Consider the following 144,179-nt stretch of genomic DNA (forward strand, 5'->3'; position numbering starts at 1 on the left):
CTTGGTAAGTACCGTTTGAGATACGCAATGCACTTATGGTTTTCACTCGTACTTACTGTAAACATGTGTTTTGATGTATTGTAATTTTGAATGTTTTTACAGAGGCTGGTTCGAAAATGGTTATTAAGCCGAAACTGGCCACCTAATTAATAAACATCTTCTTTATTCGCAACTCTAGTTGCCTTTTTGTATCATAATTCAACAAGACTTGGTGCTGTATAACAACTAGCATATTGCAAATGTAACTATCAATACTTACTACCTGGAAAGAAATACTGTGGCCTCCAATCGGGATTCAGCTGATAACGTGTAGTGAGAAGGGGGAGGAGAAGGATATAGACAGTGACACTGGGAAGGAGGAGAAGGGTAGAGAGAGAGGGGAGAGGTGGGGAAGAACAGAGAAAAGAAGAGGAGGTAGACTTACAGAGGATGGAGATGAACAACAAGTGGGAGGAGGAGGAGGAATGGACGTATATGGGAGGAGGAGATGGACTTAGAGAGTGAGATGAAGAAGATGGAACGAGAGGATGGAGCAGATAGATAGAGGGGGGGGTGAGGGCAGATAGACTGAGAAAGGAGTTAGAAGCAGATGGACTGAGAGACGAGCAGGAGGAGATGGATAGAGAGGGGGAAAAAGTGGATGCACAGAGAGAGGTGTAAGGAGGACATGGACTAATATGAGACTGTAATAAATACTTACCTGGGCAACGCCGGGTGCTCAGCAAGTAAATCCTTGTCGTTCCACAAAGCACTTTCTTGAGCTAAATTTGTCTCGCATTATTGACAGATGTGGAATTAATTTCTCACACAAGGAAATGGGAATCTGCGGTAAACAAAATGTATACCAGACAGTGTTGTGATCCCGATAGTGTGTGTATGGTGTTGCTTCTGCCGTAGCACTAGTTCACTGCATAATGAAAGAACTTCTTTTCAGTACTGCATAAACAAAAGAGTAATGTACACTATCAGTAAACTGAAAGTGTTTGTGCTCTTGTTTACAGGCTGGACAGATAGACGCTTTAATTCACATGTGGCCACGGCGACTGAAGTTTTCGTGTTTTCCTCAAATTTCTTCAGGCAAATGCTGGGAGGCTGGCAACTCATATTATCAGGCCATAGCCGACTACGTCGAACTCAATCCTGAGTGACGGAATTGGTATTACCAGTAGACGTTTCTTGGCATGTGTGAAACTAAACATTCTCGAAAAATGAAACAATGTTTGGATATCTGAAAATGGCGATTTATTCAGATGGAGAGGGAGCGTGGCACGGTTGTTTGTTCAATAGCTTCCGTCAAGACAATGAATAGGACCAACGCTAGGTGTGGTTGATTCCCTTCGCACCCGTCCCAATTTCATTCTTTCTTCAAGAAGGGAACGTGTAAGCAGCGGCACAAAATCTGACGGATGATTTCTATCCACGCCGTGTAGCGCGTCACCATCGAATAGAGGTGGAGTCATGATTACTAACTCCTCCTATGATCAAACACTAGCGCCGTACACAAGATGTATTATAACTCAATAGACAAGTAAATGAGATGCCAGCCAGTGACTAAATATCATATTGTACGTAACCACTGCAAATCAGTCTACTCCTGTTTTACTAATACTGATAATACTGACATGACCAGAAGCGAGTAAGCTTAAGTTTAAGCGACTAAGTTACGGTATTAACTGAAGGGCGCATTGAAATAACGATCAAAGGAAAGGCACATACCTCCATAAAGTCATTCACAACTTCTTGGCATCCCTAAAGCCTGTTTTGTGGCCTAGAAGCTCAAAGTATTTCTGTTCATTCTCATGGAGATGAGTATGATATCGTTTCATAAAATTACAATTACGGCACAAAATCTGACGGATGATTTCTATCCACGCCGTGTACCGTGTCGCCATCGAATAGAGGTGGAGTCATGACTACTAACTCCTCCTATGATCAAACACTAGCGCCGTACACAAGATGTATTATAACTCAATAGACAAGTAAATGAGATTTCGACTTTTTTCGTCCATTTATACACTGGCATTAACTAAAATTGCATTTTTGCATTAGTTAGTAATAACTTGTGCGTCACAAATCAATTTCAATAATTTTGAAAAATGCTGGCTCATTATGACACAACTCTAACAACAGTTTCTATGCTTTTAAATTCATTTCGAATATCGTAAGGACTTTGATAACAATATTTATCAAGCAAAATTAATTCTGGGTATTGTTGTATTACTGGATTAGTGCGAGTAGACCTACTATTGTGTCAAGATAAAAGATTGCTTTACTGAATGTATCTTGTGTGTCAAGAATAAAAGTGATAAAGTGGTAATAACATTCAGAAAACAAGCGTATTCTTTAAGCTTTCATATTCATTTATGAATGGACTTAGATCATTTTTACTCTGCAAATTTTGTGTATTATTTTATTGAGATATTTCTTCATTATTGTAGTCCGTTATTGTAAGTGGTTCTCATACCATGATATAACATATAAGTACACAAAAATTTAGGGGGGAATCTACAAATTATTTCCCATTAAGATTTGATAGAAACACAAAGTTGAAAATTTTGTTTTCTTCGAATATTCCTAATTGGACTCCCATCGTTTTTCCCGTGTGCACTTCAACAGTTATATGAGAAAGTTGTTGAAAGTGAACATTAATACGTATTTTGCTTTAACACCGCGTTTTCCTGACACACAGAGATAGTAACAAAGATCGCAGCTGGCCTACTATTGTCACATATATACCTGAGTGCTTGTACAATTGATAAATAATAATTTTTTAGCTAATACGAAGGCTTGACGAAAAGTAATTCCTCCGAATATTTTATGTGAAAATTCTTAAAAGTTCTTACATAAAACAAACGTTATAAACTTATTTAATCTTAAGTTTTACATTTTTATTTCTCAACGTAGTCACCCCATTGACAAATACATTTCTTCCAACGAGAGACCAATTCGTTGATACCGTCACTATAAAATATTTGGTTTTGTTGACGGAGTCAAAACGTCACCTCTGCTTGCACCGTTCCAACATCGTCAAAGTGAAGTCCTCGAAGGAGTTCTTTAACTTTTGGAAGCAGATGAAAATAGAAAGGGGCTACTTTGATACTGCATGGAGGATGATAGATGACTGTTACCTCAAAGCGCTGGACACTTTCAGATGTCGCAGCCCTTGTGTGTAGTCTGGCGTTGTCGTACTGAAGGACAGTGTGCCCGTGTGAGGACGCTCTTCGAAGTTGAGCTTCCAGTATTCTGAGGGATGACAGCACGATGTTTCTCATGTAACCGAAATAGTAACGCTACACACTGTTACGTTACACGCTATAATTCGGAGCCCTCTAGCAATAGGGGGCTTCACATTTGTTGATACCAAGAACCAAGATGAACACTGAAGCACCAAATTGGTATAGGCATTCGTATTCAAATACAGAGATACGTAAAAAGACAGAATACGGCGCTGCTGTGGGCAACGCGTATATAAGACAACTGTCCGGCGCAGTTGTTAGATTGGTTACTGCTATTACAAGGGCAGGTTGTCAACACTTGAGTCTGAACGTGGTGTTATAGCCATCAACAAGGGTCAACTACGAACCATTCAGCGAAACATCGTCGATGTGGGCTGTCGGTGCCAAAGTCCCTCTCGTGTACCCTTGATGACTGCACGACACAAAGCTTTACGCCTCGCCTAGGCCCGTTAACATCGACATTGGACTGTTAATGATTGGCAACATGTTGCCTGGTCGGGTAAGTCTCGTTTCAAATTGTATCGAGCGGATGGACGTGTAAGGGTATGGAACAACCTCATGAATCCATGGATCCTGCATGTCAGCAGGGCACTGTCCAAGCTGGTGGAGAGTTTGTAATGGTGTGGAGCGTGTGCAGTTGGATTGATTTGGGACCCCTGATACGTCTAGATACGACTCTGACAGGTGACACGTACGTAGGCATCTTCTCTGATTACCTGCCCTACACGATGTTAGGCAGTTGTACCAGTTTCTTTGGCCGTTCAGTGTAGAATGGTAATAGCGTTCGACTAATTAAAAAAAAACTTAAGTGTTATCACATAAAAATTTAGAGGATATTACTTTTCAGCAACTCTTCGTCTATAAACTCTACGATCCTCAAAAGAAAGAAAAATAGAAGAAAGAAGGAAAACAAAACTATTTTTCATATGAAAATATTGATTTACCACACCCAAGGACCAGTTCTGTAATAGGTTATACTGACTCACCTGAAAGTGACATTTTGTGAGTTATTCAGAAGAATAAGGCCAGCTCCACATTGATGTTATTTTGTGTAACAATGAACTGATTGCTGCTCCGTACTGCATTTAAGATGCTAATGAACTTTTCTGTACATTGCAACAAAGGGTTTCCATTCACAGAGCGACAGAATTATTGATTCGTCAGTCAATGATATTTTCTTTCAGCGGTATAGCGATGAATTTGTAAGTTAGTTAGTGTGACCCCTAAAGAAAGCGGGGCTTCTGCTGCCAGCATTTCGAAGACTGAAGAGCGGACTGCGGCAGCATGTGGTGTCAGCAAGAGAGCTGTACATTGCATTATAAATGGAAGTTTCAGAGCTCTAGAAACATAAAAAAGTCGCTTTCGTGTCACCTGGAAAGCATCGAAATAGCTAAAACCCTTGGAAACGTCGCCTTAGAAAAATTTATGAATGACTGTGCTGTTAAACATCTTACATTATTTGCTTTTCAAACAGCTGAGCAAAACTGAACGTACTCAGACATTAGTCTCTTTACTTATTCTGATCAACACTAAACTGACACACAATATTTTTAGCGCAACGCAATCTGACTTTCAGAAATCCCTACAAAAGAATGGCCCTGACTAACAATTACCTATATATTTCATGAATCACTTACTTCACAAAAATCTTCGTTACTCAGACTACTGCAATACAGCGAGTGCCAATACTGCCAGCTAAATAAAAGATTCTAACTACTGAAGTACCTAACTACTGATAGGTATAGTTAGCAAATGAAAGATATTGGTAAAGAACAAACAATGTATTTACGTTATTAGTGTTCAAAAGTCATTGTATATATATATATATATATATATATATATATATATATATATATATATATATATATATGTATATACACTCCTGGAAATGGAAAAAAGAACACATTGACACCGGTGTGTCAGACCCACCATACTTGCTCCGGACATTGCGAGAGGGCTGTACAAGCAATGATCACACGCACGGCACAGCGGACACACCAGGAACCGCGGTGTTGGCCGTTGAATGGCGCTAGCTGCGCAGCATTTGTGCACCGCCGCCGTCAGTGTCAGCCAGTTTGCCGTGCCATACGGAGCTCCATCGCAGTCTTTAACACTGGTAGCATGCCGCGACAGCGTGGACGTGAACCGTATGTGCAGTTGACGGACTTTGAGCGAGGGCGTATAGTGGGCATGCGGGAGGCCGGGTGGACGTACCGCCGAATTGCTCAACACGTGGGGCGTGAGGTCTCCACAGTACATCGATGTTGTCGCCAGTGGTCGGCGGAAGGTGCACGTGCCCGTCGACCTGGGACCGGACCGCAGTGACACACGGATGCACGCCAAGACCGTAGGATCCTACGCAGTGCTGTAGGGGACCGCATCGCCACTTCCCAGCAAATTAGGGACACTGTTGCTCCTGGGGTATCGGCGAGGACCATTCGCAACCGTCTCCATGAAGCTGGGCTACGGTCCCGCACACCGTTAGGCCGTCTTCCGCTCACGCCCCAACATCGTGCAGCCCGCCTCCAGTGGTGTCGCGACAGGCGTGAATGGAGGGACGAATGGAGACGTGTCGTCTTCAGCGATGAGAGTCGCTTCTGCCTTGGTGCCAATGATGGTCGTATGCGTGTTTGGCGCCGTGCAGGTGAGCGCCACAATCAGGACTGCATACGACCAAGGCACACAGGGCCAACACCCGGCATCATGGTGTGGGGAGCGATCTCCTACACTGGCCGTACACCACTAGTGATCGTCGAGGGGACACTGAATAGTGCATGGTACATCCAAACCGTCGTCGAACCCATCGTTCTACCATTCCTAGACCGGCAAGGGAACTTGCTGTTCCAACAGGACAATGCACGTCCGCATGTATCCCGTGCCACCCAACGTGCTCTAGAAGGTGTAAGTCACCTACCCTGGCCAGCAAGATCTCCGGATCTGTCCCCCATTGAGCATGTTTGGGACTGGATGAAGCGTCGTCTCACGCGGTCTGCACGTCCAGTACGAACGCTGGTCCAACAGAGGCGCCAGGTGGAAATGGCATGGCATGCCGTTCCACAGGACTACATCCAGCATCTCTACGATCGTCTCCATGGGAGAATAGCAGCCTGCATTGCTGCGAAAGGTGGATATACACTGTACTAGTGCCGACATTGTGCATGCTCTGTTGCCTGTGTCTATGTGCCTGTGGTTCTGTCAGGGTGATCATGTGATGTATCTGACCCGAGGAATGTGTCAATAAAGTTTCCCCTTCCTGGGACAATGAATTCACGGTGTTCTTATTTCAATTTCCAGGAGTGTATATACGAACGCTGGTCCAACAGAGGCGCCAGGTGGAAATGGCATGGCATGCCGTTCCACAGGACTACATCCAGCATCTCTACGATGCCATACCAATGAATTCACGGTGTTCTTATTTCAATTTCCAGGAGTGTATATACACTCCTGGAAATTGAAATAAGAACACCGTGAATTCATTGTCCCAGGAAGGGGAAACTTTATTGACACATTCCTGGGGTCAGATACATCACATGTTCACACTGACAGAACCACAGGCACATAGACACAGGCAACAGAGCATGCACAATGTCGGCACTAGTACAGTGTATATCCACCTTTCGCAGCAATGCAGGCTGCTATTCTCCCATGGAGACGATCGTAGAGATGCTGGATGTAGTCCTGTGGCACGGCTTGCCATGCCATTTCCACCTGGCGCCTCAGTTGGACCAGCGTTCGTGCTGGACGTGCAGACCGCGTGAGACGACGCTTCATCCAGTCCCAAACATGCTCAATGGGGGACAGATCCGGAGATCTTGCTGGCCAGGGTAGTTGACTTACACCTTCTAGAGCACGTTGGGTGGCACGGGATACATGCGGACGTGCATTGTCCTGTTGGAACAGCAAGTTCCCTTGCCGGTCTAGGAATGGTAGAACGATGGGTTCGATGACGGTTTGGATGTACCGTGCACTATTCAGTGTCCCCTCGACGATCACCAGTGGTGTACGGCCAGTGTAGGAGATCGCTCCCCACACCATGATGCCGGGTGTTGGCCCTGTGTGCCTCGGTCGTATGCAGTCCTGATTGTGGCGCTCACCTGCACGGCGCCAAACACGAATACGACCATCATTGGCACCAAGGCAGAAGCGACTCTCATCGCTGAAGACGACACGTCTCCATTCGTCCCTCCATTCACGCCTGTCGCGACACCACTGGAGGCGGGCTGCACGATGTTGGGGCGTGAGCGGAAGACGGCCTAACGGTGTGCGGGACCGTAGCCCAGCTTCATGGAGACGGTTGCGAATGGTCCTCGCCGATACCCCAGGAGCAACAGTGTCCCTAATTTGCTGGGAAGTGGCGGTGCGGTCCCCTACGGCACTGCGTAGGATCCTACGGTCTTGGCGTGCATCCGTGCGTCGCTGCGGTCCGGTCCCAGGTCGACGGGCACGTGCACCTTCCGCCGACCGCTGGCGACAACATCGATGTACTGTGGAGACCTCACGCCCCACGTGTTGAGCAATTCGGCGGTACGTCCACCCGGCCTCCCGCATGCCCACTATACGCCCTCGCTCAAAGTCCGTCAACTGCACATACGGTTCACGTCCACGCTGTCGCGGCATGCAACCAGTGTTAAAGACTGCGATGGGGCTCCGTATGCCACGGCAAACTGGCTGACACTGACGGCGGCGGTGCACAAATGCTGCGCAGCTAGCGATATTCGACGGCCAACACCGCGGTTCCTGGTGTGTCCGCTGTGCCGTGCGTGTGATCATTGCTTGTACAGCCCTCTCGCAGTGTCCGGAGCAAGTATGGTGGGTCTGACACACCGGTGTCAATGTGTTCTTTTTTCCATTTCCAGGAGTGTATATATATATATCAGTTCATGACATCCAGTCTTACAAATTTACTGTCTCTGATGGACACACGTCCAGATCATTCGCTCTCAAAACTCCGCCATCTCTCTCCCCACATCCACCACTGCTGGCGGCTCACCTCCAACTGCGCAACGCTACGCGCTGTTAACAGCCAACTGCCCAACACTACAATAGCAAAGTCCAACAATGCAAACCAGCCACAGACTTCACACAGCACAGCCAGTGATTTTCATATAGAGCGCTACATGGCGTTACCAACATAAATACCTAAACAGCCTATTTACACCTTTAACACAACTGGATGGTTTTGAAAAGGCGTTCTGTGTCTGAAATGTTAGGATATGAAATGGAAATATCAGTCGCAGCTGAAGCAGATAGCGGACTTCGGTCTGTTCAGAGAATAGTAGGAAATTCAATGTCTGCAAAAAAGATTAGTTACAAACCGCTCATGCGACACATCATGGTATATTGTTCAGGTATGTGTGGCTTGTACTACATTGAACTAACACGGGATGTTGAATGAATACGGAGACGGGCACCATGAATATCACTGATTTGTTTGACCCATTGGAGAGCGTCACAGTGGTGCCGAAGAAACTGATATGGCAGATACATGAAGATGGGCGTAAAGTATCCGGCGAAAGTCTACTGACAAAGTTTCTAGGAATATAATAAAACCCATTATGAATCGGCCCCATGGTTACCTCCCCCCTCTTGGTAGTAGAATTTATCGAAAATACGTTGGTAGCGCTAGGTTTAATTACAGCGTGCATAAGAGTCCTTCTTCTCTCTCGCCATACGTGAATGGAACGGTAAGCAGCCCCAATGAACTGTAAGTGGGACTGAACCCTCCGCCATGTACATCACATGGTTTGCAGCGTATGGATGTAAATGTAGAGATGGATATAGAAGACGGTCATTGTAATGGACAGTGGTAGTTGTCAGTCGACAGTTACGGAAAGATCTCCAAGTAAAAAAATTATGAAAGTGAATATTGTACTCAAGATTAAAAATAAAAATATTGCACTGTATAACCCATGTAATGTCAAATTTCTGTAGCTCGTGAGAAAACGTCCGCACTTGACTTACTTGAACATGAATGTAGTGGCCAGAAATGTTTACATGTTACATGAATGCTGTTTGAGGGCTTCGAGGGTATTATATTGCAATAGTCACTTGCAGCGTGCTGCCGTCATTAGATGCATTTGCAGTTACTTTTACATTGTAGCTAATACGAAGTAACATTAATTTCCTTTGCTGTGTGTGCCCGTAATGTGACGTGTCAAAAAAGACGCCTGTTCAGTAGGATAAGTATGTTATAGTTTGCACATTATATGATAAGCCTGATTAATAAATTTTTGAGTGCATTTACTTACATTTTTGTTGATAATTTCGTTGCCTGGCACACAGAACACATTAACAGGTACATCACAACTTAACACTTCCAGAATTACTTGTTTACATCAATCTAGAGAATCTTAAAAGTTACGATAAACTAGTTTCTGTTGCTAATACAGTTGCATGCAGTGAAGTTGAAACATTTATATCCAGGTGTATTTACGTCATGGAAAATATTAGGTGACTAATTTCCAAAGACCAGCTTTTTTTTCAATTAAATAGGCATTCAACATTGGAGAAGTTTTGAAAGAAGTTAATATTAGTGCTCTGAAGTTAATCATTTAGTAACATGTCTCCATGTACTGTGCCCTTAATGAATATTTCCAATTCCTCATATAAGTCCGTTAGATGTCCCTCGTCCATTTTAAGTAGTGTATGAATATCATGCGCAATGTCGTGAAATGTTTGGACTGTGTTTTTTTATGTGGGTGGCAGCTGCTGGTTTATTATAGTCTTTTTTTGGATGTTTCGTCTGGTTTTGTATACATAGAGGGCATTTCAGGTGCTACACACTATTTTACAAATGACTGGATGTGAGTGTTCATCAGTATGTCTGCTAATATTGTGTCTCAGTGTGTGTTTCAGTGAAGATGGTATAACGATGTACTCTCTGGAACAAAGTAAGGTAATAACATTTCTTGGTTTTAAAAACTCATGGTTTAAAAAAGTTTTTGTTTGTCAAAATATCAGGTGCGTAAATAGTTAGTGAGAACATTTTAGCCTTTATTGAACGGATTTTTTTGTGTCCTAAAAGTGGAGCATTGCACATGCATGTTGAAACGGCGTGAGTATCGCTCGCCACCCGGTACTGGCTGTGCATGTGTTGCGGAATCACGCACGCGACTGTTTCCTCACACTGTAACACACGGTTTCATTGGATATCGTGCAGCGCTGACTGAGTGCAGGCAACAGGCGCGTGGCCCTGGCGCACGTGGATTGCACACAGCTTCGTCACAACAGAGCGGCAGTAATGAGCTCTGCAAGTGCTGGAATGCGTTTAGGATTACAGTTTACGTTTAGCTGTCGATTTTCCATTTTTCTATGGAGAAACTGAATGCTGTACTATACCTTTGAGGTTCTTCAATTATTACCACAATGGCTGAGGCTGATTATGACAGTCATATATTGAATGTTATTGAAGGTGAGTGATTTAGCTGTGGAATGAAAGGTTATAAAATAATCCTTGCATTAAGTCTGCACTTAAAATTGCACTGATATTAAGACATAGCCGGCCGCGGTGGTCTCGCGGTTCTAGGCGCGCAGTCCGGAACCGTGCGACTGCTACGGTCGCAGGTTCGAATCCTGCCTCGGGCATGGATGTGTGTGATGTCCTTAGGTTAGTTAGGTTTAAGTAGTTCTAAGTTCTAGGGGACTAATGACCACAGCAGTTGAGTCCCATAGTGCTCAGAGCCATTTGAACCATTAAGACATATTTTGGACAGGAAAGGTAAATAATATCTGCGTTAACGAACATGACAACTGATTATAATTAACAAAAAGCTTAATCCAGCTACACTGTAGGCTCCCATGAATAAATCGAGCAAATGAACTACCAGTGCTCGTTAGAGTTGATAATAATATCAACTGCAATGACTCAGAGAGGAAGAATGCGCAAGGTATAGTGGTAAGCATTGTATGTACTGTGTTTATCTCTGATGCAGAATTCTGCACCTACTGTTTATTTACTTGGCTCAGTGCAGTTTCTGTCTGATAAACAACTTACATAAGTTATTAACTTATAAATTACTTATTTGTACATAAATGTGCTTAAGTGGTTCAGTGGGTTTAGTTGAAGACTATTACTCTAAAGATTTAGTGTTAGGTCCCCCCGTAGTCCAAGGATTTTCTGTGTCAGTTATCGCTTCTTTCTCCTCTTACAATGGCAAAAATCCTAAGTCAAGCTGCACTGGATTTCGGAGTACATACTGAAATTTAGGTCCTTCTATAACTGGCTGTAGAACTAGGTTTCTCAGATGAGAGAAGTTCAAGGTACACTATCAAAGGCCTGTTCAAACCAACTTTCAGCTTCAGCACAGCTTTATTGCATTACAACGTAACAATATTGGTGCCTTATTCATACAACTACACAATTCTTTTGTCTTTGTAGTGCTACAAAATGAGTGAACCGGCCAAGAACTCAGTGACTGCTAGCAACAAAATCAATAGACTCTTAATGTAAAAAGGCGTAAAACTTTTATGGATGCTGCTGAAAGTCTAAAGCCATTCGAAAATGTTATAAGATTATCTCCGCTAGAAGGTTAATAGTTTTTCCATGTGACATGCTTTGAAATTGAACAACTGGTCGCATAGAAGAACCCATAATACAGCAGCACACTGAAAACGTTTTTAATCCTGCAAGTGTCAAGAGACTATTGGAAAACTTTTATTTTGAACATGATGTCAGAGGTGAAGCCAACATGGAGGTACAATGAATTATTTGCAAATTCCTACAGTGGAATGGACGATTTCCCACATTTTGCTGAAGATGATTTCGGAAGACATAACACCAATATGCTCTTTACATGTGTGTAACGTATTTTCCTTAGTGCTCAGAATGGAAATTCGTCGCAAATCAAATAAACTTTCTTAATAAGTATTTCAAAGAAGACTTTTTGAAAAATAATTAAAACAACAAATAGTACAAAGGTTTAATAAACGACAAAGAATTGGGGCAATAAATGTAGCTGGACCTCAAATTTTTCTGTTATTTGTAATATGTTTGTTCACAGATAACGAAAAAATGTTTTGTTAGTGTAAATGAATAAATATTTGATAAGTATTTTATTCATTACTCACAAATAACGAACATTAGTTTCTAATATCTTGAACAATGCTGTAAACAGCAACTGGAATGTGATAGTGTTGCAGATGAATAAAGAATGAGCCAACTAGTGGAATAACACAGGTTCGTTAAAATCCTTGACCTAGGTTTCGATAGTTATAAAATTATCTTATTCAGAAGGAGATTGTAGCACATAGAAATTAGACACTGGTTAGAAAAGGTTTAGGTAAAACAGAAATAGCAAATGCACGATATAGGATCCAAGTGTACACACTTACCTGTTATATATTATGTTGAACGATACACTCGAATAAGGTCGTTTGGCTCTTGTCAAGTAAACATTCACTGAAAAAAAATAAAAAATAAAAAAATTACAAGTCACAGTCGTCAAATAAAAACAGTGTAAACTTCACAGATAAAACATGCCGGCTTACCAACGTAAGACGGTTTCTATACAGAGGGCATAAAGTGCATACCGCGCAAGCAGTGCTCAAATAAGCACTTTGAGTTGCTAACATAAATTAAACTGGCAAACAGAAATCGAGCGCTATCGAGGCCATATAATCATGCTGACTAGCTATAGGTTTCAGTCTTTCATCGTTTGAATAAATATTGCCGAACTCTTTTGGTAAGCGGAGCTCCGGACGCATGCGCACGCTACAAATTAGCAGCCTATGTACAAGTGAGTGTGAGCGCGTGACATCCGCATGACTGTGGAAGAGCATGATTTCCGTGTGGCAGCAACCAACTACATACTAGCTGGTGTCATTAGGTGAGGAAGCATCGCCCATATTTGGCAACGTCCGCCAACGTTCATGTAGTGTGTTCTTAGACTCCCTAGCACATCGTAAGTGTGTGCAGAACGCGTGGATATCCGCGCAATTGCAGGCGTCTAGTAAGAAGTAGGAGACATTAATTTGCTATGAATGAAGTAAATACAATTTTCGACACATCGTCCAAGGAGAAACAGCTTCAAGGTATCCTCAGCGTATAACGACAGGGAGGGTTATTCCATCGAGTTTTCGAAGAAGATAGGTAGTTATTATCTTGTCCCATGCACCACAAACACGATCTCTACCGACGATGTGAGACGAGCTAGTATATAGTCACATTGCCCTTTGCCAGCGAAAAATATAAAAACAGACAGTCCACTCACACGATAACCTGCTGCACTGATCTCTGATGCATGTCATTCTTTCTTATGTAGACTGATTTACACTTAATTAGATTAAAACGCATCCAGACACCCACTATAAAATTACACATTTTAAATGAGATGTATGAAATAGTATGGGTTTGAAGCTAATTTTACTTTCAATTACATTCTTCATTTCAATGGGTAAGCTGTCTCAGATCTTATTTTTTGCTGCATACATCACTCATTTCTGTGGCACGTTATGGATGATTTCTGATTAAAGTATCTTGCTTTCTATTGCTGTTTTCAAACTGCTATTTATATTGTAGTAAATGTGCTGCGAAGGTGTTGTCAGTAAGCTTCACTGTTTACCGCGCTGTCTTCAAAAGGTTCTAGTGTGGACATCACATATTGTCATTATTGCACACTTCAGTATGACAAACACTTCCTTTCACTAAGGAGATTTACCAAGGAATATCATGCCATAACAAATTAGCAAATGAAAGTAGAAAAAGTAAGTCAGCTTTATGACATTTTACTCTCGAAAAATCTGCTACCATCCGTATCCGAAAAGTTGCAGCACATCAACATTTCAAATATGTAACATACTAATATTTAAGTTCTAATAAGATTCTTATCAATTACCGACTGCATACAACATTTTAAGTAATAACACTTAAAATTGTGCTAAAATGGCAAACACTTCAGCTGGTTTCGACGACGCACCGCAGCCAAGACATATCATGTAGATGATTTGCCGAAATCGGTAAACTTATGTGCTATTCTTCTGAGAGATCTGAACATACAGTACGATGTACAGTAGCCAAACGAAGCACGGTTAGGAGCATGGAGTTCTGCCACCTCTCTGCCTCAACGTTTGCGCAATTCTTACTTCCACGTCGACCCCCTCTCTGCGTGAAACGGCCTTCCAACTTGATGAGCACCATTTATAAAGCAGAGCGTCCTTTGTCAGAGCTGCAGAATCCCTCTGACTTCCTCTAGCGCAAGAGACCTGCAGAAAACAAGTTCGAAAAATCTAAGACGCAAGTTTTCTGTTTACATTTCTTATTTACAGCCAAAGGTTAGTAGCGTGTTGTGAAACACTTCTTGATTATAATATTTACTAAAATGAAATATAGCTATTCCTAACGCACTTTTCCTTTTTTTGTGGACTGATACATTAACAATATCCACGGAGAAAATACCTTACGTGGTTCGCGAAAGAATGCTTGAAGATATTACTTAGTATTTTAGCTACAGGTTTATCCTTCAAGGTTTCGTTTTGGCGCAGTTGGGTATCAATTTTTGTGCTTGTATTAATATAAAAATGGGCAGACATTTTATGATAGAACTCATGATGGGCACTCGCTTAGAATATTTTGCTATATCTACAACTTATATCCTACGTGTCGGTTTTTCTTTTTTTTTTTTTGTACTGTATGTGATATATGTATCAGACAAATGTTCACTGAATTTATAACATTTAAGTATGAGTTCAATCACTCTGTTCCGTTTTATGACATGTAGTTCGTATAAAATAAAGCATCTCAGATGTGTATCTGCGAAACATTAATCATTGAGATGCACGACTTAATTAATATTCTGCACTGTACAAAGCTTACAATAGCTTCCTTATTGTCGATGTTAAACTCGTAAATATGTTTTTAAGCCGAACATAGCCTGGATAATGAACGTATTGTATGTGTTTGCTTTTGGCGTGAACGTTAGAAAAACGGACTGCACTGTGATCATCCTAGCCTTTCAAAAAACGTTGCCACTGTAGTAAGCTGTAAGGGTATTTAACAGATGAACTAAAGTGCTTGCTTTATTGAGCATCACATTTCGATTTAAGTGAGACTAATACGTTTGACATAATCACTGGCAAAATCAGCAGCTACACTACAATCATTACTCCAATACCTGTTGAGGACTGGCCGTTACTTGTCACGAGTAACGTGAAGTATTCGGTGTTGTAGGCCGTTATACTATTGCAGTTCATTGCACATGTTTCAGTAGCTGTAGTTTTCAGGACTCGGATGGTGGAATTGATACCAGTCATATCAGTGCAACAATCTGCTACATCACTCAGTTGACATTGTGCTCCATCCCTCCGAAGGTTAAGAAACAAAGCGACCTAGAATCGATTTACACTAATTGTGGTTCATTTAGCAACGTACTTACATTATTGCTCGTGAAATTTGAAGGAATCATCAGAATCCTATTAAATGTAGTGTATATCTGATCTTCACGAAGAAGTGATGAAATGTAAGGATCACTGAAGCAATATTGTGCTCCTGATGAAGCCCCCTGGAAGTGGTATAAAACCTTTTACACGTCGTGGTATCAAATTAAACTGACTCTGATTGTGGCCTCGAGGAACAGCATACCACACAGGTTGAGTCTGAGGCTAGAGGTTGGGCCCCATGAGCCAGGAGCCAGCCATGTGCAGTATGGTCATAAAGTCTCCATCCATTTGTATAGAGCAGTGAATGCTTTTACATAATATATGTATGTTTATTGTAAGTCTGTGTACACAGTGTCATAGCATTTCAACATGGCCTCCGTCCATTTCGTAGAACTGTTCCCGTCGTTAAAGAGAAGACATGAATGCATTCTGAAGCATCTCCTGTAAATCGAGCTTTTAAGTACGCGAGATCCACTCTCTTTATTCGTACATCCTTGACTCTAGTAACCCCGAGCGAGGAAATTCACGGATATCAAATCAGGTGACCGCGGTAGTCATAGTCTTGCTGACCTCTGCCTATCCATCTTTTGGCGAATCTTCGAGTTAGGTACTCGCTTCCTATGAGAGCAAGACGACGGGATGCCGGAACACAGCAGTGTTAGCAATGTCTTCTTGCTGAAGCTGTTTCAGAAATTGCTCCAGCATATCAAAGTAAATGGTTCAAATTGCTCTGAGCACTATGGGACTTAACTTCTGTAGTCATCAGTCCCCTAGAACTTAGAACTAGTTAAACCAAACTAACCTAAGGATATCACACACATCCATTCCCGAGGCAGGATTCGAACCTGCGACCGTAGCGGTCACACGGTACCAGACTGAAGCGCCTAGAACCGCTCGGCCACACGGGCCGGCAAAGTAAATGTTTCCTGTAACTGCCCAGCATGGTAGTTTTCTGTAACTGTTGCTTCCGGAAAAATGAAGGATCCATAAACTGTGTCTCTTTGCCATTCAACTGTAGCGTGATGTGGTTCGTTATCCAATATGCGACAGTTATGTTCCTTAACTTGTCCATAGGTGTGAAATGTTGCCTCATAAGTAAACCGAATGTGATCTATTGGGTGTTCGTTGTGCGCAGCTGTTATCCGTAATCTAATTTGCGAAGCATCTGAATGTGGCAAGCTTTTTTCTTTGCGTAAAGTGTAGACCTTTAAAAGTCGTTAATTTTCGCACTTCTAACTCGTAACTTAAACGACGTGTTGATGCAACTGCTTCCTTGATTCTCTAAAGAATCTCTTGCCGTACTGGAGTTCTCCCGGAGCGTGAGTCATCGCCAACTTTTCCAGCTCTTTGGAAGTTATTGACAAGTACCCAGATGTTTGTTCTCACTGGCTTGAGAACTTTCCACGTGAAAAGCTATTGCACATTCAGATAAGATAAACCATGCAGCCGCGCGACAGACACGTTCTTGTGACATACGCAGTTTTCTTAATTATCCTGCAAGAAACAGATAGGCCCCCGTTACCACAGAAACGGGCTATAATTATGTTATATCTAAACGAATACGTTAGTTCTTACTAATGGCTCGAGACTTAATAATCAGTTTGTGTGTGAGGCTTAAGGAGATAAGTCCACACCCGTAACGGCCCTCCTATGCCGTACCCACAGTCGACACGACTTTCTGTGCTCCATCACTGATAAGATAATGACACGTAATTGCTAGTCATACAGTCGAAGTCTTTCATGGCCACGTCTTTCATATCTAATAGTATAAGTCACCTTAACGTAGGTTGGTCTATTATCAGACTTAAAAAATAGCCACAGTTTAATCATCTGGAGACGAGGACAGGGGAAGTAGTCCAAAGATAAGAGTTCTCATTGGAACTTGAGGGGCCCAAGAAAACTGAGATATTTTCACCCAAGAACATGATCGAGGAAAACCATGTGCACGGAGTTGGAGATTACATTAGCTTACATGTAATTTTTATTCCACAGATCCGTAGAGAGGAGGTCCTCACTGGTATGGAAAATGTAATAAAACAAAAGCACACTTTATGCATATATAAAGAGACTTGCTAATCTCCTTCTCTCGAATCCTATGTGAAATGGTGTTAACGTGGAACAAGCCAAAGAAAACCATAACAGATTTCATTGAAGAGGTAATAACAATATTGTTACAAACCATGTGAATGTACAGTATACAGTTGTGCATACGATCAGTCTTAGGCTATTATATCCAGGCATCATCAAAAACAATATAAATTTACAATCCTTATTTACATTGATTATATTTCCGCACTAAAGATGCGTAAAACTTAAAACTTTATCATATTATCTGGTATGATTAATAGCCTGTACACATCGGTTCTACTAAGAAATTCCTCAATGGAGTGGAAGGAGTTGGCCATAAAAAAATCTGTTAGGCTCCTCACAAACTGAACTTCTTTGATTAAAACTGTGTGCCGGACCAAGACTCGAACTCGGGACCTTTGCCTTTTGTAGGCAAGTGCTCTACCAACTTCGCAAAAGAGCTTCTGTGAAGTTTGGAAAATAGGAGACGAGGTACTGGCAGAATTGAAGCTATGAGGAGGGTCGTGAGTCGTACTTGGGTAGCTCAGATGGTAGAGCACTTGCCTGCGAAAGGAAAAGGTCCCAAGTGCGAGTCTCGGTCAGGCACACAGTTTTAATCTGCCAGAAAGTTTCAAATGATTTCTTGTGTAATGCATAATTCTCCTGCGAGTTTCGCCTGGAAATATTGGTGCGATAAATCTCATCAACGAGCCTTGGAAGTCACAACAGCTTAGGTTTATCCACCATGCATGAACCGAAATGGCTGACATTAGGAACATATGTGCACACAACCTGGTGTGCCGCCGCATATGGTAGATGCCACTCAGCGAACGTGATGTGGGAGGCAGTGGGGTTGGCCTCACAGCGTGTCACAGGAGCGAGGAGGCTCTCGAAGTTAGCCTACACTACAAAAGGATAGTGCACCTCATGATGGTCCTTCTTAAACCTCAAGAACTTGATCTCTCAGCTGGGATTTCCGCACGTACCAGTCCATGGCAAAAGCATTCTATCAATTGCTTTGCTACATACCTGCTCATAGTAAATGGGTCGAGATGTCTAGGACAATTATGTTGACCCAACTTCAATGATCCATAATAGTGTTGACAGAAAAACAACAAATACACATGTTGCTGATCCTAACTAGCTGCTTGGGACATATAGATGAGCACACCGACTTCGTGCATTAACCATTTCGCTTTCGTTGCATAATGTTCTTCTTCTTGCTTACTTTCTTCCTTGTTCTGGATGTAAACATGAACTGAAAAATCAGGATTCTGCCTCTCAAATTTTGGTACATCCTGAAGTTTAAAAGGAAAATCGATGACATCAAAGCTATAATATCAACAAATATTATTACTGACACAGTGCTTACTCGTACGCTCAGTAGATTTTGGTATTTCGGCTGCAAGCTAGGAGTGACCAAGCAAAGCAAAATTTATGGGTTTTACTTTTAACATTAACACAGACCTGTTTGTAGCTATATCTTCTGGAAGAGAAAATTACCTAGGCCCGTTTTTAATGGATGGAAAACAGGTGAGTGGACTTCCAAATGATAATATAGCTGAGTGCCTTGCCAGGCCACTTTACTGCATATCGGAAAATGGACCAGTATAACACTTGCGGGCTTCAAAAAAATTGAAATGATGGTGGCGTGGTGGTGGCCCTCCACTACATACCCTCTGACTCAAAGTTGAAGTATTAAAAGTTTTGGCTGGTTCGTTGTCACGTTACAAGCCAAATACTGCTGAGTCTACACTACACAATATGAACATACGCATGAGTCGAATGGTCGAAGGATCCTGTCACTCAGCAATTGAGAATTTTGAACATAATATAGACGTTTATAAATGAAAATTGCAATTAAATAAAATATGCAGGTACTATCTTAACGACTTTAAATGATAAGTATGACAGTAGAAGTACTTCTGAGAATGCGGTATATTTCTGCAAAACACTTATTGGTGTCGATGGCCCAGCAATTAAACAAATTATAAGTTGAATAACAAGGAAACATTAGAGTCATACTGTAGTTGTGAACAACAACATAGCGCATGAGATATTTGCTTCTAAATGCACACTACGTCTTCACTGTAGAAGCCACGGAAATCTCACAAATGCACAAGTTGGCACTCGGAAGTATTTCAATCTGCTGCGACCACACACAAACTGCTCCACACTCTCCAAGTTTCTGCCTCGACCGTGCTTCCAGTCATTCACGTCCAGCCCTCCCCGTGTTCTGTGCCGTACTGCCCAAAACTCTTCTCCCGCTTTCATCCAGTCTCCCCATTCAAGAGTTCTGTGATTGGCTAGAGTGCTGGAGCCATATCTTCAAGCCAACGCACCCAAGCACACATAATGAAACACATTCGAAATATTGGATTTACATTTAAAAAACTTGAAATTAAATAAATATTCCTACGGCTGGACCATAAACAAGCTCTAACACACATTGTTTGATACATAAACAAATTAAATAAACATACATCAAAGGAATAGAACAAAAGGTATGCCAGTAGCCTAATGTCTCTGTGCTTCCTAAAACACAGAAAATATTTAAACAATTTCTTCACAAATAGTATACATCGGATATAAACAAAGACATAGATGAACAAATATATTTATAAGCATGCTGCTACCATTTTTTTTTTTTTGTGTCACTATGGCAGTTATAAGAGTCGAGGGGTATGAAAGGGAAGCAGTGGTTGGGAAGGGAGTGAGACAGGGTTGTAGCTTATCCCCGATGTTATTCAATCTGTATATTGAGCAAGAAATAAAGGAAACAAAGGAAAAGTTCAGAGTAGGTATTAAAATCCATGGAGAAGAAATAAAAACTTTGAGGTTCGCCGATGACATTGTAATTCTGTCAGAGACAGCAAAGGACTTGGAAGAGCAGTTGAATGGAATGGACAGTGTCTTGAAAGGAGGGTATAAGATGAATATCAACAAAAGCAAAACGAGGATAATGGAATGTAGTCGAATTAAGTCGGGTGATGCTGAGGGAATTAGATTAGGAAATGAGACACTTACAGCAGTAAAGGAGTTTTGCTATTTGGGAAGCAAAATAACTGATGATGGTCGAAGTAGAGAGGATATAAAATGAAGACTGGCAACGACAAGGAAAGCGTTTTTGAAGAAGAAAAATTTGTTAACATCGAGTATAGATTTAAATGTCAGGAAGTCGTTTCTGAAAGTACTTGCATGGAGTGTAGCCATGTATGGAAGTGAAACTTGGACGATAAATAGCTTAGACAAGAAGAGAATAGAAGCTTTCGAAATGTGGTGCCACAGAAGAAAGCTGAAGATTAGATGGGTAGATCACATAAATAATGTGGAGGTATTGAATAGAATTGGGGAGAAGAGAAGTTTGTGGCACAACTAGACTAGAAGAAGGGATCGGTTGGTAGGACATGTTCTGAGGCATCAAGGGATCACCAATTTAGTATTGGAGGGGAGCGTGGAGGGTAAAAATCGTAGAGGGAGACCAAGAGATGAATACACTAAGCAGATTCAGAAGGATGTAGGCTGCAGTAGGTACTGGGAGATGAAGAAGCTTGCACAGGGTAGAGTAGCATGGATAGCTGCATCAAACCAGTCTCAGGACTGAAGATCACAACAACAACACAATGGAGTACTTATGGCCTGACGCGATTAGTAGTAACTGGCCACTTTGAACTCCAATGACTCATGTACTAGTTAAGTTACGTGCCTGTAATTCATACCAATTTAGGTTTACACTAATAGTTTTGTAAAGACACGTCGATCGACAAAATAGGATGAACCGTTTGGATTTTGGAAATTAGTTACCAGGTGTTACTTGTATAATTTATCGTCAGATACTAAACTTTAAACTAATAGAGATATTGAATCGTCGGGAAAATAATGGTAACGCACATGTTTCTTTTTGAGGTATCGTGATTCATGTGGATACTATTAATGTCTATACGAACTGTGAAATGTCTGTCATTAAGGTTTTACAAAGTCCACCAACTCTGGCACTCCCCGTGCACAAGTCTCTTTCATCGACACATTGTCACACCAACGAATTCCCAGGCCATGCGGCCGATGGACCACGTGCGGGGGCTACCTCTCTGGCAACGGCCAGTGTCCGACACCACGCGGCTTACCTGCCGAGAACCGGCTGGCCGAGCGGCCCGTGCGGCCACGCCAACTCCCAACTTAGAATATTTCCAGGGTGCAACACTCACTCGTTATCCCACACACATCTACTTATTAACATTCTGGCTTGCCTGACTGTTCAGAAGTAGCAGTCTTCACTTTATTCACGTACATACAGGGTATTACAAAAAGGTACGGCCAAACTTTCAGGAAACATTCCTCACACACAAAGAAAAAAATATGTAATGTGGACATGTGTCCGGAAACGTTTGCTTTCCATGTTAGAGCTCATTTTATTACTTCTCTTCAAATAACATTAATCATGGAATGGAAACACACAACAACAGAACGTACCAGCGTGACTTCATACACTTTGTTACAGGAAATGTTCAAAATGTCCTCCGTTAGCGAGGATACATGCATCCACCCTCCGTCGCATGGAATCCCTGATGCGCTGGTGCAGCCCTGGATAAAGGCGTATTGTATCACAGCCGTCCACAATACGAGCACGAAGAGTCTCCACATTTGGTACCGGGGTTGCGTAGACAAGAGCTTCCAAATGTCCCCATAAATGAAAGTCAAGAGCGTTGAGGTTAGGAGACCGTGGAGGCCATGGAATTGGTCCGCCTCTACCAATCCATCGGTCACCGAATCTGTTGTTGAGAAGCGTACGAACACTTCGACTGAAATGTGCAGGAGCTCCATCGTGCATGAACCACATATTGTGTCGTACTTGTAAAGGCACATGTTCTAGCAGCACAGGTAGAGTATCCCGTATGAAATCATGATAACGTGCTCCATTGAGTGTAGGTGGAAGAACATGGGGCCCAATCAAGACATCACCAACAATGCCTGCCAAAACGTTCACAGAAAATCTGTGTTGATGACGTGATTGTACAATTGCGTGCGGATTCTCGTCAGCCCACACATGTTGATTGTGAAAATTTACAATTTGAGCACGTTGGAATGAAGCCTCATTCGTTAAGAGCACACTTGCACTGAAATGAGATTGACACATTGTTGGATGAACCATTCGCAGAAGTGTACCCGTGGAGGCCAATCAACTGCTGACAGTGCCTGCACACGCTGTACATGGTACGGAAACAACTGGTTCTCCCGTAGCACTCTCCATACAGTGACGTGGTCAACGTTACCTTGTACAGCAGCAACTTCTCTGACGCTGACGTTAGGGTTATCGTCAACTGCACGATGAATTTCCTCGCCCATTGCAGGTTTCCTCGTCGTTCTAGGTCTTGCCCAGTCGCGAGTCATAGGCTGGAATGTTCCGTGCTCCCTAAGACGCCGATCAATTGCTTCGAACGTCTTCCTGTCGGGCCACCTTCGTTCTGGAAATCTGTCTCGATACAAACGTACCGCGCCACGGCTATTGCCCCGTACTAATCCATACATCAAATGGGCATCTGCCAACTCCGCATTTGTAAACATTGCACTGACTGCAAAACCACGTTCGTGATGAACACTAACCTGTTGATGCTACGTACTGATGTGCTTGATGATAGTACTGTAGAGCAATGAGTCGCATGTCAACACAGGCACCGAAGTTAACATTACCTTCCTTCAATTGGGCCAACTGGCGGTGAATCGAGGAAGTACACTACATACTGATGAAACTAAAATGAGTTCTAATATGGAAATTAAGCGTTTCCGGACACATGTTCACGTAACACCTTTTCTTTATTTATGTGTGAGGAATGTTTCCTGAAAGTTTGGCCGTGTCTTTTTGTAACACCCTGTATAAAATAAATTTCAAAGAACAGAATTAAGTGATTGAAACGCCAGGCCAATAGTGTTTACAAGATTTTTGTAGTGTTATGGGAGCAGCATGAATTACGAAATAAACTAACACAAATTATCAATGTGATGGCTCACTAAATAAATGCCTGCATTTCAGTTATGCATAAAAAAGCATGAATTTCGAAATAAATTTAAACTAAAACAAATTATGAACAAAATGGCACATTAAATAAATGCCTGCATTTCAATTATGCATAAATAATTTTTTGGACCACAAATAAAGATTTTTAAAAGCACTTTTACTGATGTGCGATTTTGTAAGCACTTCTTGTGCCACTCACTCAGCGGAAAGGCTCCTTCATGCACTAATTCTTTTGTCGTACTACACACGATCACACGGATTTTAGCACGAGGTATTGATCAACTCACATCAATATTTTGAGCAAGTGCCTCCCAGAAATCGTGTCTGCCTCTGAATTCCGAGTTTCACCGTTTATCGTGACAAATCTGTCTACAACGAAACCAAAAGTAGAAACCCCTCAACAAACCATTTCCCAAAACCAACCAGCATCCTCGCTACAGATTTCCTCTAGCGGAAACAATACTTTAGGAACATAGTCACAAGGCAACCGACTGAATCACAGTAAGCTCAAAGTTCTAATTAATCGACTTTAATCAAACCTTTCTACCTCCATGCACCAAAATTGTGTTTACATACAATTACAATTTTAATGCCCTTCAAATTGACAACTAAATTCTTTGCCACACTCTTATAAAAAGCATAAATCAATACATATTTTACTTGAATCCACAGGTTCACTGACCTCCACGCACCCTCAGTGCCATAAACTTCCCCCTCTTGCACATGTACAGTGCCACAATAAACTAACAAATTATTAATCAATCCCCAAATGAACATATAAATTATCCCTCCAAAATTACTACCACTAATTACAGATTAGAACAGCTTTTCACTTCAGCCCTTTCTCTATACACCCTTAGCTATTATAAGCTTCTCACGTTTCCAGAGAAGCGGTAGCAACAACCTTAATGTTCTACTGTACCAACGCCAATCGTCTCACTAGAATCACACTCCTCCTCGACATACCAATTTGTATGAGCTTCATTACATAAACTGTCCCCATCCACACTATTTACTTCAGCACTCTCTCTAAATTTTCTGTTAGTTCTTTCACACATTTCGCCGATTCACTACTCACAGCATGCACAACTCTAATGTTTTTCACCTCCAAAATATCGACACTTTCAGCTTCAACAAAATTACACATCAATTCAATGTTAAACACTTTATATTCCTGAAATAATACATCTATGTCTAAGCCATCATCACCATAAATATTCATCTCAGCAACCTTATCTGTTGAGACACCATTTAAATCACTACAAAAATTCACATTAGAAACCGTTCTTTCCTCCGTCAACAAGTTAACTTTCCGTGAATCGTACACAACTTTAACCCCCGCTGCTACATTACACAAATTGCTGCTACCTTTGTGTACAATTTTGGGACTTCCAGACTTGCTACACTACGCTGTGATCGGACAAAATCAGCACCCTCTGCCATTTCTACACACCTTTCATCCAGATTAACCCCCGATCCTACTTTACATACATTCTCACATTCATATTTTGACGAACGTTTTAGATCCACACATTCGTCAATACGTTTCGTTCGCCTTCGCTCGTGACTAGAAATGCATAAATTCCTTCCTCTGAAGCATCAATAACAGTAGCTTACACTTCATTACATAAATTAGCATTACCCTGTTCCTTTAAACAGAAATCATCTACTTCCACCGATGCATTTTTCACTTCAGCTGCTGGGGAGACCAATGCTAAGCCTTCCTTAGTAACACTGACGCTTTCCCCCGAAACACAGTCACCCTGACTTGCAGCTGGTGAGACCAAAGCTACGCCACCTTCACTAATATCAACGCATTTCGCCGATTCACAAATACTTGCTACTGTGACACCTTCCTAACTGCAATTGCTACTATTTGCTAATACCTCTTCAGAACTCTCCACACGATTTGCTTTCATAAAATTAATCTCCTTTTTTACTTCATTTTGAACCACTGAATCTTTCTATGCATCACCATTCACACACTCATTCATTACACATCCATAACTTACATCATTCTTCGCAAATTTATTCCCATTACTTTTTCTTAAATCTCTCACAAATCTCTCCTTCCCCCGTTCGGGCCTGCTTTTATTGAAAGAGTCAATTCTATAGCCTTCCTCTTTAACATATTCCATATTAGATATCTGTTGCCTTTCTCCAAACCTATCAACATTTCTAGCATTACCATTATCTCCAGTCCTTTTCATTACCTGTTCAGATCCCCATCCCAGGACCTGAGATGTGGCGAACATCAGTTCCCCAACCGGTTGTTACGCGATTCCACTTTGTGCGAATTTCCCTCGTCAGATCTGCGTTCATTACTTGGATCCCGTTCACGGAAGTTACCACTCCTGTTCGTTCTCCGACCATTCTCCACATTCCAGCTACTATCTTCCTGAGAATTCCTTTGATTTCCCTCACAATTATTATTTTGGTGGTGATTATTTGGATTCCCATATTGATAATTACCACCCAGTTTGCTTTGAGGTTTGCACTTCAAAGCCCTGTCTAATTTTTCTACAAATTCTAGAAATTCGTCCACGGAATCACATGGACTATGGACAAGATTCCACTGTAAATTTTCGGGTAATCGCCTTTTCAATGTGGTGATTTCCGTTAAAACCCCCAACGGATGTTTCACATGCATAAGCTTGCCAAGTTCGCACTTGCAAAAATCGTTCATTGTCCCATTTTCATACCTGTAGCTCGGCCCGTTTAAAAATTCAGTTTGGATCTGCATCTGCTTTGCCTCGCTCCAAAATTTATTCAAAAAACACTTTTCGAACTCTTCGTACGATTCGCACGAACAACATTTAACATTTGTCCAAGACTGTGGGTCTCCCGTTTTTGCCACAGTCAAACGGTGCCGCTGAACGATTGGTCCGGACTTTCAAGTCCCAGATGTTGAAGTTGAACGAGTCACATTCTCGGGAGGACGCGTTGTTGCTCTTTTTGTCCTCGTATTGCTCTCAGCCCCGAGATGGTCGCTCGCCGGCTGAGTTGCTCCACAGTCGTCCTCATCGAACCTTGATGTCTTTGCTCCATCCGCCAAATCAGGTTCCTGTGCAGCGGTAGACGCCTGCTTTTTCCCCAGGCGACGTTGTATACTATCGCAAGTATCGAGGTTCACGGCGTTGGCTCGAAGGGCGCATTCTTCGCTGCCTCGGCCGCGCGATGTATTTGGTTTAACATTAGTCCAAGACTGTGGGTCTCCCTCCAAATGCCGTTTAACCCATTTTATTTTCGCTTCGTCCGACATGCCGTGAACAAAATTTGATACAGCATCATACTTCTCGACAATCCTTCGTAGTCGAAGAAAGTGCTTATCGCACAGAAGCATGTGGTAAGAATAATACGTGTTCACTCTATGACCTCTTGATGACTGTGGTGTCACTGCCAGACACCACACTTGCTAGGTGGTAGCCTTTAAATCGGCCGCGGTCCGTTAGTAGACGTCGGACCCGCGTGTCGCCACTGTCAGTGATAGCAGACCGAGCGCCGCCACAGGTCTAGAGAGACTTCCTAGCACTCGCCAGTTGGACAGCCGACTTTGGTAGTGAGGGTTCACTGACAAACTACGCTCTCATTTGCCGAGACGATAGTTAGCATAGCCTTCAGCTACGTCATTTGCTACGACCTAGCAAGGCGCCATTATCCCTTGCTATATATATATTGATTGTAATACATGTACCTACAAGAGCGATGTTCACCAATTATGGATTAAAGTTAAGTATTACACCATCTGCGTCCGTTTTTCTAAGTTCTAATTTCCTTGTAATGTTCCGGACCTCACGCCAGCCTGCGTGAGTTTAAACACGTCCATTTCGGCTTCCTCTAGCAACACGGTGTTGGCTTTTCTGCCAACACATCATATTGGCGCCAAGGATTTTGCGTTCGTATTGATTTACTTGTGTCATGGCTTCGCCACAATCTCCAGATGTACTGTCCGAATTTTATAGCTTGCAGAATCAGTAGATGGCCTTATTGGATGCCCTTGGACAGCTTGTCCAGGTTCAACGTACAATGCAAAACGATGCGGCAGCCGCCGCTCCACCGCTACCGCAGCCACAACATGCAGTTGCACCACCTTTTCGTCCTTTTGATGCTGCACTGGACAGCTGGACGCAGTGGTCCCGCCAATTTGGATTCCATCTCGCCGCCTACAGAATTCAAGGTAACGAGCGGCAGCTTTCCTTATTATAGTGTGTCGGAGTGTCCACGTACCATGTGATAGGGAAATTATTTCCCCGACGCGACGTAGCAACTCTGTCCTATGACGAAATGTTGTTGGCATTAGATGCATATTTCAAAGAATCAGTCAATGTCGTTGCAAAAAGGTATACCTTCTATCCTACAAAACGTGCGGCCGGTCAAACTAATCGGGAGTGAGTTGCAACTTTGCATGGCCTTACTAGGGATTGTGCTTTTGAGTGTCAATGTGGTCTCCCTTATTCAGATACTACGGTGCGTGATGCAATTGCACAGAACGTTTCTGATGTTCGTATAAGGGAACAGATTTTTAAACTAGTCAATCCCTCCCTTCAACAAGTGATGGACATATTGGATCGACAGGACACACTTGACTTTGCTCAGGAATCGTTTGCAACTTCGCCAGCCATGTGTCATGTTAACCGGCCCGCCGGGCGCGCTGCACAGAACAGTAAACAGCCCTCGCGCCCATCCGCGCAGCTGCCGCCAAGCTCTCCACCACGTGTGCCGCACAAGCATGCAAATGCCTTGAAATCATGCCCACGGTGTGCTACTAGACATTCGCGTGAGAATTGCCCGTCACGCCAAGCTATTTGTTTTTTCTGTAATAAAGTATTTGCCAGAAAAAGCTCCGAACGTACACTCACAACCATTCCAGGCCCTTTGCTTCGCGCCGGAATCGGAATCGAACCAAAAATCCTCAGGCTCGTGAACTTTCGCCCATGGACATTCATGTAGTTCATTCCACTCCGACCAGTGCCACTTTCTCTAACAGTGACTGTGTTCATCCCACAAATAGTGTGAGTTGACATCGAAGGAAATCCCGTCATGTCGCAAGTAATTCTGTACCAGTGTCAGTTCACGTTGCATGAGACAGTCGCTCTTGTCGTCAACAGGACAATAAACCTTTTTGTAGACTTGGACCTTAATGGCAAAGTGATACCATTCCAGCTCGATACTGGAGCTGCAGTTTCACTGATTAATCCCGACACGTACAAACAGCTGGGCAAACCTCCGTTGCGTGCCGCAAATGTTAAGTTAAGCAGTTATTCAGGACAAGCAATCCCTGTGTTAGGACAGTGCAGCCTTCTTGCAACATACAAGGGACAAACAAAACTTGTGTCAATTTACGTCCTTTGTTCTTCTCCTGCAGTGAACTTGTTTGGTTTGGATTTATTTCAGTTGTTTAACTTGTCCATAGTAAATCAGGTCCTATCAGTGAACCAGACTGTGTCTTCAGATAGTGTTTCTCGTCTATGTGAAGAGTTTGCGGACGTTTTTGCACCGGGCCTTGGTTGCGCAAGGAACTATATTGCACATTTGGAACTGACAGTAAACGCGCAACCGAAATTTTTCCGAGCGCACAATGTTCCCCACGCATTGCGTGATGAGGTCGCAAGAACATTACACGATTTGGAATCACAAGGTGTAATTGAACGTGTGCAGGCTTCTCTCTGGGCCTCACCCTTAATAATTTTGCCAAAACCTTCCGGAAAATTGAGACTTTGTGTGGACTTCAAGGCAACAGTGAATCCACAACTAGTGATTGCAACTTTTCCTTTACCCCGCCTGGAAGATCTTTTTGACAAACTGTGCCCGGGTAAATATTTTTCGAAGCTGGACCTAGCAGATGCGTACTTGCAAATACCGGTGGACGAAGAATCACAGCGCGTTTTGGTGGTTAACACGCATCTTGGTTTGTATCGATTCAGAAGACTGCCATTCGGGTGTGCATCCGCCCCTGCATTGTTTCAGCAATATCTGCAAACTGATTGTGCGTCGGTCCCTACTGCAGCAAACTATCTGGATGATATAGTGATCTCTGGAAAGATGGAAGAAGAACATTTAGCCAATCTCAGAACTTTATTTCAGGTCTTGCGACAAAATGGTCTTCGCTTGCGGAAGGACAAATGTCTGTTTTTTTGCTCATGATTTACCCTATCAGGGACACGTAATCAATGCCCAAGGCAAACATCCCAATCCCGAGCACCTCCGAGCCATACAAGACTTGCCTTCGCCGCAGAATTTGAAGCAGCTACAGAGTGTGCTGGGAAAAATCAATTACTATCGTAACTATGTGCGCCACGCCTCTTCCATTTCAGCTCCGCTTCATCTCTTACGCCGTAAAGGTGTTCCGTTCGTCTGGTCGACGGAATGCGAACACGCCTTTCGCAAGTTGAAATCGGCGTTGCTTTCAAATACTTGCCTTACGCCATTCGATCCCCAGAAACCCCTTTTCTTGATGGTAGATGCATCGGATTTCGGGATCGGTGCTGTACCTGCGCACAAAGATGGATCGCATGATCGCCCTATTGCCTTTGCGTCCAAATCGCTCTCATCTGCGCAAAGAAATTATTCACAGATCGAGAAAGAAGTTTTGGCTCTCGTATATAAGTGTTACTAAGTTTCATGATTTCTTATATGGTCGTCACTTTACCATCATCACAGACCACAAACCTTTGACATCGCTTTTTCATCCGAACAAGCCTGTACCTCCACGTACAGCGCAGAAATTCATTCGCTGGTCTATTTTCCTCTCGCAGTACCGCTACGATTTCTTGTATCGGTCCACTGCTAAGCACGGAAACGCCGATGCGTTGTCCCGTTTGCCTGTTGCTGAGGATAGAGCATTCGATTCTTCCGAACTTGCTTGCATGTTCATTGATGCGGAAACCGATGACGTGGTCGAATCGTCGTGTAGCTACAGCCACAGCTGCTGACCCTGTCCTTGGTACCGTTCTGCGTTTCGTTGCTACTCAATGGCCCTTGTCAAAGTCGCGGATCGAGGATCCGTTGGTTCTCCGATTTTTTGCTCACAAGGAGAGACTTTTTGTTCGACGTGGTATTTTCTGTTGCGTTCCGATAATGATCAGTCCAGGGTCGGGGTCCCACGTTCGTTACAGTTCTCTGTCTTACGGCTTCTCCACCAAGGACATTGGGGTATAGTGAGAACGAAACAACTTGCTCGTCAGCACTGTACTTGGTTCTGAATCGGTGCTGCGATTACGAATATGTGCTCTTCTTGCATGGCGTGTGCTGAACAACAATCCGCACCGCCGCGGAAATTCTTTGCATGGCCAAAAGCCACTTCCCCTTGGCAACGCTTGCACATCGATTTTGCTGGTTCATTCTGGAATGCTCGATGGTTGGTTGTGGTAGATTCATTCAGTAATTTTCCTTTTGTTGTCCGGATGTCTTCCACGACGTCATCTGCCACCATCCAAGCGTTATCTACTATCTTTTACATTGAAGGTCTTCCACAGACTATTGTTTCCGACAATGGCCCACAATTCATGTCTGCAGAATTTCAGTCATTCTGCAAGGCCAATAGTATTAAACATCTGACGTCCGCGCCGATTTCGCCACAGTCAAACGGTGCCGCTGAACGATTGGTCCGGACTTTCAAGTCCCAGATGTTGAAGTTGAACAAGTCGCATTCTCGGGAGGACGCGTTGTTGCTCTTTTTGTCCTCGTATCGCTCTCAGCCCCGAGATGGTCCCTCGCCGGCTGAGTTGCTCCACGGTCGTCCTCATCGAACCTTGTTGTCTTTGCTCCATCCGCCGCATCAGGTTCCTGTGCAGCAGCAGACGCCTGCTTTTGCCCCAGGCGACGTTGTATACTATCGCAACTATCGAGGTTCACGGCCTTGGCTCGAAGGGCGCATTCTCCGCTGCCTCGGCCGCGCGATGTATTTGGTTTTGGGGGCCTCTGGTGAGGTGCGTCGGCATCTCAATCAGCTGCGCCTCTGTCGTCGACGGGTTCTGCCGCTCCCCGTCTGCTTTCAGCGACGGTGCCGTCCGGTCAGCGCTCTGGGGACCATCTACTGGCTCGCCTCATCCCCAGGTGATACCGACGATGCCTTCCATTTTGCCCCATGGCGACGCGCCGCCGCCGCCTGTTCTCCCGCCGGCGACGCCCGCAGTGGGTGCGTCGCTGCAGCCGCTGGGCGCCTCCCTGGGTCACGCGCCGCCGATCGCTTCCCATGACCCGTTGTCCTCCGCCATGGACTTCTTGCCCACTCCGGACCACATGGCGTCTTCGCCTGGCGGGTGCCCCGACCAGATGGAGGTCGACCCTTCGGCCCCTCCTGTCTCTCTACGGGCGCATACACCGCATGTTGGCGTGCACCCTGGAGTAGGTTTTCAGGCGTTTCCTAGCTCCCCTCGGACCGAATGGCCGGGTGCGGGTGGCACAGCCTCGCCTGTTGTTAGGCTCCCCGCCTCGTCACATACGACAACATCGGGTCCTCCCCACGGAGGGCGGAAGCCTTATAACACGACCGTTCGCCTATTTGCGGGGAGGAATGTGGTGTCACCGCCAGACACCACACTTGCTATGTGGTAGCCTTTAAATCGGCCGCGGTCCGTTTAGTAGACGTCGGACCCGCGTGTCGCCACTGTCAGTGATAGCAGACCGAGCGCCGCCACAGGTCTAGAGAGACTTCCTAGCACTCGCCAGTTGGACAGCCGACTTTGGTAGTGAGGGTTCACTGACAAACTACGCTCTCATTTGCCGAGACGATAGTTAGCATAGCCTTCAGCTACGTCATTTGCTACGACCTAGCAAGGCGCCATTATCCTTTGCTGTATGTATATTGATTGTAATACATGTACCTACAAGAGCGATGTTCACCAATTATGGATTAAAGGTAAGTATTACACCATCTGCGTCCGTTTTTCTAAGTTCTAATTTCCTTGTAATGTTCCAGACGTCGCGCCAGCCTGCGTGAGTTTAAACGTGTGCATTTCGGCCTCCTCTAGCAACACGGTGTTGGCTCTTCTGGCAACACATCAATGACAATTTAGAAAACAGTCATGATTGGTGACAACAGTCTTGCAGTAAATTTACTAATGAATGGGAATTTGTTTTCAAAAATCCAATCTAGTTTGAAAATAATAGTAAGTTACGTCATTACAATAATACGAGTAGCAAGAAATTAACTTCAAAAATTGACTTAAATCATTGTATTTACTTATAAGCTTCTACTTCATATTTTTTTAAGTGTATGTTTTTCATATTATGTATCGCTGGTTGTATTGTTAAGCGTAAAAAAGAATTACAGGTGTTGTGTTGGCAGAAGAGAAAACACCGTGTTACTAGAGGAGGCCGAAATGCACGCGTTTAGCTCACGCAGGCTGGCGTGAAGAGGGAAGAACTACTGACGTGAGGTCTGGAACATGACAAGGAATGAGAATTCAGAAAGCGGACGTAATTAGTTTCATACTTAACTTCAATCCATTAATGATGAACGTCGCTCTTGACGGTACGTGATTCACAATATTATCTGTTCAGAATAGTAACTGAATATGGCGCCTTGCTAGGTCGTAGCAAATGACGTAGCTGAAGGCTATGCTAAACTGTCGTCTCGGCAAATGAGAGCGTTTGTAGTCAGTGAACCATCGCTAGCAAAGTCAGCTGTTCAATTGGGGCGACTGCTAGGGAGTCTCTCTAGACCTGCCGTGTGGTGGCGCTCGGTCTGCAATCACTGATAGTGGCGACACGAGGGTCCGACGTGTACTAACGGACCGCGGCCGATTTAAAGGCTACCACCTAGCAAGTGTGGTGTCTGGCGGTGACGCCACAACAGGTATCAAACGTCAGTACAAAATGCTATCATGTAAATGACCAGTATGTTTTCATGTTTTTCACAGACAAGGGGCAGTATGACTGTAAACTAACTCGTTCGACATCACAGTGAGAGACCGCATTTGCCAATGACCTCAGATGTTAACTCCCACAGTGCACAGAGCCATCTGAAACATTTGATGACCACATTTAAGATCGATGGAACTAGCAAATAGTTAATCATGTTGTTCGAATAACCCGAACGAACACTTTCAGATAAGTTCGCAGGAAAAGCATTGACACAGTATCTGCAAAGATAAAGATAACCCACCCTGACATTTTATGGCGTTTTCAAATATGTGCCTTGTTATCTGTCGAAGTATCGTGGTTTACATTCGGTTGCATTACTGCGAGTTGTTAGAGGATACCACACGGTGGAAAAAGCGTGTACTTCGTAACTATCTCACTAGCTGCCTGCTTTTTCTTCTCCGATATGCCAAAAATAATGCTTATGTCACTCATAACAAGTCCTCCTACATCTCAGAATACAAAAATTCTCATATACTAGAGGGTTGGCCACGGGGCATTCTATATTCTCAGTCGGCCCCCTTGTTAACATGTGAATGTGCTCGCGCCATGTACCGTATCTGATGTGACCAACGTATTATGCCACTGACTTCTGCATGGAACAAGACCAGTACTTGCACGTATTGTCAGTGGACGAGTTCGTGCAGTTCTGCAACGAAGGCCATCGCGATCTGCCTGCCAGTCACTATTGTAGAGCATTAAAAATCCCTCGCAGGTACCTGCAAAATACTGTGGAAGGGCGTTTAAAGTATTTTTATTATAAACCGCACGTGACTCAACATTTACGGGCGGGAAACAAATTTTTGTTAAGAGGTACTAGACAGAACTGACCAGGTGATACAGTTCCGATAAATTTTGTGACGCCAGGGATTAAGTTCATCAACAAACGAAAATTCCAATATTTTTTGGACACAACGGGTGGGTTACTAGATCACTTGATCTCTCAGCTTCTGACTTTTTAAGTAGAATCACCTATAGAACCACCTTTCTTTACGGTGACTGCACGGTACTAATGATTTGAGGCCGTTGTCTGGGAAGAGGCAGTGGTAATTTTCATAAACGACCGAAAGGTTATGCGCAACTTCCAGGAAATCCTTCACCGAAGCATCCCCAATGAAAGCCATTTTTGGTGTACTTTTACAAACTACACATAAGTGTTGCCTCCTTATCTATAAGTTTTCTTGATTTCAATATACGCCTGAGCTTGTAATTACCAAGTGAAAATTCGCTGTTTCCTTTGCGACACCCTGTAACATGTGAAAATTATACTTGACAAGCAACAACATTTTTCAACACGTGGTTCTTTAAAATCAAGAGCTATTGTTACCCTATATTGTTCGAGAGTCTACCTCACATTAGCATCGTCACTGCTATGTGAGTGCGTCCAGACAATGAGACTTGGTACTTCTCCAGAGGCGGGCTGCCTGCTAGCCTACACCGCAACGCCCAGAATCAGCCCCCGGGTCAGTAGAAGGAGATCAGTAAAGTGCAACCACCTACCCTTCGTTCCGATATGCTCACTTAGGCACTATACACTATCACTCGCAAGGAATTGATCTACCACCAGATGCAGAAATCCCTTTCAAGCGACCTGGAATTCTTCAGCGCCGCTGCCTCAATCCATGTTCCGGTAACTGGGTTGCAAGTCGCAGTGTAAGCATCTGGGGGTATCATTCCTGGTTGACTACATCACGACTCAGTGGCTCTTAGCTCGCCGCCGATAAGACTGACCTCGCCACGTCCTGTGAGGGTGTGTGGCTACTGTTGTGTCTAGACAAGACAGCCTAGACACAATGAGAGGAAGCCGAAAGGCACGCGCTAAGCTAAAGCTGGATGGCGTGAGGTCTGAAACAGGATACGTAATGAATGCTATAAAGAAAAGTACGTAGCTTCTGGAATACTTAACTTTAATCCATCCTTTTGGTACATCTGGAGATTGTGGCGGTACAAGTGATACTCTTTAGATACATGCTATGTTACTAATGGCGCCTTGCTAGGTCGTAGCCATTGACTTAGCTAAAGCCTATTCTAACTATTGGCTCGGCTAAGGAGCGAGGCTTCGTCAGTGTAGTCGCTAGCTACGTCGTCCGTACAACTGGGGCGAGTGCTAGTCCGTATCTCGAGGCCTGCCTTGTGGTGGCGCTCGGTCTGCGATCCCTGACAGTGGCGACACGCGGGTCCGACATGTACTAACGGACCGCGGCCGATTTAAAACTACCACCTAGCAAGTGTGGTGTCTGGCGGTGACACCACATTCCTCCCCCGCAAATCGGCGAACGGTCGTGTTATAAGGCTTCCGCCCGCCGTGGGGAGGACCCCATGCTGACGTATGCGATGAGGTGTGGAGCCTAACAACAGGCGAGGCTGTGCCACCCGCACCCGGCCATTCGGTCCGAGGGGATCTAGGAAACGCCTGAAAACCTTGTCCAGGGTGCACGTCAACATGCGGTGTATGCGCCCGTAAAGAGACAGGAGGGGCCGAAGGGTCGACCTCCATTGCGTCGGGGTATCCGACGCGCGATGACGTCATGTGGCCCGGAGCGGGCAAGAGTTCCATGGCGGAGGACAGCTGTGGCTGTAGCTACACGACGAAAATCAATCGGAAACGATTCGACCACTTCATCGGTTTCCGCATCAATGAACATGCAAGCAAGTTCGGATGAATCGAATGCTCTATCCTCAGCAACAGGCAAACGGGACAACGCATCGGCGTTTCCGTGCTTAGCAGTGGACCGATACAAGATATCGTAGCGGTACTGCGAGAGGAAAATAGACCAGCGAATGAATTTCTGCGCTGTACGTGGAGGTACAGGCTTGTTCGGATGAAAAAGCGACGTCAAATGTTTGTGGTCTGTGATGATGGTAAAGTGACGACCATACAAGAAATCATGTACTTAGTAACACCAAACACGAGAGCCAAAGCTTCTTTCTCTATCTGTGAATAATTTCTTTACACAGACGAGAGCAAATTGGACGCAAAGGCAATAGGGCGATCATGCGACCCATCTTTGTGCGCAAGCACAGCACCGATCCCGAAATCCGATGCATCTACCATCAACAAAAGGGGTTTCTGGGGATCGAATGGCGTAAGGCAAGTATTTGAAAGCAATGCCGATTTCAACTGGCGAAAAGCGCGTTCGCATTCCGTCGTCCAGACGAACGGAACACCTGTACGACGTAAGCGATGAAGCGGAGTTGGAGGCATTGCGCACATTCACTCACACCTTGTGATTCTAAATCGTGTAATGTTCTTGCGACCTCATCACGCAATGCGTGAGGAACATTGCGCGCTCTGAAAAATTTCGGTTGCGCGTTGACTTTCAGTTCCAAATGTGCTTCATAGTTCTTAGCGCAACCTAAGCCCGGTGCAAAAATGTCTGCAAATTCTTCACATAGACGAGAAACACTGTCTGAAGGCACAGTCTGATTCACAGATAGGACCGGATTTACTATAGACAAGTTAAACAATTGAAATAAATCTAAACCAAACAAGTTCACTGCAGAAGAAGAACGAAGAACGTAAAATGACACAAGTTTTGTTTGTCCCTTGTATGTTGCAAGAAGAGTGCACTGTCCTAACACAGGGAAATTCTGACCTGAATAACTATTTAACTGAATATTTGTGGCACGCAATGGAGGTTTGCTCAGTTGTTTGTACGTGTCGTGATTGAGCAATGAAACTGCAGCTCCGGTATCGAGCTGGAATGGTATGACCTTGCCATTAAAGTCCAAATCTCCAAAAAGTTTATTGTCCTGCTGACGACAAGAGCGACTGTCTCGTGCAATTTGAACTGATGCAGGTACAGCATCACTTGCTAATTGACGTGATTTCCGGCGACGTCGACGCACACTTTTTGTGGGATGAACACAGTCACTGTTAGAGACAGTGGCACTGGACGAAGTGGAATTAACTACATGAATGTCCATGGGCGAAGGTTCACAAGCCTGAGTATTCTCGCTCCGATTCCGGCGCGAAGCAAAGGGCCTGGAATGGTTGTGATTGTCTGATCTGAGCTTTTTCTGGCAAACACTTTGAACATGTCCTTTTTTATTACAGTAAAAACAAATAGCTTGGCGTGACGGGCAATTTTCACGCGAATGTCTAGTAGCACACCGCGGGCATGATTTCACTGCATTTGTATGCTGGCGCGGCACACCTGGTTTACAGCGTAGTGGCAGTTGCGCAGACGTGCGCGAGGGCAGTCGACCATTCTGTGCAGCGCGCCCGGAGGGCCGGTTAACTTGACACACGGCTGGCGAAGTTACAAATGATTCCTGAGCAAAGTCAAGCGTGTCTTGTCTATCCAATACGTCTATCACTTGTTGAAGGGAGGGATTGACTAGTTTCAAAATCTGTTCCCGTATGCGAACATCAGAAACGTTCTGTGCTATTGCATCACGTACCATAGTAGCTGAATAAGGGAGTCCACATTCACACTCAAAAGCACAATCCGTTGTAAGGCCTTGCAATGTTGCAACCCACTCCCTATTAGTTTGACCGGCCGTACGTTTTGTACGAAAGAAAGTATACCTCTTTGCAACTACATTGACTGTTTCTTTGAAATAGGCATCTAAAGCAGACAAAATTGCTTCGTAGGACAGAGTTGCTACGTCGCGTCGGGGAAATAATTTCACTATCACACGGTACGTTTGCACCCCTACACACGACAATAAAAAAGGCTGCCGCTCTTTACCTTGAATTCTGTAGGCGGCGAGATGAAATCCAAAGTGGCGTGACCACTCCTTCCATGTTTCCTTAGCTGGGTCAAACGGCCTAAAAGGCTGTGCAACTGCGAGTTGTGGCTGCGGTAGCGGTGGAGCGGCGGCTGCCGCATCGTTTTGCAGTGCAAATTGACTCTGGACGAGCTGTCCAAGGGCATCCAATAACGCCTGCGTCTGCTGATTCTGCAAGCGATAAAAGTCGGACAGTACATCTGGCGAAGCCATGACACAAATAAATGTAAGCAATTAGAAAGAACAAGCCCCTTTCCGTTGACTCGTCGCCAAAAATTGTTGTGTCTAGACAAGACAGCCTAGACACAATGAGAGGAAGCCGAAAGGCACGCGCTAAGCTAAAGCTGGATGGCGTGAGGTCTGAAACAGGATACGTAATGAATGCTATAAAGAAAAGTACGTAGCTTCTGGAATACTTAACTTTAATCCATCCTTTTGGTACATCTGGAGATTGTGGCGATACATGTGAGACTCTTTAGATACATGCTATGTTACTAATGGCGCCTTGCTAGGTCGTAGCCATTGACTTAGCTAAAGGCTATTCTAACTATTGGCTCGGCTAAGGAGCGAGGCTTCGTCAGTGTAGTCGCTAGCTACGTCGTCCGTACAACTGGGGCGAGTGCTAGTCCGTATCTCGAGGCCTGCCTTGTGGTGGCGCTCGGTCTGCGATCCCTGACAGTGGCGACACGCGGGTCCGACATGTACTAATGGACCGCGGCCGATTTAAAGCTACCACCTAGCAAGTGTGGTGTCTGGCGGTGACACCACAGCTACCATCTAGACATAGGTGCTACATATGTAGACAAAGGAGTCCTGATATTACGGTCCACCACACTGACCCGACGCTGCTCAAAAGTGGCCTTACACCCTGAGACCACACCACTGCAGTCATAGGTAGGAGGGTTGGAACTTTGATAGTGACAACTATTTTTTTACAGCCTGTACAAAATAGATACTTCTTTCAAAGTTTTACTGACCATCAAAGTAGCCACCAGCATTGTGTATAACCCGTTGCCAGCTATGTGGAAGTAGTGTACTCTTAGCAGTGCCAGTTGCGTTGACAGTTCGAGCGATGCGGTCTATTGCTCGACGAATTGGTAGCACTTCTGAAGCGAATGCCGTGAAGTGTTTCTTTCATTTTAGAAATCGAGTTGAGCTCACGAGGGCTTAAGTCAGGGGAGTGCAGTAGGTGGTATAGCACGTAGCAGCCCCATCAGTCAAACAAATCAGCAACAGCTTGCACTGTAAGTCCTTGAGCATTGTTCTGCAAAATGATGGTCATGTTCTGCAGAAAGTGTCATTACTTCTGTCTCTCAGCTTGTCATAGGCTGTGTTCCAAAAATGAACAGCATAGAGACAGAAGTGATGACACTTTTTGCAGGAGCTGACCATCATTTTGCAGAACAATACTCTAGCATGCTCAGTGGAAGCAGTTACTTATTTGTTTGACTGACGGGGCTGCTCAGTGCTATACCACCTGCTGCACTCCCCTGACTTAAGCCCTCGTAAGTTCTACTCAGATTCTAAACTGAAGAAAACACTTCACGGCATTCGCTTCAAAACTACTACAAATTTGGCGGGCAGTAGACCGCACTACTCGAACTGTCAACACAACTGGCACTGTTAAGAGTATCCTACGACTTCCACATCACTGGTAACGAGTCATACACAATCCCGGTGACTACTTTGAAGGTCAGTAAAACTTTCAAACACGTATCTATTTTGTACGAGCTGTAAATAATTAGTTGCCACTATTAAAGTTGCAACCCTCGTATAAGCAGCACCATACTGACCGTCATGTAGGGTTTCAGCAGCCCTGCATAACTACCACGAGATTTGGAAAGGCAAGCGTCTTTTCATCTGTGCCATTCCATATAGCGATGAATTATACCTTGCACTGGGAAATGAGTTTGTCGCCCACAGTAAAAGTATCCTCATTCGCAGTGTGGTCATTTTTGGAGAACCACAGGCAGTCAACCCGGCGATCGTTACTGCACTGCACTACACTGCACCAGAAGTCGGTACGCCTACAGTGGCACACCTAACAATAGTAATGTACACAAGAATAACTTCATGTCATCTTTTCAGAGGAGTCAGAGTCATGTGTACAGCAATATGACTACCGTATCCACATGAAGAGGCTCTGATGAGAACGAAGATTGCAAGTGAAATTCATCATTTTCAGACGAGTCCAGTATCTGTGCAGTTTGGAACACACAAGCCAGCCGCTGTGTCCGAGCGGTTCTAGGCGCTTCAGTCCGGAACCGCGCTGCAGCTACGGTCGCAGGTTCGAATCCTGCCTCAGGCATGGATGCGTGTGATGTCCAAAGGTAAGTTAGGTTTAAGTAGTTCTAAGTCTCGGGGACTGATGGCCTCAGATGCTAAGTCCCATAGTGCTCAGAGGCATTTGAACCATCATCCCCTCTGATTTGCGTAGCCAATAATTCGTATGTTCCCGATATCTCTCACCCGATGACGACGTGTCGTCATTAGTCACCGAGAGACAGGCACACCAACACTTACCAGCCACTGTGATTAACGAAATCAGGTGCAGAGTTGGCACTGCGTGGAATGACGTGCCCATAGCTATCGTCCAAACAGAGACTGACTCGTTGACCAGGTAAGTTAAAGCCGTTGATACTACCAGAGTTAGCAGCTCTGTATACTGCGCTTCGTACGCTACGTACTTCCATATCACTAACAAATTTAACCATGCATTCTTCCCACTATATTCTTTAAGAAAAAATATCATCTTGCTATTTTCTGCCCTTCCTGGTATTGCAGATTTGATGACCATCAGTATAGGTGGAGAAGAAAATTCAGAATAACCATCTGTGATCGACATTGCATGCATCTAATAAATTTTAAATTAATTTTAGTGTTCTTGCTTACGAAAAGCGTTTTAATGGCCAACATGTATTCACTTCAAAATGGGTAAGCGCTTATACAACGAGCATAATAGAAAACACATACATAAAAAGAGTTTTGCACCACCCCAGTTCCCATAACTCCTGATGACAGACGTTCCCTGTGGATACTGCACCACAGAGTCAGTCCCTTTGACTGTTCAGAGATGACACTAAACCCGCCCAAAGATGTAAACCATGCATGAGCAACACCTATTAGACGGAGGGGTCCGACAGCTAATCAGTCCCAGTCATTCCACCAGGAAGAAAGTACACAGCTCGTATTGTCTGTAGTTCAACCATACCTAGACGGTCAATAACGTGGCGAGGTCCATCTGTGCAACTACGACACCATGCAGTGCGGTAAAGATGGGATGAACAACATGCTGGACGAACCGCTCAAGACTGGCATCACGTTCTCTTCACCGATGATTGTCGCATATGCCTTCAACCAGAGAATCGTCGGAGACGTGTTTCGGGGCAGCCTGGCCAGACAGAACGTCTTAGATACACTGTCCAGCGAGTGCAGCAAGGAGGAGGTTCCCTGTTTTTTTGGGGTGGCATTATGTGGGACCGACGTAGGCCACTGGCGGTCATGGAAGACGCCGTAACGGCTGTACTATACGTGAATGCCTTCCTCCGACCGATAGTGCAACCATATCGGCAGCATATTGGCAAGACTGTCGTCTTCATTGACGACAAGTCGCGCTTCCAAGATGCACATCTTGTGAATGACGTCCTCCAGAATAACGACATCGCTCGACTAGAGTGGCCAACATGTTCTCCAGATAGATCGAAAAGGGCTGTTTAAGGACGACGTGACCCACCAACCACTCTGAGAGATCTACGCCCAATCGCCGTTGAGGAGTGGGACAATCTGGACCAACAGTGCCTTGATGAACTTGTGGACAGTATGCCACGACGAGCACAGGCATGCAGTAATGCAAGAGGACATATTACTGGGTATTAGAAGAACCGTTGTGTACAGCAGTCTCGAATCCCACCTCTGGAGGCCTCGCTGAAGGGTGGTACAACGTGCAATGTGTGGTTTTCATGAGCAATAAAAAAGGTGGAATTGATGTTTATCTTGACTTCTATTCCAATTCTGTGTACAGATTCCGAAACTCTCGGAACCGAGGTGATGCCATACTTTTTTTCTTATGCGTAAAAGCAAAACCTTTGAAACAGTCAAGATTACTATTTTTAGCAGTTATTTTGATTACCAATTCTAGCAAACTAAGGTGCCCTCTTCGGTTCCACACAGCGTAGCTTGAAATTGTGGGCACAGCAGGTTCATGTGTTATGGAGTGTGATGCACTTTTACATAACAAAGATATACATGACTAATATTCATGAATCTCTGCCAGGTGCATTTTATACCATTGGACATCATAATAAGAAACTTCAAGAACATGACGCTGTCCCAGGTGTCTCCAGACATTTCGATGGTCACTGGGGTTCAGTTCGATGCGATATTCCAGTCAATAAGGTTCCAGGTCGAAGGCGTGTCTGGAGAAGCCCAGACAGCAGGGGGATGCCAACCTGACTGTCGTCTGCCATACCGCCAGACAGCCAGGAGTGATGGTCTGGGTATCATGTCTTTTCGTAGCATGACCCCATTAGTTGTAAGCAGCACCCTTACAGCACAGCCGTGCGACCAACTCGTCCACTGACTCAATACGTGCAAGTACTAGCCTTGTTCCATACAGAAGTCAATGGCATAATATGTTGGTCACATCAGATACGGTACATGGCGCGAGCACATTCACATGTTAACAAGGGGGCCGACTGAAAATGTAGAATGCCCCGTGCCCCCCCCCCTCTAGTATATGAGAATTTCTGTATTCTGAGATGTAGGAGGACTTGCTATGAGTGACTTAAGCATTATTTTTGACATATCGGAAAAGAAAAAACAGCTAGTTAGTTAGTTACGAAGTCCACCCTTTTTCCTGCGTGCGGTGTCCTCTAACAACTCGCAGTAATGCAACCGAATGGAAACTACGATACTTCGACAGATAACAAACTGTCATTTCCAAGGCACAAATTTGAAAACACCATAAAATGTCAGGGTGGGTTATCTTTATCTTTCCAGATACTGTGTCCGTGCTTATCCTGCGAACTTATCTGAAAGTGTTCGTTCGGGTTATTCGAACAACATGATTAACTATTTGCTAGTTCCATCGATCTTAAATGCGGTCATCAAATGGTTCAAATGGTTCTGAGCGCTATGGGAACTAACATCTGAAGTCATCAGCCCCCTAGACCTAGAACTACTTAAACCTAACTAAGCTAAGGACATCACACACAACCTTGTCCGAGACAGGATTCGATCCTGCTACCGTAGCAGCAGCGCGGTTCCGGACTGAAGCGCCTAGAACCGCTCGGCGACAACGGCCGTCAAATGCGGTCTCTCACTGTGACGCGGAACGAGTTAGTTTACACGCATAATGCCTCTTGTCTGTGAAAAACATGAAAACATACTGGTCATTTACACGATAGCATTTTGCACTGGCGTTTGATACCTGCAATTCTACTTTACACTTAGCAATACAACCAGCGATACGTAATATGAAAAACATACACTTAAAAAAATATGAAGTAGAAGCTTTTAAGTTAATATAATGATTTATGTTAATGTTTCAAGTTAATTCTTGCCACTCGTGTTATTGTAATGACATGAGTTACTGTTATTTTCGAATTAGAATAGCTTTTTGAAAACAAACTCCTATTCATTAGTAAATGCGCTGCAAGACTGTTGTCACCAATCATGACTGTTTTCTAAATTGTCATCAAGAGGTTATAGGGTGAACATCACGTATTATTCTTACTACATGGTTCTGTGCGATAAGCACTTTCTTCGACTACGAAGGATTGTCAAAAAGTATGATGCTGTAACAAATTAATAAATGTAAGTATTTTTTTTTTTTTATTTGACGTTCTCATCTCCAAAGTTTGCTGTTGTCCATAAGGGTGTAGTTGTTGAAGTTGAACTTGTCATCTGTAACATGTGAACTGAAATAAACGTTCTTACCAACAGATGATTCTGTATTACAGGTGTACCTACAATGCTGGCCTAATCATATTGAACTGATAAACTCTGTAACCCCCTTTTGCTGACCTCGTCGTCAGACAGTCGGCTGCCTGAGAAAAATAATACTTCTCGTAAAAGCTACATCAGCTGTTCTCGCCCTCTGACATCACGTGGACTGTATCGGTAGAGCAGCTGACCCAACGTAGCGGAGTATGATTTCTCCCATGCACACGATTGTTCACAATCACTTACAGCATTTGTTATTCTCCTCATATATTTCAACGAATAGGACGCTGCACCCTAGCTAACAGAACCTAAGTCTTCTGCGGCTTAACGGTTTCGCTACACTACCTCGTTTGCCGCCTCCGTGCCTCCACGCTACGAGAACCTTATCCCCTCCACACTTCCCTATCACTACCGCTCTCACTCCAGATCCGCTATCAACGTGAAGAGTGCCGTTTGTAAAGCAGAACGTGCTTTATCAGTTAATCAGAATCCCACTGGCCACCTCTAGAGCGACAGACCTCAAGCAGAACTCTGTGCGCAAATAAATAGGAAACTCAAATCTACTGCTGACATTTCTCACCTACAGGTAAAGGTTAGTAACGTATGATAAAGCACTTCTTAGTTATAAGAGTTACAACAATCAAACGTAGCATTTCCTTATGTTCAGTATTTTTTTTATGGGCTGATGCGTGTGTGACACGATCGGAAAAACTCCTGTATATGGTTCGTGAAAGAACGTTCCAAAAAATGCATAGTATTTTAGCCACAGCTCTATCCTTGGCGATAAAATTGAAAAGTCGATGGCGAAATAATTTTTGTGCCACTAATCACTCGAACATGGCCAGACACCGTGAGAGAACCTGTGATGCGAATAAGCATATCCATTGTATAAAAATTTCGCTTTAAATTCGAAAAAAAAATGGTTCAAATGGCTCTGAGCACTATGGGACATAACATCTGAGGTCATCAGTCCCCTAGAACTTATAACTACGTAAACCTAACTAACCTAAGGACATAACACACATCCATACACAGGGGAGGATTCGAACCTGCGATCGTTGTGGTTGCACGGCAACAGACTGAAGCACATAGAACCGCTCGGCCGCAGCGGCTGGCTTGTGTGTTACAAACTGCACCGATACCACCACATCAGATACTGGACTCGTCTGAAAATGATGAATTTCACGTGCAATCTTCGTTCTCCTCAGAGCCTCTTCATGTGGATACGGCTTTTAAATTCGATTGATGTTATAAATATTCTCTGCATCAGACACAAGTTCGATGAATTCGGTATGTTTTTATCATGTTTATCTTTTTTTTAAGTCGACGTATTCCATTTTATAACAAACAGCTCGTCTAAAATACAGAATTTTAGATATTTTATCTGCGAATGATTTACTCAGTGACATGCAGATTTAAATATTGTGCACTATCCAAATATTGCAGTAGCATCTTTGCTGCCAACTGTATACTTCAAACAAGATCTATAACTCGAACTTTGCTGAATGACGATTATACGGTTTGTGTTTACTTTTTCAATAATCATTAGAAAAATGGAGTACACTTTAATCATCACACTGTTTAATGTGAAGTGAGAGGAATAGGTATTTGACAACAAGAATTTGATTGATTTATTGCGCATCATATTTGGATTTAAATGAAACTAGTATGTTTGGAACAGTCATTGACGAGAGTAGTAACTGGATTTGAATCATTATTTGAGACACAGCTGACAATTTCCAGTGATGAAACAAAGGAGTTTAGATATTTGATATGTTCGTATCTTTACATTTATTACTAGATTATTTTTCAAAGAAGCTTTTAGTTATGTCACCCTGGGACAAAGGTTTTGGGTCTGAATTGCAATAAGGGCCAGTATCGTTGCTTACAGTGATTTCCGCCATTCGACACGTGAAACTTTATTTTGTTTCGTAATCACGTTAAATCTGTGTTATAGATTACCATAATGTGTAGGCTTTCACGGCCGTCTTCATTAGTTAGAATTTCCGAGTTGAGAGGCCGTGGTCGACCTGTAAAACTTCTTCTTCCCGACGTTTCGTTGCCAACTGCGGGCATCATCTTCCGATGTGAGTCAACGACCGGCTGCCAGGGTGTTTAACAATGTGTCACATATTTTTTTATATACCGCGTACAATTATTGCAGCACTTTTTTTAAGGTACTGTGCGTTTCGTGTTTTTGCAAACGTTCCTAAAAACACTGGTTTGTAAGTCTACATAGCTAAAGCGATGTTCGATTATTATTCTCATTCACAGTGATGTATTGATCTTGTGTGGCTTACTGAACGAGAAGGAGTTAGAAAGCTTGTACTACGTCTTTTAACAGCAAAGTGTACCTGTCTAGCAATTGTATCGATATGTATCTGGCTATATTCAAACACTTGTAAAGTCACACTGGTACATATACTGCACAACGGTAGAATCTGTCATTATTCTGAAGATAACATATTGCGGCTCAACCAGTGAACATCGTGTGTATGCTACTAACGGACAGTTTCTATCCTTATATGTGGGACAAAGAAACTAAATCACAGCTACGTTTATCCTACCAGACACTGAAAATGCCATACCACCTCAAAAGAGTACAATAAGAGCTCGAGTGGCGTAGTTTTGTCGTTCTGCAGCTTGACTTACCAGACATTTACAAATCTGACGCTGTGATTCCTCATAGACACTTTACACAAGCAGACATAAGTCAATAATCCGGACTAGCATTAATCACAAATTGTTTATTTGTTATTACTTCAGAAAGGCATGACATGCGAACATTAGTCAGACTACGGTTATGAAAAAGAATTTAAATAAATCGTTTTTAGAAAAATGGAAAAGAGCGTTTGGCGTCATTGGCCTGCAGGCCCCTTACGGGGCAGTTTCGGCTGCCTTGGTGCACGTCTTATTACATTCGACGCCACACTGGGCGACCTACGCGCCGGATGGGGATGAAATGATGATGAAGACAACACAGCACCCAGTCCCTGAGTCGAGAAAATCCCCGACCTAGGCACGAATCGAACCCCGGGCCCCTTAGGATGGCTGGCTGTCATGAGGACCATTTTTTTAAAAAATCTTATTTTCTTAGTTTTCGTTCGTTGCATCTGCTCGTGGCGAACGACGCAAGACACCGCTTTCAGTTCGTCGTTGATCCATTAACTCAATTTTTTTATTACAGAGGGCAGCTAACCCTCTGACCGAACACGCTGAGTTACTGTGCCGGCTATTCAGCTACCGGGGCGGACGGTTTATTAGAAGAACTGCTGTGACAAACCGTCTCACAGATTAGTGCAGCACGAAGCAAGTGTTACACTTAATTCAGTCATAGGCTGGTTGATTCCTGACTTGGTATTATTAAAAAAGAGATACAGAAAATTTCCCAATCTATCTGGTGAATGAACAATGACTTACTAAAATGCGTTCGCACTGCTACTAGATTCGAAGGAAAACGAAGGTTGTCACACTCTTTCTACATAACATACCAAATTGCGAGGAAAACAGTAACACTTACCGCGCACAGCTGAGCGGGCCAAAAATTAAAGAGCGACATGTGCTTGTCGTTGAACGCCACACACACACACACACACATACTCACATATATATATGAATTCTTCTCAGTCCCAAGCTTTTCAGCTCAGAGTAGCCATTGCAACCTAAGTCCTCAATTTAAAAACTGAGGATACTGGACATATTCCAATCTCGGCCCCGCCCTACAGTTTTAACCCTCTACAGCTCCCTCTTACACCATGGATATTATTCCCTGAGGTCTTAACACATGTCTAATCATCCTTTCGCTACTCCATCGTAGTGTTCTCCATATATTTGTTTCCTTATCGATTTTTGGAAAGCCTCCTCATTCCTTTACTTATTAGTTCGTCTAATTTCTACTTTCCTCTCTGGCACTACTTTTCCAATGCTTCGCCACTCTTGTGTTCCGGTTTTCCCACAGCCCTTGTTTCCCTACCATGCAATGCTGTGCGCCGAACTTACACTCTCAGAAATTTCTTCCTCAAATTAAGACGTGTGTTTGATATTAGTAGATTTCTCTTGGAGAAATGCACTTAATGCTATGTTATACTGCTTTTCATGCCCTCCTTTCTCTTTCCGTTGCGGGTTACTTCGCTGCATACGTAGCAGGATACTTTGCGATTCCCAGTTCCGGTGTTCTCATTTCTCCTCGTTGCTTTTGTCTTTCTACGATCTACTGTCAGTCCAAATTTAGTAATTATTATGCTGTTCATTCCATTCGACAGATCCTGTAAATGGTTTCACACAGGACAAGTATCACACTTAGAAACTGTGTGTTTGCTTCCAGGCAGCGTTACTGTCGGCGCTCAGATTCCCAGATCATATTCGTCCAGTACGTGAGAATGAGAGCAAATAGCGACTTTCAACAAACTTAAAGCATAATTTGAAACATTTCCAAACATTTTTCTCCCTTGCGTGCTTAATGTCAAATGTTTAAAACATTAAATCGTTTGTGAACTAATCAGACGTTTGAAGCTGTTTCTACATGTGAGCTCGAAAAGTATCGGAGTATAACTGGCTAACTATAGAAGACATGGCCATGAAACATATAGAAAGTATCATAAAAAAAAGGTTCAAATGGCTCTGGGCACTATGCGACTTAACTTCTTAGGTCATCAGTCGCCTAGAACTTAGAAGTAATTAAACCTAACTCACCTAAGGACATCACACATATCCATGCCCGAGGCAAGATTCGAACCTGCGACCGTAACAGTCGCTAGACTCCAGACTGTAGCGCCTAGAACCGCACGGCCACTCCGGCCGGCAAAGTATCATAATCATTGTTAGTTGTATTTCAACACCTCATCTGTAATGGAACATAGAAATTCGTATCGGGTACTAATATAACATCAGAGCACTGTTACATATGTATGGGTGTGGTCTTCAGCATGTATATTAGCGACCCATGGTAGCAGTTGAACGTGTATGGTTCGTGAATCGCCCTGAAGTCTCTCGTTCAGGCTTTATGGTATGCTGTTTCTCAAGAACACAGTCACAGTCTATTCACTTCGACTCCATGACGCGTAGAAGCTGTTATCTCGCTTCAAGCCGGCTTCACCTTACACGTGTTGAGTTGAGGCGAGGAATACTGTTTTAGTGCTCTACACATTTAAACGCTTCTAATTGAATTTCACATTTATACCAAATTTAATTGTGTCCTGATGATTCCACAGTAATACTGAAATATCCACGAGCAATAATGAATGTACAGACATCAAAATAAGTTTGGGATCACCCCGGTTCCCAGAACTCCTGAAGATAGACTTTGACTGTGTATTTAGTATCACAGACACAGTCCCTTTGACTGTTCAGAGATGTCAGTAAACTCGTCCAAAGATGTAAACAAACTTGCATGAGCCGCGCCCAGCAGACGGAGGGGGCCGATAGCTGATCAGTTCCAGCCATTCCACCAGGAAGGAGGTACACGGCTCGTGTTGTCTGCAGTTCTACCACGCCTGGACGGTCAATACCGCGGTTCGACTGCGTACGCAATGTTACTTTGTGAAAGGAAGGGCTTTTAACAAGGGAAGGGTCCAGGCGTCTCGGAGTGTACCAAAGCGATTTTGTTCGGACATGGAGGAGTTACAGTAACTGTCGATGACATGCCTCGCTTAGGCCGCCCAAGGGCTACTACTGCAGTGGATGACCGTTACTTACGGATTACGGCTAGTAGAAAACATGACAGCAACGCCACCAAGTTGAGTAGTTCTTTTCGTGCAGCCACGGGATGTCGTTTTACGACTCAAACTGAACATGGCGAATAGACCGGTCAGGGTTGGCATCACGGTCTCTTCACCGATGAGTGTCCCAAATGACTTCATCCAGACAATCATCGGAGACGTGTTTGGAGATAACCCGGTCAGGCTGAACGCCTTAAATACACTGTCCAGCGAGTGCAGCAAGGTGAAGGTTCCCTGTTTTTAGGAGTGGCATTATGTGGGGCCGACCTACACCGCTAGTAGTGATGGAAGGCGTCATAACGGCTGAACGATACGTGAATGCCATCCTTCGACCGATAGCGCATCAATGTCGCCAGCATACTGGCGAGGCATTCGTCTTCATGGACGAAAATTCGCGCCCCCATCGTGTACATCTGAATGACTGCGTTCAGGATATCGAAATAGGCCCGACTAGAGTGGCCAGTATGTTCTCCAGACATAAACCCTATCGAACATGCCTCGGATAGATTGAAAAGGTCTGTTTAAGTACGACGTGACCCACCAGCCACTCTGAGGGATCTACGCCGGATCGCCGTTGAGGAGTGGGACAACCTGTACCAACAGTGCGTTGATGAACTTGTGGATAGCATGCCACGACGAGTACAGGCATGCATCAGGGCTCTTGCTACCAGGTATTCGAGTACCGTTGTGCACAGCAGTTTGCACCAACACCCCTGGAGGTCTCGCTGTATGTTGGTACAACATGCAATGTGTGGTTTTCATCAGCAATAAAAAGGGTGGAAATGATGTTTATGTTGATCTCTATTCCAATTTTGTGTACAGGTTCCGGAACTCTCGGAGCCGAGGTAATGCAAAATTGTTTTTGATGTGTGTGTATTGCTGAAAATACCAAGGTCCAGTATAAATACGTAAGAAGACTAAATAAAGTTGAGCGCACGTTAGTATCATTATGTTTGTTTCTCTTTCTAGAGACGTGAAAGAATCGAACAAATATTCTTCAGTTTCAATCCTCGTGTGGTCCTAAAATTTTTAAACGGTAGATGCCATTGTAAAGACTCCCCTTTTTTTTGGTCATCAGTCTTATGACTGGACCTTTGTTAACCTCTTCATCTCAATTATTTGTTGGATGTATTCCAAACTCTGTCTTCCTCTACAGTTTTTGTCCTCTACAGCTCCCTCTAGTACCATGGAAGTCGTTCCTTCATGTCTTAACAGATGTACTGTCATCTTGTCTCTTCTCCTTATCAGTGTTTTCCACATATTCTTTCCTCTTATGTGTAGAACCCCCTCATTCCTTACCTTATCAGTCCACCTAATTTTCAACATTCGTCTGTAGCACCACATCTCAAATGCTGCGATTCTTTTCTGTTCCGGTTTTGCCACAGACGAAGTTTCACTACCATACAATGTTGTACTCCAGACGTACATTCTCAGGAATTTCTTCCTCAAATCAAGGTCGATGTTTGATATTAGTAGACTTCTCTTGGCTGGAAATGCCCATTGTGCCATTGCTAGTCTGTTTTTGATGTCCTCCTTGCTCTGTCTGTCTATGTTATTTTACTGCCTAGGTAGCAGAATTACTTAACTTCATGCACTTCGTGACCATCAATCCTGATGTTAAGTTCCTCGCAATTCTCATTTCTACTACTTCCCATTATCTTTGTCTTTATTCCATTTACTCTCAATCCATACTCTGTACTCATTAGACTGTTCATTCCGTTCAGCAGATCAGGCAGTTCTTCTTCACTTTCACTCAGGATAGCAAAGTCATCAGTGAATCGTTTCAGTGACATCCTTTCACCTTGAATTTTAATTCCACTCCTGAACCTTTCTTTTATTTCCATCATTGCTTCCTCGATGTACACATTCAACAGTAGAGACGAAAGGTTACATCATTGTCTTACACTCTTTTTAATACGAGCACTTCGTTCTTAGTCGTCCACTCTGATTATTCCCTCTTGGTTGTTGTATATGATGTATATGACCTGTCTGTCCCTCTAGCTTACCCCTACTTTTTGCAGAATTTAGAACATCTTGCACCATTTTACATTGTCGAACGCATTTTCCAGGTTGACAAATCCTGTGAACATGTCGTGATTTTTCTTTATTCTTGCTTCCATTACTAACCGCAATGCCCTAATTGCCTCTCCCGTGTCTTTACTTTTCCTAAAGCCAAACTGATCGTCACCTAGCGCATTCTCAATTTTCATATCCATTCTTCTGTTTGTTCTTCTTCTAAGAAACTTGAGTGGATGAGCTGTTAAGTTGATTGTACCATAATTCTCGCACTTGTCAGCTCTTTACGTCTTCGGAATTGTGTGGATGATGCTTTTCCGAAAGTCAGATGGTATGCCGCCAGACTCATACATTCTACACACCAACGTGAATAGTCGTTTTGTTGCCACTTCTCCCAACGCTTTTAGAAACTCTGATGGAATGTTATCCATCCCTTCTGCCTTATTTGACCTTAAGCCCTCCAAGGCTCTTTTAAATTCCGAGTCTAATACTGGATCCCCTATCTCTTCTAAACCGACTCCTTTTGTTCTTATATCACATCATACAAATCTTCCCCCTCATAGAGGCTTTCAATGTATTCTTTCCACCTATCCGCTCTCTCCTCTGCATTTATCAGTGGAATTCCCGCTGCGCTCTTAATGTTACCACCCTTGCTTTTTATGTCACGGAAGGTTGTTTTGAGTTTCCTGTAGGCTGAGTCTGTCCTTCCGACAATCATTTCTTTTTCGATGTATTCACATTTTTCCTGCATCCATTTCGTCTTAGCTTCACTGGAATACCTATTTATTTCATTCCTCAGCGATTTGTATTTCTGTGTTCCTGAGTTTCCCGGAACATTTTTGTACTTCCTCCTTTTATCAATCAACTGAAATATTTCTTCTGTTACCACGGTTTCTTTGCAGTTTCCTTCTTTGCACCCATGTTTCCTTTCCCAGCTTCTGTGATGGCCCTTTTTAGAGATGTCCATTCCTCTTCAACTGTACTGCCTACTGAGCTATTCCTTATTGCTGTCTCTATAGCCTTAGAGAACTTCATGCGTATTTCGTCATTCCTTAGTACTTCCGCATCCCACTTCTTTGCGTATTGATTCTTCCTGAATAATGTCTTAAACTTCAGCCTACTCTTCATCACTACTATATTGTGAGCTGAGGCTGTATCTGCTCCTGGGTACGCATTACAATCCAGTATCTGATTTCGAAATCTCTGTCTGACCATGATGTAATGTCACTGAAATCTTTCCGTATCACCTGGCCTTTTCCAAGCATACCTCCTCCTCTTTTGATTCTAGAACAGGGTATTCACTATTACTAGCTGAAACTTGTTACAGAACTGAATTAGCCTTTCTCCTATCTAATTCCTTGTCCCAAGCCCATATTCTCCTGTAACCTTTTCTTCTACTCCTTCCCCTACAACTGCATTCCAGTCCCCCATGACTATTAAATTTTCATCCCGCTTTACATACTGTATTACCCTTTCAATATCCTAATAAACTTTCTCTATCTCTTCGTCTTCAGCTTGCGAGTCGGCATGTATACCTGAAGTATCGTTGTCGGTGATGGTTTGGTGTCGATTCTGATAAGTACGACCCTATCACTGAACTGTTCACAGAAACACACTCTCTGCCTTACCTTCCTATTCATAACGAATCCTACTCCTGTTATAACATTTTTTGCTGCTGTTGATATTACCCTATACTTATCTGACCAGAAGTGCTTGTCTTCTTTATATTTCACTCACCCCTGCTATATCTAGATTGAGCCTCTGCATTTCCCTTTTCAGATTTTCTAATGTCCCTCCACACCATGACACCAGGAGCACACACCGCTTTGGTTCTCCAGAACAATGGATGAATGAAATTTCACTCCAGATCGCTGGCATACTCGTGGACCTCGGTCATCCAGGGTAGTGAAGAATGGTGATTAATCACTGAGCACAACACGACGCTGTTGATCAGCAGTCCACACTTCCCGACCACACCATCTTTCCAAAGCTGGACGGTCGTGCTGGATGGTAATCCCCTAGTCAGGCAGCTTCTAGTCTACGATCATTAGTTTATCATGACACAGAATGTTGCAAGGAATCCATCACATGTTCTCGGATGGCGGGCGCAGATGCGAAATGGTAACAATATGCTTGGTGCTCAATACAGAGACCCTTTCATGTGGAGGTCAGACCTGGTCGACCAGAACGTTAATACCGAATATGTCTGCCCTCACGTTCACACACAGTCCAAGATTAGGTCACTGTCACACCTCAGATGTTCCACAAAATAATTCCACCGAACAAGCAATTGGAGACCTATAATGAAGCACTTTCCAAACCCTGGAATGTGCTGATAACGCTGTCTCGCAGTAGTACAGAACATCTTCGTGTCGTCCTGTGATCACACAATAACACGCACCATTATGCCTCTTATACAGGGTGTTAAAAGAATGAACGGCACAAAAGGACATATTCCAAATAAGCAGACAGAGAAATTATGTTATATCAAAATTGGCGAGGAACAAACAAGAACTAGGCTTTGGAATCTCGGTGACGTCTACGTTCTGAATCGCCAGTGTTTTGTTTTACTTGTCACTGTTGCCATGCGACGTACGTCATCGGTTGTTTAAGGTAACATCACCATTCCAGTGATCAGTACGACTGTTGCAAGCACACGCGTTACTACGTAGAATTAATCACAGACTTGGCCCCTGCAATGGCAGTTTGCACAAATGCACAGATGGTAGATTCTGACTCGGTGTGTGGATTAGTTGACGGCAATGGAGCTCGCGCTCAGCATTTGTACCGGGAGAGATTTCCAGGATGAAGATGCCGGGCAGGAAAATGTTTGAAGGCACTGATAATCGACATAGGGAGCATGGGGCATTTAAGCCTGATACTCGTGACCTGAGGCAGGCGGCAACTCTTCTTGTAGTTGACGACGACCCTAGTGTCGGTACAAAAATTAATAGGTATAGCTGGACGAACTGCCTGGCCTCCACGTTCTCCGGACCTAAGGCCACTGGACTTTTAACTGTGGAGCCGCTTGAAAGCAGATGCGTATGAAGCACAGTAGAAGATGTTCAGAGTCTCTGTAGCCGTGTTATGGAGGGCTGCGAAACCACAAGCAATACTCCAGGGATACATCAGTGCACCCGAGATCACTAGGACGGCGTTTTGATGTATGTATCAAAGCCAGTGGGTGACATATTGAACACCTTCTGTGAGAAACGATTGCATGGGGTATCATGGTACGTTCTGTTCGTGGTTGTTTCCGATTATTAATTAGTTATAGAAGCTGAGTTGTAACAAAGAAACAAAGCTTATCCAGACCAATGTCCATATAACATAAGTGATTCGTCTACGTATGAGGAATGTGTCCTGACATTTGTGCCGACATTTTTGTTACATCCTGTATACCGTATCAGAACTGGTAAGAATACTGAATACGAAGGACCCTAACACACTCTTGTGGCCGTTCTACCTGGCACCCAGAATGATAACTCTAATCATTTACATATTTACAAACACGCCGATGGGGTGTACATATTTTTAGCTACACAGACATGTTTCTTGGTGCTTCAGTCTTATTTTGTCACGCAGCGAGTTTTCTTCTATAAAAGATTGAACAGTAGGGGCGAAAGGCCACATCCTTGTCTTACACCATTTTTAAACCGACCACTTTGTTCTCAGTCTTTTATTCTTAGTGCTCCCTCTTTGTTCTTGTTTTCCTTGCCTTTTTCTTTCTTTGACTCATCAATCTTCTGACTGGTTTGATGCTCCCCGCTGTGAAACCCTTCCGCATTTCAACATTTTCATGTCAGGGTAGCAGCTGTAACCTACATCCTCAATTATTTGCTGAACGTATTCCAATCTCTGTCTTCTGCAAGTTTTACCTTCTATAGCTACCGCTAGTACCATCTAAGTTATTCCCTGATGTATTAATAGATGTCCCTTCTTCTTATCACTATTACCCATATATTGTTTCCCTCGCCAATTCTGCGAAGAACCCCGTTATTCCATACCTTCTCAGTACATCTAATTTTGAGCATTCTTCCATAGCACCACATCTCAAAGGCTTCGATTCTCTTCTGTTCTGGTGTTTTCATTGTCCATGTCTCACTACCACTAAATAATGTGGTCCAAATGTACATTCTCAGAAATGTCTTTCTGAAATTAAGACCTATGTTTGATCCTAGAAGGCTTGTCTTGGCCACGAAAGACTATTTTGCCAATTTAAATATCTTCAACATTTCGCGGCCCTTTCAGCAACTGTGTAAATATTAATTTTAATTTTAATAGTTAACAGCCTCAGAAACCTAGGTTTCAGTCGGGATAACCCAACCTTCTTCTGAAGAAGGTTGGGTTATCCCGACTGAAACTTAGGTAAATTCTAGGCAAACAGTGCAACTGAGGCTGTTAATTATTAACATTAATATTAATATTTTTCTAATGCATGCTCTGTCCGTATTGGGTTATTTTTCTGCCTAGGTAGTAGAACTCCTTTACTTCATCTACTTCGTGATCACCAATTATGATGTTAAGTTTCTCTCTTTTCTCGTTTCTCCCACTTCTTATTGCTTTCGTCTTTCTTCGGTTTACTCTCAGTCCACATTCTGTAGTCATTAGACTGTTCATCCATTCCATGTTGTAATTCTTCACTTTCACTGAGGATAACAATGTCATCAGCGAATCTTATCACTGATGTCCTTTCACCCTGAAGCCTTAACCGTTTCTTGTTCCTTCCTTTTGTTTCCGTCTTTCTGTCTTCGATGTATAGACTGAAAAAGTGTGGCGAAAGTATACCTCTCGCTTACATTCGTTTTAATCCAAGCACTTCGTTCGTCTTCCAGTCTTATTGTTACCTCTTGGGTCTTGCATATTACCCGTCTTTCCCTACAGCTTATACCTAATTTTGTCAAGATTTGGAACATCTTGCATCGTTTCACAATGTAGAACGCATTTTTCTGCATTCTTGCATCCAGTTTCACTCACAATGTTACAACTGCCTCTCTGTTGCCTTCATCATTCCTAAAGCCAAACGTATCATTCAAGAGATTTTCTTTTCTATTCCTTTGTGTATTATTTTGGTCAGCAGCTTGTGTACATGAGCTGTGGAGCTAATTATAGGATAACTCTCGCACTTGTCGGCTTTTGCTCTCTTCCGAATTATATGGATAATGTAACTTCCGAAATTTTTCCAGCGTATTTCCTCTTATAATAATTTTCGGGTGTGCAGCCTGATTTCGTTGACATTCTGCGACAATATTTGGGCACAGAGACGTCCGGCCATCTTCAGATGAGTAGACAACTACTGAAGAGGCCAGGCGCATTCATTACACTTGTGCCAAATATCGCGCATGCAAAATGTGCTGGCGTCTTTCGGCGCATGTTTCACGTGATGAAATGCGCGGGACAGCCGAGGTCTATTTGCTGTCCTCAGTGTTAGAAGTTAGATATGATCTAATCCCTGAGTGTCGAATGACCCCGTAGAGTCCTCTGTGACAGGAAAATTTTAATAGTACGATTCCAATTTTTATCCACTAAAAAGCCGTTATCGCGATGTATAAGATAATCGACAAGACGTATTGCTACCGATTCTTTGATTACTGAATCCCAAAAGCTGGAAACTGGTGGTAAAATTTTTGTTCTGTAGTGTCCCGAGGAGTGTCCCATGGAAATACATTGTTCTGTTACTGTTGATTTTAACGGTTGACGATGACGAGTGTATCTTGCAGCTTGGCTACATGGACTTTTAAGGTGATTGTGCGGAAATTCGCAATGGTCTCCTGTTGTTGTCTTCTTCTGATAGTATACAGCCAGTTCCATTCATCCAACATACCAACGTGAACAGTCATTCTATTGCCAGTTGCCACAATGATGGAATGTTTGTATCCCTATAGGTTTATTTGATCTTAAGCCTTCCAATCCTTCTTCAGACTCTGATTCTATTACTGCATCCCCTACATCTTCCCCGTCGATTCCTGTTTCTTCCTCTATTACGTCATCAGACAACGCCTACCCGTCATAGAAGCCCTAAATTTACTCTTTCCACCAATGAGCTATATCCTCTGCATTTAACAGTGGCATCCTTATTGCACTCTTAATGTTATCACCCTTGCTTTTTATTTCATCCAAGGCTGTTTTCAGTTTTGTATATCCTGAGTATCTCCATCCGGCAATCATTTATTTTTCAGTTTCTTCACATTTTTCATGTAGGCATTTCACAATGACTTCCTTACACTTCCTATTTATTTCAATCCTAACTGACTTGTATTTCTGTATACTTGAATTTTCTTGAGCATTTCTGTACTTTCTTCTTTCGTCGAATTGATTCTTTCGTTATCCGTTGATTTATCTTTCGTTAAAAGTGTTGGTTATCTAGACCTTTTCTTGTCCAACATTGTTCCAGTTTCCTGAAACTTCTTATTTTAGCGGAAATTTAATTTCACAGTCTCTTCGAGAAAAATCAGTAACATAATCGAGATCCTTGATGAAATCCACACTAAAAACTATCTTTTGTGCTATTACATGTTGATTTCAGTGACATGGTGATGGGCGGCCTTCGAGTAAAAGAAACGGTACTACTGCAGTGTCTGTAGGGGTCATAATCCCTGAGATTAACGCTGCCATGGCACTCTGCATTTTGCTACTCTAGGATATGTTTACGTCCCGTCTTAATTACACGTTGCTTTTCTTATTAACACACACATCAAGAAAAGTTTAGCATCACCTCGGTTCCGGGAGTTCCAGAACCTGTACAGAAAATTGGAATAGAGATCAACATAAACATCACTTCCACCCTTTTTACTACTTATTAAACCACAAATTGCATGTTGTACGACCATACAGCGAGACCTTCAGAGGTGATGGTCCAGGTTACTGTACACAGCGGAACCTCCAGTACCCAGTAGCACGTCCTCTTGCATTTATGCATTCCTGTATTCGTCGTTTCATAATATCCACAAGTTCATCAAGGCTCTGTGTGTCTACATTGTCCCACTCCTCAACGGCCATTCGGCATAGATCCCTCAGAGTGGTCGGTGGGTCACGTCGTCCATAAACAGCTTTTCAGTCTACCCCAATGTTTGGGGAACATGCTGGCCATTCTAGTCGCGCGATATCGTTATGCTGAAGGAAGTCATTCACAATATGTGCTCGATTGGGGCGAGAATTGTCGTCCACGAAGACGAATGCCTCGCCAATATGCTGCCGATATGGTTGCACTATCGGTCGGACGAAGGCATTCACGTATCGTACAGCCGTTACGGCCCATTCCGTGACCACCAGCGGCGTACGTCAGCCCCATGTAATGCCACCCCAAAAATCAGGGAACTTCCACCTTGCTGCACTCGCTGGGAAGTGTGTCTAAGGAGTTCAGCCTGACCCGGTTGGCTCCAAACACGTCTCCCCCGATTGTCTGGTTGAAGGAATAAGCGACACTCATCGGTGAAGAGAACGTCATGCCAATCCTAAGCGGTCCATTCGGCATGTTGTTGGGCCGATCTGTATTGCGCTGCATGTTGTCGTGGTTGCAAAGATGGACCTCGCCATGTGCTCCGAGAGTGAATTTGCGCTTCATGCAGTCTATTGCGCACAGTCTGAGTCGTAACACGACGTTCTGTGGCTGCACTAAAAGCATTATTCAACATGGTGGCGTTGCTGCCAGGGTTCCTCCGAGCCATAATCCGTTGGCAGCACTCAACCACTGCAGTAGTATCCCTTGGGCGGCTTGAGCGGATCACGTCATCGACAGTTCCTGTCTCTCTGTGTCTGCACCATGTCCGAACAACATCGCTTTGGTTCATTCTGAGACACCTGAACACTTTCCTGGTTGAGAGCCCTCCTGGCACAAAGTAACGATGCGGACGCGATTGAACCGCGGTATTGATCGTCTAAGCATGGTTGAACTACAGACATCTACATCTACATTCATACTCCGCAAGCCACCTGACGGTGTTTGGCGGAGGGTACTGTGAGTACCTCTATCGGTACTCCCTTCTATTCCAGTCTCGTATTGTTCGTGGAAAGAAGGATTGTCGGTATGCTTCTGTGTGGTCTCTAATCTCTCTGATTTTATCCTCATCGTCTCTTCGCGAGATATACGTAGGAGGGAGCAATATACTGCTTGACTCTGCGGTGCAGGTATGTTCTCGAAACTTTAACAAAATCCCGTACCGAGCTACTGGGCGTCTCTCCTGCAGAGTCTTCCACAGGAGCTTATCTATCATCTCCGTAACGCTTTCGCGATAACTAAATGATCCTGTAACGAAGCGCGCTGCTCTCTGTTGGATCTTCTCTATCTCTTCTATCAACCCTATCTGGTACGAATCCCACACTGCTGAGCAGTATTCAAGCAGTGGGCGAACAAGCGTACTGTAACCTACTTCCTTTGTTTCCGGATTGCATTTCCTTAGGATTCTTCCAATGAATCTCAGTCTGGCATCTGCTTTACCGACGGTCAACTTTATATGATCATTCCATTTTAAAACACTCCTAATGCATACTCCCAGATAATTGTTGGAATTAACTGCTTCCAGTTGCTGACCTGCTATTTTGTAGCTAAATGATAAGGGATCTATCTTTCTATGTATTCGCAGCACATTACACTTGTCTACATTGAGATTGAATTGCCATTCCCTGCAGCACGCGTCAATTCGCTGCAGATCCTCCTGCATTTCAGAACAATTTTCCATTGTTACAACCTCTCGATACACCACACCATCATCTGCAAAAAGCCTCAGTGAACTTCCAATGTCATCCACAAGGTCATTTATGTATATTGTGAATAACAAACGGTCCTATGACACTCCCCTGCGGCACACCTGCACACCTGAAATCACTCTTACTTCGGAAGACTACTCTCCATTGAGAATGACATGCTGCGTTCTGTTATCAAGCAACTCTTCAATCCAATCACACAATTGGTCTGATAGTCCATATGCTCTTACTTTGTTCATTAAACGACTGTGGGGAACTGTATCAAACGCCTTGCGGAAGTCAAGAAACACGGCATCTACCTGTGAATCCATGTCTATGGCCCTCTGAATCTCGTGGACGAATAGCGCAAGCTGGGTTTCACACGATCGTCTTTTTCGAAACCCATGCTGATTCCTACAGAGTAGATTTCTAGTCTCCAGAAAAGTCATTATACTCGAACATAATACGTCTTCCAAAATTCTACAACTGATCGACGTTAGAGATATCGGTCTATAGTTCTGCACATCTGTTCGACGTCCCTTCTTGAAAACGGGGTTGACCTGTGCCCCTTTCCAATCCTTTTGAACGCTACGCTCTTCTAGAGACCTACGGCACACCGCTGCAAGAAGGAGCCGTGTTTCTCCTTCCTGGTGCAATGACTGGAACTGATCGGCTGTCGGACCCCATCCGTCTACTAGGCGCTGCGCATGCATAGTTGTTGACCTCTTTGGGAAGGTTAAGTGACATCTCTTAACAGTCAAAGGGACTCTGCAGTGTTCTGGGAACTGGGGAGATGCAAAACTTTTTTATGGTGTCTGTATATGAGCAGAGTTGCACATTGCTGCATTCGTTCATTCTTCACGTCAGATCGAGCTGTTGCCCAACTTTACTGTTGTTGAAGCGTTGAGCGTGATTAAGTTGTAAGGATTCTAGCATTTAACCAGCGTTCTGAGTCGGTATTAGTTATTTTTTCCCCTACATCTGTGCATTTCGAATTTTGAGCTGCTGTATCGATATATTATTTGAATTTAGTCTTTCGATTTATCGATAGTTATTTAATTGTGTTGTTATGCACTCCATCGGTAACACCACCGTACGTGAATGACGTCATACATGTTGGTTGTGTCTTTGTACGATACCAAGATATCGGTAGAAATTGCTCTTACAACTAAGAGCATTCTCAGGATTTCTGCAAGGGAAAGGGGATGCAAGTCATGTTAGTTTTGTGGTGAATGATGGAAAAGTTTTGAGATTTTATGACAAGCGGCTCTGGGTACATTTTTTGCTAGTCGGTACCAGTGACATGTTCTAGTGTTATTTGTCCTGATTGATACGTATGTCTGTTTCTCTACTTCACACTCCACTTCAACTACTTCCACTTGCACCTGTTTACCTATAGAGCGGCCACACGCTGTTCAGTGGTCTTGCAGGGCCCATCATTTTAAACCAGCTCTGGACGTTTGACATTAATTTATTTTTATTTATTTATTTATGTATTTATTGTTCCGTGGGACCACATTAAGGACAAGTCTCTACGGTCATGGAACGAGTCAATACATGAAATTATAACACGATTGTAGAAACAGATAATATGAAATATAAGAAACATATTCAGCTGACACGTCGTTAGTTTAAATACAGAAAATCAAGAATGTAACACTGGAATTTGCTTAATTTTTTAGCTCTTCCAGGAGCTCCTCGACAGAATAGAAGGAGTGAGCCATGAGGAATCTCTTCAGTTTAGACTTAAAAGCGTTTGGGCTACTGCTAAGATTTTTGAGTTCTTGTGGTAGCTTATTGAAAATGGATGCAGCAGAATACTGCACTCCTTTCTGCACAAGAGTCAAGGAAGTGCATTCCACAAGCAGATTTGATTTCTGCCTAGTATTAACTGAGTGAAAGCTGCTAAATCTTGGGAATAAGCTAATATTGCTAACAACAAACGACATTAAAGAAAATATATACTGTGATGGCAATGTCAAAATTCCCAGACTATTGAATAGGGATCGACAAGAGGTTTTCGAAATTACTCCACACATAGCTCGAACAGCCCGTTTTTGAGCCAAAAATACCCTTTTTGAATCAGAAGAATTACCCCAAAAAATAATACCATATGACATAAGCGTATGAAAATATGCGAAGTAGACTACTTTTCGTGTTGAAATGTCACTTATTTCAGATACTGTTCTAATGATAAATAAAGCGGCATTTAGTTTCTGAACAAGATCCTGGACATTCCACAACAGCTTACTATCTATCCAAACACCTAGGAACTTGAACTGTTCCGTCTCGTTTATAACATGCCCATTCTGTCTGATTAAAATATCAGTTCTTGTTGAATTGTGAGTTAGAAACTGTAAAAACTGAGTCTTACTGTGATTTAGCATCAAATTATTTTCCACAAGCCACGAACTTATTTCATTAACGACATTATTTGATAATGTTTCAATATTACACACAAGATCCTTCACTACCAAGCTGGTGTCATCAGCAAACAGAAATATTTTTGAATCACCTGTAATACTAGAAGGCATATCATTTATATAGATAAGAAACATCAGTGGGTCCAGCACCGATCCTTGGAGAACGCCCCATTTAACAGTGCCCCATTGGGACTAAACATCATTATCACTCTCAATATTGCGGAGAATTACCTTCTGCTTTCTGTTCTTAAAGTAAGAGGCGAACCAATTGTAAGCTACTCCCCTTACTCCATAATGTTCCAACTTCTGCAGTAATATTTTGTGGTCAACACAATCAAAAGCTTTCGTTAAAGCAAAGAAAACACCTAACGTTCTCAACCTTTTATTTAATCCGTCCAAAACCTCACAGAGAAAAGAGACTATAGCATTTTCAGTTGTTAAGCCATTTCTAAAACCAAACTGTACATTTGACAGCAAATTATGTGAATTTAAATGCTGCAGTAACCTTGTATATACAACCCTCTCGATAACTTTAGCAAACACCGAGGGCATAGAAATAGGTCTATAATTATCAACATTATCCCTGTCTCTCTTTTTATAAAGTGGCTTCACTACCGAGTACTTTAATCAATCAGGAAACCGACCACTCCTAAAGGAAAAGTTACAGATATGGCTAAGTACTGGGCTAACATACATGGAACAATACTTCAGTATTCTGCTAGATACCCCGTCATATCCATGAGAGTTCTTGGTCTTCAGTGATTTAATTATTAACTCAATCTCCCTCTTGTCAGTATCATGGAGGAGCATTTCAGGTAACAGTCTCGGAACACTTTTTTCTAAGAGCGCTATATGATTCCCTGTTGGGACTAGGTTTCTATTTAGTTCACCTGCTATATTCAGAAAGTGAATATTAAATACTGTACATATATGCGACTTATCAGTAACACGGACATTTCCACTACGCACTGATTCTATATCCTCGACCTGTCTCTGCAGACCAGCCACTTCCTTTACGACTGACCACATGGTTTTAATTTTATCCTGAGACTTAGCTATTCTATCTGCATACCACATACTTTTTGCCTTCCTAATAACTTTTTTAAGCACCTTACAATACTGTTTGTAATGGGCTACTGCATTTAGATTGTGACTGTTTCTAACGTTTTGATATAATTGCCACTTTGTTCTACAAGATATTCTTATACCTTTAGTCAGCCACCCAGGCTGCCTGTTTGTGCTAGTACCCTGTTTTGAACGTTCTAACGGAAAGCAACTTTCAAAGAGCACGAGAAAAGTATTGAGGAAAGCATTATATTTATCATCTACAGTATCAGCGCTATAAACATCTTGCCACTCTTGTTCCTTGATAAGGTTTACAAAAGTCTCTACAGCAACTGGATCAGCTTTCCTAAAACGTTGGTAACTATATTTAACATGTGTTGCAGCACAAAAATCTTTTAGACTTAAAATTTGTGCATCATGATCTGAAAGGCCATTCACCATTTTGCTAACAGAATGCCATTCTAAGAATGACGAATGAACAAAAATATTGTCTATGGTTGTTCTACTGTTCCCTTGCACTCTCGTTGGAAAGAAACGGTTTGCATAAGATTATATGAATTAAGGAGGTCTACCAGCATCCTTTTCCCTGCACAATCACTTATACAATTTATATTGAAGTCACCACATATAACTAACGTTTTGTATTTCCTATAAAGTGAACCAAGAACCTCCTCTAGCTTTAGCAAAAATCTTGTGGAATCGGAGTCTGGGAATCTATAAATAACAACAGTAAGACGTTTAGCTCCACTAAATTTAACCACATCTGCACAACATTCAAACACCTTTTCAGTGCAGTACCTTGAAACATCAATTGACTCAAATGGGACACCGTTTTTCACATACATGGCTACTCCCCCACACCGCAAAGAGCTCCTAGAAAAGTTGCCAGGCAACCTGTATCCTGGCAAAGGAAGCCTCTGAATTATCTCCTTATTTAAGAAGTGTTCAGATATAACAGTAATTTCAGAGTCAACATCTATAAGCAGTTCATTAACTTTATCTCTAATGCCTTGTATGTTTTGATGAGATATACTAATTCCCTCATTAATCGGATACCTAAGCTTTGTCGAAAGTGGTTTCTTTGTTAGAGAGACTTCCCTTAAGCAGGAATACCTGTCAGCTGACTTCAATCTAAGAAAGGTACAGCTCTAACACCCACAACTACCGGAATTTTCCCATGAGCGATCCCACCACCCCCACCTATGCTGTCACCTATAAGCTTTGCCAACCTCCCCTTTCCATACCTGTTGAGGTGCAGGCCATGTCTAGTGAAACCCGTCCTGCTGATAGACTCCACCAACACCACTGAAATGTGACTCATGCCTTCTGTCATCAGCGCACCCACAAGTCTCATGTTATTATGCCTGACGGCTGTATTAAGATGAGGCCGATCGTGACGCTGAAACAGTTCCACGAAATGCACATTCGTGTTGCCAGTCTGAGTGGCTGTCTTTTCCAGGTCACCATCTATATCATACTCCCCATCCCTATCAATACTATTACCAGCCCCACCCACAATCACTTCCTGATCCTCTTTTGTAAAATCCCTACATAACCCCCCCCCCCCCCCCCGCCTACGTTAAAAGTCACCTGAGCCAATCCTGCATTAGGCTTCACAATGCTGGTGACCTGGTACTCACTCCCCAAAACTTCCTGCAACTGCTGGCCTACACCTATACCATGAGAACTACCTAACAGCAGAACCTTCTTCTTTCTCTTAGACTTTGCAACTGTCCTAGCCACCGTAACTGCTGAGGTCTGCTGCATACTTCCTACATCTACAACTACTAGAGATTCCTCTCCACTAGACACTGACAGTTGGTCATATCTATTACAAACACCAATAGTAAAACTATCTGAAAATCTCCTTCTCCTAGCAAATCTCTTGCCAACAGCCAGCTCCCATTCCCCAACCCCCTTCTCCCTCCTCATCCCGTCTAGCTCTTCCTGTGCGTTTTTCAACTGCACCTGAAGGTCACAGATCATACGCTCCTGCTCCTCTATCAACTTACTCTTGCTACATAACCTGCAGTTCCAGGAGAGGATCTCACCAGAATGCCCACTGGCTTCCCCACTGCATTCCCCCCCAGTGAAAATACTTCGAACAAGTCTCACACCGCAATCCACCACTCACGAATCTACGGCAAAGCCCACACTTCTCACTCATGGTAAAATTTTACAGTTATTGAAACAAGAAAACAACTTTATCTAAGTTCCGCTACTACAATAAGAAGATGTTGAAAACTGACTACAGTAATCACAAACTTGCTCTACAAGGAAAGTAACTACTATTATTGACAGTATTAATCAACAGCAAATGAGAATATAACAAAATACTAACACAGAAAGAAAATCAAACGTCTAATGACAGTAACGAAACTGAAAGCAGTTCGCAAAAATTTCTTCTGAAGTTATTTCACCGGAAAACACCAAGAACACCGGTTGAAGACTACTAAAGTTCCTAATTAAACTACTATACACAAACAATCAATTAGTACTTAGCTTTCGATGCGCCGCTACAGCTGCAACAGGTCAGCGCGGAATGTAAACACGGGTAAGAGGTCAAGTTGCTCCATACGAAACACTCACAAATATCAGGTCACAACACAAGAAAGGCAAAGGTGAATGAAGGAACCACTAATAAGTCACTTATATAGTAAATATTATCACAAAAACTGTTAAAATATATATCTGCAACCTAAAAATAGATGAAAACTTAGAGAGCGATCTCACACGCCGTCACGCGCTTATGACGTCACACCAAAGACTGACCATATACGAACGTGAAATGTAGTTATGAAAGAAACAGAAAAATAACAAGAAAGATTCGGCCCCCTTTACATCTGAGAATCTCTCAATCTCTAGAAATTTTCCTAATAGCTGACTGTTTGGTGGAATTACAGTGTTCATCAGTAACCAGCCCGGCCTCGGATCTGCTGTACTTCCTGTACTCGAGCGCCAGCGAAGACGTCCATCGGCACCATGTGGAGGACCTGCTGCGCGAGTACCACAACACGCTGGTGGGCCTGCTGCGGCGTCTGGGGATGGAACAGCAGGCAGAGGCCTACACCTTCGAGGAGCTGAAGAAGGAAATGGATTACTGCTTAGTCATCGGTGTTTACTACTGGATCACGAGCGGATTTGGCCTCACCTCCGAGGAACACGGCGCACAGTATGCAAAAGCGGTCAATGATCCAGAGAAGCTTGGCAAAGTTGTCGTTAAGTCATTCAGGAATCCGTATTCATTGTCCTACATTAAATATCTGTCGCCAATTTTCGTTAGCAAAGGAATTTTATAATATTATGTATTCCTTCCGGTATATTTTTGAAAAAGCCGTAGGTGCCATTAATTTTTTACCTGATAGATATAAAGTTATATTGTAAGGACTAATCTAGGAATCGTTGACTTTAAAAGAGGCCAAGATTTAAATTCATCAGCCATTAAAAGATATTCACAAGCATATGTGAATGTAGTTGAAATATCATTCTGTTACTAAATTGCACAAAGAAGTTTGAATGTTGTATCTTCTCTTGGTGTATTTTTGAGACAGAACCTTACTTGTAGCACCATTTGATTGTGTCTCAGAGTTGGTAGAACAAAAATTGGACCAAATAAACATCAACACTTATTATTGATGAGAGTGATCCTTGCTATTTACAGTAAAATTAAAATTATTGCATGTTTACTAACATAATTAAAGTGTAATACTAACATAATTAAAGTGTAATGTAGTTATAGATACAGTAATAATACATGTTCTTTTTGTTCACGAGTAATTTGACTTCACTTTTGAGCAGATTCCCAATGGAACTGAACCTTTAAACCAAAAAATTACCTGCCTACATGGCGTATGGCAATGCTGCTGCCAAACCGTCACAGTTTGGTGTGGGGTGGTACGATACCCTGAATTCGTGGTCTCCGTTAGTCAGCAACCATCTTAGAGGAGAAACTGAAGACGTCATCAACAAAGTTTTTCTTGAAGATACCCTTACGGTTTTTGTAGACCATAGACAGTAATAATTCGTATCCTTATGACACACCACAATTAGTAGGCACTGACGCACAATATCATCAATGCTTGAATGTCATTTGATATACAGTTTAGGCATTCGTGCACTAATCGTAATTTTCAAATTATACAGACAATTCGGTCACACGATAAGAGCCCGAAGCTAGTTTACGAAAATCTAGTGGAATCTTCTAAAGAACTGATTGCAGCCGTTGAATAAGTTAGGCAATAAAATGCGTAGTTGGAAAGTATGTTATAGTCCATCGTTCGTTGTCATGACCATGCAAGTCGACATTTTGAACAGCTGCTTTCTACAAACACCTCCGCAGGGCAATACGACAGAAAATTCAGTATGTCTCCAAAAATATTGCAGTTCCATCGTGTGAACGTTACCTTGAATGTGGACTGATCTTAAACGTCTTTAGCCAGTTTGGTAACCCGTTCCTCTGGCCTCGTCATTACAGAGGTCTGAATGCACACAATAACTGAGTCGTTTGTTTTTGTTGATAATTTTAATTTAACGCAGCCACGGAGAGAATAAATCACTTACCCTCACATAAAATTACTCCATAACAAGACAATGGACATCGTAGGTTTCTGATGTCACTGCACAGTAACAGCACCTGCCAGATACACCAGAAAGTTGTAGTATTGATACTAACCTTGTACATCTAAAAAGAGACAATGAATGGAATGAAACTTAATCTACTTCCTTCTGAAAAACACGGTGCTTGTTTGTTCCCGAAATCGGTTGTTTTATCCATCAAGATGAATTAAACTAACATGGGTTGAGTTATAATTAATCTATGGAATATAATGACAAAAGGCTTTATACTTGGAATGGACCTGGATAGATTCTATAATGTTATCACAAAAAGACTAAACTCCCCCCGAACAGGCCATGAAAGCCCAACGTCACCGGCCGGCCGCCGTGTCATCGTCAGCTCACAGGCATCACTGGATGTGGATATGGAGAGGCTTGTGGTCAGCACACCGCTCTCTTGGCCGTATGTCAGTTTACGAGACCGGAGCCGCTACTTCTCAATCAAGTAGCTCCTCAGTTTGCCTCACAAGGGCTGAGTGCACCCTGCTTGCCAACAGCGCTGGGCACCCATCCAAGTACAAGCCCAGTCCGACAGCGTTGACCTCGGTGATCTGACGGGAACCGGAGTTACCGTTGCGGCAAGGCCGTTGGCATAATGTTAACACAGGATTTCCGAAACCAGATCTTAAACAGTAATACATTTTCTGAGGCTGCTGTAGCCTCTGACAGTATTTTATTCGTTATGAATGGCAGATTAAAACTGAAGAAATGTCAGAAAGCTAAAAAATTAAGGAGATGAGATCTGGATAAATTGAAAGAACAAGTTTTTCAGATTACAAAAATAGTATCAGGCAACGTTTGACTGAAAAAGGGGAACGAAATGTATAGAGGATGAATGGATAGCTTTGAGAGATGAGCTAGTGTACGCAGCGGAGGATCTAACAGGTAAAAAGACAAGGCCTGCAAGAAATCATTGGGCAACACGTAAGTTGAATATATTTAACGAAAGGAGGCAACAGAAAGGGAATACAGACGGTCAAAACATAAAATTGACAGAAATTGTAAAATGTCTAAACAGAAACTGTAAGAACACAAATGCTACGCTGTGGAAGCATCATTGATTAGGGGATATTTAGATGCCATCTGTAGGAAATTTAAAGGGACCCTTTGAGAAAAGAGAAACAATGATAGGAGGAATATATACTGGGACAACGTCATGGGTCAGCGATATGCACATATACAGATGGTGGTAGTACCGCGTATAAAACGGTAGGGTATGGCGGACCTACTATTTCTACTTGATTCGTGTAAAAAGTTTTTCTACGTGATTATGACCGAACGACATGAGTCAGTAGACCCTGAACGCGGAATGGTAGTTTAACTAGAAGCATCGGGTATTCCATTTCGGAAATCGTTATGTAGTTTAATATTTAGAGATGCACAGTGTAAAGAGTTTGCCGCGAGCACCACACATTTCAGGCAATACCTGTCGCCACGGACAACGCCGTGGTCGACGACGTTCACCTAGCGGCCGAGAGCAGTGGCGTTTACGTAGTGTTGTCAGTGCTAAGGGCCAACCAAGACGGCTTGAAATAACCACAAAAGTCAATGTATGATTTAGAACGGTACATCGAAACTTGGCGTTAGTGGGCCATGACATCAGATGACTGAGAAGAGTGCCTTTGATAACAGCACGACATTGCCTGCAGCGCCTCTGTGGTCTAGTGACCATATCTGTAGAACCTTTACCGACTGGAAAACTGTGATCTGGCCCGACGAGTCCCGACTTCCGGTGGTAAAACTGACTGTAGGGTTCGAGTGTGGCGCAGACCGAGCGAATAATTTGGCCACACAAAATCCTGCACCAGCAACACTTAGGCAATTATGGACTGCTGTAGAGAAAGCGTGGGTCAGTATTTTTGCAGGGGACAACCAATGACCTGTTGAGTCCATGCGACGTCGAGTTGCTGCATTACGACGGTCAAAAGTAGGTCCGACGTGACATTAGTAAGTATCCTATCACTTCTGTCATTTCAGTATCTATAAGGTATACAAAGGTAACAATATCATAGAAAGCGAATAGGAAGTAGATGAGATGGGAGTGAGAGAGGAATTTGGCAGAGCACTGGAGGACCTTAGTCGAAACAACGCCTCTGGAATTTCCATTTCGTGGGAATGACTGAGAACTTGAGTCAGCCCTGACGAAATTATTCCACCCGGTGTGCGAGGTGTACGAGATAGGTGAAATATCCTCCTACTTCAGGGAGAAAGTAATTCTCCCAATTTCAATAAGGGTCGGGTGCTAAAACCTGTCAAGAAGTATTTATAGAAAAATGGAAAAACTGATAAAAGCCTACTTCGGCGGAGATCAGTTTGTGTCGCAGATATGAGTAGAAAATCGCGAGGCAATACTGTCCATACTACGAACCATAAATGAGAGACTGAGGAGTGGTAAACTTACCTCTACAACATTTGTAGATTTAGACAATGAAGGTGAAATGTACTGTTTCGGATGGTGGAGAGGAAGAGATGGAAAAACGTAGAGTTGCCAACAATATGTACAGAAAACGGATTGTAGTTTTAAGAGTCGAAGGGCATGAAACGGAAGCAGTTGTGGATAAGGAAATGAGAGAGGTTTCTCGTCTATCTGCTATGTTATCCAGCCTGTAGATTGAGCAGACTGTGTGGGAAGCGAAAGAGGTATGAGAGAAGTAATTACAACTGAATGTGGAAAAATGTAAACTTTGAGGTTTGCCGATGACGTTGTATTTTTCTATGTTTGTTTGTAAGACAAGATTTGAAGGTCCCAGTTTTTTAGTCATTTGGTCCTGAGAGGGGCACTGCGCTAGTGTTCGGTTATCTAAGCTAGTCCACATGTTCATAGTCAGGACGTCCAACAAAGGTGTGGCTCCCGTACGCTATCTTATAGAAAACGTCTGGGAGACCCATCAGCCAAGATAAAAACTCGCGGAAAACATCATCAAGGAGCTTTGTGGCATCACCTGGGGGAAGGGGGCCGGGGGAATTTCAGTTGTGACTTTGTGGACATCGGCTCTTGCAGTGGATTTTTCGGACGCAGAGTAATGTGCTCCGCTGTGGTATAATAGTTGTCATACCATCCTCATCGATGAGCAGCTCAACAAGAGGATGCGCATGACTACTGGTACAAACAGACTTCTATCTACTGACTTCCTCTGCTAAGCAGGATCTACCCACCACAGATTCTCAGAACTAAGACCTTGTTAGAGATTACCACAATATAGAAGAGAATAAGGAAATATCCATTCATCACTACATAATTGTCTCGTATGAAAAGAGGAAATAGGCCATACTGTGTGCTGAACATGTAGCTTCCAGTAATTCGAAAGTATGATATCATTGTAGCAATAGCTACTGACACACTAGAAATGAAAAAGAACTGGAATGGTTCGAGAAATACAATTGTAATGATATCACTAAAGAACTTTACAGGAAAGTGTGGATCAAATGAACTAGAATCCAGTCTTGATGTAATCGGTGCTCTTACGCACTCTATAAATGAGATATTGTGAATCTCCGAGTTGTAACTGTGATACATTGTTTCTGCGAGACATACAAGAGAGGAATATTGAGAGTATTCAGCCCAGTTGTAAGTCATGTGATTATTGCCACATCATGTTTCGGGGCAACACTATCTCATTTTCAAGTGCTACAAACAAGAATACCAGCTAAAAAAATCCTTCTTATTCCGGCAGACGTGTAAGAATTACAGACGTCCTGATTTAAAACCCACCTTCAAATATTTTTATGCCATTAAGCCTCGCCACAATTTTAAAAGAAGCTGCACACGTGCAATGTCAAATCAAACCATAAAACATAAATGATAAGCCGGTGCATCCATTACGTAAGAGAGGATTGCTTCCTCCGATGCTGTAAGGGCAAGTGGTATGATGCCAATGCCACAGCGGTGGAATGGATTAGAAACCTTGCTATTATTTAGTCGATATATTTTTGTTTTATACAATGACATTCATTACATATTACACGCTGAGGAATCAAAGAAACTGGTACATCTGCCTAATATCGCGCAGGGGACCCGTGAGCACCCAAAAGTGTAGCAACACGGCGCGACATGGAGTCGACTAATGTCTGAAGTTGTGCCGGGGGGAAGTGACACCACGAATTCTGCAGGGCTGTCCACAAATCCGTAAGAGTATGAGGGGGCAACAGCATGTTGCAAGGCATCCATGATATGCTCAATAAGTTTCCCGTCTGGGGAGTCTGGTCGCCAGCGGAAGTGTTTAAAATCAGAATAGTGTTCCTGGACCCACTCTGTAGCAATTATGAAGTGTTGGGTTTCATTGTCCTGCTGGAATTGCCCAAGTCCGTCGGAATGCACAATCGACATGAACCAATGCAGGTGATCAGAGAGGATGCTTACGTATGTGTCACCTGTCAGAGTCGTACCTAGATCTATCAGAGGTCCCATATCACTCCAACTGCACACGCCCCGCACCTTTACATTGCCTCCACCAGCTTCAACAGACCCCTGCCTACATGCAGGTTCCATGGATTCGTAAGGTTGTCTCCATACCCGTACACGTCCATCCACTCGATACAATTTCAAACGAGACTCGTCCAACCAGACAACATGTTTCTAATCATCAACAGCCCAAAGTCGGTGTTGACGGACCCAGGCGAGGCGTAAAGCTTTGTATCATGCAGTCATCAAGGGTACACGAGTGGGCCTTCGGCTCTGAAAGCTCGTATCGAGAATGTTTCGTTGAAATGTTCGCAAGCCGACACTTGTTGATAGCCCAGCATTGAAATCTGCAGTAATCTGCGGAAGGGTTACACTCGTGGCACGTTGAACGATTCTCTTTAATCGATGTTTGTTTCCTTCTTGCAGGATCTTTCTCGTGCCGTAGTAATGTCGGAGACTTGATGTTTTATCCGGTTCCTGATATTCACAGAACACTAGTGAAATGGTCTACGGGAAATTCCCCACTTTATCGGAACCTTGAAGATATTGTTCGCATCGCTCGTGCGACGACTATAACATCAGGTTCAAAATCCCTTAAATCTTGATAACCTGCCATTGTAGCAGCAGTAACCAATCTAACAACTGCGCCAGACACTTGTTGCCATATGTAGGCGACGGCGACCACAGCGCCGTACACTGCCTGCATGCATATCTCTGTATTTGAATACGCATGCCTGTACCGGTTTCTTTGGCCCTTCTGTGTAAATATACTGCACGTGTGCGCCATACCGATGACGATGATGGTTGTAATTTTGTCAGAGAAGACAATAAACTTGGAGGATCAACTGAACGGAATCGATATTAGCTTCAAAAGAGGTTATGAAATGAAGAGAGAGTAACTGAAAAAAATTTGTTAAAGCTGAATATAAATTTAGTGTTAGACAGTATTTTTAATGATTTTTTCTGGAATGTGGTCTTCCACTGAAGAGAAGAGTGGACCATCAAAAGTTCAGCAAGAAGAGAACAGGAGTTTGCTAAATGTAGTGTTACAGACGGATGTTGAAGGTTAGATGTGGCGCCTGGTTAACTAATTAAAATTAGTTAATCAGAATACCACAACATGATACGTAAAAAAGGAGGAATCAGTTGATAGAACACTTTCCGAGGCGCTGAGGAAACCTCAATTTGGTAATACAGAGATTTGTGAGGGCAAAATGGTTCAAATGGCTCTGAGCACTATGGGACTCAACTTCTGAGGTCATTAGTCCCCTAGAACTTAGAACTAGTTAAACCTAACTAACCTAAGGACATCACACACATCCGTGCCCGAGGCAGGATTCGAACCTGCGACCGTAGCGGTCTCGCGGTTCCAAACTGCAGCGCCCAGAACCGCACGGCCACTTCGGCCGGCATGAGGCCAAAAATTACAGAGAGAGACTACGGAATGAGTACAGTAAACTCATTCAAATGAATGTAGGCTGCAGTAGTTACTCAGAGATGAAGTTTCCTTCGTATTAGAGACTAGACTGGTTTGCTGCATAAAACTAAAGGGAAGATTGAAGACCGCAGCAGCAACAGAAGACACCTTAAACAGGAAACGAATTTAGCGAAATCTGTTATTACGTTGTCAGAATGAAAGCGATATCTACATCAAAGTGAAAAAAGATTCGAAAATAGAAGTTTCATGTCCCAGATTGCAGTTGGTTTCGTCAAAGTTATATTGCCATTTTCAGACCGTCGGATACTTGAATTATAAAGCCAGTCCGTGTGCACATTGCCATCTGGAAATACATGGAGGCAAATTTACAGGAAAGATACTCCCACATAACATTAAGTACACTCAAGTAAAAGGCATAACTATATCAGTAAGGCATGGTGCCTGTTTTTGACATACACACATCTGACAGCAGTGTGTGTATGCTCTATCTGATGTACTTGAGATCTCTTTGCATTGCTGATAGGCCTTTGTTTTAGTGTATTAAGTATTGCACTGGAGCATCTTTTCTGTGAGTTTAGCTCCATATTTTCAATGTCCTGACGGCAGTGTGCCACACAAGCTGGCTTTATAATTCAGATATCCGATAATCTGAAGGTGGCAGTATAACATTGCGGAAACTAATTATCAGGATATGAATCAACTGCGGTCTGGACAATAAAACTTCAATTTGGAGCTCTTTTACTTAGGTAAATTTACTGGAACGTAATAACCTGGTCTACTACAATACCATATCACTTAATTACTGTTAGAAACTCAACATCATCCAAAACTTTTTCTGAATTTAACACACGTTACACCTTTTATAAATCAGTTGCTTCTTCGAAGCCTTATTTTGACATGTTGTTTATTTTACACGTTCGTGCTTTTGCCATCCGAAAACTGCTCCAGATCAGTCGCATCTGTCGACGAATCCTTTTGGGCAGCACATGCTGAGAAAATAGCCTGGTCCCCTTCCTGGTGCACTACAGCCATATTGTGTTGCAGCCGAAGTAAACAGTTTTACAAGGTCTGCGCTCATTGGTGCCGTCATCATCAAGGCTGCTGACGTCAGCCGCACCTCTCACTTGCGCTGCCACGAATTGCAGTGTTTATGCGTCATTCTCTTTACTGCTCACGCCAGCATTCACAGCTTCACTACACAACTCAGATACATCGTGAAGTACGATTGTTTAGGAACATCGGGTGCGTGGACAAGTGTTGTTGACGCTATTACGATCACCAGGTTTCCGCGCAGTGGATTAACATCACGCTACCACCAGAATTTCTACAGTTTTGGTTTTTGCCTTGTGTCAGATGTGCACCCGCGTAAAGCTACATACTATTAAATGTATATACCCCTTAGAATTAAATATTATGTGCTTGAAGATGGTACTACTAAATTAGAAATTATAAAATTGGGCTTTCTGGAGGATTACTATTAATGTCGGGTTAGTGCTCGCGTGGAGTTCTTTGTCTGACAAGGTGAAAGGAGTCTACTGGGGCACACTTGTATCTAGCACCCGTATACTATAGTAATATTAATGTAAATTAAACTGAAATTATGATATTATAAACGATGTATTTCTCTCATAGGCTTTATAAATCGGATTACTGACTGTGTACGACCGTAGAGCCAAATATAATGTTTCTCGTCTGAGATAATTAGTGCTGCAGTAAGAGAGAGGTGGGCGAATAGTTGTAGGTAGCTGCCTGTGAGCGAAAGAGGACGGAGCAGGCAGTTTTTGTGGTGTGCTGCGTGAAGTCACCAAGTGTTAGATTAATGTAGGTGTGTCAATAATGTTGAACATGCAAGAAGAAGTCTTCATGCAAGTAAGGTAAATATCTTAAATAATTATGATTTCTGTTTTGCCAGCGCGTTAGTATACATGAACTGACTGATAATTTGTAGTTGCTGAGGAACCCCAGAATGTACGTATACTGATTTGATAAAAAGGCTAGTTAGATTTTTCGCTTTTGTAATGTTTCTAAGATGTGTTAACAGAGCTATATGTAATTTGATGATATGCATTTATACTGGTTTAGCGAGGGTAAATAATACTAGCTGTATAAATCTCATTGTTCATGAATCAGTAAGTATGACGTGTTGTTTTGTCCAAATTCAGTTGTCAAAAGACAAACTTAACTTGCAATATAGTTTTTTTAAAGGAAAACCAGTGTTAGTAATTCACCACAATCAGTATAGTCTCCCTGTCCATGTTATATGCCTTCTAAAGTGTTGGATTTTTCTCAGATGTTTTCATTTATCAGCCAAAAGAATTTCATGTACATTTCAAAGTATTACGGCGAGCATTGTGCACCGCTAAGCCTGTAGCTAGCATATTTTGTTCATGAGAGACCAGAATATATCGCGTTCCACCGTTGCTGCTTTAGAGGTAAGAGAATTTAATCTGTTTGTTATATGCACAGGGACCAAAATTATCAGTTTAGAACAGGGCCAGAGGATTCAGTGCCCAAGGGGATGAATATATTTAGAAGTGACTGTATTTCTTTATTGGTATTGGGAGTTGTATTGCCCAATCGATTCGTTTTATGTTTTTTCTAACAGTTATACAGATAGGCACACCACTTGAAGTTACAAAACGCTATACGATAATTCGAGTTTAGCATCCATTGTACAGTTCAGATATTCATTCAATGTAATCGTAAAGTTTTTTTCTTATTTAATTAAAGAATGTTGCCGAAGTGTTCATCGGTTCCTGATAAACTTAACGAACGTTACTTTACCCTTCTTCGCCTTAGTGTTACAAATCCAGAAAACTTGAGAACAGGTGATGTTCTCTGTTGGAAAAACCGATTTACCCTTTTGTTGCTCAAGACATGTATGTTCAATCACTCTTGCTTTAAACAGCTTTCTTCGGACGCCCGGATTGTACAATGCTGCACGTCAGATATTTGCTATGGGACTCTTATCCTACGACTGTGCCTGGTCATGAAATTCCTTTGTCTGCAGTGTGATATGAATTCCCTGTAAATTGAGGTGTTCGGCCCAGCGGGAAAAGACAATCTAATGCGATGCGGATTACTAGCTACCACTCTCCTTGTGGGAACCTTTGTTAAAATCTAAAGCACAACTCCTGCCTGCTGTAAACTGTGTGAATACTGAGCTATTCCAATACGCAGTGAAAGTCAAGCCCTGAATCTGTAAGCCATGCTGTAAGTATGAATCCCTATACTTCAGAAAATAATTCGCAAACTCAGTCTGGCCTAGTATGTTTAACAGACTAAACACAGAAATACACAGTCTTATGTAAGAATGATAATAATGAGTTTTGTGTAGCTTCTATTCAAAAACATCAATTGAAAACTGATTAATCAGGAAACTGACCAAGAACTGAATAACGTGTTTCCTTTCAGCCTCAAGGACGAGCGATAGGCATGTAACCATTGAGCCTAAAACGGAAAGATCATGACACATGCTACGCACATGATTTCCACATGATTTCCATTGCCGGATAACTCGACAGTACGTTGAGAAAGTAGAGATAGTCCATGACGGAGGACGTCGACTTTCGCATTGGAAAGCTACTTTCATGTAAAGAGAGAATGCTTAATTCAGTGAGCTGTCTCTGATACATCACGACCGACAGTTGGCATCAACGAATTACAGCAATATGCCGGCGTGGCAGAATCTAAAGTGAAAACTCATGTTGACGTTAAGGCAAGCATCGATTTTCACCGGAGCCAGCCCGAATGAATCAGGTAGGAATGAAACATAGTTCCGTGTTCATGTGGAAGATTGGTCTGTGGACAGCCGAGAACGAAGAAACTGTGAATCTCTACAGGTTCAAACGTACACTGTACGCTGTTAAGCCAATATTCATGCAAATTACCTGAGATGTTTTTGTGATTATGAAACTTACGTTAACTGCGCGACTAGCAACAATGTCAACTGAAAACCGGTATGAGACTTGCAGCACGTAGATGAGTATAGTTCTAGAAGAACTTTTCACTCAGCAGCGGAATGTGCTCCAATTTGAAACTATCTTTTCGATGTAATTCTGTGCTCGCTAAAAGCTAAAGTCGCAGGTTCGAGTCCCGGTCCGGCACTGTTTCAATATGCTTGGAGATTCCAACTGTATACTTGTCTCACAAGTGCATTCTTCCAGTTTAAGATGAAACCCTTCGACCTGGATCACATTTTAATCAGTTGCACGTTAGTAAGAAACTGGTGTTCTAGTCTCACAAAGATTGTAGGAAACATAGCTCTTCTCTCTCTGCAAACCGTATGCGACAGCTTTACAAGCACTGAGGCCATTAGCATTACGAAAACATTATCATTAACTAACATCCAGCTAGTGTCCACCTTTTTGAAGCAGCTTTGCCTACATATATGTAAATTACTTGAATTTGTTTCAGGTTCGTCCGACAAAAGAGCTTTGAGTGCTTACTTAAAGCGTTTGAGACCCGAATAGTTCCCCGACATACGGAGATATATCTGTTCCTTGTAATAGGTCAAAATGGATAGCAAGAACATAATGGATCCAACTGAATCACAAAATATGGGTCTTTTAACATTTAACAGGCTGCTCTTCTTTGGATCTTACCTGTTACCCCTGTCGCCCTATCTGGTAAGAAGCCTAAATTGAAGAGCCATCATTCGGATTAGTGTTTTGATGCTATCTTTTTCGTGGACAGATTACACTTCCTGAGGATCCTGTTTATCTCATTCTGTGGTCTGCCTTTTCTGCGACCGTCTTCATGTAATGCCCCCACATTACTCGTAACACCCAATTAGAGATATTTAGTGGGTGTGTCTGCTTTTAAAGATGACTCGTCAATCGTGTAGTCATATAATAAAGGGTTTTTCCGCGTACTTGCACGTAAAACGTCACATTAACTATAGTGAGGGTCAACTTCCAGCCCTGCACTAAGTCCTGTTGGTCTTCATGCGTCTCGCTACGGTTTTGTGGTGTTCCTACTTCTCTACACAGTACAGCATTTTCATCCGAGTCGACGAGATCAAAACGCTGTGACGAAACCCAGTATAATCTAACGCTGGGAAATTTCGAGTATCCTGTAATTATATGAAGATCTAGGAAAGCCTTAACGGCTGCGGTATTTTATATGCCCGATATTCTTCACATATAGGAACGAACGAGATTAATATGAAAATAGAAGTAAAAAACTTCAAACAGCCCAGATCGCTATTTCTCAACATTTATTTAATTACCGCTAGCGGCCTCGCTGCAGTGGTAACACCGCTTCTCGTCAGATCGCCTGGATGGGTCGCCGTCCTGATCTTCCGAGTGCTGGTGCCAAGCAGGCTGCACTCAGCCCTTGTGAGGCCGATGGAGGAGCTACTTGGTGGAGTAGCAGCGGCTCTGGTCACGGAAACAGGTAGTGACGGGGAGAGCGGCGTGCTGACCACATGAACCTCCATATCGGCTTCTAGTGAGACCTGTCGGCTGAAGATGGCACGGCGGTCGGTCGGTACCGTTCGTCCTTCCGAGGCCCCTTCAGATGGAATCCTTAGATTACCATTCTCAACGATCGGAGTTGGCACATTCGGATCCGCAAAGCATAGAAAGACGTAACAAGCACAATAGCCGCTTATATTACGGGATCTGACACATAAAAAAAATGGCTCTGAGCACTATGGGACTCAACTTCTCAGGTCATTAGTCCCCTAGAACTTAGAACTAGTTAAACCTAACTAACCTAAGGACATCACACACATCCATGCCCGAGGCAGGATTCGAACCTGCGACCGTAGCGGTCTCGCGGTTAAAGACTGCAGCGCCTGGAACCGCACGGCCACTTCGGCCGGCTCTGACACATCATACTTCACACAATACAATTCAGTGAATCTCGATCAAATGTACATGAAGCCGCGTCACATCACAAAAAGATATTTCAAGAACGTGAAGACCATGGTATATGGGCTTGTTAAGCACAAAAAAAAAACAATTTATAAAATACCATGCACATTGCACGTACTGCACGTGCCCATCCTCGCGTAATAGCTAAATGAAGACTGACTGGGAGATTCTAAAGTAAACAGCACAACCACCAGCTGACACTGTAGAAGTGACAAATAGAAAAAAATAGTATCATATAATGCATCAGTATAAAATAACATCCTCGAACTATAAAGTGAATTTATACAGTTTGACTGTATATCTGACACGAAGTTTGTTCCTTATATCTTTGCTATACAACATGTAGGACACAAAATTATACGAGCACCTAGACTTAATGCAACATGGTTGATGTCTCCGAATATTGTGAAGTGTGTATAGAATGCTAATTCATATCATTTAGTACCACATACACTGTGAGAGGTATTTAATTCATGCTTTTAGTACTGTATTACCTGAATATCGAATGAATTTTATTGAACATGCTCGCTGGCGATATTTTCAACATGCCCGCTTGTAACTGTTTTCACTATAACAGTATAAAATATACGTGATGGATATGAGCAGGAAAATTGATTGTTCCTTTTGGCGTCTACAACTCCACTTCAACCACATTTAGATGTCGAGCAACAATTTACGTTTTACCTAGATTTTGCGCCGTACTATCGATGGGTATATACACCCTAAGAAAAAAAAAAAACGACGCACGATGAAAGAACTAATCGAATGGGACGGAAATCATTGGATGCACATGTATAGACAAACAAATGGTTACGATTTAGGACAAATTGGACGACTTATTCAAAAGAAAGAGCTTTACAAATCGAGCAAGCCAATAATGTATTTGCCGGCCGGTGTGGCCGTGCGGTTCTAGGCGCTTCAGTCGGGAACCGCGTGACCGCTACGGTCGCAGGTTCGAATCCTGCCTCGGGCATGGCTGTGTGTGATGCCCTTAGGTTAGTTAGGTTTAAGTAGTTCTAAGTTCTAGGGGACTGATGACCTCAGAAGTTAAGTCCCATAGTGCTCAGAGCCATTTGAGCCAATAACGTATTGGTCCACCTCCGGTCCTAGGTAAGCAGTGTTTTCGGCTTGGTATTGATTAGCAGAGTTGTTGAATGTCCTCCTGAGGGATACCGTGCCGTATTATGCCCAGCTGTTACATTACATCGTCAGAATTCCGTGATACTTGGAGGACACTTCCAATAGTGCTCCATATGTTCTCATCTGTGGAGACATCTAGCGATCTTGCTGGTCAAGGTAGGCTTTAGCAAGCATGAAGAACACAAGCCGTAGAAACACTCACTGTATGCAGGCGGGCATTGTCTTGCTGAAATGCAACCGTAGGTTGTCTTGTCACGAGGGCAACAAAATGGGGCGTAGAATATCGCCCACGTATTGCTGTGCTGTAAGGGTGCTGCGTATGACAATCAACGGGGTCATGCTACGAAAAGACATGGCACCCCAGACTATCATTGCTGGTTGTCGGGCGGTATGGCAGACGACAGTCAGGTGGGTGTGCTCCCCTCTGCCTGGGGCTTCTCCACACACGTCAATGACCTGGAATCTTAATTTGTGGACTATAACTGTCTTCAGTGATAAGACTCGCTTCGAAATGAGCCCCGATAACCAGCGCAGTGTCTGGAGACGCCTGTTACAGCGTCTCGTTCTTGAAGTTTCTCTTTGTAATGTGGCATGGTATAATGTGCAGCACGTGGTCGAGATTCATGAATCCTCGTCACGTATATATCTTTGTTACGTAAAAATGCATCACATTCCATTGCGCATGAACCAATTGTGCCTACACTTTCGAGCTACGGTGTGCCGATCCGAAGGCAATATAGTTTGCTGGAACTGGTAATTTAAATATCTGCTGAAAAACATCTTAGCTGTTTGAAGATTTTTGCTTCTATTTTCGTTGATGTTGGTTGTCTAAATGCTTACCCATCTTAAAGTGGATTCATGTTGGCTATCAAAACATATTTTGTAAGCAAGCATACTACACTTATTGTAAAATATATTCAGTGCGACTAATGACAATCTCAGATGATTATACTGAGTTCTGTTCTCCACTTATAATGAGAGCCATCAAATCTGCTATACCAAGAAGGGTAGAAAAATAGCAAGATGATGTGTTTTCTTATATAATATAGCAGGAAGAATACATGATTAAATAGTTTTAAACATGACTGCGTGGCCAGCGACCGTTTACAAATTAAAGTTCAAGCAATTACAGCCCACGGTTGCAAAAATTAAGTCTTTTGACCTGGTTTCGGCACTTCTATGAATGTCTTGATCAGAAATTAAACATTCAAACTGGCCTTTAACATAAGTACAAAAATTATGGAAATTTTTTTTTATAAAAGTGTAAGTACTGACTAACAGGACAAGAAAGAAACAGTACTTACATGTCACGCATAAAATAAATATCAAGCGATAAAGCTTTAGTCACTAAGTTATATAAAAAACATATGGAAGGCGAGCCACTGCTCACACATAATTTTGTGACTAAAGCTTTATCGCTTGATATTTATTTTATACGGGACAGCTAAGTACTGTTTCTTTCTTGTCCTGTTAGTCAGTACTTATACATTTATTAAAAAAATCCCATAATTTTTGTACTTTTGTTATAGGCCAATTTCAATGTTTAATTTCTGATGAAAACACTCATAGAAGTGCCGAAACCAGGTCAAAAGACTTAATTTTTGCTACCGATGGCTGTAATTGCTTTAACTTTAACATGATTAAATTTGTTGGTGATATGGAGATAAATAGCATACGAAGACCAGTACACCTCCAGCTGCTAACTTTGGCAGCATCAAAGGCTTTAACCAGTCTGATCACCGATTCAGTCTCTCTTAGAAGGAAGGATGTAGGTATGTCATTCCATGCAGCGGCAGCTCCGTACCAGATTTCATTGCTCATAGTGGCTGGCTGGCTGGTGAGTATTGGCGTGCCAGTGTCTCGGCGACAGATGACGAGATGTTTTCAGAGGCTGAGAGATCTGGAGAACATGCTGGCCAGGGCAACACTCAAACACGCACTGCATCAAGGCAAGATGAAGTCTTGCGTAAAGTGGCTGAAAAAAATATGATGAATGTTTTGAAGATAGGGCACAGCTACAGTGAGGTTATCGGGCTGTGCTCCCGACATCACCCATACCATAACACCAGATGCTAGACTTCTCTGACGATGATGAAGTCCACATGGAAACTTCAATCTACTTAGAGCCTCTGCAAGTGGATACGTCCGTCATAATGCTGTACACATGACTGGGAATTGTCTGAAAGGAAGACGTGATGGAATTCTTGTGTACGTTACTGTTGTTAGGTGCGCCACTGTCGGCGCGCTGCACGTGCTGTAACATCTGTTCTGCCAAAACATGCCTTTATTAGGTTTTATGATCTGGACTGGGGATAGGAACAGATTTGCTTTCAAGATGTTATTGAGATAGCTCTAATGTTGTGTTGGGAATGCTGCCTCTGGATTCTCCGGCCAGTACGACTGTGACAGTGTTGTATTCAGTCTGATGATCCCATAACAGTGGCTGACAGGTAGGATGCCAGTCCCATTCACCCCTGCGAGCCTCCGCTGCTCATAGGAATTCACTACGCCACCATTTTGACGCCACACACGAGGTAAGTAGAAATTCTGCCCTGGCCTGAAAATCAAAATACTCCGTGATGTATAAGCCACACTCATGCCGAACTCCAGTAGCTCGTTAATTAAAATAACTTCCTTAACAACAGATGTGAATTTGCACCCGAATATGACAAATAGTTCTGCGTTTGCCTCTGTGCAATTGCCAATGTAGTCTAATGGAATTAATTATGGCAAAGTTTAATGACATGTGGCAGAAAAGATCAATACATTGACATTAGCAGACACGAGTAGTTTGTATATGAACCAAAAGCCAATGTCTCTCCTTCAGAGTGGGCCAACTATACAGCATTCTGAAGTACTTCATGAAGACGACTTCGATATGTTCACGTTGAAGGTTAGAGACGCTGAATCACGTAAAATTCGCAGCCTGATTTTCTGGACACACTCACATAGCAGTGACGATGGTATTGTGATGCAGACTCTCGAACAATGTAAGGAACAACAGCTCTTGGTCTTAAAGGATCATGGGTTGAAACTTTTTGTTTGTTTGGAAGATATCAGTTACACACAGTGCACACATTCCATTGATTATTACGAGGTATGGAGTGTATTTATATCGACAGAACTTATAGACAGCTGTTGTACTTACATTTCCATTGTTGGAAAGTGAAACACGAGTTCATTTCTTGTCGTTAGACAATCGGCTTCCGCAGTAGCAGCTGACTCAACATAGTAGAAAAAGATTTCTCTCATGCAGACGATTGATCAGAATCGCGTACAACATTTTTTATTCTCCTCTTCTATTTCAACGTACAGGGCGATATATCAAAGCCAACTGTACCTAAGTTATTTGCAACATCACGTTTCACAACATTGCAGCTCTCTGCCTCCACGCTTACGCGAACCTCATCCCCTCCACAGTTCCCTATCATTTCCGCTCTCAGTCCAGATCCGGCTGGAAACATGACGAACGCCGCTTATTAAGCAGAACGTGCTTTATCAGTTCGTCAGAACTCCACTTTCTCCCTCTAGAGCAACAGACCTGTAGAACTCAGGGTGCAAAAAATAGAAACTTATTTTACTAAACATTATATTCCTATTTAAGTGATACATCTTTGACATAGTCATTGACGAGAGCAGTATCTAGATTAAAACCTTTATTTGAGAAATTGTTGACAATTCCCAGTGGAAAAACGAATGGTTTTATAGATTTGAGATGTTCGTAGCTTTACATAAATGAGATTCAGATACATTTAATACTAGATTATTTTTCAAAGATGTTTCTAGTTATGTCACGCCGGGAAATAGGTTTTGGGACTGAAATGTGATAAGTGCCAGTATCACTGCTTAGTGTGCTTTTCACCATTTGACACTTGCAATTTTATTTTGTTTCAAAATCAAGTAATAAGTATATGTAGATTTGCAATAATCAAGGTGTTTAACAAGTGTCAAATATTCCAACATGAGGTAGTAGAAGATTACTGCAACCATAAGCTTGGAAAAAAATCGCAGTTGAGATATGGGCCGACTTTTGGCAAGTAATGTTTAGCATTTTGTGGTATAGATCGTCTTCATGTAGCGGTTCATTTCACATGTTCGAATAGTTGTTATTTCCAGGGCACTGATGGTGGCGCTGTCATGAGTCTCAGCAGTGCAACAATCAACTCTATCAGTCAGCTGAGAGTGTGCTGTCTATGCATCAAGTTAGCTGAACGAGATTAGTGATTCTGTGCAGTGAGAAGAAACTGTACAGTAAGCAGCGCCATGGTGGCCTTTTACTTCACGAGGGAAATGGCAGGCATGGTATTTTTTTATGGATTGACTCATGGCAGTAATCGTCAGGGCCCTGAAATGTATGCCGTACATCCGCAGCACGCTGTTGCAACTGTAAGGATGTTCGGCAGGCTACTCCAACGACTTAGAGACACTACAGTATTCGAGCAAGGACAACAGGCTTTGACAAGCCTCGCACAATGTGGACGCCGGAGATGGGGGAACAGGTGTTGTGGAGTGTAGAAGGGACGCTGTAAGAAGTATGCGAAGAACTGAAGCTGCCGTAACTGTTAGACACACCCTTGTCTGGTCTTCTGCGCACGAACAGTTGCTCTATTCCCTACCATGTGAAACATGTGCAAGTTCTTCGACAGGTAGACCACCATGCCCGATTACAGTTGAAACTTCCTGGTAGATTAAAACTGTGTACCGGAACTTTGCCTTACGCGGGCAAGTGCTCTACATACTGAGCTACCCAAGCACGACTCCCGCCAGAAGCTCTCCTGCACTCCTGCCTGGGTAGCTCAGTTGGTAGAGCACTTGCCCGTGAGAGGCAAAGGTCCCGAGTTCGAGTATCAGTCCGGCACAAAGTTTTAATCTGCCAGGAAGTTTCATATCAGCGCACAATCCGCTGCAGAGTAAAAATCTCATTCCGATTATAGTTATTCTAACGACTTCTGCAACAGATTGCCGAAGATCCACAGTTTACAGCCTGCGTTTTATTTGCAGATAAGGCAGCATTCACAAGAGAAAGTATAGCAAGTGGGCAATATGGGCAGATCCAAATCGTCGGGCGGTTATAGAAACGAGGCATAATCGTCGCTTAGCTGTCAATATCGGTGAAAGACTCATAGGACCATAAACATTACCGAACAGATACACAGGTTCTGCGTATCACCGATTTCTGCGCGATTATTTACCGGCAACGATGAAGAACGTTACGCTTGCACGTTAAGCTCCACTGAACACCATTCCAAATGTGTGGATCGTGCGGGGGTACCTCATCACAACTGGTAGCGTGGCCTCCCCGTTGGCCGTGCCTGCTTTCGTCGGTTTCCTGGATGTAGGGACACCTAAAGGAAATGGTGAATGATCCCGTCGAAAATGTGCAGACGTTACAGGAACGTCTGACCATTGCGTGTGATATAATCCGAATGGAGCCAAGTACATTTGAAAGAATGAGTGATATGCTACGAAGAAGGGCTGAAGGATGAAACTCAGGATGCCTGGTGACCACATACAATACTGCTTATGGTATCTAGATCTACGAAACAGACAGATTGGAATAAGAGAACAGTTTGGCCCATATCTCGTTTTAGTTTCCGTACACATCATTATACGAACTTTTCTTCTAGATTTCATCAATGGTGTATCATGCAGGAGTATGTGACGCTTTTTTTAAGCACCTTGTATAACTATTGCAGCACGCGCTTTTTGGTACATGGTACGGTGTGCTTCATGTATTAACAACCGTTCTCAACAACTGTAGGATGTAAGTGTGTATAAATATAGTAACGTTCGTGTATTATTGTGCATTTGCAGTGACGTACATGTGTGGCTTACTGAACGAGAAGACCTGTACGGTGTCTGTTAACAGTAAAGTGTAATCGACTAGCAGCTGTATCGACATGCATCTGGGTGCATCGAAGCATGTGTAAACGTGCACCAATATATGTATTGCACACTGCTAAAATCTATCATATTTATGAAGATATTCTGGTGCAATAAACAGTTCTGCATGCTGATAATGGACAGTTCTTATCTTTATAATGTGATAAAGAAACAAAATCGCAAATACGTTTACTCCACCATAGACTGACAATGCCACAGAACCTGCAAAGAGTGAAATAAGAGGTCTGATGACGTAATTTGTCGTTCTGCAGTGTGGCTTACCATACATTTACAAAACCGACCCTATTATACAACAGTGACACCTCACAGACATTTTACATAGGCAGAAATAAGTTAAAAATCCGTACTACCATTAACGTGCTTATAGTAATCAGTTAAAAAAGTACCATAGCCTACTCTCAAGCTATAATATAATATCTGAGGGATGTAAATTCAACTAAATACTTAGGGATTAGAATTACAAATAACCTAAATTGGAACGATCACATAGATACTATTGTGGGTAGAGCAAACCAAAGACTGCGATTCATTGGCAGAAAACTTAGCAGGTGCAACAGGTCTACCAGAGAGACTGCTTACACTACGCTTGTCCGCCCTATTCTAGAGTACTGCTGTGTGGTGTGGGATACGCATCACGTGGGTCTGACGGATGACATCGAAAAAGTACAAAGAAGGGCAGCTCGTTTTATATTATCGCGAAATAGGGGAGACAGTGTCACAGACATGATACGTGAACTGGAGTGGCAGTTATTAAATCAAAGGCGTTTTCCGTTGCGACGAGATCTTCTCATGAAATTTCAGTCACCAGTTTTCTTCTCCGATTGTGAAAATATTCTGTTGGCACCCACCTGCATAGAGAGAAATGATCATCACGATAAAATAAGAGAAATCAGGGCTCGCACGGAAAATTTCAAAAAAATGTTCAAATGTGTGTGAAATCTTATGGGACTTAACTGCTAACGTTATCAGTCCCTAAGCTTACACACTATTTAACCTAAGTTATCCTAAGGACAAACACAGACACCCATGCCCGAGGGAGGACTCGAACCTCCGCTAGGACCAGCCGCACAGTCCATGACTGCAGCGCCTGAGACCGCTCGGCTAATCCCGCGCGGCAGGAAAAATTTAAGTGCTCGTTTTCCCCGCGTGCCGTTCGAGAGTGGAATGGTACAGAGACAGCATGAAGGTGGTTCATTGAACCCTCTGCCAGGCACTTTATTGGGAATAGCAGAGCAATCACGTAGATTTAGACATAGATGTAGAATATGGAATTCCCTCTAAATACCAATTCCAATATTATGCAATACTTCTCCTCAACTGAATGACAGGTGAATTATCGGGTAGCTCTTCCGATGCAAATAACTTTCAGCCGCTTCCTGCTCAGCGCTGCCTGCCTGTACACACTCACAGTCCCAGGTACCTAATACGTCAAACTGCTCAACGCCGACTAACTCGAAATAACGTGCACTGCATTACGTGGTGAGACCAGTCTGGACTGCCGGCCGTGTGTGGCCGAGCAGTTCTAGGCGCTACAGTCTGGAACCGCGCGACCGCTACGGTCCAGCTTCGAATCCTGCCTCGGACATGGATGTGTGGGATGTGCTTAGGTTATTTGAGCTTAAGTAGTTCTAAGTTCTAGGGGACTGATGACCTCAGAAGTTAAGTCCCATGGTGCTTAGAGCCATAGTGCTCAGAGCCAGTCTGGACTGCGCACATTTGATCACAGCAGATCGGTTGTCCTCAGTACCAACGTTGAAATTACATGTGTTCAAATGGCACGACCATGATACTTCCCTCCACCCTCCCTTTTATTTTTTTTATTTTTTGAGTCGTCAGTATTCTGGCTGGTTTGATGCATTCCACCACGCGTTCCTCACCTGTACCAGCCATTTCAGCTCGTAGCAGCTCATGCAGCCTATGTCCTCAATTATGTACTGGGTATATTCCGATCTCTACCCTGCTGCATAGTTTTTATCCCTCCAGCTTCCTCTTACACCATGGACGTTATTCGTTGATGTCTTAACACATTTCCCATCATTCCGTCTCTTCTCCATTTCAGTGCTTTCCATTTATTCGCTTCCTTACCGATTATGCGGAGGACCTCTTTATTCTCTACCTTTTCAGTCCCCCTACTTTTCTACCTGCTTACGTACCACCACATCTCAAATGTTTCGATTCTCTTGTGCTCCCACAGTCCATGTTTCACTACTGTGCAATGCTGATCTCCAAACGTACAGTCTCAGAAATGTATCTCTGTAATTAAGGCCAACGTTAGATATTATACACTTCCATTGGCCATGAATGCCCTTAATGCTATGGTATACTGCTTTTTATGTCCTCCTTCCTCCTTCCTTCGTGGGTTAGTTTGCCGTTTACGTAGCAGAATACTCGTGATTCCCAGTTCCGGTGATCTCATTTCTGCTACTTCTCACCACTTTCGTCTTTCTTCGGTTTACTGCCAATCCGATTCTGTACTCATTAGGTTGTTCCTTCCATTCGAGAGATCCTTATACATCGTCTTCAGTTTCACGGTTTCACTCAGGACAAGTATTATAGTTAGAAACTGTGTGTTTGTCTTCCCAGACCATATTCGTACGGTTCATGAGAATAAGAGCAAATAGCAACTTCTAACAAACTTAATGCATACTTTCAAACATTTTTCTCCCTTGCATTATTAATGGCAAATGTTTTCTCCCATGCTTTATTAATGCCAAATGTTTAAAACATTAAGTCATTTGGAAACTAATCAGACGTTCGAAGCTGTTTTGTACATGGGAGCTCGAATCTTTTAAGTATCGGGGGATGACTTTTTAAACATAAAAGACTTGAACATTAGAGATATAGGAAGTATCAGAATTATTATTAATTGTTTACCATCAGCTCATCAGTAACGGAACACAGAATTTCGTGTCGGATACTGGTATAACATCAAAGCACTGTTATACATGTACAGTTGTCTACTTCAGCATGCGTATTATTCAGTCATAGTGCCTGTTGATCAGTTGTCTCGTGAATCAACCTATGCCTCTGGAGCAGGCCGCGTGTTACGTCACAGTAAGAGTCTATGAGTTCGACACCAAATACCAAATACCAAAGCTTGTTGTGATTCGATAATGAGAGAAACTAACGTTGAGTCAACATTAGCATCTTTTTCTTTTCTTAAACAGTGCAAATCGATGAGATTGTAGATATTACTGTTTGCGGTTTATTTAATAAGCTTCAGACAAAGAGAAGAATAGAGTGAGCGCTGAATCTGAGTTACTTTGCACTGATAATACTAGATAACTCAACTTTATCAAGATGAATTGTGAAGCATACTACACCGATTAAGTTTTACTGATTTCGATGGTTGAAATTTTTGAACGAAATTATGTAAATTTATTTCATAGGTCATTAATGATGTTCTTCGTAGTCAAGTCTTTTTGACGACTTAAGATCAAATAAGGCAGAAGGGATAGATACCATTGCATCAGAATTTCTAAAATAATTGGGGAAAGTAGCAACAAAACGACTATTCACGTTGGTGTTAGGAATATTTGAGTCTGGTGATACACCGTCAGACTTTCGGAAAAACAAATTACACAGTTCCTAAAATTGTAAGAACTGGGAAATGCAAGCATTATCGCACAATGAGCATAGCAACTCTAGCTTCCCAGTTGCTGACAGTAATAAGATACAAAATACTGCTAAAGAAAATTGGGGATGTATTAGATGACGATCAGTTTGGCTTTTGGTAAGGTAAAGGTACCAGAGAGACAGTTCGATGATGAGATTGAGTATGAAAGCAAACCTAAAGAAAAATAAATCCATGTTCATAGGATTTTTCAACCTGAAAAAAGTTTGACAATGTCAAATGGTGTAAGATGTTTGAAATTCTGGGAAAAATGGGGGTAAGCTATAGGGAAAGACGGGTAATAGACCATATGTACAAGAGCCAAGAGGGACTAATGACAATGGGTCACCATGAACGAAGTGCTCGAATTGAAAAAGGTGTACGACAGGGATGTGGCCTTTCGCTGCTTCTATTCAACCTGTATTTTAACTGAATATCGTAGGGCCACTTCCCGTTCATGTGAGATGTCCTATCTCGAATGCACTTTACTCAACAAAATCGTCTGTCACCTTCATCAACTACAGACGTCGGAACAGAACCCTTTTCATTAAATTATTTGTTGATTTTTTATCTTATTTTTCAGTGTATTATATTAACTCGCAATTCTAGCCAATGCACAGACTATTTGATTGTATGATCACAGCTGCAGGTTATCATTTGCAGCGAATTAGCTGCGGGGCGTGAAAGCATACGTGCGTGTCTCGATTCTATGATTACATCGAGCTGCTCTTTTCAAACAGAGTCGTGCATTGCCCCAGTACCAAAAGTATGCGTAACCTCAGTTAAACATGCAGCTGGGTTGCTCCTATGGCATGCTGTTAGGGAAGTGCAACTACTCAGCGGTAACAGCTAGGTATTATCGCAATTGGGTGAAAGATGGCAGGCCTTCTGTTTCCTTTACAAACTGTGGGGAAGCGATAGAGTCCGGTCCACCTTCCATATTTATTGATGAGGAAGTCTCTTTGCATATCGAACTTTGATTTGCATAACGCCAACCGGTCAGTCTGATAGTGTAATAGCAGTGAACGGAGGCTCCGAACCTGCATGTGAGGCATCTATAGCCACCTCCTGGCCCGACAATGGATTCCGGAACCCAAGTGTCGGTCGTGTGGCGAGGGGGCTGTGAACTCCCCCACCCACCGGCGGTTCCCTGTGAAGGCTCCAACGCCGATAATCTTAGCGCCTCGCAAAACAGCTTTCCATTCACACTACAGACGCTTTGAAAACACGGCTTGCGTTGAAGGTGGGACGATGAACGATGCCTGAGTAGGCAAGGTACTGTAATAGAAAGTCGGCCACACGCTCGCCAAGCTGCCGCCTATAGTGGAGCCACGGGTCGCGCAGAACGATGCAAAAAATGGTTCAAATGGCTCTGAGCACTATGCGACTTAATTTCTGAGGTCATCAGTCGCCTAGAATTTAGAACTAATTAAACCTAACTAACCTAAGGACATCACACACATCCATGCCCGAGGCAGGAGTCGAACCTGCGACCGTAGCGGTCGCTCGGTTCCAGACTGTAGCGCCTAGAACCGCACGGCCGCTCCGGCCGGCAGAACGATGCAGAAAAGCGTCCCGCGCCCGCTTCTGGCTCACGTCGGGATTGGCTATTTTGTCTTACACTTCAGCACTAGAATCGGGCCACTAGCACGAAAGGTGGGAACATCTTCTATTGGAAGACAATTTGTTACAGAGCAACGATTGGCTCATCTCTTGAAAAAACAGAGAAGCTGCTCGTTGTGCAGTGGAGGTAACATTTGGAGGAGATCTATGGTGGACGTGGCAGGAGACTGTCATTTTTGGTATTCTTGTGCACTTTGCATAAGGGTTTGAGTTCTCAGTTTTGTTTGCACGCATCTGTGGACAGTTTTCGGTAAAGTCATCCCACGAATCAGCAGGCGTCATCTACAGAACCGGCAGCACGCAGCAATTCACGTCGCCAACCACACCGCAGGACGTAGCTCCGTCTGAAAATGGTAATATACGCTGCGCCGTCTTGTAGACATTTCCATTGCGATGCCAACCTGCCGCCGTGTAGCTCACGCAATGCTGCAGACTTCAGTAGGAGCACCTTGTAATAAGAACAAACCGTAGAGGAGCGTTAGATCACTGCGCTATCGATGTCACTTGCAAACTGACCTTTCGAATTGATACTGTACGTGTGAGGCACCATACCGAGCACACATAATCTCAATCGCGCACAGCTGGAAATATTGCTGTCACAAGGTATCACTGAATAAATTCTCTTTCTAGTAAATATTTGAATCATAACCAACTTAATTCGCAATTTATGGGAAAAGGTCACTGAGACAGTAAATCATTGTTTATTAATGAATTATAGCATTTCTCCAATCTGCATACACTTTCCACCTGCCGTCTTCTTTTTGCAGGGGACAATCAATTCGATAGGTAGGCAGTAGGCAAATTAAATTAATCATACTTGTTGTGATAAGTTATCCAGCTGACCCAGAGTTGTGCTGGGGGTTAGTTGTCAGTCCAGATCACTGTGCACATGTGAGGTGCACTCCGAGTGACAATGGAAGGTGACCATCAGTAATTAGCTTACATAGGCAGTTGGCGCCAGACCCCAACTACAGGCTAACTTACGTGGGTGTCCATCCGGGATATGGATCTAATCCCTTTAGAAGTGCACCTGTAATTATAAGGTTATTCTGTGACCCAGGTCCCAAATCTGTTGCATGATAGGCAGTTTGCATGGGGGCTCACAGCACAAGCTTTTGCAACAGTTACGTGTGTGAGAATCGGTAACAAAAGCGGAAGGCTACGCAGAGGCGTGCTGAGTTCGAGTCTGTAGCGGCTAGCAGAAGCTGAGACCATCACAGCGTGAACAACCGGAGACGACTTCGAGTCATCAGCATCGACACATCGGGCAGCAGCAGTACAACGGCATGACCCATAAGATAATTACTGCCGCCGATAGCCTCAGTAGGTGTGAACCAGCAGGGTTACAGTCAGTAATGAAGGTTCCAATTATCAACCAATCACCAGATTGTGTGGTTAACATAACGTTAGTGGGCCAGGTAGTCCAAAATCTGAACGTGGTGATACGTACCTCGATAGGGATGATATTAGTGGAGTAGATAGTATTAAATCAGAGAAATGAGATGTAACTGCGAAAGATTCTGTGGCATCGTTAAGGAACATTCTGAGAAATTTGAACTCTAAAATGGCAGTATTTGGTAGAGGCATAGGTGCAATAAAAGCAGAGATAGGTTCGGTAGAGAAAATTGTAGTAGAAACAGTAAAAGCTAAGGTGAGGAAAATTAAATACGACATGGAAGGGACGATAGATTCAAAATTAAAGCAATAAGGGCAGATGCATGCAAAATTTCTCAATAAGTGCTCCTGGTTAACACAACAGTCGACACAGTAGAAAAATATTTCAGAGACAAGTTGAAAAAGATACATTTCGCACTGGATGGCGATATTAGGGATTGTGTGCTGAGGCAAAATGCACTTGAGGAAGTAACCACTAACTCTGTTATCATTTTTAAGGGTAGAGTGGTAGTGTGACAAAGAGGTGCTTAAGAAATGAGAACATTTCGAACTAAGATTAAATAAAGAAGTTGTGCAGCATGAATAGCAGTTTAAAGACATGAGGAAAGAATTAAAAACTTCAGTAGCAGCGAATCAGGCTGCTGCTACAGTAGATGATCTATAGGATTCCGCAACGACAAAACGTTTTGCAAATGACGGAAAATAAAATCCAGTTGATTTTCTTGCTGCTTGTAGAGCGAGTTTTGTGACAGGAATGTCACATTAGGCAATTTTACCAACGCTGCAATATTTGAGAGCGGTTTCCTGAACAAATTCTGGGATGAAGCGAATCAAACGCGACTTCAGAATAAGTTCGTAAACGGGCCAAGCTTCAAATACGCATGTGGGTCCATTCGGGATTTTTTTGTGGATGAGCTGGCTAAGCTGACGCATATAAATCGTCCGCTGGGAGTGTTAACTAAGATTTCGACGCTCAAGACACGACGTTGAAATTCAAGCTACATAATGGGAACAGTAGACAAGGAAATGTGTTCCAGTACGGGAACAGCAGTAATATCGACAATAATTTTAATGATCGCAATACAAATAATTATCAACGTAATAATAATTTTCAAAGGCGAAACGGAAAACTGTAAGTGTCATAACGGAAATAAAAAGACCAGAAACAACATAATACGAGCGCGGGAATTAGAGATCGCTACATCTCAGGTTCGGCGATGGAAAAATAAATCGGCCTTGTAAAGGACTTGTTATTATAAAATCTCTGTGGGTGTAGAAAATTCGGCAAGGAAGCCACGAATGTTGGAAATGGATGTTATAACAAGTGAGAATAACATGGGGAATAATTTTAAGCAGCACAACCGTAGAGAAAACGCAGGAAAGGTTGTAAAATATGTTAAGAAATTTGATAACGAGGATATAGGACTGAAAAATTTGTCCTGATAGTGGGAAGTGAATGATGGAATGAATGTATGTTTGTTGAAAGGTCTGTGATTAAAGAAGAGGCAGAGGTGTATCTGAATTTGTGGAGGTGGAATGTACGATGGATTAGAATGAGGTAATGGTCAATAATAACAACTATAGAAATATAGGTGAAAGTAATGTAGATGATTTTGTATCGACGGCAATATATTGGAAGATACGCGAAGGCAGCGAAGCTGTAATCACGTCTGCTGGAGATGAATTTTGTGGTGCTTCGACGGATGTATATAAAGGTATCTGTGAAGACGGGGTAGCAATAGTCTCGTCAGCTGATGATGAATTTTATTATGTATCGGCGGAAGTGGGCGATTTATTATTAAAGGGAAGCAAAAGTGATGTTTTAGACGCCGAAGTTGTGAAAACTGAGGCTACTGATTTAGATATCTAAGAGAGAGGAGTTTGTGCATTTATTTCTGTCGATAAAAGTGAATCAATGGCTCTTGATGAAAGCATGAGTTATGAGAGGATGTGAAGGGATGAATGTGAAAGAAATGCGTGTAGAAGTTGATTAGACTGCAAAGTGTCGGACAAATTTGAGAGGGGAGAAAATGTTACGTAGACAGTTATAGATCCGAATTTGGCGGGATTCGAGTGTACTTTGAATTCTGATGTGGTGCAATTCAGTAACGGCAATTTGAGTGGTGTATCGGATGAGGTTGACGAAGTTATTGGTGGTGATTTGTATAAAGTATCGAGGGGTCTAATGTATGTTTTAAGTAACAAATCTTATGAGTAATATACAGATGTCAATCGAGTTACCTGTGATTCGGCGGAAATAAGTGAGGTTTTGTGTAAGGGGTACGAAGTTTGAAGTTGTATAGTTAATCGTGAAAATGTTACAGGTACTGATATAGTCACTTGTTTTGAAAATAACGCAGATCATCAAATCGTAAGTAATTTTTTTTTACAAAAAATCGCGAAGTGAACTGTTTGATAATCTATAACTAACAAAACTGTATCGTTATAGATCCCACTAATGATGCCTTAGAACAGGAGAAGGCGAAACGCGTGTGGGAAAAATAAAGTAACAAGCAGCAGGAAAAGGCAGTTTTATTTACAAAGCAAGTATTTGTATGCTAGCTGCGGAGGATGGCCACACAAACAAACTTGTTACTGGTATAGATACCTCAGAGGAAGAGGACAGTATATTTGGTGTTTGCGAGCACGATGAAACTAAGGATTTTGAGAATGCTTCAAATCCTACGGATGAGTTGGAGGAACATCAGGAAAATCTATCCATGGATAGTGAAACTGATGGTTGTCCTGAAATTATAATGGGTACCAGGAATATGGAAGATGAAGGAAGAGATACTGAAAATGATCTTTTGAGGGAACTTTGCTTAGAGAGAGATGAAATTAAACATGGGCAGCCGCTTAGTGAAATAAACGATGTTGATGAAAAAAGACAGTGTATATTTCTCGAATCTAAAAACGGTTTTCCGGTGGTACTAACAAATTTTATCCGCAGACGCAAGAATCCGTTGGTGAACAAGGAGAGAGGGTTCGAATTTGAGAATTCAAAAAACGTAAAAGAGTGAGATTCGGAAAAATCTCACAGTGTTATAACAGGCAACGGTTGCAGACTTGCACCTTGTGAATGAAGACTGGAGTGTGTATAAATGTAGTATGTAGGAATTTTGGGGGTATTTTTGTTTTGTGTGAGGGGTAAGTTCTTGAATTTGAGATGTATGTAATAAAATATGGACGTGCAATTTGTTGCAAAAAAAGAGTAAGTGTTGGCCGCACAAATCTTGGTGTGCAGAGGTCGGCAGACAGTAATTAGTTGCGAAAGATTGGAATACAATGTGTACTGTACGTAAGGTTTGGGTGTGAAATTTCGAGGGTTATGTAAATGAATTTCTTGGAGTGTTTCCGGTGAATTTTTCATGTGACATATGTAATTTATTTGTAATTATTGTTAGTAAAAGTATCTGTTCGTGGAGGTCATCAGACCTCATAAAGTTTTGGGTAAATGTGGGAACAGAACATGTAGTTACGTGGAAAGTACAAGCAAAGTTTTGGGGGTATATTTAGTTTAATAACTCTATACTATTCATTAGACTGGAAAGAATTTGAATATATTTATGTACTTTCATTCATGAGGACAACTTTGTGATATGTTTACTAGAGTAATTCAGCGGATGAATGTTTTCATTTGCAAATAGTATATTAATAAAAGTAGCGTCCAGTTATTGGTTCGTTGAAAGGGAAGTTAAGTAAATGAATTCTGCATAAGTTAATAATGGTTTTAAAATTTCTTATTAGACTGGGTAAAATCGTAAAAAAATAGTAAATTGTTTGTTGTTTTATGGTGTCGAACAAATTTCATAGTACCAAAGACTTATTTTCTTCTGTGAACTAGGACAAAGTGTTTGAAATGTCGAGCTGAAACAAATGTTTTATCTACGTTGTAAGTCGGCCAGTGTGGCGCAGCGGTTCTAGGCGCTACAGTCCGGAACCGCGCGACGCCTACTGTCGCAGGTTCGAATACTGCCTCGGGCATGGATGTGTGTGATGTTCTTAGGTTAGTTAGGTTTAAGTAGTTCTAAGTTCTAGGGGATTGATGACCTCAGAAGTTAAATCCCATAGTGCTCAGAGCCACCTTTTTCCATCTAAGTTGTAAACCAGTTTTTCCTTCTTTTTTTCTATGCTGCTTATGAATGTATCGATTCCACTGGGGAGTGCGTTTAGTGCCTGATCTATGGGAATTCGGGAAATCATACTGTTATTGGTAACTAAACCACCGTCGTATTTCGACAGCTATCGTCCTCCAGCACTGACAGTGACTACGGTTTGACGCCTGTTCGGCGCAGTACTTGGCCAAGGGCGTCATGAATTTCTTCAGTGGCGGATGAACTGCGAACGATCTGAACTCCGAAGTCAGGAAACATACCTCATGCTGTGTTTGTGCTAGTGACGTTGTACACTGTGGTCAAAGCAAAAGGTACTACCAAATGAGCGGAAAAGCGCAAAAATTTTTTCGAAAAGAACGAACTGACTCGAGAATTTATTTAAATTTAAGTGTTTATTTGAGCATTTAAATAATACTCCGCAATTTTTATAATTTGTGTTAGATTTAGAAAATGTACGATGATAAAATGTTGTGACGTATTATAGGACGTACATGTTGTTTCGTACACCCCGACAAAGGTACTAACGCTATTGTCCTAACAAGTAAATAGGCTATTCTGTTTATTGTCTTATGTATGTATTTATTATGTTACCTACGTATCTCAAATTTGGTGCGACAAAAAGTTCCAAATTAACCAGCTAATGTGACACATTGAATCGAGCCGTGTAACGTTACGCTTATCTAGGCGAAATAATCGGCCGCCTAGAATCGGTATAAGATAATGTTAATTTGTTTACAAAGCTCTGGGGCCCCAGGCCCAATAGAAAGACACAGCCAGGCAGGCTGCCAGCCTTATGAAGTGCAGTAAAGTTACGTTGACAACGTTACGAGAATAGTAGCAAAATCCCCAAACTAAAACGTCATCAAATATATGCGGAAGCTAAGTCCATTTCGCGATCACAGCACAACAAATATTCACCAGCTCGAAACAGTTCTGAGTTCAACATGATTAGTCACAAATTAACATACGCTATACAAAGAATAGTAACTCACAATGTGTCCCTTCTCAGTTGCGTGAATCAAGCAGCAAAAGCTAGAGTTCTACTCTGGAGCACATTAAAAACCTCTCGAAATCTTAAGTCCCTTCAGAAGCCAAAGTAGGTTAGCTGCCGTTCACCGCCCAGAATCAATCACCTCCACAATCGAATACCACTCGTTACCAGAGGCGGGTTTGCTCCCATCCAGAACTCGACATAAAGTGCACAGAATCGCTCCCTCGAGCACCTCACTCAGAAAGTCCAGGTCTCCACTTGACTCCAGCAGTGTTCCGCCACTGTCCAACTCTCATTAGCTGAAGGTCGTGCCCACCAGCAACATGTCGTTCTCAACCTCTACAGATGTGATTTGACTCACTTGACCACTTCTCCGCATTAAACTAATATATTATAGCTCTATTCAAATAAAACAATATTATAAACATTCGCATACATTCAGAGATTTTACAATAAATAAACGTAATAGAAGGTTCATAAATAAATAAGCTAGCATTCTTGTGCAAGTGCAGTGGCGTTAAATGACAACGCATTGTCGTACAATATAGTTTAAACAATTACTTAGGCCTCCTTGTCAGAAAAGCCTTCTGGAGTTCTTTTATAACGGCGGTGTCTGCTAACACTTACGATTGACCTCATTTAAATTAGCGTAATTTTTAATAGCACTCGGAATAAACATTTGAATGAAGTTACTGGCAAACCAATAAACTATTCATGAAATAAAACCACAAGTACAACAAATTATGAGGAATTCATACTGCATTCTTTTTCTGTGTAAATGTGGAGTGTATGATGCTCTGACAAACATTTGCGAAATGAAAAAGATGTAAAAACACGTTGTAAATCAATAAATGAAATAGATACAGATACGTAGCTTTCAGGGATGGTAACTATAGTTCAATGCTATCATCTGAAATACCGTTCGTGAAATAGCACTAAACCATTAAAAGTTGTTAATTCTAAGAAACATTGTGTAAATGTTAAATATTATCTTCTATGGTTTTATAGATGTTGAGATATTGTTGTGTCTTTGGATGTGCCTTATTTTTCGAAGATCGGAGATGTATTCAGAACGCGAAAATATGTGACTTTGAGTTATAGTCGAATTTCAAAGAACTGTAACTTAGTCATCTTTAAGGTTTGTGGACACCCTGCCATTTCCTGGAGCATCTCCTGCACAAAGGACATTCGAGTAACAGCCGTCCAAATGCCTGCTCAGCTTCGGGATTTTTGCCACATCCTGTCCCTTATCAATGCACGTGGCTCGCCTAGTTCTATCTGCCCAGGGGCCGCACAGCTTCGCAAACAAAGGCGGACGATTATTTCGCCTACATAGCCGTAACACCACAAAGGAAAGGAATTTATCGAAAATACTGACAAGAGGAAGGGGCAGGATAGTACGACATCTGGTAAGACACCACGGAATAGATTCCGTGTTGCTAGAGTGAGCTACGAACGCGAAAAGCTGTAGAGGATGGCAGACACTGATGTGATGATGTTTGATTTGTGGGGCTCTCAACTGAGAGGTCATCAGCGCTCGTTAAGTCTCAATTTTTACACAGTCCATTTTTTCACATTCCAGTCTAGTCACTGTCACAAATGATGAAGATGATGAGAAAACGATAAGGACAACACAAACACCCAGACCTCGGGCAGAGAATATCCCCAACCCGGCCGGCAATCGAACTCGGGACTTCTTGATCGAGGTAGCACCGCTAGCCACTAGACCACGAGCTGTGGACAGGCAGAAACTGGAACGTATCCAGCAGATAATTTAAGTCTGCAAGTGCTACTGTGAGACGAAGAGGTCGGCGCAGGAGATGAATTCTTGTCGGGTCGCACTGCGCACTAAACCAGTCACAAAAGGACTATATAAAAAAAAAGAGGAACTGATGCGCCAGTAACACCACACCTCAAAATAATTTTGTGTTTTCCTACTCTCGCTTACAAGAGTCCTATCCTCACCATAGCGTTTTCGGTTCCACTTAAGAAACAGGAAAAGTTATCGTAATATAAATATTATTAACTTTATCTCAGTTACGTACCTGTTATAAAAGTTAAAATGTAAAACGTTTCACGTATTGAGACGTGCTTTCACTGTGCATCGTTTCTTCACAGCTACAGTGCTGAGAACACCCTTAACATATTTGACATACGCATTGTTTCCCCAAACATATATCTACAACTTTTGCAGTGTTCACTCGCCTGTTGCAAAGGTTCCTTATTATTTTTGCACAGGTTTGTGCCTGATGTATGTTCAGCGCAATAAACTATGTTAATACATTTACAGTACATGATTTTTGTATTCATCAAATATGAAATGTATTACAATTCAAGGAATATGGCGATGGTGCCATGTGTGACATGGATGCTCAAACGCGTTTGATATCTATACTTTTATTGATGCAGGCCTTCGCAGATAATTTTTGATAGCGCTGTGTTTACTGTCTCCCTTGACATCTTGTGCAGTATATCATATGTTACATTTCGAAAGATATCCTTAATTCTGTCACGTAAATGTCCGTTAGTATTCTACTGACGTCGAGGCACATGGGACGTTCGTATTCTCGTTATTCTGACGTCGTAATGTCCAGGCCTCGTGGTGCCCATTTCAATGGTGCTGAAAACACTGCTGAACCATACCAAAACCAGGAGTCTTCAAATTGTGCATAAGGAACTGAGACACATTAAGGGCAAGTGTGCTGCAGCTCTGTCCTACTGTACACACAGAAGTCCAAACAGGAATTTCCATTCGCGTACCTTAGTCCAAAAAGGTATCATCGCGATATCCCGACGAAAATCGGAAAATGAGGTGGGTTCTTTTCCTACTTTTACATTTAATGGGCATTTTCCACAGACAAAAAAGGAATTAGTTTCCTCCTTTATGAACTTTCATATATCTTGAACTCTTCAGAGACTAATAGACATACCCGAGGCACTGTACTTGGAAACAGTGCCAACAAACAACGCCGGTTTCAACTCGCTGCTCCATCTCGTTGTCAGATATTTCGTTGGCAAACATCAACTAATAACAGTGCGTTCGCAAATGTTATGGAATGTTGAAAGCTGTCCTTGAGGTTCAGCTGCTCTCTTGGGAACAAGTATTATGCAATTATTATCACATGAATAAATTATTATAGCCCTTCAACTGAACATTCTCTCTCATTAATGTAAAGAATTCACTCATCTTATAACTGGTGTTAAAATAACGTACTATGCACATTTCGATTCCCATTACAATATTGCTTTATGGAGTGAACACAACAGCTGTTTCTGTGTCCAGTTAATGCTGACTCATCACATCACTAATTGCCATGACTTCAAAACAGAATGACTATAACAGTCTGTCAAAACAATACTAACAAAAATGCCTTTTTCTAGCTTTAATGCACAGATACAATAAAACAAGTACACATTTTCCTAAATGCATAACGTGAAGGGGGTACGAGGACTTCTCGGAACTCACATACATGATGTGCATAGGGGATGATGTGTTTTGTGTAGATGTCTGTGTGTGTGAGTGTGTGCTTGTATGTGTGTGTGTGTGTGTGTGCGTCGTGACGAGAGATAGATAGAGAGAGAGAGAGAGAGAGAGAGAGAGAGCAGATGATTACAGAAGATAGTATGTGTCATTCACTGCCCCATTTTCATTATGCATACCTCTGGGTCCAGTGCCTCTTGCTCATGTATCTTACAATGAGGTGATTCATTCTGTCCACAGATATGGATCTGAGACAATTAACAACATGGAATTATCAACTGATACGCGAGTTCCGCCACCTTCATGGTTAAATCACGATTTCATAGAATCTGTTTTGAAGAAAGCAGAACGAAAGGAAATTACCGTTGACTCGATGAATGTCGAGTACGCAAATGCTGAAGGACTTGGCTATGGAAGTCTCAAGTTCAGACTCACTGTGTTCCTGAGCTATGAAGGCAATGAGAAGATTCAGAAGAAAACCCTGATAGTGAAAACAGTTCTTGAGTCTGGTCAGCTGAAGGATCTGACAGAAAAATGCGATGTTTTCAAGGTCGAAGCAGAAATGTTGTTCGATGTCATGCCAAAGATCCATGAGCAGTTGGCTGTGCTGGAGGGTGAAGAGTTCCGGCCACTGGGAGCCAGTTGCTACCAATGGGGCCGGGAGCCCGCGACTTACATCGTGCTGGAGGACCTCTCACCTACTGGCTTCAGGCTGGCTCAGGCTGGCCAACCGCTAGACTTGAAACCCTGTGCAGTGACGCTGCGAGCATACGCTCGGCTGCACGCCGCTTCAGCCTACCTGCTCACTAAACAGCCCCGCTACAAGGAGAAGTTCTGTGTACACATGTTCACAGAGGAAAACTTTCTGCAGCATTTGGCACCTGGAGCCAAAATATCATTCAAAGCACTAGCAAACGAGTTAGACAAATGTTCTGGCTACGAGCAATATTCGGAAAGATACAGGGTATTGGCTGAATGCTTTCTCGACGTTGCATATGAAAGAATGGAGCAGATCAAGACGCAAACAAATCTTTCAGTTTTGACTCACGGTGACTGCTGGAAGAACAACATGATGTTTAAATATGTGAATGGAGAAGTTTCAGAAGTCTGCCTGGTTGATTTTCAGGTAAGACTGAACTTTTCTTTTTCAGCAGTATCACTATTCATCCTACTAATCTTATTTTGTGTAAGTCATAAAATATTTTGCTTGATGTTGTGCAGAAAATACATGTCGTCTGCAGAACCTCGTAGAAGTGACATTTCCCCAAATGGGTACAAAAATGGTTCAAATGGTCTAAGCACTATGGGACCTAACATCTGAAGTCATCGGGCCCTAGACTTAGAACTAACTAAACCTAACTAACCTTTGGACATCACACACATCCATGCCTGAGGCAGGATTCGAACCTGCGACCGTAGTAGCAGCGCGGTTCCGGACTGAAGCGCCTAGAACCGCTCGGCCAATCCCGCCGGCACATGGGTACAGTTACCCAAGTAGATTCAGTTCTTCCAGCTTTTGAAGAAGATTCTGATTCATCAGTATCTGAGTGAAAGGTGAGGTGTTCTCCAGCAGTATTTTTTGCCACATGTTTTCCAAGCAATCGAAGATGGCTGTAGGCATGTACCAACGTAAAACACAACTAGACAGTTTTGACAAACATTTTCAATATTTGGAGCGTTTAACAGCCATGTTGCAGCTCCAGTGTCAACTGGTATATCAGATTTGCTGATACAAGGTTTCAGCTATTTGTCCCTATAGCTAGTTCGTGGTTCCGGATGATATGTGTTAGATTGGTTTGAGGACCACTGCTTTTGACTTCATCGTGCTTATTTCGCTTCTTAAGCCACGTGACACTTTTCTAACACAACTGCAATTCGGATACAGTGCTGCTCTGTTACAGCTTCTTGCTCCGTTATAGTTACTGCCGATCCGTGTCATCTACAGCTGCCGCAAGAAGGTGCGTGTTTTGTCGACACGAGTTTTTTTCTGTTATATGCGGGATATAGCCTCAAGTGAAAAGCCCAATGCTTGCACCTGAATTGGAAAAGAAGTGTTCCATCTCTGGTCAACCCAAGATATGATCGCAATGAAATGTGATGACAGCGTACTTCTTATTCATCCGACGATATCACGTTCATGCGGCAACCTGAACTGTTTCATTTCCTGTAGTGGAATGTGCATTATCTCTCCAAAGCGGTACCTATTTCTACAGTCAGGAGAAACAATACTGACATTCTACGGGTCGGAGTGTGAAATGTTAGATCCCCTAAAAGAAAATGGATAGCTTGAAGTTGCATACAATGGGGATTAGTGAAGTTTGGTGGCAGGATGAACAGAATTTTTAGTCAGATGTATACAACGTTATAAATACGAAATAAAATATAGGTAATGCAGTAGTTGGTCCAATAAAGAAAAATAAAATAGGAGTGCAGGTAAGCAGAATTATCATAACCAAGAGAGACTAGCAGCCAACTCATAGTAGAAGCATTCAATGCACTCATACCATCTGTCAGATCTCTTCTGAATTTGACAGTGGCACTCCCATTGCACTGTTATTAACGTTACCAAAAAATGTTCAAATGTGTGTGAAGTCTTATGGGACTTAACTGCTAAGGTCATCAGTCCCTAAACTTACACACTACTTAACCTAAATTACCCTAAGGACAAACACACACACCCATGCGCGAGGGAGGACTCGAACCTCCGCCGTGACCAGCCGCACAGTCCACGACTGCAGCGCCTGAGACCGATCGGCTGATCCCGCGCGGCGTTAACGTTACCATTCTTGCTTTTTACTTCAACGATTTTTTTTTTTGAATTTTCCATATAATGAATGAGTTCTTTCGACAATCATTTCCTTTTCATGTGGCCATTTTATTTCATTCCTAAGTGACATGTGTGGTGTCACCGCCAGACACCACACTTGCTAGGTGGTAGCCTTTAAATCGGCCGCGGTCCGGTAGTATACGTCGGACCCGAGTGTCGCCACTATCAGTGATTGCACACCGAGCGCCGCCACACGGCAGGTCTAGAGAGACTTCCCAGCACTCGCCCCAGTTGTACAGCCGACTTTGCTAGCGATGGTTCACTGAGAAATTACGCTCTCAATTGCCGAGACGATAGTTAGCATAGCCTTCAGCTACGTCATTTGCTACGACCTAGCAAGGTGCCATTACCAGTTACTATTGATGCTGTAAAACATGTACCGTCAAGAGCGATGTTCACCAATTATGGATTAAAGTTAAGTATTCCAGCAGCTACGTACGTTTTTTGTTAGTCTCATTTCCTTGACCTGTTCCAGACCTCACGCCAGCCTGCGTGAGCTAAAACGCGTGCCTTTCGGCTTCCTCTCATAGTGGGTTGGCTGTCTTGCCAATCCACAACAACATGTGTTTCTGTGTTCCTGAATTTCCCTGAGTCTTTCTGTACTTCCTCCTTACGTCGATCAGCTGAAATATTTCATCTGTTAACCAATGATTTATCTTCAGTTGAATGCGTTGGTTATCTAGACCTTTTCTTGTCTAACATGGATCCTGTCTCTTGAAATTCCTTATTGTAGTGAAATTTGTTGTGACAGTCTCTTCGAAAAAAAAATGAGTAAGAGGATAGAGGTGGAACCACACTGAAAGCTCCCTCTTCTAATGTTAGAGGATGATTATAACAACATGGCGATTTCTTCGAGTACAAACAAGATCTTTCAGCGGGCCTACTGCAGCGTCGGTGGGCGATTATCGCTGCAGAACACCCTGTATTCTGCTAGTGTAGGATATGTTTAGTTTCCGTCTGAATTACACGCTAGTCATGTTACTTCAGTGGTGAATGACGAAATAATTTTCAGATTTCATGACAAGTGACTTTGAGTACACTTACTGCTAGTTGGCACCAGTGGCATATTCTGTCTTTCTTCATCCTGAATTGATACGTATGTCTGTCTTCCACTGCTGAAAACTCCCTACGTACGACCGCCTTTTCACTCGACTACAACTACTTCCATTACCCTCTGCTTACCTGTAGAGGGTCTACATGCTGTTCAGTGTTCTAGCACGGCCCTTCATTTTAAACCACCTTTCGCCTTCTGGTATTAATAATTTACCATAGAATAATTTGAAATCTAGCAATAAAGCAAACAGGAAAATAACAAGATAGACTATGTGCCCTTTACTTGTGAGAACCACGCTAATCTCTATAAATTTACCTAATTACTGACTGTTTGGTGGCATTACAGTGTTCATCAGTAACCGGACCACTGCTTAGTAATCGGCGTTTTCTTTAGCGCCGTAAGTGGAATCATCGTCACTTCCGAGAAACACGGCGCGGACTACGCAGAAGCGATGAACGATCCAAAAAAGTTTGACGAAGCTGTCGTTATGTCATCCTGGAATCGGTATTCATTGTCCTACTTGAAATACGTCTCGCCAGTCTTCGTTAGTAAAGGAATTTTATGAGCACATTTAAAGTTCTTGGTACCATTTGTTCTTACATCTGAAAGATATAAAGATATATTGTAAGGACTAATTGTCGTATAGTTGACACTTAAGCCATCAACGAAGAACAGTTATTCACAAACATATCCGAATGTTTTGTTACTAAACTAAACAAAGAAACGTGTGTGATGTTATTCCCTAAATGTATTTATGTGACAGAAATTTAGCTCTATTTCGTATCTGACAAGTTCTCCCAATTATGTTTTGTTACTAAAGTACACGAAGAAATGTGTGTGATCTGTATTCCCTATGTGTATTCATCTGACAGAATTTTAGCTGTATTTCGTATCTGACATGTTCTCCCAATGTTCTTATGACAAACTAAAACTAGTAAATACCTTTAATGTATTTTGACGAGATTTTTCTTTACTACTTGCAATACAATTAAGATTAATCAACGGTGAGTAATAGAAATACGCCTTACAAAAGTATTAGTAACGCTTGTCCTTTTCTTCACAGGTAATGTCATTTTAGTTTTAAGCAATTACCAGTGGTATTGAATGTATCAACCGAGCCATTACCTTCCTACATAGTGTATGCCTATTCTAGTGACAAACCTTCACAGTTTATTGAGGGGTGGTATGATATACAGAACTTGTGGTCTCGTTATCAGACGGAAGAAGGCATCAACAAATTATTTCCCCTTACAGTTTTTGTAGATCATGAGACGTTAATAATTCGTATCCCTATGTCACACCACCGTTAACAGGCATTGACGAACGGTATCATCCATACTTGAGTGTCAATTTGTACATTGCCTGGGCATAAGTGTACTGATAGTTACACAGGCAATCCAGTCACAAGATAAAAGGCTGAAGGATCATTTACATAAATCCAGTGAAAACGGCTAAAGAACTGGTTGTAGCCGGTGAACGACTAAAGCAAAAACATGCCTTGTTGGAACATATCTGATAGTCCATCGTTTCTTGTCATGGCCATGTAAGTCAACACTTTGAGCACCTGCTTTCTACAAAAACATCTCTAGACTAAAGCAAAAACATGCCTTGTTGGAACATATCTGATAGTCCATCGTTTCTTGTCATGGCCATGTAAGTCAACACTTTGAGCACCTGCTTTCTACAAAAACCTCTCTAGAACAACAGAACAGAAAATTCACTATGTCCCCAATAGTACTGCAGTGGGATCGTGTGAATGTCACCTGAGAGTTGCATTGATCTTAAATGTTTTTAATCAGTTGGTTGCTTTCTCCTCTGGCCACGCCACTACAGACGTCTGAACATAAGAACGCCTGAGTCACCTGTTTTTGTTAATAGTGTTAATTCATCGCAATCCAAAAGAGAATACATGAGTTACACTCTTATCAAATGACTCCGTAATTAGACAATGGAGATCGTAGGTTTCTGATGTCAAAGCACGTTAATAACACCTCCCACATACGCCCGAAAATTTCTCTGTAGAGTTCATACTAACCTTGTGCATTGAATAAAAGTTTATCTATTGTATTCTGAAACACATGGTGAACATTTTTCTCCAAAAAGATTTTACTATACTTCAGGATGAATTAAAGTGATATGACATGTGCTATAATTAGTTTGGAGAACATCATGAGGCTAGGCTGATACTTGGAAGACACCTGGAATCACTCAAATATTTCATATAGATTCCATAATAGTAGCCCAGATTTTCCAAAACAAGACCTTAAACTGCAAAATATTTCCGGAGGCAACTGTGGCCTCTGACAGTTATTTATTCGTTATGAGTGAGAAATTAAAAAAGCGTATATATATATATTCTCCCCATTGTTGTTTACTGGTAATAGAGGATCACAAATGAATCATCAAATACGAATGGATTGTAATTCAGTCATCAGACAAACGCGAAGCAAAAAGTTCGAAATTTCTACATATCCAAAATTAACTCAAAAAACGTTTCTACTTGGCCTCTCCTTCAACATACCACATAAATATCTAGATTTCATAACGAAAACTCAAGTTAACATTAAGGCAAGTAATAATTTTCGCCACAACCAGCTTGAATGAATCATCAGTTAGGAATGAAACGTTGCTCAGTCGTTGTGTGGAACATTTCTCTGTGGACAGAGAGATAGTGAATCCCTACAGCTTCTAACGCACACTGCTGACATACCTGCTAAGCCATTCTTAATGCAAATCATCTAAGTAAATTTTTGAGATTGTAAATCCTATGTCCACATCATGGCAAGAAACAATGTCAATTGAAAACGAAGATCTAGTCTTAACAGCACGTTGATATGTATGTACTTCTAGAAAGACTTTCAGCTCTGCAGTGGAATGTAAGCCAATTTGAAATTTCCTTGCAAAACAAAATCCTGCGCCCGAAAAAGGTTATAATTCGCAGATTCGAGTCTCTTTTCGGCACTGTTTTAATTTTCCTGGGAATTTCAACTGTGTACTTGTCACACAAGTACATTTTGCCAGTTATAGATGAAACCGTCACAACTGGGTCACGTTTTAATCGAGTGCATGTTTCTAAGAAACTAAAATGCCACGCATATTGTTCCGATTATGCGTACTCGTCTTCGCTTAATAGCTGAATGAAGACTTTGGAGACTAAAGTAAACAGGATAGATGTTATATCAACCCCTAGGTGACACTTAGTAGTAATAATAGAATATATCGCACCATATAATGCATCAGGGTAAAATAACATCCTGTAATTATATGGTGCAATTATACTGTTTAACGGTATATATAAAAAGAATCTTATTCCTTACACTTTGCTATACAACATCTAAAGTACCAAGTTACACTAGCATCTAGACTTAATGTTACATGGTTGAACGCTCCGAATATTGTGAACTGTGTATACCGTGCTAATTGATCCCAGCTGTTACCACATACATTATGACATGTATTTAATTCGTGCTTTTAGTACCATATCACTTAAATCTTATAAGAATTTGTTAAACTCACTCGATGGCGATATTTTCTACCTTGTAGCCGCATGTAACTAGTTTTCAGTATAACACTGTGATTTGTACATGATACTTAAGAGTAGGAAAGTACATTGTTCCTTTTCGCGTCTACAAATCCGTTTAAACTACAACTAGACATTGAGTAAGAATTGGGAGGGAGTGGACTATTATTCTCCTTTTTCTTCTTCTCATTCTTCTTCTTCTTCTTCTTCTTCTTCTTCTTGTGATTTCCAACATTTTTGCCAGACCATTCAGTTACTACAAAGTCCTTGTGATGAAGTTGTTTTATCAACTCAGCCTTGCTGGTGGCTATTTTTTACATTAGGATCCAAGGGATTTTACACTTTCATTTTATTTTCTTATATATGGTAGGATATAGAGACATACATAAATAGAACTATAGTCCAGCGTCCAAATCAGCGTGATTGGTTCATACATATTTCAATGTACTGATGCACAGAATGCGTAAATAGAGATGAGCAATGATTTCTTCTGATGTATTATGAGTTTTGGATACTAACTTCATCAACCTGGTTCACATCTGCTTTTGAATATGTATACAATTCGTTTCTAGCGACACATAGTATGTGTCATACTGCTCAACGATGAAACTGGTTCACGTTTTCTCGTAGAATCTGTATATCTGTCGCTGCCAGCGTAACAACTTGTCTAGAGCGTGGCATACATTAAAATTTCAAACTTCGCCCGTATGTGATTGTTCTGCTTTTCATTAAAACTTTTGATCATCCCAGGAAAGTCTCTTGAGGCTTTCATACCTTCACCTACTAGCGCTAAGGAGTTTGACTGATTCCACTTAATATGGCACGAATCCGCACTAAACTTTCACATAAAGGAACCCGCTCATCTTGACCCTGGGATCACTACATCGAGAATTTTTGAAAGCTACCACTGGGCAGAACTGAGACATTTGCTACTACTGATGTTTAAAAAGTAGGTTGAGCTACACAGCATTATTTTCACATCTCGTGCCTGAGGTTGATATACCTTTCCCGCAAGGAACTACTAACATAAAACCACTGCTACTAATACTGAAATGCCACCTGCATTGAGGAGCAGAAGAAGAGGTACTTCTATGCTGTGCGTTTCGACACATTCATCCTGTGAGAGATCTTACTCAGCTGAGACAACGGTACTTCCAACCACCGTTACTGTATAACATTCACTGTTAAAAACACAAAAAAATCACACGTAGAGCCCCACAGGTGGTTCATCACTATCACTCATGTAGATACTGCATGAAACAACGAATAAGTCTATGATGCTAGAAGTTAAATGGCATAAAAATAGGATAATAGTATTAGCAGTAAATTTAAGCACAGCCTGTGAGTGTATACTGTAAGTTCTGAGCAATGTAGCATCGTTCAACATTTTGAATGTGGTGTCACCGCCAGACACCACACTTGCTACGTGGTAGCCTTTAAATCGGTCGCGGTCGGTTAGTATACGTCGGACCCGCGTGTCGCCACTGTCAGTGATTGCAGACGGAGCGCCGCCACACGGCAGGTCTAGAGAGACTTCCTAGCACTCGCCCCAGTTGTACAGCCGACTTTGCTAGCGATGGTTCACTGACAAATTACGCTCTCATTTGCTGAGACGATAGTTAGCATAGCCTTCAGCTACGTTATTTGCTACGACCTAGCAAGGCGCCATTATCAATTGCTATTTATCTTGTGATGCATGTACCGTCAGACCGATGTTCACCAATTATGGATTAAAGTTAAGTATTCCAACAGCTACGTACTTTATTTGCTAGACTCAAATCCTTTAACTGTTCCAGACCTCACGCCAGCCTGCGTGAGCTTAAACGCGTGCCTTTCGGCTTCACCTCCTAGTGGCTTGGCTGTCTTGCCAAGTCACAACATTGAAGTCATTCATTAAGTCGCTGTTAATGGAGTATGTTGCTTGTAGGACTTACATGCATTCAGGGAATCTACTAAGTCCAGCCATGCTAATTATCTTGGAACAAGTTATACCGGGATATATATAGCTAGAAGACTACGGATTCACTGAGATGGCGAGTGTTGACGCATATTACATGTTTGAGTGATGTAAATCTGAAAATGTGTGTAAAGTGATTACTGAGATTTATGAACACTTATGGAAGAGTTCTATAATTTGAAAGCAGATGACTACAATTCGTTTCATAAAGCAACGATACCTGTGACCAACTGTCATCAGTGATTCAGAGTGATGAGTTTACTTCCATGACTACTGTGATAAACATTTCAGTTTGCTGAAAAATGTCAATTTGAATGGACTACTTCCTATGAAACAGCACTGTAATACCCATAAAAAGGGAACATTAAAATAAATGGTTTTTATATGTGTTTTCCTCCTTTTTTCCTTCGTAAACTGTATGTATTCAGCTGGGTGCAGTGCTTATGTGGAAGATGTAACGAAGTGCATATCTCTCCTATCTCAGTGTAGGAAAATTCCTGCCATTGTTTATAGTGTTGGGATAGCCAGAGTTTTTTAACAGTTAAAATAGCAAGAGCATATTTGGTGCAGTGGGATATACAGTTGCACTTTGACATCAGCTATTAAACATTTACTTGTGCTTGCAGGCCATGTACTGTGGTGACATTGTTTTGAACATTTACACCCTTATATTTACTTGTACCTTCTTGAAAAATGTGAGAAAATTTCTAAAATTTTAACAAGTTTCCCGAAAACTGTAAATAGCATCATACAATGATGTGCTTGCTGAATTTGCACTTAAATTATGTATTCATGAAAAGCGTGGGAGAATTTTTCAGAGTTGTAACAAATAACTCCAAAACGGTAAACACCATCATAAACTGTAGGAAGTACCCTTTGACGCAATATTAAGCTGGAGGTTGTGAATATAATTAGAATTTGGTCTGCTGACGATGATGTTGATCGACCTATGTTCAGAGCATAAGTGCTAAGTCCCATCCGATGATTCTGGGTACCTAAGGAGTGATTAAGCAATGTGTGTGTGTGTGTGTGCGGCGAGGAAGGGGGGGGGGGGTGAGGCTTGTAGTGTGAATCATTTGGAATAGTAACGTTTTGCAAGAGACAAGGCTTGGGAAGGAGAGACTAACAATTTTGGAGCAAGCTTAAACTATTGTAAGCAAGATTAAGCTGACCACAGTTGGGCATCTGGGCAAACATGAATGAAAGTGCACTAGTTGGTGGCCATTTTGAGTCATAAATTATTGTAATGAAAATGCCAACTATCGGCCATTAATTTAATACTAAATAAATAAAACTAGGAGCGCAAGTGACTATGTTTCTTCAGACAAGATGAGCTGGGAGGGGTATGTGTTGGCGGTGATGGACAGGAGGGCCCAGTGGAACATTTGCTGACAATAACGAAGGCTTTATTCAATCTCTGTGCAAGCTTCATCATAGCTCTGGGAGGAAAAATACACCTCACTCAGTTGACTCCGGCTGACGCTGATACATTGTAATCTCTGCCATAAATTTTGGAGGAAGTTATTAATCAAATTGTGGTTGACAGCATAATAGAAAAGAGTAGTAGCCTTTGTAGAGGGAGGGGGGCAGGAATTGTAATTCTACTGAAAAAGTATGTATATGAAATTACATTGAAATGAATACCCCTAGCTGCCTACAGGCGTTGATATAAGTCAACGGGGACTGTTGAAACTGTGTGCCTCGAGCGGGACTCGAACCTGGGATCACCTGGTTACATGGCAGACACTCTCCCCATCTGAGCCACCGAGGACACAGAGGATAGTGCGACTGCAGGGACTTATCTCTGGCACGCCTCCCGTGAGACGCACATTCCCAACTTATTGTCCCGCACTATATTCATAGTGTCCCTGCCCATTATACACATTACTCGCGGCTTTTTGCCAATTCCCGTAAGAGTTTGTTTGTGCATCCGCACAGAAGAAGACGGTCAAATGGCCGGTAAGCCTTAACTATAGTATCTGTCCTTTCGGACATGTCCGAAAGAACAGGTACCATCGGTGACCCTGCAGCTTCTTAGAATGAAATTACATTGAAATGAATACCCCTAGCTGCATACAGGTGTTGACATAAGTCAACGGGGACAGTTAAAACTGTGTGCCCCGACTGGGACTCGAAACCAGGATCTCCTGCTTACATGGCAGACGCTCTATCCATCTGAGCCAACGAGGGCACTAAGGATAGTGCGCCTGCAAGGACTTATCCCTTGCACATTCCCGCCTGTTTGCAGCTAGGGTGTCGATTTAATTATCATTTCATTCTAGAGAAGCTGCACGGTCGTCAATAGTATCTGCTCTTTCAGGAACAGATACTACTTAGTATCCGTTCTTTCGGGAACAGATACTACTTTCATATATCGTTAAGGGTAAACATAATTTCAATAGGAAACCACAGGCTCGTAGCCACAGTGTGGTTACACGGTAGGGGACTACAAGAAAAATTGCTCACTCACAGCAGAAAACAGCACCATGCAGCAGGAATATTGTAGTGGGTGGATCAGTTTCACCACACAAGATCAAGTCTCTTTTTATTGGCAATATGACTAGGTTCCAGATTTTAATGAATCAAATGCGCCTTGTAGTGACGTAAATACCTTTCAACTTTGAAGCAGAGATATTCTCATTACTGAAGTCCAGCAGCAGCACCAAGATGTGAGGGCCACACGTCGAGCTCAAAAGTCATCCCAGGCGCACTGGCCGACGGAGCAGTTGCGCGTCACTGACGTCATTACCATGCATGGCCTACAGAGGCCCCTGACTGCCCATGGGCTTGGCGTCAGCATTTCTATGCAGCATCCTCTCACCAGGATGGAGGCCACTATCACAGTCACTGCCCTTACATCAGTGCCAGCCAGGGTCAAACGAGTTAGGCATGTTTTGCCTCGCCCAGCCATTACAGAGCATGTACAGATATTGAATAATGACTTCTTCATAGGTAGCACTGCTTCCACTGGGCTCATAGATATTCCGTGGATTCTATAGGCCAGAGCTGTGACGCCAGCGATGGTGCCTGGGAAGGCCCCTTAGCTCCTCAGATGGGCACCACAGTGATGTATGGAGACTGCTGCGTGTAGGATTCGACCCACTCCTCCCTGGAAGGAAACAGATGGCAGCTGGTGCTGTGGTACTAAGCTGCAGTAAGGAAACTCAGTGCTGCCAGGCAAGGTGCAGACTGCAGGTTGGCGGTGCTGTCAGTGCTGTCAGTGCTGTCAGTGCTGACAGGCTCAGAGCAGTCTCGAACCTCTGGTTGATACCGTGGCTGCTGCTGGAGACGTCCAGTTGTCCTGGCGTCGGGAATGTCCCAGGCTTGGATGTGGGGCCGCTGGACTTGGGCGACGAGACTGCCTCTGCCTCAAACTTCAGACACATTTGTAACACCTGGCACCTAGTCACATTGCCCGTTACAATAGATTCCGCTGTAGTAACATCGAACTGCCACCCACGGTTGCTATCGTTTTAGTACGCAGTTTACCACTGAGGGCGGTTAGCCTTGTCTGGCAATCCCCTTACATCCATATTTATTCTGACCCACATGTCGCCACATTGTGGCTACCAGCTTGTCGCTGCTGAGGCTGTAGTTCACGGTGGCTTTCACACAATTTATTCTTACTTTTGCTGAAACGGTGGGCTGTGACACTGTAACACAATTAAGAAATGAACATTACTTGTAACTTTGAATCTTTAGTAAGGTTTGAATTTATCACCTACAGTAATTTGAGCCTTTAAGCATCGTGGCATGAGATTAAAGTTACCCTGCAATTGTTCCAGGTGAATTGCTCCTAGGTGGCTTTAATGCATGATATCTAACGTACAAGTTGCCAAACTACAATATTCCAGTTATTAAATCGATGAAATTTCAGGTAAACATTTAACTAGCGGCATTATTAGTATCTGATATTTATCAACTACGACATTTAATATCCTTATCCATGTGCAGCTGGGGTCATCAAGTGTGTCGTATCATACCGAGATCGCATCTGCTATCAAATGGTGCCCAAGCCATCGCGTTTAATTATGATGTCCAACCTCAAACACTGCAACCTGCTAGATCACCACTGTTGGATATGCTGAAGAGGGGCTTATTCAAAAATACTTTGCAGGGGATGGCACTCCTCTGATCGTTACAATCACTGGCATATGTGGACAATGGGAATTGAAAAAAAGGTTTGTTTGCGATCAGTCCCACCTTTAAGGGACAGTGTGTCATAACAATATTATAAACTAAACCGTATCGTCTATTAAAGTCACGTGGGCAAGACAGCAATTCATCTTATGCACTGGTCACATTGTGATTCAATCACTGTATGTCCCTGTATGTCACTCCATATCACACTCGTTTATACATGAATTCATCCTTTTTATCTCTCTCTGCTCGGCCACCATTGACCAGACGTTTTCAATTGGTGAGAGATCTGGAGAATGTACTGGCCAGGGCAGCAGTGAACATTTTCTGTATCCAGAAAGGTCCGTACAGGACCTGAAAACATGCGGTCGTGCATTATCCTGCTGAAATGTAGGGTTTCAAAAAATGGTTCAAATGGCTCTGAGCACTATGGGACTTAACATCTTAGGCCATCAGTCCCCTAGAACTTAGAACTACTTAAACCTAACCAACCTAAGGACATCACACACATCCATGCCCGAGGCAGGATTCGAACCTGCGACCGTAGCAGTCCCGCGGTTCCCGACTGTAGCGCCTAGAACCGCACGGCCACCGCGGCCGGCGAAATGTAGGGTTTCGCAGGGATCGAAAGAAGGGTAGAGTCACAGGTCGTAACACATCTAACATGTAACGTCCACTGTTCAAAGTGCCGTCAATGCGAATAAGAGGTGACCGAGACGTGGAACCAATGGCACCCCATACCATCACGCCGGGTGATACGCCAGTATGGCGATGACGAATACACGCTTCCAATGTGCGCTCACCACGATGTCGCCAAACACCGATGCGACCATCGTGATGCTGTAAACAGGACCTGGATTCATCCGAAAAAATTACGTTTTGCCATTCGTGCACCCAGGTTCGTCGTTGTGTACACAATCGCGGGCGCTCCTGTCTGTGATGCAGCGTCAATGGTAACCGCAGCCATATTCTCCGAGCTGATAGTCCATGCTGCTGCAAACGTCGTCGAACTGTTGGATGGTTGTTGGTTGGTTGTTGTCTGTTGACTCAGGGATCGAGACGTGGCTCCACGATCCGTTACAGCCACGCGGGTAAGATGCCTGTCATCTCGACTGCTGGTGATACGAGGCCGTTGGGATCCAGCACGGCGTTCCGTATTACCCTCCTGAACCCACTGATTCTATATTTTGCTAACAGTCATTGGATCTCGACCAACGCGAGCAGCAATGTCGCGATACGACAAACCGCAATCGCGATAGGCTACAATCCGACCTTTATCAAAGCTGGAAACGTGATGGTACGCATTTCTCCTCCTTACACGAGGCATCACAACAACGTTTCAGCAGGCAACGCCTGTCAACTGTTGTTTTTGTATGAGAAATCGTTTGGAAACATTCCTCATGTCAGCACGTTGTAGGTGTCGCCACCGGCGCCAGCCTCTTGTGAATGCTCTGAAAAGCTAATCATTTGCATATCACAGCATCTTCTTCCTGTCAGTTAAATTTCGCGTCTGTAGCACGTCATCTTCGTGGTGTAGTGTGCCTTCCTCATATTTGCAGATGGAGCGAGGGAAAAATTACTGTTTTTTCGGCCCTGCGCGAGCCCCAAATTTTCTTACCTTGAGTTCAATGTCCTAACGGGGAATTTACTTTGGCGGCAGTAGAATCGATTCACAAGCAGATACAAATGTCGGTTATATAATTTTCCTATCTTAAATATACTCAATTATCTGAAGGATCTATTCCACTCTCGGTCTCGCTCTACTGTTTTTACCCTCTACAGCTCCCTCTAGCACCGCGTAAGTTATTCCCTGACGTGTTAACAAATGTCCTATCATCCTCTGCTTTCTTCTTGTCAGTGTTTCTCGTATGTTCCTTTCCTCGGCGATTCTGCGGATAACCTCCTCATTCCTCACCTTATCAGTCCACCAAATTTTCAGCATTCTTCTGTGTAACCATGACTCAGATACATCGATTCTCTTGAGTTTCGGTTTTCCCACAGTTCATGTTTCACTGCCCTACAATGCTGTACTCCAAACGTACATTCTCAGAAATTTATTCCTCAAATCAAGACCTATGACAGTAGCAGACTTTTGGCCAGGAATGTACAGTCTGTCAGTGGCAGTATGCTTTTTATGTTCTCCTTACTCCGTCTGCCATGGGTTATTTTGCAGCCTAGGTGGCAGAATTTCCTAACTTCAGCTACTTCGTGCTCGTGTTAAGTTTCTCATTTCTGCTACTTCTCATTACTTTCGACTTCCTTCGCTTTTTGGTTAATCGATATTCTGTATTCATTAGATTGTTAATTCCTCTCAGCAGATCCTGTAATTCTTCTTCACTTTCACTGAGGGTAGCTATGTCACCAGCCAATCTCATCATTGATATCCTTTTACCTTGAACATTTTTTTAATCCGAGCACTTCGCTCTTCGTCTTCCACTCTCATTGTTCCCTCTTGGCTCTTGTACATGTTGTATAATACGCGTCTCTCCTTATAGCTTACCCCTGTTTCCTCATAACTTCGAACATCACGAACGATTTGACGCTGTCGTACACTTCCTCCAGTTCGACAAATCCTATCAACATGGCTTAATTTTTCTTAAGTCTTGCTTCCATTATCAACCACAACGTCGGAACTGTCTCTCAGGAGCCTTTGCCTTTCCTGAAGCCAAACTGATCGTCATCTAAGACGTCCTTAATTTTCTTTTCCATTCTTTTTTGTATTATTCTTATCAACAACGTGGATGCATGAGCTGTTAAGCTAATTGTGCGGTAAATTTCGTACTTGTCAGCTCTTGCAGTTCTCAGAACTGTGTGGATGATATTTTTCCGAAAGTCGGATGCTATGACGCCAGACTCTTACATTCTACATATCAACGTGAATAGTCGTTTTGTTACCATTTCCCCCAATGATTTAAGAAATTCTGATATAGTGTTATCTACCCCTTCTGTCTTATTTGATTTCAAGTTTTCCAAAGATCTTTTAAATTCTGATCCTAATACTGGCTCCCCTATCTCTTCTATATCAATTTCCGTTTCTTCTTCTAAAACTTCATTAGACAAGCCTTCCTTCTCACAGAGGACTTCAACGTACTCTTTCCACCTATCAGCTCTCTCCTCTTCATTTAACAGTGAAATTTCCATTGCACTCTTAATGTCGCCACCCTTGTTTTTCAATTCACCGAAACTTGTTTTGACTTTTCTACATGCTGAGTCGCTCCTACCGACAATCATTTTCGATTTCTTCGCATTCTTCAAGCAGCCATTTCGCCTTGGCTTCTCCGAACTCCCGATTAATCTCCTTCCTAAACTATATGTATTTCTGTTCAAAAATGGTGCGAATGGCTCTGAGAACTATTGGACTTAACTTCTGAGGTCATCATTCCCCAAGAACTTAGAACTACTTAAAGCTAACTAACCTAAGGACATCACATACATCCATGCTCGAGGCTGGATTCGAACCGGCGACCGTCGCAGCAGCGTGGTTCCGGACTGAAACGCCTAGAACCGCTCGGTTACAGTGACCGGCCTGAAAGCTTATCAAGATATTATTGAGTACTTTTGCAGTTTTTCTCAGTCAGTAATCCGATTTAAACAGCTGCAACATTTTTGTTCCGGAAGACAACGACACATGTAGTCTGGTATCATACATTTGATTATGTGACCGTGTTGTCTTCTGCGTAACCAGTTAACACATCTGAGAATCTTTCGCAACTGTATGTGAATAAAATTACAACTTAATTCACAGCTTGAGTTGTTAACTTCGACAGAAGCATTGTCAATAATTACGGATGACCTCTGGCCCTTCCCTGGACTAAGATACTTCACTCTGCACTGAGGAACGTGCAATACGTAATAGCCGGCCAGTGTGGCCGAGCGGTTCTAGGCGCTTCAGTCTGAAACCGCAGGTTCGAATTCTGCCTCGGACATGGATGTGTGTGATGTCCTTAGGTTAGTTAGGTTTAAGTAGTTCTAAGTTCTAGGGGACTGATGACCTCAGATGTTAAGTCCCACAGTGCTCAGAGCCGTTTGAACCAACACGTAATAACAGTAGCTACAAGCAGCTTTCTGTGGTTATTCTTCTGAGTCCGTCGCTGGTAGGGAAACACTACCGTGTAGTGCACGTAAAATCTTCACATCGTCTTGACATTCGTGCGGTTATATGACGTCCCAATATCCATGTTAACAAAAACTAACGTATGGTTGTCAATCTGCACAGTTCTAATGAAACTGAAAGTAAAACAGGCCACAGTCTCTCCCTGAATAGACAATGAAGGAATTACAACGATCAGCCCACTAGGTCGAATACAATCTACTGCCCTTACGCAACAGACCACTTGCGTTATCAACAACGACGATACCACCGAGTTCCGACGACTGCTGACTGACTTGGCCTGTGGCTCGCGAGCGAAGCACTCCAACACATCCTGACGTCGAGTGGTAAGTTTTTCACCCAATGTTAAAGAGCTTTCATATGTCTTAGTGACGGCATTTCTCAATATATCTTCAGGTGGGTACGGCTGGCTCAAGGGAACGATAACAGTTCTTCCCTTGTTGATCTGTATCTGGTATTCATGCTTTCTAAGAATCAGTCGGCTGCTTTGGTGATAACAGTGCGTCTATTAGAAGTTTTAGAGGGAGGCAAACTGTCTAAGATGGTTAAGGAACTCGGCAAGCGTTTTACCTTCAGTTCCGTGTAGCCTACGACGAGCCGCTTTCACTTCTGCCTACTTCCAGGTAACCCATATTCATTCCCTGTCTGGGCTAGAAATTCAAAGTTCGACATGCTACCATACTTTTTCCAAGACATAAAGAACTAACAGATGACTAAACTGTTATTAGTGTAGTCTTGAGCCAGTGCTCCCTCTATAGCATCTGTAAACAATTAAATAAGCAAAATTGTAGATGCAATCTAAAAATTGTTTTAATTTTGTGGTTCTTATCATATGCCATTCTTCACAAAACCTATCAGATTTAAAAATGCGTAAATTTCGTAGAAAATAGTAAAGGGTCATTTTTAATAAATTTCGAGCTATCAACACATTACATTTCACAAGAATCAACATATCACATTAAAAACTTTAAAATTAAAAAGGAATTACTATTAATATAATATCAGAAAAACACAGCTCATTATTTTTTGAACGTTTCTCTAAATTTTCAGAGAGACTGTGACTTATAGGCAATCTTAAATAAAGAAACACACTGATAATGAAACTGAAAATAATTGCCATGTTGAGTGAAATTACTTATTTGATAGATAAATTGCAACAATAAAAATAAATTTTTGTGTAACCATTTTTCTGCATTGGTATGATGTGAAAACTCTTAAAACTTCTGAATGAAACAAACGTTATTAACATTGAACACCAGCATTCGTCGTGCCTACGTATTGGCAGCCCTCTGATACAGGAGGGCCCCCAATTGTAGCGTGTAACCTGGCGGTGTGCTACGTAACTTGTCGGTGTCTGAGAAATATCGTGCTGTGATGGAGTTTCGAATTCGAAGAGTGCGTCCACAAATGGAGTATTCCCTCCTTCAGAATGACAATGTCAGGCCATACGCTACCGGTGCGACATCTGCAACAATCACTGTCAACGATCATCCTCCGTGCACTCCCAACTTGGCCGCATCGGATTTGGAACTTTTCCAAAATTTAAAGCCCATTTCGAGGTCTTCACTGCCACAGTGATGATCCGTCGTAAAGCAGTGGTGTGGTTGTGGCTTGATCAACAAACAGTCCGCAGTGACGATATCACCAGAGTGGTCTCTCATATGAGACGTGCGTTCGTCGCCACAGTGATTATGTTGAGCAATAAATATGTAGACATGAAGAATAAAGCTAGAGTGTTAATAAAGTTTGTTGTATTTGAAAAGTTTAAAAGTTTTCACACAAAAGAACTCAGAGCCGTTACATTTCAGCAGGCCCTCTAAAATGATTGCAAAAGCAGCATTGTTATCACAGTGTTACAGTACACAAATTGTAATTTAGTATTTGAGATTTCATTATCTTAATAAAACGAAACAAGTTTTCATTGTGCATGCCTGTATTGATTATTCAAGTTTTTGTAACCACAAAGCGATGAAATCAAATTTTCACAGTTATATACCTTTCATTACAGTTACAGCATGTAAGATCAGCCGTAGTTCCTTAATTTTGCTACCAGCCGTAGTTTGATAGTTACTAGATATTTCTGATGTACTGTTCCTTAGAACAGCGATCATCATAAACAGAAAGAAAATTATTTGGTTCTGTCGAGAGCCAAACTTTTATCAAGTGGCACACCTGCTTGGGAGTGCCATTTCGAAGACTGTACGGTAAAGAATAGAGTGATGAAGATACTTGGTACCGAAAGCAACATATATTTGACAAAATGGGAATGTCGACGTAAATAACCTTTCTTGCTGTAAGTTGTAACACTTCGCCGGCAGGCGGTCAGGTCGAAAGGGCTCGGTTCCGACTGTACCTGGGCGTGAGGCTGTCCCAAGAGCCAGGCAAGTAAAATTTAACGGAAGTGTTTGCTTCGTTCTGAAAAGCTTTCTGACAGCGGAGTATTATCACAGGGGCTCAAACGCCTGGAGACACTTGAGTGGAGAGCAGGCTTTCCCATTACAAACAAGCGGATTTGTTGATAGGTTGCAGCCTCCTTACCAACTGATGAAAGTACTTCAAGCAGTCGGCTAGAGAACCAGCAGCCAACAATGAAGTTCTCATGCTACATGACTTCCGCAGTGGCCACCAAGGGAATTTTCGATTTGCAGCAGTAGAAATTTGTCGCCGTGTACAAAGACGGGTAGCTATGAGAAGCTGTGTCGATAATTCATTGGATGAAATAGCAAACTGAGCCCACCAACGACAAGATAAAAGAAGAAACTCAGAGCCCAGGAGAGTAGAATGTGGGACAACGAACAAAACTGCCGAGCAGTGGTGCCTGAGGGCTGGGCAGTAGACAGTTGGAAAAAGAAGAAATGAGTCAGTCCGTGTGAGATCATGTGGCCAATGGGAGATCAATTAGTGAAAGGATCCAGAAATGCCTGAGAAGCATGTTGCTTCGCATAAGGCCGTCTAACTTTACCTTCTGAAGACATGTCAGCCTGTTGCACATTCTGTTAACTTACGGCTGCGTGATTCAAAATCGGAGGTGTGAAAATTGGACGCTGAATCTGAGAAACGTCAGTAAATCACCTTCCAAAATAATGAATTAGGAGTTAAGTGATTACTAAATGAAACAAGAAGCACAACTCGGTTCATTCCTGAGCCGTTGCCTTTTTCTTTTTTTTTTTTTTCTTTTCTCATTTTCTCACCTTTGAGTGGCACCTTATTGCTCCCTCAGTCACTACCTGAACACGAGTTGCTCACTTCCCTCCGTCAGTGGCGGCAGCAGCGTTTATCGATTCTAGTACTGCTGTACCATCTTTGGTGTGACCGCTGTTTTTTCCGTGTGGTGGTGTGGGTCGGTAGTCGGTCGGTTGCGACAGAGCAGCGAGGAAGTCTCCACGACGCGTGGTCAGGCCAGGACCACTGGCGGCGTGCATGCACGGTCGGAGTTGTGAGGCTCTACCTGCCAGAGCTGCAAAGTTCGTTGCCCACTGAACCTGGATGCTGGAGTTGAGTATTCAATTAACCTGTTACGAAACGTCAGCTGCTGTAACATCTCTTCGTTCATTGCCGGTTGTTACTTCCTGGGCCGTTCCCACAAGCAGTAACGTGTGGTATGCTGGAGTCGACATATTTTGCAGCCATCTTCCCGTATGGTGCTCAACTATTGAAATGATTGTAACTTATTAGTGAAGTGCACCAGCATTATCTTCTGCCTTGTGACCAGTAACGTTCCGGTTACCTGCCCTGGTCGTTAGTGTAGTTTTCTTGCAGTGTTTTTTCCTCGCTGTGTTGATGCTTTCCAGCCTGGCGTGTAATTCGACAGCTTGATGTTGTTCTCTATTTTTGTTTCCTTGAGTGGTTATTGTACCTTGACTGTGTTTAGACGCCAATTATCAAGACGTAGTGCTGCTGCGATCTTCGTCCTCGCTGATATTTCCGGTTGTCGTGCAGCTGGTTGGGTGGAAGGGAATTGATTGTGTTGTTGGGTGGTTCTTCAGCTGTCCCTAGGTCGTGCTGTCACCCTAATATTTAGTGTTATACTTGGCTGCCTGTCTCACTTAACCTGTTCCTCCCAAAGCCGACCCTTGGAACACTTCTGAGCACCAATGTCCGGTTGTTTGGGATTGCGTTTTTCTTTTGTCTCAAGTATTGTGTGAGGCCTTCAGCTGTGTATTAATTTAGTTTGTTTTAATGTTCAGTATGTGGCCTTCAGCCGAACCTTATGTGAAATATTTTAAGATTAAGGCCTTCAGCCTACTTAAATTAAAATTTGGAAGGTCTTCATCTAAGACCTTTTAAAATTTCCTTACTGGAGTTCTTGTTATCCAGGCCTTAAGCCCTCAGTTCTTCTTTTTGTAACTAAGGCCTTCAGCCACGTGTATTCCTTAACGCAATTTTAATAATTTGTGTTCTGGCCTTCACCAGCATTGTTTCTGAATTCTTTTAAGGGCATCTGTGATTAAGTGTTTTAGTTAATAAAGTTTGTATGTTTGTGCAACTAGCAGCAGCTGATTTGGGCCCCTTTCTACAACCTGATCCGCTCTGTCCTCTGAAACCAGATTTCAATTCCGTTAAAGAAAATATTCGGCGAGCAGTGATAACATCATTCTATTGACACCTTACCACATCTGATACAAGGGTCGGGGGTAAGATTCCGATAATCGTGTAAATGAAACAATTGCAATGGTAAAGTTGTACCATGACTGTCGTGACGTTAGCAGAAAAGACAGTACTAAAGAAGAGGACTGTATTGAACCCGTGGTCAGACCTGAAAGCAAGATGATCATTGAATCTGAATACAAGTCTCCAAGGTGGAGCTTGAAGTTATGATATTCTATAAAACGGCTTTAATGGCCCTACACATCGTCTTGTGGTTGTGTCTCGATCTCACCATGGTAGGTGGAGGTGGAAGTGGTTGCAGAACCAGACATTGGTGGCACACCGACGACCTTCACCAACGGCGAAGTGCGAACCAGTCTGAAATATCTCTAAGCCCCCGATACATCTGTTCTGGTGGCGTGGAAGCCCAGCAGGCGTGGATTCAGGCGGTGCAAGTTCTCAGAGAAGAAGGCGTAGGAAGAGGTAATAAAGGTTCTCTCCGAAGAAATCATAAGGAGAAATAACTTTGTACCGAGTGTTCCCTAAAAAGAAAAACTCGCATTTCCGCATTTTTTCTTAGAAAACTCTGCTCACCACCCCTGGTCCGTTCTTAAATGTAGGAGGATAACCAGTAATGTGCGTCCTATCATTTAACATGAAACAAGACATTACACTCTCTTTCCATATCTCTGTCTGTTCAGCGAGATGAGTCCTCGTCGGTATAGTTGAGTTACTCTCTCTAACCTCTAGTTCATTCATATTTGCTAATTAGGGGATTTCTTATGTTCCTTAAACATTTGGTTTTGTAATGTCATCGTCCAGCACTGACACAAATCTTTACAGGATCCCAAAATTGTGGATTCTTATTCTATTTTCGAGATAGCGTCTATGGTATCTGACACTTTCTGGGGGAAGTACAGCTTTTTATGTTTCGTTCGCAATAGTGCCTTCTGGTACTTCTCCAAAAAAGCGTTTCTTCTCATCGAACTTCCGGAGTGTGCAAGCAATCGCGAATGGGTGCACTGGAGATCTTATCTGTGTTTGCTTACGATGCTTTGGGTGCGGAACAGTGGCACTGCAAAAGAGTGTCCAATGGCGTGTGAGCCATCGACTTACGTGACTCTTGGTGCTCCTGCTCGAGAACCGTTATAAGTTCTTTGTGGCTGCCTGGTCTATCGTCTCACCTCAAACTGCTTTCAGTGACCTCTTACTTGTACAGGGTGAACATTAATGAATCCGATCAACTGCACGGAAGGATTCCGGACTGGAAATGGAAGGAAAAAGGTGATATGAACATGTGTCCAGAAATGCATTGTTGCCACGGTGGATGGCGCGGGCGAACGAGCCACTCTGACCACGTTCCATGTGTTCCTTGCGTGTTTTAGGCTAGATGATTGATGGAGCGTAATGTAAGCAGCAGAATGCTTCGTCGGTGAAGAAGACTGATGACAGAAATTCCATAATTGTAATCGTCTGGTGCAAACCCATCGACAAAACCCTTCCTGTAGAGGGAAATCCGCTGCCAGTAATCCTTGTATTCGTTTCAGGCGATTGGGATAGTAGCGTCTCGCATACAGGATACACATAATCATACTTTGGCTAGCACCATGTTGGACGACCAATTGTCTGGAGACTATACTAGGGTTCATCTCAGAATCCTGTAGAACCTGCTCCTCCGGTTCTGGTGTACGCACAGTCGTGTGTCTGAAAGGACCCATCATCACACAAACGCACAAGAAAGGTCATGAAATGTTGTGTGATGTGGTTTGTGCCTCTGCTGCTTCTTGGCTATACACAAACACCGTCTCGACTTGTTGTCAGATCGGATACTGGACCATTCTGCCGCTTACAGTACGCTGCGTTAATCACGCACGCTGCAAGAAACACACGCCATGTGGCCAGAGGAACTTTCATTCGTCAGCGCCATCTACCATGGCAACGATGCATTTCTGGGCACATTTTCATAGGTCTGCCTTCCTCCATTTCCAGTCCTGTTTTTTGTCGGTTTTTTAAGGTTCACCCTGTATATTGTTTTTTATGCATTGTCTCCTGTTTCTATTCTGTCAGTAAATATAATTTCAATCATTGTGAGCAGATTCGAAAAAATCTCCCCTATCATCCAAATGAAATTACGAGACCATTCTCGATCTGGAAATCTATGTGATGAATTCGTTACTTCAGGGCGATGTCAATGCAACACAACCACCACACCCAAAACTGCAAGAACCCCTCACCTGCCCCCATTGTAAAGCCTCCCCCTTCCTTAAACAGTGTCCTATCCTCGCCTCTCCCCCTTTCTGCAACACCTGCAACAAACCCCACCCCACCTTCTCCTCCAAATGCAAAGCAAAACCCCCTCCCACCAACCCTGAGCTCACTGTCCCTGTTCGCCACAACGACCTGCCCATCCACCCGAACAATTCCCTCCACCCTCCCCCTGCAGCACAAGACATCATCCAGTATCTAACCATTGTCCTACAGAACATCCACCCCTTCCAGCGACCCCACACACCCCAGCAGATTTCCCTAGCTGCCCACTCTGTTTTCCACTTAAATACCTATACCAACTACTCCCACAACCAGGCACACTTTGCCTTTACCCACCTCAACACCCTCTTTTAAGCCCCTCTCTCCTCACCCTGCTTCCTTCCCCCCTCCCACCTCCTGGAGCATCACCAGTACCATCTCCTCTACCTCAAGATTCGCTCCCTCCCTGCCAACAAATACCTCTTCAAGCATACCCTTTCCCAGCAACAGGTTGACTCCATCCTTAATGAAACCTTCCTCCAACCTCACCATGCTGTCCACTCCTCTCCCTATCTCCTTCACCACTCCGAAAATCCCCTTCCCATTGCCCGAGGTTGGGTTGCTGTTGGCCACCTCAAGCATCTCCCTGTCTGGCCACAACCCCTGCTCCACGACCCAACTGAACACCTTCTCCTCAGCATCTTTTTTCCCTCCCTCACCATCACCTTTGCCACTATCTGTATCTGTCCCGCAGCTCCTCTCCCCTAGACTTCATTTCCCATGTTGACCATACCTTCTCCACCTGTGTGATTGCTGCCGACCTCAACATCCACAGCCATGACCCTGCCACCATTTGGCAGTGGCATCAGTTCCCTTCCATCCTCCATGGTGACCTTGTTCCTATCCAACAACAAACCTGTCCTGAAAGTAACTCCAGCCCCAATGTTATCCTCGCATCCCCTAACCTCCTTGTTCGCATCGCCATGGACATCCTTGATCCTGTTGGTTATGACCACCTCCCCATCTTTCTCACTGTCTCCATGGCCCCACTGCAGCCCCCTGCCCAGCTGCTCCTCCAAATTCTGTCCATGACTACCGCTATGCTGACTGCGATGCCTGCTGGGTATCAGTCACCTCACAGGTCGAAAGACACCCCATCACCTTTCACCATCCTCCAGAAATCACCAATGTTTCTTCCTTCCTTCCTTCAGAAGACCATCACTGATGCTGTGAAGGCCCATGCCCCTACCAAACTCATCCACCCTGACCGTCCTCCGCTTCCTCCACAGGCTGTTCTTCTTCTTCGTGAATCCTGCAGGATCCTCCCTTCACCCCCGTGATCGGGATACATTCATCCGCCACCAGTAATTACAGCGACACATCCAGAACCTCCTTACAGCAAAGAAACGCTGGACTGGCACCAGACATGTACGCACCTCAACTCCACTCTCCCTGTCAACTCGTCCAAGTAGTGGTCAGCCTTCCACCACCTTACTGATAGCCACCCTACCCCGTATTACCCTATCCTCCCTTTCCTGATAACCTCAGTAAGGCTAACCATTTTGCTTCCCACCTCTCTGAGGTCATCTCCATTCCTGATTACTTCCTCTTCCCCACCACCCTTGACTGCTCTGATACCTCTATACGACCACTCACCCCTAGCTTCCAGTACTTGGATCAGTTACCCCCCAAAGACGTCAACACTCCCATCACTTCATATGACATCACATTTGTCCTCTCCTCAAAATGCAACACCGCCCCTGGTCATGATTTTGTCATCTACCTCCACCTGAAGGAATCCCTCCAGTCCACCCTGGCTGTCCTTACTACCCTGGACAATGTCCTCCTCTCCACTGGCTTTTACTCCAACCTGTGGAAGACTTCTCATGTCCTGCTGTTCCCTAAACCCAACAAACCCCCTCGGATACTGCTTCCTATCATCCCATCTGCCTCATCTCGTGCTCCTATCGTATTCACTGCCACCTTAACCAGCACCACCTCCTTCCCATTACCCAGTGTGGCTTCCAGCCTTCCTTCTCAACCAATGACCAGCTCCTTAACTTACCAATCAGTTTTCCCTCCAATTTAACTCCCATTGCTTCACTATCTATGTTTCCCTTGACCTCCAGAACGTCTATTACTGTGTCTGGTATTCTGGGCTTCTCTTCAAACTCCAGACCTATGCTCTCCCTATCAGTTTCATCCGTCTCATTGCTTCTTTCCTCTCCTGTCTTCCATGCTGTGTCACTATCCTCAATTCCAACTCACATACCTTCTGTCCCTCTGCTGGCATGCCCTAAGGCTCCATCATTTCCTCTCTATCTTATGTACACCGCTGATGTGCCCAAACCTCCCCTGCCTGTTCATCTCTTCCAATTGGCTGATGACACCGCCTTCCTAGCCCTTTATCATACCCTTCAACATCCGAAACGTACCCTCCAAGCCCACCTTTCCCAGTTCACCACTTGTTGCAACAAGTGGTTCCTTCGTATCAACCCCTCCAAGACCCAAGCGATCATCATAGGCAGCATCACCCATTCCTTTCGCCTCCATGATTTCTACCTCTCCATTTATGGCTGTTCTATCCACCTCACCCCTAACCTCAAATTCCTTGGCCTCACCCTCGCCCGTGACCTCACCTGGACTCCCCATCTCCTTACAGGCCAACACAAAGCTCACTACTGACTCTGCCTCCTGAAACTCCTGTTCAGCTGGACATGGGGACTGCATCCTTCCACCATTCTTCACGCCTACAAATCCTTGATCTGCCCCACCCTTTGTTATGCTAGCGTTGTTGGATTTCCACCTCTCCCAGGTTCTACAAAGCCCTCCAAATCCTTGAACTCCATGCACTCCACCTCACCTTCCGCATCTACCTTCTGACCCCCACATGCATCCTCAATGACCCCATCCTCTTTCCCCACATTCTCCTTTTGCTTGATCACATCCACACCCTGTATATTATCCACCAACTCGATCCCCATGACCCCCTGGTGTCTCCCTGCCTCTCCACCCCCAGCCCATTGCCACGCCTTTACCATTGTGTCCCACCCTCTCTCCATCTTTACACCCCCCACCTCCTTTCCCAATGCAGCTTCCAGCATCTACCCTGCTGGCGTCTACCCTTCCTACCAACTCAAACCCCGCCATCCTCCTGCCTCCTCCTCAGGGCTCCTTCTCCTCGCCATCCTTTGTTGTGAGTGGCTTTTCCCCTTCCACACCCCTCCCTCTCCTGTGCTCCCCTTCAGCGTCTCTGCACTCCCTCCTGCCTTGTCTTCCCTCTTCATTTCCTGCCTGGCCCATTTCCTGCGTCTTGGTGCGCCCCCTGTCCTCCCTTTCCCTCTTCCTCCCGCCCCCATCCCCCTCCCCTCTTTTTTCCTCCTACCTCTAGTCCTTCAGCAGTGCCCTACCAGCGGTTTTTATTGTATTTGAGTGTTCTGTCGTTTCCAATGGTTTTGTTTTTTAAGTGTATCGCTCTGTGTGATTTTTGTACTGTGGCTGACTCTTATGTTTGACTCCATCGATTTTAAGTACACAACGAATTAACAGCTGTGTTCTTTTAACTTTATGTCGACTTTTTAATTGTCCCCCAAGATCCCGTATTATTGTATGTTTTAACTCCTATCATCTCCATTTACTGTATTTTATGTCCCCATTTTATCCCTATTTTTTATGTAAGAGTTCCCCTTGTATTTTTGTTAAAGCCATTTGGCTGAAGAGCAGTGGACTGTGCCGCTGGCAGCCCTCCCCTGCCCATATGGGCAGGGGAATGATATTACAATAAAGGAAAAAAAAAACCAATGCAACATCGGCGTGCTGCAAAGGGAATAGTTTCTTCAGAATACAATGCAAATCAGTATACAGTGGAGACCACGCACAAACGAATCCCAAAACACTATTTTTGGATTTTTAAGCGGAAAATAAAAGTAGTAAAAGGGATTTAAGTTTGCTTCATCAGCAAAAACAATTGTTTTAAACGAACTGAATGATTTGAAACTGCGCTTCCCGTGTGTCGTACTGTAGGAGCTGCGTGGACTGACCAGCACGCCCTGTTGCGTCGGGCAAAGCTGTACAGATATCTGCTTCCAATGGCTGCCGCCCTAGAGTACACGAGCTAACTTTCTCTGCCTCAGTGTGAACCGCTTCATGGGCTTTCACATGGATATGGTTCACGATTATGCCAAATATCGCCTAAATATGCCATAGGGACGTTTGAAAGTAAGTTATACGTTTCATCCCATGCTAAGCCCATTATGCAATGAGACTGGGGCATTGTCAGAAGAGAATACATGTTCTGGGTTTCCTGCAGACAGAGTTCTGCTGAGGTGCGAACAACAGGTGCAACACAGTGTGCGAGTGAAATGGCGCAGCAACTGAAAACGTACTCCAGTGCTGAAATACGTAGAACACCACGATTCCTGTGGGCAAAAGTTTAAATTGCACACAGACTGATCGTGAAGTTCTGATGGTATCTGGACCAAACGCAATATCGAGTTAAGCTGTAGTGAACTGGTGACAACAATTTGACTCACTCCTCTTAGACTTAGGTGTGGTGATTGGCGAAGTCCAGATTCCCCTCTTTTCTGCAAACTGAAAGAACATCTGGAGCGGGAGAGACATTTTGTAAAGATGAGCCCGATTACAGCAGTTCTTAAATGCTCGACCAAGGACCTAATTACTCTCGTCGAGGAATTTAAAGATTGGTAGAACATTCGGACAGTGGTTTACAGACACTTATTGATTAATGTTGAAAAACAGTGTCACAATGATATATGATGCCACATTGAGTATAATTTACTTGGCCTGGAATGACAATGAATAACTCACTTTTCGAAGTCTAGACATAAAACATTGGTGCGGTTGTATGCTGAAAGATATCCTGGTCGTGTCAAACAATGATGATTTGTCTTTATTCTGTCTTTGCGACAATTATAAAAAGAGCTCAATGAACTGGAAGTGTGGAGAATAAAATAAACCAACGTAAAAGAATAGTAAGGGACGAAAGAAATGCTATTGATGTTTAAGCAGCGGTAATGTTTATTCGAAATGTCGCTTCGAAGAAGCTTGAACGTGCGACGTGGGATCCACAAAGGAAAGACATGCGAATACTACGGTAGAACAAACTTCATCCTTTCCACATTTTTCTGCATTAACAACTTCGTAACAGTGGCATTCACAGTTAGTTACAGTTCTGCGAATGATGTTAAAGAAAACTGCAAGGTGATGCGCCGTTTCTATGTAAAATTTTGTTTATGGATGACATTAACTACTCCAAGAAAACGACAGAACGCACCAGAAGACCGAGAAGTAGGGCGCTGCAACAGTGGCCGAAACGGTTTTTCTCCAGAACTAGTTTTATACAATATGATGCCGTACCACACACAGAAAACTTTTATGTTGACTGACTGGCCGCGGGAACTTAAAAAGTTATACTTCAAGAAAGCCTACTCACAAAATTTCAAGACCCAACTGTAATTGATGACTCTAGAAATAGGCTACTATACCCTACATGTCGCTCTCGTAGGTATCGTCAGAAAATATTAGATTAACTATAGCTCGCACAGAGCCATTCAAACAATCATTCTTCCCGCTCTCCATACGTGAATGGGAGGGGAAAGGGCCCTAATAAGTGATATAATGGGGTGCACACTCTGTTATGCAGTTAACGGTAGTTTGCAGAATATAGATGTAGGTGCACATGTAAATACAGCTGCAGAAGTGTCGTTTAAAAACGATGAGCAAACTGATCTTCGCATAACGCACTGTTGGTCAGTTGGAAGTCCACGCTGGCTCAGACAAGAGGACGAACAACGTGAGATGCAAGCATTTCAAGAATCACATCATTAATCTCTGTCTTATTGACAGGGCTTTTAATAACGACAGTTACCTGCAGTTCCCAACAGATACACTGCTGCAGTTATCAGTTATTGGAAGACATCCCAATTGACCTAAAGCAATCCCCGTGGTACCAACGTAACGGATTTTCCGCGCATTCAGCACAGATAAATGGAGACTGTCTTAACAGAACATTTGGAGATTCTTGGATTTTTTTCATTTGGGAAATATGAAATGGCCTGAATTCTGACCAGACTTAATCTATCTGTACACATACCTAGGGGAAAATAAAACAATGGGGCTACAAGAAAACACTGACTACTCCCGAAGACATGAAATGCCGTACAGCTCTAGACTGTGCTGCAGTAAGTTCAGCTGAAAGTCAAACTGCAGTACGGTCTGTATGGAATCGCTTTATAGCTCAAGGTCAACATTTTGAACGCTTGTTATCATTATCGCTAATAACTAATTAGTCACAAAAAATTGCATCCAATTTTTCGACTTTCGTGTGCGTAACCGAAGTCTGAATATTTTTTCTTGGTTATCTGATCACTACAGCACCAAAAGACCGAACGGCTTCCAGCGCACGTCAAACGTACCTGAGTTGCCTAAATTTAGTAAGTTAACTATATGTTTGAGGAACTTCATCTTGTGACGGCCGAACTACTTAGCGGCGCTATTATCTTATTACTGTTTAAACAAGTTTCTCACATTTCCAGAGTGAATTTTGACTTCGCAGCACAATGTGCACTGTTTTGAAACTTCATGAATGATTAAAACTGCGTGCCATACCATGAATCGAGGCTGGAAACTTTGCTTTTCGTAAGCAAGTGCTTTGCCAAAGCACAAGTAACGACCCTCCTCACAGTTTTACTTCCGACAGTACCTCATCTTCTACATTCCAAATTTCAAAAAAGTTCTCCATTATACCTTGTGGGATTAGCACTGCTGGAAGAAAAGATATTGTGGAGATACGGTTTCGCCACAGCCTTGGGGATTGTTTGCAGAAGTAATTTCTACTCTACATGAGAGTATGCACTGATTTGAAACTACTTAGTATATCAATACGGTTCGAGCACTTGTGCAAAAACAGGGAATGCTCACAGATTCGCCTTCTGGTGGGCCACACAGTTTTAATCTGCCACGAAGTTTCTGATCAGCACATACTTCATTAAAGAGCGAGAATTCATTCTGAGAAATATCTCTCAGGTTGTGGCTAAGCAAGGTTTGCTCAATATTGCTTCTTCCAGAGGCACTAAATCCCAAACGTGTACAGTAGAACTACTGTTAAGACTGCTGGAAGCAAAACTGTGAGAAATATCCATTTAAATATATATAACGGAGTGCAAACTCGAAGCATCTTAGCAAAATCGACCGAAACTCGGGCTTCAGTACAAAGAAACAACAGACGGCCAACGCAAAAGATGCAGAACAAAGACAAATTCAAATAAAATGGACAAAGAGGATGAGGAATGTCACAGCGTCTCCAGCTGCAGTGCAACTGATACATCGCAGTAGGAGAACACAGAACCGATGGAGGTCAGCCAGTGTCGAACATCAGACCACATATCTTGCGCTGATAACGAGGACTATCAGAGTCTCCAAATGCAAAGTTACAAATTTGCAACCTTCAATCTCAACCGAATAGCGTCTGATACCAATGTGTTAACTTTCCATCAATATTTTTATGCTGCTGATCTAGACGTCACCTTTCTTCAGGAAGCCTCTAATAGCAAATTATCTGTTGCAGGAACTATGGTCACGCTCAAGCATCGAATCCCATGTACCCTGCAGACCCTACTCCCCTCTGAGAGAGGTACATTCATTCGGCTATACGACCTGAAGTTGAGAATATTTATGCTTGATTGGAAACGAAAAAAAAAAAAAAAAAAAGATTCAAATGTCTCTGAGCACTGTGTGACTTAACATCTGAGATCATCAGTCCCCTACAACTTAGAACTACTTAAACCTAACTAACCTAAGGACATCACGCACATCCATGCCCGAGGCAGGATTCGGAGCTGCGACCGTTGCGGTCGCGCGGTTCCAGACTGAAGCGCCTAGATCCTCTCGGCCACAAAGGCCGGCGTTTGGAAACGAACCACAAAGTGGAAATATGTGGTTTCTGCTACGGCTATACAGCACTGATTTTCACCCTTTGAGTGTAATTCTGGGAGGAGATTTCAGTTGTCATATCTAAAGACGAGCAAACATCATTTTACAATTATCCGGGACAACTTCACACATTAGTAATTCAAATATAGCCCAAAGATATTTGGCAGCGACTGAAACTGAATATCGTAGCCTACACATATGAGTACGTCACAATGACCTCAGTCAGCCGTTTCCACAGATTCTACGCATAAAGAGATCTACCACCAAATATCGTCGCGATGTGGCTTGTCAGTTTTTCAGATCGCACAGCTTTCCACACACCGGTATGAAACCTGCATCAGAAAATGTATGTGGACAGAGGATTCTGGCAACTGAGTTCTAGCCTTCTAGAGCACACAGACCAAACTTATCAACTGACGTTGGCTGTGCGATCAAAATTTCAGTGAGGCATATTTTGGTGGACCATACTTACTAAGATGAAACTGAGAGACTATTTAGAAACGTAAGCAGTTAAACGAGCCATGTGGAGTAAGACGACTAAAGAGTACTACTTCCTAACGCTGCAGCAAGAATATTCTGGCTTTGTGCGTTCTCCAAAAATCACGCAATCAAACGGATTGAAGTAGAGATCACGAGTACAGTACGTTAGACTTCTGTCAGTTCCAAAGTCAGTGTTATGGACTATGCCGACCGTATGTATACCGCCTCATACCTTTACCACGTAATTCAAGAGTGGCTGCGGGACCGCTGTCAGTTAATCACCAGAATACACGATTATATGGGCACACAATACAGTAGGCAATACATCCTAAAGGAATCACGGACATCACAAACATCGAACCATATCTAGGCACACCTGATCAGTTCACAAAAACCACCGGATAATAAAAGAGACCTGAACTGTAATAGGAACAGTGGTGGAAGTGCATTCATCTTTAAAAACTGCATCACAGTGCAAGTTTCTGGCGCGTATGGCCTTCCGATAAATTCTTCTGGGCGTTACTAGCGTCTTTTGGTTCAAATGGCTCTGAGCACTATGGGACTTAACTGCTGAGGTCATCAGTCCCCTAGAACTTAGAACTACTTAAACCTAACGAACTTAAGGACACCACACACATCCATGACCCAGGCAGGATTCGAACCTGCGACAGTAGCGGTCGCGCCGTTCCAGACTGTAGCGCCTAGAACCGCACGGCCACTCCGGCCGGCACTAGCGTCTTTTCGGCGACATCTTCACAGAAATAACGAACTGCTTTAAGCTGCGACCGTCCCGGCGGATTTCACTCAGGGAATCACAGTACTCAGTTCCAAACGACGAAAGCCGTGACCATCGAAGCTCGTTATTACACTCTACTTCCCGACGCACGCTCTTAACGACAGATTGGAACCTCTTTTATCGCCTATCCCTGGATAGCACTAACACAGCACCACTGATAGCAGATCAATAATCATCCGATTTAAATGATCGCGTAAGCATCAACTGACATCGCATTTTTAGACCTCGAAAGACTGTGTTGCCGAACAGAATATGGTTATCAATTGCACACGATGTATGCTCTTGGTTCTCACTGTCATATGATCAACATTAAAAATAACTGAAAAGCGCCCGGAACCCATCTATTTGCAAAGACAACTTCGACAAGGTCTCCGTTTATCTGCTGGTTTGTTCTCGATCGCCAAAGAATCCTTCGTACAAATCCATCACGCTCTATCGGCCATCAGTATATATGGACTGAAAGCAGTTGTCCGATCTACACAGACAGACACACCCTGATACTCCAAGATGACAGAGACACGCCACGCACCCAACAGATTGAGTCTGACTACAAACAGTACAGCGGGACACTCTTGAATATCCACAAATCTGGAATCTCACCCATTCTCAAGAACCACAACACCATAGTTTGCAAGTACACATCCAGAAAAATCTGGGGATGTTCTTTACTGCCTGACCTAGTATATGATAATGATGAAGTGGCGCGTTAGGTGCAAAATACAAAAACCATATACGTAGGTAAAACGTGAGGTATAGGACCTCGATCTCTACCAAAATCTTTTCTACGTCAGTCGGTGCATTCTTACTCTCCTCTAGCTTGTAGCGACAGTGCTGTCCATGCCTAACTGCTATCGCACAGGATATCCTGGCCTCAACATCTTTGTACGACTGGCATTACATTCTATTCGATGTACACCCAACAACTTGGAGGTTTTGTACTTAAAAAATCCAGGAATAAACTGAAAGGCTGTACTTCCCAACAGCAGTAGAAAATTTTCAGTAATACTGACGACAGCATAATCAAATGCCATTACGCATCCTTCCAGCAAGAAATCGATTCACCGCTGCTCCTAGATGTCGCTGCAACTGTTGTACCACAATACATTGCCTTCTAATTCCAGGCTCGAAACACGGTGAGGGAGGGAGTGCTTCAGAGCTCCAAATGTTGTTCAAATGTATGTGAAGTCTTATGGTACTAAACTGCTATGGTCATCAGTCCCTAAGCTTATACACAACTTAACCTAAATTATCCTTAGGACAAACACACACACCTGTGCCCGAGGGAGGAACTTCCGCCGGGACCAACCGTCAGAGCTCCACAATATTCATATACTATTTGTGCTTTGACCTCTTCTGCCGCAACCCTTAGCAAACACGATCCCACAGCTCAGTCAGTCCATTACACCAAGGTCACTCAAAGTTGTGGATCTGCATAGTTAGTCACAACTCATACACACAGGCAATCCTTAGTAGTCCAGTCCCTAGCTTCTTCTAGATATTGTCTCAGGAGTAGGCTTCTCAGTGCTGTTACTCAGTAAAACAGACATTTGGTCTTTGGGTCACCCACCATACTCATTGCCAGCATGTGAGACGATACCTACATTCGTACCCGCAACTTGGTATGAAGTGGTCACCTATGCACGGCTATGCATGAGAAGATGAACAGAAGCGAGACTCGAAGCGGCGCCTTGTCAAACTAGAAATGGTTGGACCAGTATAAGTAACAGCACAATGCTTTCCTGAGCAGAGTAAATGCCGCCACCACTAAATGCCGCAATGTGTTTGCCGGTGTGGACAATGGCACCCATGGCAACCGAGGAACTTGCTCTTTACACCTACTGCCCAGCCAACCGTCCCGAAGCGACATCCTCACACATTGCTGGCTTTGCAATAATTTACCAAGAACTTCAACCTCACTTTGTATACTAGCATACGTTTGTAACTAATTCTACATTCATTCACAATGAATGGTCCCGGCGGAAGTTCCTCCCTCGGGCATGGGTGTGTGTGTGTGTGTGTGTGTGTTTGTCCTTAGGATAATTTAGGTTCAGTAGTGTGTAAGCTTAGGGACCGATTACCTTAGCAGTTAAGTCCCATAAGATTTCACACACATGTCATCATTTTTTTATCATTTGTATTTAAGATGGGAATAAATAAACACGATTTAGTTTCAAAGCATGATCGTCATTCACGACATGGAAAATATAAGCAATTGCACAGAAAAGATAAACTTGATAAAGCAAAACCACCAAATTAAATGACAATTGGATGTTAGAAAAAAACATGTCGGACCTGTTGTTGCGCCGGCTGGGGTGGCCGAGCGGTTCTAGGCGCTACAGTCTGCAACCGCGCGACCGCTACAGTCGCAGGTTCGAATCCTGCCTCGGGTATGGATGTGTGTGATGTCCTTAGGTTAGTTAGTTTTAAGTAGTTCTAAGTTCTAGGGGACTGATGACCTCAGTTGTTACGTCCCATAAGGCTCAGAGCCATTTGAACCATTAATCTAGACCTGGTTTGAGATGGGTACAGGCCAGTTTGTTACTACCTAACAGGCGTTATCCGTCTTTCTAGTGTCGAATTCATCAGTCTGAATTTTTACAATTTGTATTTCCATCTCTTCTCCATTCCTGTTATCGTTTTAAATATTTTTCTTATGGCTCAGCCACATACGGTCACCCCTAAAACTCGTTACAAGGAAATGAAAATGCCGAGTGGCTATGGCCTCCCGTCGGGTAGACCTTTCGCCTGCTGCAAGTCTTTCGATTTGACGCCACTTCGGCGATTTGCGTGTCGATGGGGATGTAATGATGATAAGAACAAAACAACACCCAGTCCCTCAGCGGAGAATATCTCCGACCCAGCCGGGAATCGAACCCGGGCGGTTAGGTATGACATTCAGTCGCACTGACCACTCAGCTGCCAGGGGCGGACCACACGTTGCAAGTAAAAAAGACAAGTAATCGATCATCTATAGTTTCACAACTTACACACACAAAGGCAGACAAATACAGAAATTTTCCAAAGATATTTCCGCTGTTTATTAGTTGTTCATGTATGTTACACAGTGTATCTTTGATAGGTACTCATATCCTGCAATACGACAAGTGGGCTATAAGACGAGAACTATGGTTTTCTCGATGATGAACATGAGTGGCAGGTCAGACATATTTTGACATTACAACGTGCACATTAGAAAGGCTGCAGAGCCTAAATCATGATTGTATAAAATAAATGAAAATTAACAGTCAAATGGCGGAAGTTTATTTCAAGAATTCGTTATGACTGTGGTACCACACAGAGGAGACATCAAACATAAGAAAAGCATTTCCTCTGCAATTTACTTGGAGATTCTAACCTCTTCATTCCCTTGCGGGTATTTTGCCTCGGCATTTCATTGTAGAGTTACTCCGACTCTCCCCCGAGTGTTCCCTGGCCTCTAGTATCCCCACTGTCCCCAACATTTATCATCACTGCAAAACGATAATTCATAGCCCTGGATCAGTTCACTTTCCTGAGTTTACGTCAAGACTCCGTCCGTCACTGCTCAATTCATAGCTCACACAATGAGGTAATTTGTAAAAACTCTTTATCGACTGCTGTGCGTTGGCAGGAGAGCCAACACCGGTTATGAGAGGAAGCCGAAAGGCACGCGTTTTAGCTCACGCAGGCTGGTGTGAGGTCTGTAACAGGTAAGGGAAATTAGACTTTAGGAAAAAAGGGATGTAGCTGGTGGAATACTTAACTTTAATCCATAAATGATGAACATCGCTCTTGACGGTACATAATTCATAACCTCAATAGTAACTGCAACTGGCGCCTTGCTAGGTCGTAGCAAATGACGTAGCTGTAGGCTATGCTAACTATCGTCTCGGCAACTGAGAGCGTATTTTGTCAGTGAACCATCGTTAGCAAAGTCGGTTGTACAACTGGGGCGAGTGCTAGGAAGTCTCTCTAGACCTGCCGTGTGGCGGCGCTCGGTGTGCAATCATTGATAGTGGCGACACGCGGGTCCGACGTATACTAACGGACTGCGGCCGGTTTAAAGGCTACCACCTAGCAAGTGTGGTGTCTGGCGGTGACACCACATTCCTCCCACGCAAATCGGCGTACGGTTGTGGCATAAGGCTTCCGCCCGCCGTGGGGAGGACCCCATGTTGACGTATGCGACGATGTGGGGAGTATAACAACATGCGAGGCTGTGCCATCCGCACCCTGCCATTCGAACCGCGGGGAGCTAGGAAACGCCTGAAAACCTGCTCCAGGGTGCATGCCAATGTGTGGTGTATGCGTCCGTAGAGAGACAGGAGGGGCCGAAGGGTCGACCTCCATCGGGCCGGGGCACCCGACGGGCGAAGACGACATATGGGCCAGAGCGGGCAAGAGTGCCATGTCGGAGGACAACTGGTCACGGGAAGCGATCGGCGGCACGTGACCGAGGGAGGCGCCCAGCGGTTGCAGCGACGCGTCCACTGCGGGCGTCGCCGGCGGGAGAACAGGCGGCGGTGGCGGTGGCGGCGGCAGCGGCGCGTCGCCATGGGGAAAAATGGAAGGCAGCGTCGGTAACACCTGGGGCTGAGGCGAGCCAGTAGATGGGTCCCCAGGGAGCTGACCGGACGGCACCGTCGCTGAAAGCAGACGGGGAGAGGCAGATCCCGTGCGACGACAGAGGCACAGCTGATTGAGATGCCGACGCACCTCACCAGAGGCCCCCAAAACCAGATACATAGCGCGGCGAGGCAGCGAAGAATGCGCCCTTCGAGCCAACGCCGTGAACCTCGATAGTTGCGGTAGTAGACAACATCGCCTGGGGCAGAAGCAGGTGTCTGCTGCTGCACAGGAAGCTGATGCGGCGGATGTAGCAAAGACATCAAGGTTCGATGAGGGCGACCGTGGAGCAACTTAGCCGGCGAGCGACCATCTCGGGGCTGAGAGCGATACGATCACAAAAAGAGCAATAACGTGTCCTCCCGAGAATGCGACTCTTTCAACTTCAACATCTGTGACTTGAAAGTCCTGACCAATCGTTCAGCGGCACCATTTGACTGTGGCGAAAACGGCGCGGACGTCAGATATTGAATACCATTGGCCTTGCAGAATGACTGAAATTCTGCGGACATGAATTGTGGCCATTGTCGGAAACAATAGTCTGTGGAAGTCCTTCAGTGCAAAAGATAGCGGATAAGGCTTGGATTGTGGCAGATGACGTCGTGGAAGACATCTGGACAACAAAAGGAAAATTACTGAATGAATCTACCACTACCAACCATCGAGCATTCCAGAATGGACCAGCAAAATCGATGTGTAAGCGTTGCCGAGGGGAAGTGGCTTATGGCCATGCAAAGAATTTCCGCAGTGGTGCTGATTGTTGTTCGGCACACACCCTGCAAGAAGAGCACATATTCGTAATCGCGGCATCGATTCAGAACCAAGTACAGTGCTGACGAGCAAGTTGTTTCGTTCTCACTATACCCCAATATCCTTGGTGGAGAAGCCGTAAGACAGAGGACTGTAACGAACGTGGGACCACGACCCTGGACTGATCATTATCTGAACGCAACAGCAAAAAACCACGTCATACAAAAAGTCACTCCTTGTGAGCAAAAAATCGGCGAACCAACGGATCCCCGATCCGTGACTTTGACAAGGGCCACTGAGTAGCAACGAAACGCAGAACGCTAGCAATGACAGGGTCGGCAGCTGTGGCTGTAGCTACGCGACGAAAATCAATCGGAAACGATTCGACCACGTCATCGGTTTCCGAATCAATGAACATGCAAGCAAGTTCGGAGGAATCGAATGCTCTATCCTCAGCAACAGGCAAACGGGACAACGCATCGGCGTTTCCGTGCTTAGCATTGGACTGATACAAGATATCGTAGCGGTACTGCGAGAGGAAAATAGACCAGCGAATAAATTTCTGCGCTGTACGTGGAGGTACAGGCTTGGTCGGATAAAAAAGCGATGTCAAAGGTTTGTGGTCTGTGATGATGGTAAAGTGACGACCATACAAGAAATCATGAAACTTAGTAACACCAAATACGAGAGCCAACGCTTCTTTCTCGATCTGTGAATAATGTCTTTGCGCAGACGAGAGCAATTTGGGCGCAAAGGCAATAGGGCGATCGTGCGAACCATCTTTGTGCGCAAGCACAGCACCGATCCCGAAATCCGATGCATCCACCATCAACAAAAGCGGCTTCCGGGGATCGAATGGCGTAAGGCAAGTATTGGAAATTAACGTCGATTTCAACTGGCGAAAGGCGCGTTCGTATTCCGTCGTCCAGACGAACGGAACACCTTTACCGGGTAACCGATGAAGCGGAGCTGAAGTGGAAGAGGCGTGTGGGATATATTTATGATAATAGTTGATTTTTCCCAGCACACTCTGTTGCTGCTTCAAATTCTGCGGCGAAGGCAAGTCTTGTATGGCACGGAGGTGCTCTGGACTGGGATGTATGCCTTGGGCATTGAGTACATGTCCCAGATAGGGTAAGTCACGAGCAAAAAACATACATTTGTCCTTCCGCAAGCGAAGACCATTTTGTCGCAAGACCTGAAATAATGTTCTGAGATTGGCTAAATGTTCTTCTTCCGTCTTTCCGGATATCACAATATCGTCCAGATAGTTTTCTGCAGTAGGGACCGACGCACAAACAGTTTGTAGATATTGCTGAAACAATGCAGGGGCGGATGCACACCCGAATGGCAGTCGTTTGAATCGATACAAACCAAGATGCGTGTTAACCACCAAAACGCGCTGGGATTCTTCGTCCACCGGTATTTGCAAGTACGCATCTATTAGGTCCAACTTCGAAAACTATTTACCCATGCACAGTTTGTCAAAAAGATCTTCCGGGCAGGGTAAAGGAAAAGTTGCAGTCACTAGTTGTGGATTCATTGTTGCCTTGAAGTCCATACAAAGTCTCAATTTTCCCGAAGGTTTTGGCAAAATTACTAAGGGTGATGCCCAGAGAGAAGCCTGCACACGTTCAATTACACCTTGTGAATCCAAATCGTGTAATGTGTTTGCGACCTCATCACGCAATGCGTGGGGAACATTGCGCACTCTGAAAAACTTCGGTTGCGCGTTTACTTTCAGTTCCAAATGTGCTTTTTCTTAGCGCAACCGAGGCCCGGTGCAAGAATGTCTGCAAATTCTTCACATAAACGAGAAACACTGTCTGAAGGTACAGTCTGGTTCACCGATAGGACCTGATTTACTATAGACAAGTTAAGCAACTGAAATAAATCCAAACAAGTTCACCGCAGAAGAAGAATGAAGGACGTAAAATAACACAAGTTTTGTTTGTCCCTTGTATGTTGCAAGACGGCTGCAATGTCCTAACACAGGGATCTCTTGACCTAAATAGGTACTTAACTTAACATTTGCAGCACGCAACGGAGGTGTGCCCAGCAGTTTGTGTCTTGATTGAGCAGTGAAACTGCAGCCCCCGTATCGAGCTGGAATGGTATTACTTTGCCGTTAATGTCCATGTCCACAAAAAGTTTATTGTCCTGCTGACGACAAGAGCGACTGTCCCGTGCAACGCGAACTGACACTGGTACAAAATCACTTGCGACTTGACGGGAGTTCTGGCGATGTCGACGCACACTATCTGTGGGACGAACACAGTCCCTGTTAGAGAGAGAGGTACTGGGGGGATTGGCATGAACTATATAAATTGCCATTGGCGAAGTGTCGCGAGCCTGAGTATCCTTGGTTCGATTCCAATTCCTGAGCGAAGCAAAGGGCCTGGATTGGTTTTGAGCTTCCGTTCTGAGC

The 144,179-nt window shown here is 43.2% G+C and overlaps 1 protein-coding gene across 1 annotated transcript; it reads left to right on the forward strand.

Moving 5' to 3' along the window:
* The first annotated feature begins 34,943 nt into the window (after positions 1 to 34,943).
* LOC126456126 (uncharacterized) lies at positions 34,944 to 107,686 on the forward strand. The gene is made up of 4 exons (XM_050091880.1): positions 34,944 to 35,015; positions 67,036 to 67,304; positions 102,968 to 103,853; positions 107,672 to 107,686. The coding sequence occupies exons 1-4, from the start codon at positions 34,944 to 34,946 to the stop codon at positions 107,684 to 107,686; spliced, it is 1,242 nt and encodes a 413-aa protein (XP_049947837.1).
* Positions 107,687 to 144,179: the final 36,493 nt, after the last annotated feature.

Source organism: Schistocerca serialis, chromosome 2 (genome assembly GCF_023864345.2).
Source record: "Schistocerca serialis cubense isolate TAMUIC-IGC-003099 chromosome 2, iqSchSeri2.2, whole genome shotgun sequence".
Classification (NCBI taxonomy): Eukaryota; Metazoa; Arthropoda; class Insecta; order Orthoptera; family Acrididae; genus Schistocerca; species Schistocerca serialis.

What these genes read in the sequence shown, in the direction of transcription:
- LOC126456126 (XM_050091880.1), top strand. Translation starts at nt 34,944, where the DNA reads ATGAGACTTGGTACTTCTCCAGAGGCGGGCTGCCTGCTAGCCTACACC. An exon ending in CGCCCAGAATCAGCCCCCGG is followed by an intron (nt 35,016 to 67,035) that starts GTCAGTAGAAGG and finishes GTGGAATTACAG; the next exon opens with TGTTCATCAGTAACCAGCCC. An exon ending in TCCGAGGAACACGGCGCACA is followed by an intron (nt 67,305 to 102,967) that starts GTATGCAAAAGC and finishes TTCTGTCCACAG; the next exon opens with ATATGGATCTGAGACAATTA.